Below are 133016 nucleotides of genomic sequence, written 5' to 3'. Positions count from 1 at the left end.
TCTCCCTTACACCTCTCTCCTGGAGGTCCAATACGCAGAGGGGATTGAGGGGTCTGTCTTGCCTCTCTGCCATTGATTCAAGCCTCCACTGATTGTGTTCCTCCATTTCTAGTGGCCCATTAACTAGCATCCCAGTTCCATTTAACCACTTAACAGCAGTTCAGCTTTTACAAAATGATATACTTCAAAGATTAGCAAGAACAAACATAAAAACTTTCCCTCAACACTCTGAGAGAATATCCCCTCACCACTCCCACCACCCTCTAGAGGGGTGTTAGACCCACAGCTTAGTTCAGTTCCTATATTAGTTTCATCAAATCAAGTCCAAAGCCCCACTGGGCTAGCATTATGGACCACTGTTCCTCCAGTATTCCCTACTAGTCAGGCTGCAACATCTGGCCTGGAATCTTGGACTCCAAAATCCCCACAAATTGAGCTCCTGGGTTGGAGACTCCAGTACCTGCAGCTAGAACCAAAAAGGAATGACAAGACCCAAACCCCAAATATGTTTCTCAGGGCCACATGTCTCAATGGTGGGGATGATGTGACCCTCAGGCCTTCCCCCTCAACCAGATGGTATCAACTGCTGACACCATGGTGAAGGAGTCATAAACCTTTAAATGTGAATGTGAGAAAAAAAGAGATAGTTCTTAAATACATAGACAATTGTGGCTATACAGCCAATGGAAAAAGCACACGGTGGGGCAGCACAGAATGTCCACACATTCAGCAGTTCCTTAGGCGTATGTCCCAATGTGTGTGTTCGTTCTTCATTGCCAAAGAAGACCATGCCATCAGAAAAATGATGACATGACTTGCACTTGACTTTGTTTTGAGTGAGGGAGGGCTGTGCAAGGTGACCGGCCTCACTTCTCCTCTAGAGCCATCTGAATCCAGTGACCAGATATTCACCAGGATGACTGGAAATGATCCAGGATGAGGCAATTGGGGTTAAGAGACTTGTCCAAGCTCACACAGCTAGTGAGTGTCTGAGGTGAGATTTGAACTCAGGTCCTAACTCCTACACTGGTGCTCTATCCACTGCACCACCTAGCTGCCCCAATCTCTTCCTTGTGGATGACACCTTTTTAGGGTGTCTGGGCATATGCCACATTCCATTATACTATGATACTTACCACATGCACTTGACCAGCCTATTTCAAACAACTATTGAGCAACATGGTATAGTGGAAAGAGCTTTAGATTTGGAATAAGGAAATTAGATGTATTTTGTTCTTGTTGCTTAATTGTTTTTCAGTTTTGTCCAATTCTTCGGGACTCATTTTGGGGTTTTCTTGGCAAAGATGCTGGAATGGTTTTCCATTTCCTTCATTTTACAGATGAGGAAACTGAGGCAAACAGGTTTAAGTAACTTGCCCAGGGTAAGTAAGCAACTGAGGAAGATGAGTCTTTCTGACTCTCAGCCTGGTATCCATGTGCCACCTAGCTTCCAGAATTGGTTATATGTCCAATCCTACTGCTAGTTGTGTGATGGACAAATCATTTCCCCTCTTAGTCCTCAGTTTTCTCATCTGTAAAATGGGTACAATACTAGTCATACAAAACACACTAGAAATGAGAGGTTATAAGATTTTGTTTTTTGGCTACTGTGGCTTGAGTTGCCTCCAGCTTTAGAAGCAGAGTCCATGTAAAGTTAAGGTTCTCAGATAAGACTTGAAAGAAGCTTGAAATATCAAAACTCAGTGTAGCTGCCCCCTTGAGTGACTATCCCTCTGTATCTGTGGCTATCCTTTCTTTGGGTGTATGTACATCTCTGTTCCCAGATGAATGCATCATCTCCTGTTGGTCTAGTGGCTCTAATGATAGAAGGGAAAGAAGGTCCCCTCTCCCTCACCCCCTCCAGGTGTCTTCCCCACCAAGTACTCCTGAATCTGTATTCATCAATTCTGGAACTGAAACTAATGAAAATCATCCAGGTATTTAAAGCTCTCAGGGGTGTAACCAACTTGTTTGCTCAGCCCAACAAGGTATTTCCTTTTTTGACCTGAGTCAAAGAGGTTTGCATTTCATAAAGGGATCACACATCTTAGACTCATCTCGTTCATACCTCATTAAAACCTCATTAAGTGTGACTAGGACCACCTGAGGAGGAAAATCCTTCACAGCCTTGTGAAACCTAGGGACCTTACTGACTGTCCTATCCCACCACTCCTAGGAATGAAACAACACTGTCACTCTAGGGAAGAAGGCAACTCTCCACCCCGTCAGCTAGAATTGGCCTTGAACTATTCCAGTTGTATTAACAATTCAGTTACTTTGTCAGACTAAAAAACCAGGTAGGTAACATTATTCTGGGCAATTCTGAAGGGCAGAACCAGATTTGCTTCTTAGTTCTTCCAGTTCCTCTATGTGACTATGAGCACACAAGGAGGAAAAAGTGAGACAGGTGACCTTGCACAACCTTTTCTCAATCAAATCAAAGTCAAGTGCAAGTCATGTCATCACTTTGATGTCATGGACCTCTTCCAGAAGGACAAACACAACCTGTGAGTGAGGAGCACCTCCTCTCCTCCCCTCCCCTCCCTCCCTTCCTCTTCTTTCCTTCCTGGATGCTCTACAGAGGGTAAGGCACTCTTCCATGGCCAAAAGCTGGCCTTTTTTTCCCTTTCTTGCACAAAGACCAAGCCTTAAACCCAGTTCACTCTGGAGCTCATAGATTGGACAACAGCTCCCTGCCCACCCAGCACAGAGTGAATGTGAATTTTAAATAGTAATTATTTCTCTTTTACCCAGGAATCCTGAGGGTCTTCCCCTCCCAGTTTGATTTCTTTTTTTTTTTTTAAAAGGAACATCTCTTGAGTAACTACTTAAAGAGGATTATTCATTGAATGGGTATATCTCACTCTAAGTGAGAATGTGATAAGACCTTAGCTTCAAATGGTAAGGGTCTCCCACTGCATCCTGGGCCATCTCCAGTTGTCCTGATGAATATCAGGCCATTGGACCCAGATGGCTCAGGAAAACAAAGTGAACTTGGTGACTTTGCACAGCCCTCCCTCACTCAAATCAAAGTTAACTCAAGTCATGTCATCATCTTTATGTCATGGTCCTCTTTGATAAGAAGAACAAACACACAGGCACACACATCTTACTTAGACTCATCTCATTCATAACTCATTAAAACCTCATTAAGTGTGACTAGGATTACCTGAGAAGAAAATTCCTTCCCTTGCAAAATAAAAACAAACAAACAAATGTTTAAAAAGAGATTCTCTTAATACTGGTGAGTGGTGAATAAACAAACATGGCCAAAAGAAACTTATCTCCTGGGTAGGATGAAAGAAAGACAGTTGGGTTTTTTTCTTAATTTCTGAGTTCCAGAGAATTAAAGATGACTTGCCCAAGGTCATTCAGCTATGAAATGCAGAGCACAGAGAGGGGTGGGAGTGGGGCTGCGAAAAGAACACTTGTTTGGGAGTCAAGGAACATTTTTGAGTTTTACTAATTACTATTTGTGTGACCTCAGTAGAGTCACTTCACTTCTCCTCATTTTTCTCATCTGTCATATAAAAAAGGAAAAATTGGCATCTAATATCCTTTCAGTTCCAAATCCTGTGATCTCGGGATTCTTGACTCCTCATCCCATGTTTTTTTCCCTCCTTTCTTCATAGTAGCCAAAAGTCACTTGGAAGATTGTGTGTATATGTGTGTTTTCTTTCTTTAAAAAAAAAAAAAGTTGGTAGCTTTGCCAAAAGGTCAAGTCTGCAAATAATCCTAGAATAGCCATTTAATTAGACTTCAATACTTCAGGAATTCATGATGTGACTAAACTGAACCCTCCCTCCACCAAAACAGGCCATGTTTCTTCCACACTGGACCTGAAAGAGTTCATCTTCTGGTGACCAGAAAGGGGTATGAACCTCTCTGCAAGGGGACAGATCACAGATATGCAATCTGTCCCCAGGCCTTTCCAGTGTTTACCACATCCCAACTAAATCTTGTCATCTCCAGAATACAAACAATAGTTGGTCTTATTTAAGGTAAATTACTCAAGGTGATCACAGATGGCTCCACAAAAATTACTTAATTATATGTGTCTATATCTTATACACATTGCCATTTTGTAAATCATTGCAAATGTTATTTAATTATTTTCAGTTGTATCCAACTCTTTGTAACCCCATTTGGGGTTTTGTTAGCAAAGATACTGGAATGATTTGCCATTTCCTTCTCCAGCTCATTTTACAGATGAGGAAATTGAGGTAAACAGGGTTAAGTGATTTACCCAGGGTCACACAGCTAGCAGGTATGTGAGGCTGGATTTGAACTCAGGTCTTCCCGAGGTCCTTAGGTCCAGTACTCTATCCACTACGCCACTTAGATGCCCTATTGCAAATGTTGCGCTGTTTCAAAATACAAAAACAGGAGGGAAGCAGAGCCAAGATGGCAGAGTAAAGGTAGAGACTCACCTGAGCTGTCCTCCAAACCACTCCAAATACCTTTAAAAAATTATTCTAAACAAATTCTAGAGCAGCAGAATCCACAAAAAGATGGAGTGACTACTTAGAAGGTTGGTAGGAAAGGGCTATTGCACCAGGATGAGAGACCAAAGTAGTTTAGCACAGGTTGCACCAGTGCAGACTGGAACCCCACAAAGCCAGAGCAGGTCTCAGAGCAACTCAGTCACCTGAAGCAGTGACAGTTTCCAGACCTCTTAACAGACAGATGCCAAAGACAATTTGCAAAGTCAGCAGGAAAGATCTGTCACATCTGGGTGAGAATGGAGTGCAGTCTAGCACACTCCATGCCAACACAGTCCTGGCCCCAGCAAACCAGGAGCAGACCTTGGGAGTGACTGGATCAGCAATAGCAGTGGCCGGAGCTCTCAGTCAGCCGACAGTAGGGTGGTTGAACAGCTAGTCAGAAGGAGATTACAGAGTCTTTTTGCTAGCACAGAGGCAGGGCTCTGTCGTTTTGCCCATACTTGGATCCAGGTCACAGTCCCGGGTGGCAGTCCTGGGGCAAGAAGGAGCACTAGCACACCAGAGTTTGTAGCCACAGTGGAAGGGGGATGCTTCTCATAGTTCCAGGGCAAAAAAGAGTGCTTGTGATCACTCACAGACCACAGCATAGGCCTAGAGAATAGTAAACACCTCTCACCAAATCATACTGTCTTGGAAGAACTGAAAACTTATAGATACCTAGAAATATCTCTTGAAAGCAGCTGCACAAAACTCCTGAAGCTTGGGATAGTACAGTCTCCATCCTGGAAGTAGAGTCCTACTTTAACAAAGAGTTAAAAGTCAAATAATGGGCTGAGAAAATGAGCAAACAATGGAAAAAACCTCTGACTATAGAAAGTTACAATGGTGACAAGGAAGATCAAAACACACACTAAGAAGAAGACCGCAAAGTCAAAGCTCCTGCATCTAAAGCCTCCAAGAAAAATATGAATTGATCTCAGGTCATGGAAGAGCTCAAAATGGATTTTGAAAATCAAGTAAGAAAGGTAGAGGAAAAATTGGGAAAAGGAATGAGAGTGATGCAAGAAAATCATGAGAAAAGAGTCAACAGTTGGGTAAAAGAGATACAAAGAAATACTGAAGAAACTAACACCTTGATGGCAAAAGCAGTCCAAAAAGTCAATGAGAAGAATGCCTTAAAAAACAGAACTAGCCAAATGGAAAAGGAAATTCAAAAGCTCATTGAAGAAAAATAATTCCTTAAAAATTAAAATGGAGCAAATGAAAGTGCATGACTTTATGAGAACTCAAGGAACAATAAAACAAAACCAAAAGAATGAAAAAATAGATGATAATGTGAAATACATCATTGGAAAAACAACCTGATCTGGAAAATATATCCAAGAGAGATAATTTTACGATTACTGGACTGCCTGAAAGCCATGATCAAAAAAACAGTTTAGGCTCTAAGAAATTATCAAGGAAAAATACCCTGATATTCTAGAACCAGGGGATAAAATAGAATCTACTGACCACTTACTGAAAGAGATCCCAAAATGAAACTGCCAGGAATATTGTAGTTAAATTCCATAGTTCCCAGGTCAAGGAGAAAATATAGCAAACAGTCAGAAAAAAACAATTCAAGTATTGTGAAGCCATAGCCAGGATAATACAAGATTTAGCATGTTCTACATTAAAGGATCTGAGGGCTTGAAATCTGATGTTCTGGAGGGTAAAGGAGCTAAGATTACAACTGAGAAACAACTACCCAGCAAAACTGAGTATAATCATTCAGGATAAAATATGGACATTCAGTGAGATAGTAAACTTTTAAGCATTCTTGATGAAAAGATCAAAGCTAAATAGAAAATTTGATTTTCAAATACAAGTCAAGAGAAACATAAAAAGGTAAACAGGAAAGGAAAATCATAAGGGATTTAATAAGTTTAAATTGTTTATATTTCTATATGGGAAGATGATATTTGTAACTCATAAGACCTTTCTCATTAATAAAGTAGTTAGAAGGTGTATATATATATATATATATATGTATATATATATATATGTGTAGACAGAGGGCACAGGTGTGAGGTGAATATGAAGGGATGACATCTAAAAAATAAAATTAAGGGGTGAGAGAAGAACACACTGGGAGAAACAGAAAGGGAGAGGAAGAATGGGATAAATTATCTCACATAAAAGAGGCAAGAAGAAAGCTTTTACAGTGGAGGGGGAAATTTGGGAGATGGGGAGAGTGAGAGAACCTTACTCTCATCAGAACTGTCTGAAAGAGGGAAAAACGTATAAACTCACTTGGGAGTAGAAAATTATCTTACCATACAGGAAAATAGGAGGGGAAGGGGATAAAAGAAAGGGGCAGGAATGACAGAAGGGAGGGCAGATTGGAGGAGGGAGTAGTCAGAAGCAAAACACTTTTGAATGGGACAGGTGAAAGGACAGAGAAAAGAATAAACAGGGGCAGGGGAAATAGCATGGAGAGAAATACAGTTAGCAATAGTAATTGTGAAAAAAATGTAAAGCAAGTTTCTCCGATAAAGGCCTCATTTCTCAAACATATAGAGAACTGAGTCAAATTTATAAAAACAAGAGCCATTTCCCAACTGACAAATGATCAAAAGATATAATCAGTTTTCAGATGAAGTAATCAAACCTATCTAAAGCCCTATGAAAAAATATTGTAACTCACTATTGCCTGGAGAAATGCAAATTAAAACAATTCTGAGGTATTACTTCATAGCCATTAGATTATCTAATAGGACAGAAAAGATAAATGATATATGTTAGAGGGTATGTGGGAAAAATGAGATATTAATGCTTTGGTGATGGAGTTGTGAACTGATTCAATCATTCTGTAGAACAATTTGGAACTATGCCCAAAGGACTACAAAACCAGGCATACGGGTAGGAAAACAAAAATTTTAATAAAGAGAAAAGGAGAGAGTTTGTGGGAAAACAGGAAGTAAGTTTTATTTCCACACTTTGATGAGGGGCTTGTGAGCTAGCATGGACAGATTAGAGGTCTGAAACTAACGCGCAGACCTAAGGAGCTGTGTGAAGAAGGGCCTATCTGACAGGAGAACATGAAGTCACATGGCCAGGGGAAATCCAAAGTTCAAAGTTCTATAAGTGTCCTCCCTCATCCTGACCTGGTTGTAGTCCTTCCAGAGGTCATGCTGGAAGCTACCCATTCCTTCAGGGGAAGGAACATAGGCCTTCCCTACTCTGAACTCCATGTTTAATAAATTTTTCTTGATACCTTTAAAAAACAAACAAACAAACCAGGCATACCCTTTGACTTAACAATATCACTATTAGATCTGTATCCCAAAAGAATTTAAGAAAAAAAGTAAAAGAATCTATAGGTACAAAATATTTATAGCAGCTCTTTTCTGGGGGTAAAGAATTAGAAATTGTGAGGATGCCCATCAACTGGGGAACGGCTGAACAAGTTGTGTTATGTGGTTATGATGGAATACTATTGTGCTATAAGAAATGAGGAGCAAGATGCTCTCAGAAAAAGCTCTGGAATGACTTGCATGGGCTAATGCAATGTACTGTGTACAAAGTGACAGCAATATAGTAAGCTGATCAGCTCTCAATGACTTAGCTTTTTCAGCAATACAATGATCCAAGACAACTGTGAAGGACTTATGATGAAAAATGCTCTCCATCTCCAGAGAAAGAACTGATGGTGTCTGAATACGGATTGAAGCATACTTTTTTTACTTTCTTTTTCTTGAGGTTTTTTTTTGTCTGTTTTCTTTTACAACAAGACTATTTTGGATATGTTTTGCATGACTACACATGTATAACCTATATCAAATTGCTTGCCTTCTCAATGAGGAAGAGTAGGGAGAGAGGAAGGGAGAGAATTTGGAACTAATAGTTTTAAAAATGAATATTAAACTTGTTTTTTACATGTAACTGCAGAAAAATTAAATACTAAGTATTTTAAAATGAAAAAAAAAAATGAAAAAAGAGTATGGGCATCTAGAATAACCTTGCTTGGGTCATGTCACAATCATCATCTTCATTCCAGTATGGTTAATAAATAATGATTATAATAATCATCATCTCTAAAATATTTATTTTATATATGCACATATGTATGTATAAATACTTCATATGTATAGAGAAGAGGCTTAAGGGAGTAGTGGAGAGAAAGTCAGACTTTGATTCAAGAGGATCCGGATTCAAGTCTGACACATAATGTCCATGGGATACTGGGAAATTCTCTTGCCTCCCAGTGGCAGCCCCCTACTCCCAAACTCTGTAAGTCTCTAAGTTGTAGAATCGTCATGGATCTGCATTGGTAGAGGGAGTTTCCTTAGCCAGAATACCTTAGACCACAGCTCTGGGTGAAAAATAGAATAGTTCTTGATGCTGTTGCTAATCTCTCCTACTTCTTATCAAACTCTCACTAGAGCCCCCTGAGATAGGTAAGCCAGAGATGAACATCCTTAGTGGTGTAGCACCCTTTCTAGCATCACTCACAAAAAACTTGGACACTAGTAGGTTACATTTCCAGAGGAAAAAAAATATTATTTCTCCCCTCAGGATTTTTTAGGTAATCCAGAAGGGTTGTGGCTTCTAAAACTCCTGAGCCCTCATCCTTTATGCCACACAATTTCAATCAACTCTTAGTTTTTAGAAAAGAATATTTACTTTTTTAAGAGGTATAGCAAGAAGTTACAAAAAAGGATTCCCCCCACCCTTAAGTCAGGGCACCCTCTCACTTACACATATAAGGTCCCTGAGGAAAGTGAGCTCAAACTTAAAATACGATAGTAGTGAAACACATGAGAAGATAATGCCTGGGGGCTCCAGGTACACTTTTTTGACTCCTGGTTCTAGAAGTCCTTTGTCCTTTAGGAGGTTTCCTTCAGGCAGCTCTCTTCTCAGCTTTGTGGATCAGTGCTTTTCTAGAGTCTGTAGCCTTTCTTTAAAAAAAAAAAATTTTAATGTATTATATATTTTTAATTTTTTAAAAATTTTGAGTCCTAAATTCTCTCCCTCCATCCAGGCCCTCTCTCACAAGGCAAGAATATATCAATTATACATGTGAAATCATGTAAAACATTTCCATATTAGCCATGTTGAGACAGCTGAGTGACACAGTGGATAGAGAGCCAGGCCTGGAGTCAGGAAGTCCTGATTTCAAATCCAGCCTTAGATTCTTTCTAGCTGTGTGACCCTGTTTACCACAGTTTCCTCATCTGTAAAATGAATTAGAGAAGAAAATGGAAAACCACTTAAGAATCTTTGCCAAGAAAACCCCAAATAATGTCATAAAGAATCAGACACATCTGAAATGGCTGAACAATGAAAGCATGTTGCCAAAAAAATAAATAAATAAAAGCAATAAAAATAAAAAATTACACTTCCATTTACACTCAGAGTTCATCAGTTCCCTCTCTGGAGGTGGGTAGCATTTTTCATCATGAGACCTTCAGAACTACCTTGGATCATGAGTCCATAGTATTTCTCTCTGTCATTAGGTTCCTGATCTCTGAAACTGGGGTGCTCTTTAAGGACTGTCTTTCGAACCTCAGACTACGTGTACTTCTTTTGTTGGCCACTACCCTTTGGCAGATTTTACTACTGACACTGGTTATCAGTAGTACTCTAGTGAACTCACTCATTGTCTGGACACTCCCTTAGGAGATACTCATTCACCCAGGACCAGAAAAGAATCACAAAAGGAACAGGGGCTCTATGTGCTCAGGATTTCATGAGCTGCCCGTTCACTTCCACCACCCCTGCAGCAGCCCACAGCAGCTGTCTTCATTTGAAAACTGCCAGGGAAATGAGGGAGTGAACACTCAAACTTTTGTACATTCAGAGAAGATTCTGGGAAGATGGAGTAGTAGGTCAGAAAACTTTAGTCTCTCCAAATTTCCTCCACAAAAAAAAAAAACATCATCTTAGAGAGAATGTAGAGCAGCAGAAATAAACAAAAGTTGTGGTAATGCATTTGTCCTTCTAAAACAACTAGAGAAGATGCCAGCAAAGACCCAATCTCCTGGGGGAGAGTTTTGGCCTGACTGCAGTGCAAACACCTCCAGGACAATTCTATTGAAACAACAAACAAGTCCTGGGGGTAGCTGGATTGGGAGGCAGCCTCAGCACAAAGTCAACCAACTAGAAATAGAGAATCAAAAACTTAAGGAAGAAAATAATTCCTTGAAAACTAGAATTGGGTGAGGGGAAGCTAACGATGTTATAAGACACCAAGAAATAATAAAACAATAACTCTCAGAAGCATAATAAAAGAAAAGAAAATGTGAAACATCTCATCAGAAAAACAACTCATCTGGAGAACAGATCAAGGAGAGTAATATAAGAATAGTCAGAGTACCTGAAAGTTACAATTTTAAAAAAGAATCTTGATACAATATGACAAGAAGTTATTGAGGAAAATTGCCTTGAAATTCTAGGACAAGGAGGTAAAATCCACTGATCACCTGAAAGGGATCCCAGGTGGAAAACTTATGGGAATATCATAGTCAAGTTTAAAAACTCCCAGGTTAAGGAGAAAATATTGCAAACAAGAAAAAAACAATGTAAATATCGTGGAGCTACAATCAGGATCACATAAGACCTAGCAGCTATTATGCTGAAGGACTGCAGATCTTGGAACACTATTATGTCATAGAGCAAAAGAACTGGGGTAATTATCAAGGGTAACTCAGCCAGCAAATTTAAGTATAATCCTGAATGAAAAAAATGCACATTTGACAAACAAAGACTTTCAGGTATTTGTGACAAAAAGAGCAGAACTTAATGGAAAATTCAGTATATAAGATGCAGGACAAATATAAGGTAAACATTAAAGGCCAGTTACAAGGGATTTAATAAGGTCAAATTGTTTACTACTTATATGTGAAAATGTTATCAGTACTCTTGTAACTGTCATCATTATTTGGGTAGTTTGAAAGAAAGGTTTGTGCTGGGCTATTTTATGATGGGGTGATTCTAAAAAAATAAAACTGCATAGGGAGGGATAAAGGAGTAATTGTCTCATACAAATGAGGCATGAAATGAAGAACTAATATAGAAGAAGCAAGTAGAGGGGGACGGCTGCTGATGCTGGAAACCTACTCTCATCAGAAATGAGATAAAGAGGGAACAACATACATATCTAGAAGGGTATAAAAGTCTTCTAAATTTAGAAAGAAATAAGAGGGTGAAGAGGCAGGATAAGCAAAAGACTTTTAGAAAGATATATAAATTAAAAATTAGGAGGGGTAGGGGATAACGGAGAAACTCTTAGAAAGATAGGTAGATTAAGGAGGAAGGTGAGGGGAGATAAGAGAGAGGGACTCTCAGATGGGTAAGTAGATTAAGGAATAGGAGGGCAAGGTAGTGGGTAGAGGTAAATTAGATGAGTGAGGAGAGATAAGATAAATAGGGGAAAAGTGTGGTGAGAAGAAATTAGGATGGAGGGAAATACATAAAAAGTAATTATAACTTAGAATGTCAGTGGGATGAATTTACCCATAAAATGAAAATGGATAGCAGAATGGATTAAAAAGGCAATTCAACAATATGTCGCCTTAAGAAACAGAATAAAAAAGAGATACACATAGAAATAAAATAAAGAGCCAGAGTAGAATTTATTGTATAAACAAAAAAGCAAAGGCAAGTAATCAGAATCTCAGACAAACTTAAAGCTAAAATAGATTTAATTAAAAGAAAAAGATAGGGAAACTATATTCATGACAGCAATATTATTCAATTTTGTTTTAGGTCATTTAAAATAATTAGACAATATAAAATACCTGAGAGGACACCTGCCAAAACAAACACAGGAACTGCATGAATATAAACATAAAACATTCTTTATTTGAATAAAAGTCAGATTTAAATATGGATAAATATTCATTGTTCATGGGTAGATAAAGCCAATATAATTTAAAAATGATCATTTTATTTAATCTATTTATTCAATGCCAACCCAATTAAATTGCAAAAAAATAATTTTACTGAGTTAGAAAAAATAACAAGAAGATTCATTTGGAAGAACAAAAGGTCAAGATTTCAAAGAAACTAAAAGGAAAAAAGTTAAAGGAAGGAGATTCAACAGTACCAGACCTTAAAGTATATTATAAGATGAGAACTCATTTTATACTTTAAGAACATTGTTAAAGTATAAAGTATAAAATGAGTAATTTCAATTAAGTTAAGTTTTGTTTAAACTAATATAGTCAAAATTAGAAGGAAAGCAAAAAATTGGAGGAAAGCTTTCATAGACAATCTCTCAAAGAGGATACGATTATGATGGACTACAGTTGTGATATAAGAAATGATGAGCTGGTTGATTTAGAAAAACATGGAAAAAGAAAAAAAGAAAAACATGGAAAGACTTGAACCTATAAAGGAAGATGCTATCCACCTCCAGAGAAAGAACTGACATACATAAATATGCATGGTATAATCTTACATATATGTGTGTGTGTTTATAGATATGTATGTGTGTGTATCATGTTTAATTCTAGCCTGGGGAGGAGGAAGAGAGGGGAAAGAGAGAGGGAAAAAAATAGAGAGTGCATGGCAGAGAACAAAGGAAAACGTAGAAGGAAACAAAGGAAAGCTGGGTGACTTTAAAAACAATGCAATATTTATTACAAAGATTTTCTTGAAATGGAAATTTATTGTTTTATATTGAATTCTCTCACGTTCTGTTGTATACATGGAAATGTTTTCTTGTTTTGTATTTGAGTTTCAAATGAACAAGACATTTTTTTAAAAAACAACTTTTTTATGTTCAAACCCTTCTGTCACAGCTATTTCTGAGTAATGTATCCTTCTGGCTCAGAGGCCAAAGGAAGATTCATCAACATACAGAACCAGTCCTTCTGCCACTGATTACCAGAAGCAGGTTCACCAAGCTTCCATGTCTTAGACTGGAGCCAGGAAGAGAATATCTGTGCCTGCTCTTTATAAAATACATGGAAAGGTGAATCCAAACATACTGGGCCCTCACTAGCATATCCATCCTCTACACTAGAATAAGAAAGGTATTTCTAAATTCATTCTGAACACTACTTTTCTCTCTTATCAAACAGGCATCTACATGTTAGACTTGGGTTCACCTAAGTCTAAACCAGATCTGATACTGAAGACTTTTTCTGAGATTTTCAGGTCAGTTATTTTTCCCTTTCTTTTTCTTTTCTTTCTTTTTGGCAAGTCCTCAGGAAAAGGGAAGGGGGATAGGGTAGAGTTTGGAGGGAAGTTTATAACTTCATGTCCAGTTTCATATGACTTCTATTTTCTTTTTTTTTTAAATGTTATTTTATTTTTATGTTCAGTTCCAAATTCTCTCCTACCTTCACTCCCTCTCCCATCTATTAGGAAACAAGAAATATGTCTCAACATAATTTAATGAAGGCAAACTATGGTACAAAGTTCAAAGCTCTATATTAGCTGAGAATGAACCTGTCAACAAAGTGGGGCAAAATGGCTTACCTCAGGGAGGCCAATGACACAGAGGAGAAGGTGCAGCTCCTTATCATAAGTATAGAACTAAGAAAAGAACTGGGTACATGAGGAAAATAATGCAATTAGTTACAGGGCTGACAGCATCATGGGGGTGGGAACAACATGATTGGTGGGAAATTGAAAATGAGGGGCTAGCAGTAACTTTTCTCCTGTGACTAAGAAGTGTTCATTGTTTGAGTTCACCTGCAAAGTTAGAGATAGTGGATCAGACTTCTTTGGATAGCAAACCAGACATACCTGAAAGACAACTTGATGGTATAAAGATAGTAGACCAGACTCCTTGGTGTCCACCTGTATCCCTCAAGACTAAGATATTTTCTTGAGTCAAGAACAGAATAGTGATTAGCAAGGGAACTGAATTTCTAAACTTAACTCAGTATAGGCCAGCAAAATTTCTGAATAAAGTTCAGAAATAAAGAATGATGACAGGCAATTGCAGGACAAAATCAATTAACTGTAAATAAAATCAATTACAAAATAGAATCAATTATAAAATGATACAGAATAGATTTAATTTCTTCAAATATAATACCCATTACACATATGAAGTCATATAAAACATATTTCCACATCAGCTATGTTGCTAAAAAAAAAAGGCAAGAAAAGTAAAATGGAAAAAAAAAACAAACCATGCTTTAATCTTCACTCAGAGTTCATCAGTTTTCTCTTTGGAGGTGGATAGCATTTTCATCATGAGTCCTTTGGAATTGTTGTGGAATATTGTATTGCAGATTAGAGTAGCTAAGCCTTTCATAGTTAATTATTTTGCAATATTGCTATTACTGTGTACAATGTTCTCTTAGTTCTGCTTACTTCACTTTGCATCAGCTCATATGTCTTCCCAGATTTTTTTTTTGAAACTATTACTTTCATCATTTCTTACAGAACAGTAGTGTTATATCACAATCATATACCACAACTTGTTCAACCATTCTCTGGACCTCTGGAATTTGGCTATAGTATTCCTGGGAGTTATTAGGAGGTAATTGGTAAATTCTTTCAATTTCTATTTTCTCTGGTTCTAAGATATCTGAGCAGTTTTTTATAATTTCTTGAAATGCAATGTCTTGGCTCCTTTTTTGAGCATAACTTTCAGGTAGTCTAATAATACTTAAATTCTCTCTCATCAACCTATTTTCCAGCTAAGTTGTTTTTCCTATGAGATATTTCACATCTTCTATTTTTTCCTTTCTTTTGACTTTATTGTTTCTTGATGTCTCATGGAGTCATTAGCTTCCACTTGACTGATTCTAACTTTTAAGGAGTTGTTTTCTTCAATAAAATTTTGTACCTCTTTCACCATTTGACCAATTCCAATATTAAAGAGTTATTTTCTTCAGTACTTTTATACCTCTCTTATAGAATATTCTCTTTTTAACAATTTTCTTGCCTACCTCTCATTTCTTTTCCAATTTTTTTCTTTACTGCTCTCATTTTATATTTAATTTTTTTTTGCCCTTTTTAAAAAAAACCTCTTTCTTTAGCTCTATGAGGAATTCTTGTTGAGCTTGTGTCCAATCTTCTTTTTTTTTCCTCTGAGGCTTGTCAATATTTTCAAATCATTGTCTTCCCCTGAGTTTGTGTCTTGAGCTTCCCTGTTACCACAGCAGCTTTCCAAGGTCAGATTTGTTGTCATTGTTTGCTCATTTTCCCAGCCTATTGCTTGACTTTCAATTTTTGGGGGTCTGCATACCTCTAGGGGGCAAGTAATGGTCCCAAGCATATCCTGCTGTTTTCACAGCTAGTTCTGGGGGCCTGTATGTTTTTGGTGCTTCCAAAGTGTTGTGATCTGGGGAGAGGTGTATTCACTGCTCTCTTTGTCTATACTCTGGTCCTTACCCTGGTAGGACCCCTACTCTTGCATAACCACAACTCCTCTCCACCCTGGAACTACAACCCAGAACTGAGTAATAAGCAATGGAATTGCCAAGGGGTCCCCAGTCTTACCTCCACCCCAGTGCTACAGAGCTCTATTTCTATCCTCCTAAGCTGTCATGGGCTGGAAAAATTACTCGCTCTGACTTTTTGTTGGTTATTCTGCTTAGAATTCTATTTGATACACCTTTAAAAAAAGTTGTTTAGAGGGGAATATTGGAAGAGCTCAACAAAAATATCCAAAATTTTACTCTGAAATCTTGGTTTTACCCCTCTTCTTCTAGTTCTTCCCCAGTGCCTCTGGAAATATGCTCCCTTGGATAACAGAATACTTAGACCGTCATTCAAAGTCCTCCACCACCTGGTCCCACCCTACTTTCCCAGATCTGTCTTCCATTCCTTTCCTATGCTTATATAACCAAGCTCAGAGTACAGCAGCATGGATTTATGGGAATTAGAGTCCAAAGGGGCAATGGGATAATCAACATCATAACGATAACCAGCATTTATATTACACTTTAAGGTTTGCAAAGTGCTTTAAAATATCATCTCATTTGATCCTCATAACAACCCTGGAAGGTAGGTGCTATTGTTATCCTTATTTTACAGTTGAGGAAACTGAGGCAGAGATCAATTTAGTGACTTGCCCAAGATCATACAGATAATATGAATCTAAGGCAAGATTTGAACTCAGGTCTTCTGACTCCAGTGCCAGCACTCTATAAACTGCCCTGCTTAGCTGTCTCACAATATAAGTTCTTCTCACCTGAAAAGGAAGGTTGGAGAATCTACAGAGGGAGCATAGGAATACAAAAGCAACTGAGGAGAGGAGCAAGTGGACATTTTTTAATGGAGACTAATATGTAGGTGGCACAATGAATAGAGTGCTGGACCTAGACCCCTCTTCCTGAGTTCAAATCTACCCTCAGACCATTACTGGCTATGTGACCCTGGGCAAATCACTTACCCCTGTTTGCCTCAGTTTCTCATCTATAAAATGCTCTAGAGATGAAAATGGTGAATCACTCCAATATCTCTGCCAAGAAAACTCCAAATGAGGTCATGAAGAGTCAGATATGACTCAACAACAACAATTTTGCAGGGAGGGACCCTGATGGGTTGAAAGCTACATTGAGATAGCTAGGTGGTGCAATGGATAAATTGCTGGGCCTAGAGTGAGGAAGGCCTGAATTCAAATCTGGTCTCAGACCTTAATAGCTGTGAGACCATGAGCAAGTCACTTAACCTCTGTGAGAGTTAAACGGATCATGGATGTAGTTAGGAGCACTGTAGGTTAAACAGATCATGGATTCAGTTAGGAACAAAACACTCAAAAATATTCTCACTAGGTCAAATATTTGTGTGCCTAGCAGCTAACTCCTTGGGTGAACATTTACAGATCCTGCTTATTTTGATCACACAATCCTGTATATCCTGCATGGTTTAACCTGCTTATTCCTTAAGCAGTCTTGGCAAAAATACATAAATAGCTTAAGAACAAAACCCCTGCATGTACTTCTGCAGTAGCATGTCCTGTTTGCTTGTTGTCCATCACAATGTACTACTGCAGGGATCTCTTATAAATAAATGCCTTAATAAAACATGGACTAATAATCACCCTGGCTTTGTGTGCAGAATTCCTGCATCACATGTGGATACAATCAGAAGCTTTGGTGCCCCTGTCTATAACAACTGGCATAATTGTGGGATTCCCAGAAAATGGGCTGGGGAAGGGAGAAAAATATCAGGAAGATCCTCTACTGACCATCTACAGGAATGTGGGCACCAGTAGTACCACTAATAGATTCGTAAAGGCCACCTAGGGAGTGGGAGGAACTCCCCTAAAACCTCACAAGGACGGAGTACTCTGCTAGCCAAGATGAAATTGTCAGCTGTTGGCAAAGAGATTAGGGCTACAATTCCAAAACTAACTTGGCTGTTACTATGTCAGTGGGCAACAGCTACACTAATCAGACAAATCACAGGACTAGCAGTGCCCAGGAAGCCTTGTGAAGTTTTTTCACAAGAAGCCTAGATTTTCTAAGGGCACACACCAGGAAAACCTGGAGTTCAGAACTGCTCACCACTTGCCCACCCATTTGAGGACCTAGGGGCTTCAGCCACCATTTCTCCAAGAACTCTCAATACTCTCCAACTGCCCCAGCTGCTGCCTTCTTTTGGGTAAGAAAGTCCATGCTTAGGTTTCTGACCTCTGCTTTCTCCTCTTAGTCATATGTATAATAGTTGCTTCTGGCCTAGTTCACCTGCCTTTTGCCCCAAGACAGAGGAAGGATAGTAGCGGAAAAGACAGAACACACAGTAATCCTGGGCTACAGTGGAAATGCCTCCCTACATACGGTAACAGCAATGTTGTTTTAAGAACAACTTTGAGCAACTAAGTGTTGCTCAACTTTGACTAGTACAAATACCCAAATTAACTATAAAGGAGCTATGAAGGAAGATGCTATCTGCATGCAGAGAAAGAATTGATAAATAGGAGAATGTGTAGAATGATTTTACATATATAAATAAGTAAATAAATCACACACACACACACACATATATACGCATTTGTGTCTAATGGTCTAATAGCAGCCATCTCCAGGGAGGAGAAAAAGGGAAGGAAAAAAGGAAAAAAATAAATTTATAACTTTATCATATAAAGTTATAATATAAATTATAACTATATTATATATAAATATATGATATCTTTGTAAATATATAATAATAATATATGGTATATATGGTATAAATACGTTAAATATAAATTATATAGTTAAAAGAAATAGCAAATTATACAAAATAGATGGCATGTGCAATCATCTTTTTTTATTCTATGTTATGAAAATGCTTGTTTTATTTCACAAATTAAAAATAAAATACCTAAAAACTTTTTAAAAATACCTAGGATCTAGGACCACTCTTTGCACTCAGGATCTAGTGAAGAAGTATGAATAGATGGAAAGGGGGCCCACTAGAGGTTTGGCAATTCCTTTTCATTGACTGACACAAGAGGGTGGCTTCTATCCTGAGTTAGTGCCACAAAAGTCCCAGGCAACCAATCTGGCCAGCCTGAGTAAAATTCATATTTCAGGAGATGCTAAGGGTCTTGCTGCACTACATAAGGAAGATCAAAATCCCAACCAAAAACTCATCAAGTAAAATCTAAATCTGCTTCTCTGCAACTTCTCAGTGCCCTGAGTTCTGCCCTCAGGAGTCAATAGAGTAAGTCTAATGACCCTTCCACCTCATAGTCCTTCGAATAGTTGAAGACAGCTTTCATATCTCTCCTTCCCCAAAGTCCTCTCTTCTCTAGAGTGTTAAACAACCCCAATTCTTTCATCCAATTTTTGCAGGGCATTATTTACTATAGCTCTGGTTATTCCTGAGTCTATGTGTTTAAGGTCTCTTTCAGAGGCGGCCTGGTGTTGAGGTAAGAACACTGGACATAGTTTGACTCAAGAAGGTTGGCTTCAACAGACCATTTTCTTCTGTGTTATGTTTTGTTTTGTTTTATGGTTTCTCCCATTCATTTTAATTCTTCTATTCAACATGACTATGGTGAAATTGTATTTAATAGGAATGTATGCATAGAGCCCATATAAGATTGCAAGCCATCTCGGGGAGGGAGTGGGGAGGGAGGGGGAGGAATGGGAAAAAAATCTAAGATATGTGGAAGTGATTATAGAACACTGAAAACAAATAAAATAATTATTTAAAAAAAAAAAAAGGAGATTAGCTTCAAGTTTCCTCTCCAATGCTTACAACTCTGTGACAGGGGTCTCATTTACTCTCAGTACGACTTGGTTCTCTCATCTGTAAAACAAAGATAGGATTATAATACTTACACTGCCTACCGTAGACAATGTGAGTTATACCAATTTAGTTAGCAAACTTTTTATTAAGAGCCTCCTATGTATATATGGGGCACTGTGCTACATGCTTGGGATACAAATACAGAAAGAGAAAAAGAAAGAAAGAAAGAGAGAAAGAAGGAAGAAAAAGAGGAAGGAAGGAAGGAAGCAAGCAAGCAAGCAAGAAAGCAAGGAAGGAAAAAAGGAAAAAGATAGGAAAAAGATAGTCCCTACACTCAGGGAGCCTACAATATAATGAGGGAAGACAATATACAACAGAAAGTTGAAAATGAAGGGGAAGGGAAAGTACTGAGCAGGGGATTATAGAGAAGCCAAGATGAGTGCTAGTTGGGAAATGAGATGTCAGTCCTGTTTGTCTACACCCTCCGGTCGGAAGGGCAGAGGGTATCGAGGAGGTGTGAAAAATAAAACTGATTGGATATTGCAAGATGGTAATATTTCCCAATGGTGAGTTTCCTGGAGGCTTGTGGAGAAGCAAAAAAGTCCAAAATGAGTGCTGGCGTGTGGTAAATGAGATGACAAGAAGATACCAGCTCTGACATTTTATGATTCCAAGAAATATGGCATCTTTCAAAGGAATGCTTTGGCTAAATGAAAGTATGGTCCAAACCACTGAGATAACCAGTTAGAGAAATATTTGGGTCTTTTTTTAAAAAATGTAAATAGATTTTTATGGATATTTTTTGTTTTTACATTACCTGCAATTTCCTTGGTGCCTCTCACCACTCTCTTCCAGAGAAACATTCCTTATAATAAAGAATTAAAATGAAGAGAAAAAATCAGACCAAGACATTGGGAAAAATCTGATATCATATGCAACATTCATACCTTGGGACCACAGTTCTGAAAGTGAGCAGGGAAGGCATGTCTTCCATATCTTTTCTTTGGAGCCAAACTTGGATCAACATAATTTCACAACATTTTCAATTGTTTTGTTCTTTCTATTTGCATGGTTGTACTTGTGTATATTATTTTCCCAGTTCTGCTAACTTCATTTTATATCAATTCATATAACTGTATTTGGCATTTCTTAGAGCACAGTAATATTCCATTACACTCATGCACCACAATTTGTTCAGCTATTTCCCAGCAGATGAGCATCTACTTGTTTCTAGTTCTTTAATACCACAAAGTCTGGCTATAAATATTTTGGTGTAAATGGGATCTTTCATTTTGTTATTCATCTACCACCTTGGAGTACATACTAATAGTGGAACCTCTTGGTCAAAGGGTATAGACATTTTAGTTAATCATTTTATCTGCATGATTCCAAACTGGGTTTTTTTGGTTTGTTTGTTTTTGGCGTACCTGTCTTTTCACAACTTCTCCAACACTGATTCCTCTGATATTTTGTCATCTTTGCCAAATTGCTAGATATGAAGTGAAACTTCAGAGTTATTTTGATCTGCATTATTTGGAAGTGATTTGAAACATTCTTTCAAATGGTTGTTAACAGTTTGCAATTCTTTTGAGAAATATGTTCGGATCCTTTGATTATCGATTGGGCAATGATATTTGGTCAAAATCACTGTTATTAATGAGTGTAATGTAGATTTGTACTATGGAGGCCTACAAACAGAGAAATATTAAGAAATAATTTTTTCTCAGTATCCCAGTCTGAAGTACTTTTCCAGACTTAACAGAATAAAGGATATTTTGTCAATATATAATCAAGTTCCTAAACAATACCCTTTATATAATATAAAATACCCTTTATATAATATCAAATCAAATTCCTAAAACAATACCCTTTACTTAAATTCTTTCCAGCTCCACTATATGTTTGGTATTCCCCTATTAAAAAGTAAGCTCCTTGAGAGGAAGGATTGTTCTTATTTTATTGTACTTGCATCCTCAGTGCTTGGCACAGCCTGGTACATGACAAACTCTTAATAAATGTTTGCTTTACTCTATTTACCTATCAGTCTATATTCATTTCCTTCTATCATCTATTTTTCTATTTACCTACGTCCCGACCTATATTATCTGCTACTTCCAGACCACAGCAAATTTGGGGCTGCATCCAGCCATATGGTGACCTATTGCTGAAAGGATTTGGCATTTTTATATTAAAAGATTATGTGCAGTGGAGGTGAGACAGGACAGTAGCAGCCAGGGCCATTCTCTTCATTGCACATGGTTCCCTTGCTGCAAGCCTGCTTCTGGTTCCTGCTTCTGCTGCTATAACTATAACTACTCTAGTAGACAATGCCGCCCCCACCCCCACCCCCACCCCCACCCCCCCACCTCCCAAACCCAGCCCCACAGAACTCGGGAACCTTTCAAAACTCAAAACTCTCATGGTTGCCAACTAAAGGAAAGGAAATACAAAAGAGATGCAAAGGTTGCCAGGAAGACCCCATACAAGCCAGCCTGGTTGGGTCCAGGCTCCAGGTGGGGAGCAACACTGGGGTCGCCATTATGTTGAGGCAAGAGAAAGATCCTTCCTCTCTCTACCCCTTCCTAAAAATCACATCTGGCCACCTAGAGAGATGAAGGCAAGACGCTGTCAGCTAGAAACTATCTCTTCTCTTATGACACTCCTACCCTTTGATGGAAGATGGGGTGCAGACAATCAAAGGATCACTCAGGATCTTTCACATCTTACTAAAATATCAAGTCCTTTCAGCAATGAGTCACCATATCTGAAAGAAGGCAGAGAATGTCTGTCCATACAAGCCCAAGTAACATGATGGTAAATCCCATCTCTATAGTGCTTTAAGGTTTATAAGGTATTTTCTTAACAACCCTATAAGGTAGGTTTAATTGACAATTTATGAAATTATGAAATGGGGACTGGTTCTTTGGGTATTCATAGGGAAAGCCCACGATAGCATTAGGAAGTGGGGCTGCAATCATATTTCAGTAAGGCACAGAGGGTACAGAAACAAGAGACAAAAGGTTCCTAGGCAGACTGTGAGGGGACAGGGGATAGGATGGTGCAGACAGTAGTATGGAAGAGGAGAGGCAGAATGCAACCACATATCCATGGATTAGAGCTAGAAGCATTCAGCAGTATGAATTTAATGGAAATGGAGGAGTGCTGGAAGGAGGGGGAGAGAGGAGGAGCCTGAGGTCTCATTTTTATAGGGTTTTGAACAGACTAACTCCTATTTGTGCCACCTTGAGGTTAATTTATTAATATGTCCACATCATCTTAAAATTGTCAGTACTTTTTTGGTGTTCTGTTGATTTTACTGTGGAGGTCTGGAACTTGTCTGAGATTTACTTATCATAGGACCAGAAGGCCCTGACAGCAGCACCCAGATGGCTTCTACTGATCCAGCACATATTACCAGGATGTCAATTTTGCTTGATATTCTATGATACAATTTGTAAATTACGCTCCTTTGATCTTCGGGACAATTTGTATGTGACTTCCGGGTTCCCCTTTGCAATCTTATTTCCTGCTATACTTATTTCCCCTTATACTGCCTATTTATAAACTACTATACAGATTTGGAAGGGGGGAGTTGTCAGGGAGTCACAGATAAATTGTAATCAATTCAATAACATACAAAATTAGATTTTTTTCTTCAAAATCAAGACTTGACACTACAAGGGTTATTTAGTAAACATGGTATACTCAGGCCATAGCCTGTATATTGTATTCTATGTGCATTTAAAAGGTCAATAATACTTTAGGCTTTCAAAAATGGGGTCGATGGGCCCATTTTGTGGCCTAATAATATCTCTAGGTCACTTTCAAAGTCCTAGGATCCAGAAAGGTAGAAAATATGCCTCACTGCACATTTTCCCCTTTAAGATTTTTCAGACTCACTGAGCTCTTGATAGAAATATAATCTGAATGCTCTGAATTCATTGACTTGGAGAACCCAATGAACCTTTAAATAATTAGACTATTTGGAACTTTAAAAGAAAATTAAAAACTAGAAAGGCCTGTTTGGTTAGCCAGAAATGACTTCTATATAAGAAAATAGAACAATGAATATTAAAAATGTAATGATAATGCTCATTTGACGTAGCTGGTGTTTTATCTTTTTAAGAAGTTATATCAAGTCTTTTCCATCAAAACAGTCAGTAAAAGAATTCAGAAATAAAATGGTAAAAGACAAAACTAATCTTAAAAAAAATTAAGTCTAGGCTTCTGTCTGAGAAACAAACTACTGTACTCATCGGAATCTGTGAAAGGATACTCCCTATCCAAAAGGGAGTGGAAATCATAGGATTTCTGTATTTGTTTATGGTATTTAGGAATGAGTCATCAGGGAGACCTTGGGAAAGGGGGAGGGGCTGGTAACCTGAATCTGGTCACATTTCTCCAAAAGTCATCCCCTCTGTCTCATGCTCTCTTATCACTGGTTCCTCCTCATCTACCTACAAATATGCCCAAATTTCCCCAAATCTTAGGGAAAAAAAAATTTCCTTGATATTTCTCATCTACCCAGCTCCCTCCTCTCATTCACTTTTTTTTTTAAGCAACAAGGGGGTGGGGGTGGGGGGTGTTAAATGACTTGTCTAGGGTCACATAATAAGTATCTGAGGGAAGATACAGAATTGGGTCCTCCTGATTCCAGGCACTACCTAAAAACCTTCTCTCACTTACTTCTAAACTTCTCTACCTTCTACTTCCTTACTATTCTCAATCTAGTTTTGTCTCCACAACTGTATTGAAATGTTCTCCCAAAAGTCACCAATGACTTCCTAATAGACAAACCCAGTAACTATTTTTCAGTCATCTTCCGTGACCTCTTGCAGATTCTGACACTGTTGAAGGCTTCGTATGATCAGATATGCTCTCCTCCTAGATATGGCTTCCAAAACATCCCAGATCTTCTGGTTCTCCTCCCTTTCTAACCAGTCTTCTCTGTCTCCTTTACTGGAGCCCTTCATGTGGGCTTTCCCCCATTCTTGAAATGTACTTCCTCCTCTCTTACCCATTTTAGAATCCAATTTCTTTTAAAGCCCCAATTCAAATGTTGCCTCTTACATATTTTCCTAATTCCCCCTCCAGCTGGTCTCTCATTCAAATTACTTTGTAGTTACTTCATATGTAATTACTGGTTTACATGTTATTTTGCCTAATAGACTATGAGCTCGTTGAGGAAAAGAAAGGTTTCATTTTGTTCTAATCTCAGACCTTATCAAAGTGTTTGCCACATAAGAGGGACTTATAGATTGATATGGGCAGGTAGGTGGTATAATAGAGTGCCAGACCTGGAACCAGGAAGACCTGAATTCAAATCTAGCCTCAGACATGTACTAGCTGTGTGTCCCTGGGTAACTTACTTAAATTTGCTTGCCTCAGCTTCCTCATCTATAAAATGAGCTGGAGAAGGAAACAGCAAACCACTCTAGGATATCTGCCAAGAAAACCCCAAATGTGGTCAGACACAACTGAAACGACTTTATAGAAACAGAGGTTACTAAGTCCTATTGGTTAACTCCACCACCACTTTTGGCTTCTATATCCTTCCTTTATTTATACTGACCTAAACTATTCCAATAGCCTCATTAAAGACCTTATCTCCTCTAACAAAATCCACTGCTAAAATAACCTCGGTTAGACAGAGATCTGATCATATCTCTCCTCTGCTCAAAAGGCTTCAGGTGCTTGCCTCCCCATTGTCTATCAATGTAGAATATATAATGTTTTTCTTTGCTTTCCAGACCTTCCACCATCTGATGCCCCTTACCTTTCCAGCTTATATATATATAATATATACCCTCTGATCAGACTGGATTATATTCTTCACCCAAGCCATACCTTTGCTCACTCTGTTCCCCAAGCCTGGAATGTCTTTCTTCCCTTCTTTATATGTTGAAGCCCTACTTATCCTTAAAAACCCAACTCACACACCAAGCAGGCTTGGTCCTCTACATCAGGAGTTTTGCTCCTCTGTATCAGGTGGCATCAGGCCAGACCGAAATAGAAAGAGGGGGTACTAAATAGTATACAATGATCCTCACAAATCACATACTGGCTTCATGTTAAAAGTAATATTGTTTTGTAATTTATTTATTAAAATATTTCCCAATTACATTTTAATCTGGTTCAAACAACACTCAGGAATGTTGTGGGCATGCAGCTTGTAGGTTGCGTGTCTGGATATCTCTGCTCTATATCATGGTGATGTCATTTGCTACTCGTGCTTGGACCAACAACTCCTTTGCCTGGTCCAGTAACTCGGGGGATCCTCCAGGAACCCCTCCTCTGTATCCAAGAGGTTTGGTGCTTGAAATCCTCCATCATTCCACTACTGCTTCTCCATCATTGTACTTCAGCTCCCAGCTTGGTCCCGGAAATATTCATTTTGCTCTATTTGCTGCCATCTCTGGAGCCATGTGGTTCCATCCTCTCCTGGGGCCACGTAGTTCCCTGATGCACGTGGTTCCCTGGAGGGGCCGTAGAACCACAAGGTCACAAAGGTTCCCTTCAGCAAGAGCCAAAGCCTGTCTGTGCTTACTGCCATCAGGTGAGTGCTGATTCCTGCTCTCCAGCCCTCCTCTTAAAAGTTAAATCCAAAGACTTAGCTTGGTTATGTTCTGATCAGAAGTTAGTTATCCTTAATAAGATGTAAAATAACCAACAAATGCCAGAGCAATGGGAATTCACACCTTTTGAAGGAAACAGTCATCAATCCCAGAACAAAGATTTTATCCAGGAATCTCCTGGAAAGTACTGGATATGCCATGTACTCAGACAGTCCTCAGTCTGGGTTTTGTAACTTCCTAAGGTGTTTATGATATAATATCATCTAGTATAATTATCTTCCTTAACCCTCTATCAGAACATAAACTCTGTGCAGGTGGTATCTCGTCTAAACATTGTATGTGGATACTGCATTAGTGGGTGTAGCGAAGACTTCTATTGCTAGGCATAAGAGAAACCCAGAAATCCTGCAAAAAAAAAATATGAAAAGAAAATATGAAACAAGGTCAGTAGCAAAAGAGTCAATCAATCTCTGTACCCAAATACAAAGAGATGTAGATGCACACAACTCCAGAAGAGCTGTTCTCTGATTCCCCATCAGTTTATCTGACTCCCCAGTAAAGCAGGTAGTGATGAGTAACCTTGTACCCACAGATCCTAGAAGAAGCTACTCATCTGATTCTTTGAGTCTGTCTCATAGCGGAATGAAGAACAGCTGACACTTCTTGTATCAGTTCTGAATTCATCATCAGCATCCTGAGTGGACATTAGAGATTCAGGATAAAATGGTTGTTACCACACATGATCATTTTGTCCTCAATTATAACTCTGGGGCTTGCTGCTAACATGTTTCCTCCTTGGCTTTCTCAGGCCTACTTGTAAGATCCTCTTTACCCAAGGTGTACTCTTCACACCAAGACCACCATCCGGCATGCAGACTCATGAGGGCCTTTCTCTAACCCAAATCTGGGAAATGTAGTGTGACAGATACTCTCACACCCTTGCCCTAGTAAAAATTTGCAGAGCCTGAAAATTTTCCCATATACATAGGTACATAAAATCATAGACCTAGAGTTGTAACGGACCTTAGAGACCATCTACTAAGTCAACCTTCATTTTACAGATGAAAAAACTGAGGCCCATGAAGTGAATTGCCTAAAATCATAAAGGTAGTAAGGATCTAGGGACAAACACCATAAACTTTCATTAGCTGGCTTATAGTAGTTATAACCAATACACAGAACATATGCAGGTACAGAGAACACAATAAATTTTTAATGCAGTAGACTAGACCCATAGGCCATATCCAGAAACATAATACAACATGGAACATACAACATACAAAAGTTGCATGTTGCAGACCAGATACATAAGGCACATGTAATTTTTTTTGTCACACCTCATGACATATCAAAGTGGCAGAACGTAAATGAAATTGAGGCTATATGCGATACATACCATCATATGATGAGGTTATATACAAAATATGTAACATCCCCATCAATGAATATTATCTGTGCAACTTGCTATTACATTCATCTTTAGGGTGCATCATAAAGTCTGATTACACATAAAACCTTTGTGGTAATTCACAGCTTACTGATGGTGGCCTCATACCCACTGGCCTAGAGTCTCATTGCTGAGTCCATGGAAGGCCCGAGTTGATCATGATTGTTTCTAAGTCCTATCAAGTCATTATCTCCATTTGTTGTTCTGTCTTTTTCAGTCACATCCAACTCTTTGTGACCCATCTAGGGTTTTCTTGGCAAAGATACTGGAATATTTGCCATTTCCTTCTCCAGATCATTTCACAGATGAGGAAACTGAGACAAATGAGATTAAGTGACTTGCCCAGGGTCACATGGTAAGCATTTGAGGCCAGATTTGAACTCAGGATGATGAGTCTTCCTAACTCCAGTCCCAGATCTGCTGCATCACCCATTGTTACCATTGTTACTTCCACAGGTTGCCTCAATTCTCACAGTTAGAGGACTGGGCAGGAAAAAGAGAGTTCTTAGTGCCATATCAATCTCTTCTCCCCTATACTGGCTCCCCATTCTATAGAAAGGTCCTCTTCAGTCTAGGACAGCCCTAGAAGGTTTTCCCTGACTCTCAGTTAGTCAGTTATACCAGCTCAAGTAGTACAATGCATAGAACACTGGGCCTGGAGTCAGGAAGACCTGAATTCAAATTTAGCCTCAGGCACTTACTAACTGTGAGTCTTGGGCAAATGACTTAATCTCTTTTTGCCTCAACTTCTTCAAAGGTAAAATGGGCATAATAATAGTGCCAACCTCCCAGAGTTGCTACAAGGATCAAATGAAATAGTATTTGTAAAAAGTGCTTAGCACAGTGCTTGGCACATAGTAGATACTGTATAAATACTTATTCCTTTCCCTACCATCATGCCTTGTTCTTGTCTTCCAAGAATCTTTATATGGGTCATTGTCTGGCTCCAGCTGCCCATCTGTGACCAGAAGACAGGTCCTACTCAGAGCCTGCTTGGCTGACTCTCCATTGCTCCTACATTCCTGGTAGTTAAGACCTAGTACTGAGGCTTTCAACTGTAGGTTGCATTAACAGACACAGAGCATCCAGAAGGATGAAAGTGGTAAATCTTCTGTCCTCTGCCCTGGTCAGACCTCACCTGGAGTACTGTGTTCAGTTCTGAGGGCCACGTTTTAGGTGGGACATTGACAAATTGGAGAGTGCACAGAAAGCGAAGACCAAGATGGCAAAAATGTTCAACAGCATTCCAGGTAAGAGTTGTTTGAAGGAGCAAGGAATATTTAGTTTGAAGAGCAGACCGAACAGGACCTTACTTTGTGTCTTGTCTTTTCGCAGTCTGGTAAAACCAATGGACCCCTTTTTAGAATGTTTTTAAACATATAAAATAAAATATATAGGATTACAAAAGAAACCAAAAGCTGGTGATAATCATTTATTTTTTTTTCATATCCAAATCCACAGACCCTATGAAACCTTTCCACATACCCCTTAGGGGTCTACAGATACACCAAGATAAAACCCTCTGACTTAGTGGTGATAACTGTCTGCAAATAGAAGAATTAACTGTGTTCTCCTTGGCCCCAGAAGGTAGGACCAGAGCAGTGGGTGAAAGCTTCAGAGGTGGACTTCAATATATGGGGGAAAAATTTTCTAGTCATTCAAAGTGATCAAAAGTTGAATAACTGTCCAAGAGAGCTAACGGGTCTTGGAGGCATCTCACAAATCACATCTTCAGTTTGTATCCTCACCCACCCAACATTTCCCCTGGGAACATGAGATTTTGGTCCACACCTTTGTCTCCACAATAAAAAGACAAAATCCCCCAACTCCCACGCAAGTACTCACACTTGTATAACATCAATTATAGGACAGGTTTTATTTAAACAATAAAAAAGGTAAAACAGAAAGGACCTGCACCTAAGCCCATAATTTGGGGATGGGTATGACTGGGTCCCCCATCTTGCCCAGGCTAGAAGAGCAGCAGCCACTCACAGGCCCCCTCCACTGCCAATCAGCATCAAAGCTTTGTCTCACTCCATTTCTGCTCCTTCCTAGGCAGCCTGGTTTCCCCTTCCTCTTCATTTCTCTTCCCACGGCTCATCGTATTTAATGTTGTGCTTAATATGGACATTCACACTCAAGCCCATACCTTTTCTTAATTAAAAAAAATTTTTAGGCAAAAAATCATCATCTCTCTTTCCCACCTCCCCTAACCCCAAACACACAGCTTTGAGAAAGCAAGAAAAACATAACCCCCTACTACAACCATGTGTAGTAGAGCAAAACAAATTTCCACATTGGCCGTGTCCAAAAAATATATCTCCATTTGCCCTCCTGAATCCATCACCTCTCTCAGGAGGGGAGCAGTATATTTTACTATGAGCCCTCTGGAAGCCTGACTGGGCATTGCATTGGTCAGAGATCCTTGGTCACTCAGAGTTGTTTATGCTGTTCCCTTGATACTGCTCACTTCGCTCTGCATCATATCTTCCCACATTTCTGAGTCCATCCCCTTCATCACTTCTTACCACATAATAGCATTCCATTAAATTCATATACCAGAACTTGTTCAGTCATTCTCCACTCTATGGTCACTTCCTCATTTTCCAATTTTTTGCCACTGCCAAAAGAGTTGCTATAAATATTTTTGTGTACCTCCCCTTGGAACATAGGGAATTTTCTTCCCAGTACCAACCACTCCCAATACTGAATTGATGCCCTATTATTATGAGCTCAAGGTTCAAAATATTATAGGAGGAAGTTTTATAAGGAGTGATACAACAATGCAAGGACCTAAAACATTTCCAAAAGGCTCATGATGCAAAATGCCATCTACGTCCAGAGAAAGGACTACGGAATCAGAAGGCAGAACGAAGCAGATTATTTTCTCTTTTGTTATTTTTGTTATGTTTTGTTTTGTTTTTCTCATGATTTCTCCCATTCATTTTAATTCTTCTATGCAACATGATTAATGTGAAAATGTGTTTAATAGGAATGTATTTGTAGAACCCACATAAGATTGCATGACATCTTGGGGAGGGAGGGAGAGAAAATTTGGAACTTATAGTGGAAGTGATTGTTGTAAACTGAAAACAAATAAATTAATAAACTTGGGGAAAAAATAAAAATAAAATAAAAAGGAGTGATTCAAATACCCCTTAAATGAGAAAGCATGTCATTCCAGTCACTTTCATATGCAAATACAAGAGCTTCTCTGACAGGGACATCCCCCACCACTGCTCTCTTAGGATCACCAAATCTCAGAAGTGACCTTGAACATCATCTAGTGCTTGTCCATCCTGTACCTGAACCTTCCCAACAAGTGGCTAGACAGCCTTGCCTGAAGACTCCTAGTGAGGAGGAACCCATTACCTCCTCCCAAGAAGAGTGGAAGTTCTTTACATTTGTGGGTGGCTATAAGGGTTAAAATCATTTTGGCAGTTAGTTGGAGAAGTGGATAGAGCACTGGGCTTGGAATCAAAAAGGCTCACATTCATGAGTTCAAATCCAGCCCCAGACACTTAACAGCTCTGTGACCCTGGTCAAGTCACTTAACCCTGTTTGCCTCAGTTTCCTCATCTGTAAAATGAGCTAGAGAGGGAAATGGCAAACCACTGTTCTATCTGTGCCAAGAAAATCCTAAATGGGGTTACAAAGAGTTGGACACAACTGAATCACAATTACTAAGTATTAGTAATTATCTCCTTATAGTCCACCTAAAAATGTTTCTCTTTTCAAGCAGACAAATTTAATCCATGAACTTTCATTCTCCCCTCTCCCCATATCCAGTTTTCTCTTTTCCAGACTAAACATCTACACTTCCTTTAATCAGTTTTTATATAACATGAACTCATGGCCTTTCAGCATCCCTGGTAACCCTCCTCTTGATAGCCTCTAGCTTAACAATACCCTTCTTAAAATATGATTTCCAAAACAACAATGTTGTCTGACCAGAACAGAATACTGTGGGGTTATCACTTCCCTCATGATGAACATTATGCTCTTCAATAGAGTATAAACTGCATTAGGGTTTTGGGGTTTTTTTGGGGGGAGGGGCAGTGTAGGGGGTGCCACATCACACTATTGACATATACAATTTGCAGATCACTATGTCCACAGATCTTTTTAAGAACAATTGCTAGTCCAATTTATAATTATGAATTTGATTTTTCGACACAAATATAAGACTTTATATTTATCCTTATTAACTTTTGTCAAACTAGATTTGGCCCATGCGATATATTAGCTTTCTTTCCTAGCTTTGTATTAGTTGAAAAGTTGACAAGTATGTAATCTTTTTCTTTCACTAAGTTGTTGGTAAAAACATTAAATAGCTCAGGGTCAAGCACAGATACCTGAAGTGCTCCTCCGGACACCTCCTTTCATAGCAGACATCAAACCATTAATGACTATTTTCTGGGTTCAGTTGGTTCCAAACCCACTTAACTGTAATATCATACAGTCCACGTTTTTTCCCATATTTACCACAAGAGTAGCATGACTTTGTCAAATGCTTTGCTAAAATCTAGGTAAATTCTATCTACATTGTTCCATTAATCTACCAGTCTAGTAAATGGAGAAAAAAAGAAAGGAAGGCAGGAAGGGAGGGAGGAAGGAGAGGAAGAAAGAAAGAAAGAAAGAAAGAAAGAAAGAAAGAAAGAAAGAAAGAAAGAAAGAAAGAAAGAAAGAAAGAAAGAAAGAAAGAAAGAAAGAAAGAAGAAAGAAAGAAAGAAAGAAAGAAAGAAAGAAAGAAAGAAAGAAAGAAAGAAGGAAAGAAAGAAGAAAGAAAGAAAGAAAGAAAGAAAGAAAGAAAGAAAGAAAGAAAGAAAGAAGAAAGAAAGAAAGAAAGAAGAAAGAAAGAAAAGAAAGAAAGAGAAAGAAAGAAAGGAAGAAAGAAAGAAAGAAATTAGTGTGGCAAAATTTTGGTCTACACAGGCCAATAATAGTGTATATAAGAGGCAATTGACCAAATCATTTAAAAATTATTCATATTTCTCTATCCACTGATCTCCAATGGCTTTCAAGGGTTCATGCCAAGCACAGCTTTATTATATTCCTTTTTCTTTTGGTTCTTCCTCATTATATAACCATTAGTAAGATTACTGAGTGATTTAGCAATAGGATTATAGTTCCTTATAAATTTAAAACAAATAACTACTAAATCCTAAGAAAAGTTCTTAATTCTCCAAAGTTCTTTCAATGTGGTCAGTGGGAGAGCATTTCTATCTTCTCTGGTTCAGTGCTGACTCTTTGCTAAGATACTATGAGACTCACAGAACTAGCAGAACCTCTATTGAATTAGTATTTGTCAAGTGGCTGTTTCAGACCAGCTTCCTCTCTCCAATTCAACATTTTCATCAGTCCTTCCTCATGTTTTTCCAATATCTTTCCAAAAGAATGAAGCTATGCAGGAATATATTTCTACATATTTCAGGTCTCTAGCTATCTTCTCTATAAGCCCTTGAAAAGTGGAAGATGCTCCTGAGACATCTTGAGATACACACTTAAAACTATTAAAAATCCAGCTGGGCAGATCAAAACTGTATTCTCTTTTGTCTCCCTTTGTCAAAGAGACATGGAAAGCCAAAAGACATGGAAGCCAATGCATGAATCAAGTACTTAAAACCACTTAGCGCCTAGCAAACATCCATGAGTATTTTAAACTCTTAGCACATGCCCCAAGGGTGGTGAGGAGGGGAAGACCTGCTAATACTCATCCAGAGTTACCTATTGCCTTTGACCTCATCTTTATGTCCTGATGCTGATTCTGTGGGCATCAACATCTTCTAAACCAAATTTCGATTCACTTCTCAAGTGCATTTAACATACGCAAGGTGATCTCACCTAGATTTGTAGCAGAAGATAACTCTACCCCTTTCACCTGCTCTCTGTTCATGGTGTCCTTGTATCAGATCATCCTCTGGTCCTCTGACCCTTTTCTTTTTCAAGTAGAACATACCTACTGTCTACTGTTCCATTTCTTTTTTTTTTTTTGATAGTATTTTATTTTTCCAATTATATGTAAAGACAATTTTCAACCTTAATTTTTTATAAGATTCTGTGTTCCAGATTTTCCTCCTTCCTTCCTTCCCATCCAAGAAAAATGTTATTACTTACTTGTTTTTTTTTAGAGGCAATCCAGATTAAGTAACTTTCCCATAGACACACAACTAGTAAGTGTCTGAGGCCATATTTGAATTCTAGTCCTCTTGACCCCAGAGCTAGTGCTCTATCTGTTGTGCCTCCTAGCTGTCTCCACTGTTCCATTTCTTAGCAAAGCTAAGTGAATAGTGCGATTTTGAAGCCAGTTCAAGCTGAGTTTGCCCCAATCTAGCCTCATCTGCTTCCTCAAGTTTTACTGCTCTTCTCTTTGATGTGGCACAGTGAAGACAGCCCAGGCCGGGAGTCAGGAAGACCCAAGGTCAAATCCAGGCTCAGATACTTACTAGCTGTGTGACCTTGGGCAAGTGCTTTAACCCTGATTGCCTCAGTTTTCTCTTCTACAAAATGATCTGGAGAAGAAAATGACAAACCACTCCAGAATCTTTCCTGAGAAAACCCCAAATGGGGTCATGAAAAGTAAAACACAACTGAACAACAATAACTCTGTGGTCTTTTGAAATCAACCACACACACACACATTATGAAGACACATAGCTTTGAGATTAATGGTAAACTAAATGAATTTAGCATATGTTGGTCATGGTGTCCCACTACCACCAAATTGCCTCACCTGTCTTTGTAACCATTCTCATCATTTGATTTTCATGTTTCATAAGTATACTTTGCACGATTCCTAAAGTTATTTCTTTTTAAGGCCTTCCAGCAGCTTAACCCTTTTGTTTTCCTAAAGCAGGTGCATGCTCCTGATGTTACCTACCACTGCTGCTCTCCTTCCGTTCCCCCCTACATAGCCCTTGAACAGCCACCAAGCACCTTGCAGACTGCCCAGGCTCCTCCCTCCTCCTTCCACTAGAAAAATAAAAGGCAAGCTTATGACAGGTCAGAGAGGTGTTGAAACAGAGAAGCTGAGAGCAGCAGGAACAAGTAACAGGAATAGAGGGAGGCAGCTGCCACTAATGCCACTGAACTCAATGCCAATTGAGTTCACTGAACACTAATGCCAATGTCACTCAAGAAGCTAAGTACAGAACTTACTCATACCTACACCCTGACTCCCAAGACCTTTCCCCTTCCCACAGCGACTGAAAGCTTAGGAGCAAATGAAGAAGGTCACCCACCACCTGAAAAACAGGGTCGACCTTCCCATCCATCCTGCCACTGACTACAGTCTCCACTCCCAGGCCTTGAACCTGACCTCCAGTGACTAGAACCCACTCCTGACATCAAGAAAGACAGAAATGTACTGAATACATTTTTCACAAAAGTCTTTGCATAATTGGTATGGTATTGGAAAAAAAAAACAGTAGCATGGGTTAGTGAAGGTAGCCAATGATGTATTTCCAATTGGGTCTGTGTAGCTTTGTGAGGCATAAACAAGACCCTCCATCTCTCAGCTCTAGGCATTTTCTCTGGCTGTCTCCCATGCCTGGAACACTCTCCTTTCCCCTCTCCGACTACTGATCTCCCTGGCTACCTTTAAGTCTCAACTAAAATCTCACCTTGTGCTGAAAGCCTTTCCTAGCCCCTATTAACTCCAATGCTTTCCCTCCGTTCATTATTTCCTATTCACCCTATACGTATGTTTGTTTTTATGTTATCTCCCCTATGAGACTGTGAGCTCCTTGAGGGCAGGGATCGTCTTTTGTCTCTTTTTACATTCCCAGGATTGAGAACAGTGCCTGGCACGTAGTAGGTGTTTATTGATTGATGTTTTCCAACTATAACTGCCATTAAAACTAAGTATTAAAATAAAATGAGAATCAGATCTTCAGATCACTTTTTCATAAACTGTTGTCAAAACTCTCAAAAATAATGAAGCATATTACACTGTATAACTCTCAACTAAAAATGTTATTTTTAGTGATCAAAAGGATTTTAATGCTATTGATGAAAAAAATTATTTTAAAATAAAGATTTTTTCATCTTTATCTCAATTATGTTTTTATTTCTGTTTTATATGTTTCTAAATTTATAGAATATATTACTATGGTAGCAACATATACAATTTGTAAATAAAAAGTATATGCATACTGTGTATATATAAACATACTGCATATATGTGTATTATGTATATCTGCAGTATATGCATATGTATATAAAACCTATTTACATGGCATACATATACACACAGACATACACCCATATATACCCCCATATAGGTATATCCACATATTTACACACACCTACATATGTATATGTACATATATACATACATATGTATGTGTCTCTGTATACATATATGTATATTTATATATGTGTGAATGCTCAAAATTTTTTATTGAGAGGGTTATATAATCCAAAGAGTTTAGAGACCACTAGTCTAAGGTAAAATGGAACAAATCTATTATCTGCTCCTCCTGGCATCCTTTCAGATGGAAGGCAGATATGACACTCCCACTAAATCTTCACCCTTCCAGGCTAAACATCTTTAGTTCCTTCATGTAATTCAAGAAATTGAGGTAAATCTTATCATTCAAGTAGCCTTTGCATTTCACTTCTCACCCTGGCTGTCCTCCTCTAGATCTATGATGCCCACAACTGAACACAAATTTCCAGATGTAGAATGACAAGTGAAACAAATGATAAGTAAATATTCACTGGAATTCAGCAGATCTGGATTCCAAGCTTGGCTCTGACAATTACTAGTTTGTGACTATGGGCAAATCATTTCACCTCTCCTAAGCCTCAGTTTCCTTATGTTTAAAAAAAAAAAAAAAGAATGTTCATATGTTCTTCACAGTTTCCTTTTTTTAAAAAAAATTTCTTTTTTATCATGAACCTAAATTTAAAGAAACATGAACATTTCAGTATATAACACAGAGAAAAAAGAATCGTATGTGAATTTATGAACTTCTATTACGTACGGTTTTTTAGGCATATATTAAATTTAACATTAAGGGGCAGCTAGGTGGCACAGTAAATAGAACACTGGGCCTGCAGTCAGAAAGATCAGATTTCAAATAGAATCTCAGACACTTACTAGCTGTGTGACCTGGGCAGGTCACTTAACCCTGTTTGCTTCAATATCCTCATTTGTAAAATGAGCTGGAGAAGGAAATGGCAAGTCTTTGCCAAGAAAACTCCAAATGGGGTCACGAAGAGTCAGACAGGACTGAACAATAAAAACAGCCATCTGTATGCTCAGTCGATGACCTCTTTATCCAGAGTGGGTAGTAGGTTTTATCATGACTGATCAGAATTACTAAACTTTTCAAAGTCACTTGTCTTCACAATACTATTGTTATTACAGAAATTGTTCCTCTGGCTCTTTCCACTGCACTCTGCTTCAGTTCACACAAGTCAGGAGAGTCAGGCATGAATGAACAATAACAAAATTTAACATAGTAACAAAACTACCTGGCCTGTCTGTACCCCCTTCTGCCCTTCCTTCTGCTCATCTCATCCCTGTTTGTTGTTGTCATTTTATTTTTTAAATCATTATTGCTACATATTAAATCTGTCCCTCGCCCCTATACTCCCTCAGCCCAAAGCCTTTCCTCATAACAAATAAGTACAGTCAAGGAAACCAAATTCACACATTGTTGTGTCCAGAAATGCACGTTTTGTCCATCTTTCTGCACATTTTGTTCATCACCTCTCTGCAAAAGGTGGGAAGCGTGATTCATCAGACATGTCTTAGGCTCTTTCAAAGCTGTTTTCCTTTACATCATATCAAATGCTCTCCTGGTTCACTTCACTGTACACCAGTTCATACATGTCTTCCTAAGTTTCTCCAAATCTTCCATATTCATCATTTCTTATGGTTCAATAATATTCCATTATATTGATATACCATAATTTTTTCATGCATTCTCCAAATGAGCACCTCCTTCACTTCTTGGCTACACACACACACACACACACACACACACACAGAAAGTGCCACCACTGAACTCTCTTGTCTTTGAGCTCATTGGGGTATATGCTTAGTAGATGTACCATTTGAACCAAACTGGTCCAACTATTCTGGAAAGCAATCTGGAACTATGTGAAAAAAGTTTTTAAACTGTGCATATCTTTTAACCCAGAGAGATCACTAGATCTATACCCCTAAAGAGATCAAAGGAAAAGGATCCAGTTGGACAAAAATATTTAGAGTAGCTCTTTTTGTGGGCGCAAAGAACTAGAAACTGAAAAGGTTTCCCCATTTGATTTCCCATTAATTGAGGAATGGTTGAATAAGTTATAGTACATAAATAAGTATGATGGAATTCTATTATACTGTGAGAAATTATGAAGGGAATTGTTTCAGGGAAACTAAAGCAGAGTAAAATGACAAGAATCAGCAGACCAATTTATATAATGACAGCAATATTTTAAAGACAAACAACTTTGAAAGATTTAGAAACTCTGGGTAATGCTGTGACCAACAACAATTCCAGAGGATTCGTGATGAAACATATTACCCACTCTGGATAAAGAGGTCACAGACTCAGAGTACAGATGGTGGTGGTTGTTCAGTTGTCTGACTCTTCATGACCCCATTTGGGGTTTCCCTGGCAGAAGTACTGGAGTGATTTGCCATTTCTTTCTCCAGCTCACTTTACAGATGAAGAAACTGTAGCAAACAAGGTTAAGTGGCTTGTCCGGGTTCACACAGCTGGCAGATGTCTGGAGCCAGGTTTGACTGGCTATCCACTGGGCCACCTGGCTGCCCTAGTGTACAGATTAAGACTTTTTTTTTCTTCAGACATGACCAATGTGGGAATTTGTTTTGCTTGACAATTCATGTTGGTAAACAGGGAATTTTGTTTTTCTTCCTTTCTCAGTGGGGTGGGGGCGAAGAGGGGCGATGAGAAGATCTTCATGAAAATAAATAAAATTTAATTTTTAAAAATGACTGCACCAATTCACAGCTCTATCTATAGTTCATTAGGAGTGTGCCTATCTATATTCCCACAGACCCTCCAATAATTGCAATTTTCTCCTTTTGTCACCTTGTCAAATTTGATGGGTATAAAGTAGAAGCTCAGTGGAGTTTAATTCGCATTTTTTATGAGTGATAGGGTTTTTTCTTCATGTTGATAACTAGCATTTCTTCTTTTGAAAACTGCCTATTCATCAGTTTTCAGAGGAAGAAGTTAAAGATATCTAGTCATATGAAAAAATGCTCTAAATCCCTACTGATTAGAGAGATGCAAATCAAAACAACTCTGCGGTACCACATCATACCTATCAGATTGGCTAACATGACAAAACAGGAAGATGATAAATGTTGGAGAAGATGTGGGAGAGTTGGAACACTTATTCATTGCTGGTGGAGCTGTGAGCTGATCCAACCATTCTGGAGAGTAATTTGGAACTATGCCTAAAGGGGTACAAAAATGTGCACACCCTTTGACCCTGCAATACTGCTTCTAGGACTGTATCCCCAAAAGATCATAAAAATGGGAAAGGGTACCTCATGTACAAAAATATTTATAGCAGCACTCTTTGTGGTGGCCAAAAACTGGAAATCAAGAGGATGCCCATCAATTGGGGAATGGCTGAATAAACTGTGGTATATGAATGTAATGGAACACTATTGCACTATAAGAAATGATGAACAGGAAGACTTCAGAGAAGCCTGGAAAGACTTATATGAACTGATGCTGAGTGAAAGGAGCAGAACTAGGAAAACTTTGTACACAGCAACAACCACAGTGTGAGAGGAATTTTTCTGGTAGACTTAAAATTTCATTGCAATGCAAGGACTTAAATAATTCCCAGTGGTCTCTTCAGGTAAAATGCCTTCCACATCCAGGGAAGGAACTATGGTTTTTGATTGCAGAACTCTTTTGTATTACATTTTGGTTTGTTTTATGATTTCTCTCATTTATTTAATTCTTCTATGCAACATGACTAAAATGAAAATGTATTTAATAGGAGTGTACGTGTAGAACCTATATAAAATTGTATGCCATCTCAGGGAGGTGGGGAGGGGGAGGGAAGGGGAAAAATTTAAGTTATATGGAAGTGACTGTAGAACACTGAAAATAAATAAAATAATAATAATAAAAGAAAACTGCCTATTCATATTCCTTGACCTTTTATCTATTTGGGACTCAAAAGATCTTTTTGAGGAGGCACTTGAATAAACTAAGATACAACTGAAATAGGATTTCTCCCCTATACTCGATCCTACATTTTTATTCATGTAGCTTAACATCTATTAACTTCCTTCCCAGCTAAATACACAAATTCTTATCTACATTGGGAAGGTGTTATCCCAGGTATTTCACATATGTGGGAAACAAGAAGTTCTGTTTTCCACACTTCAGGGTGATAAGGCTTGTGACCTGTGACCTAGCATGGTAATGTTAGAGGTCAGAAACTAATGCGCAGGCTCGATGAGCTGTGGGAGGGAAAGCCTATCAGAGAGGAGAACATAAAGTCACATGGCCAGGGGATGGTGTCATGGGAGATCCAAAGTTCGGGAAAAGAGTATAAGAAGCCCCATCTCTGTGAACATGTTGTAGAAGTCCTGTAATGTTACTGGGGAAGCTACTCGTCCATTTAGGAGGAATGGATGTAAAGATTAATAAAGGCTTTCCTGATTTCACAACAGGTATTGCTGTTTGTTTAAGGTGAGCATGTTTCTCACCGTTGGGGGCTTGTTAGACAGGCTCACTTCTAACAATAATAGGATATATGATATGATAATAAGAGGCTCCTACCAGTGTTGTGGGCATATGGGTTAAGAGCACTGGATTTGGAGTCAGGAAGAAATTCATTTTAATCTCAACAAAGGCCCTTCCACACTGGACAAGTCACTTAACTCTCTTGGCCTCAGGTTCCACATCTATAAAACAGCACCGACCCCACAGGGTAGTTGTGATTCTTAAATGAGATCACATGTGCAGTGCTTGGCAAACCTTAAAGCTATATAAATGCTAGTTATTATTGTTATAATTAAAAGCTTCTCCAGAATCACAGGTCCAAAAGGTTTTACTAGTACCAACAATAACAGACTCTCCTTCTACTTGTACAAAGATTTACAAATCACAAATACTTTAACAACTCGTGCTTCCTTTGATCCCCACCCACAATGACCTCTGACAAAGGACAGAAATTGTTATCCCCATTTTTGACAACGAGGAAAGCAAGACCCCAAAGGGGGAGTCATTTCTCCAAGCACAGCCACAAGTCTAATAGTCTAATAAGGGGGAATAGTCAGAACCAGGACCCCACATAGTCCCTGGATTCCCAATCCAAATGTGATTTGGCTCCTCCCCTAGTTCAGTAAAGCTACCTTCCAAAGTCTGCTAGCAAAGAGACCTCTAGGAAAAATGGGTGGGAGGATAGCAGCGAAAAGAACTGGGATAGGCTCCTTCCTCTCTTGGGATGATCTCATCATTTGTCCGCAAAGTTCATTAATTGGGGGAGGTATCATTACTAGATATGACCACAAGGTGGAGTAAGTATGCCACACAGCAGCCCTCCACTGTTCAACTCCGAAAAGACAGCCTTGCTGGAAATACAGTTAATTCAGGAGATTTAACAAAGTCCCCTTACAGGTTTTGTCCCAAAATCTCTCTACTGCTCTTCCACTTGCTGGGCTAAGGTTGTGTGGGCTTACAGGCTGAAGAGGACACAGTAGCCCTGCCAAATGACATCCTCTCTAGATATGCTACCTACGCCCTACCAGATGTAAATCCTAAATAATACAAATCCTCATGATAAAGCATCAGTCAAAACACCTCAGTGCTTGTCTCATTTCTGCCGCAGACACACTACGTGCCTTTTGTAAAGTCATGCTCCTTCTCTGCATTCTGTCTCTTTGGAGCCCCGATGACTTTCAGCAAAAGTCATTAAACTATCTATCCCTCATGACCTCCTACCTGGCTAATAGTTCCAATTGCATCTGCTCTTTGGAGGATCATTTGTAGATTGCCAGAGTTCCCCTTCTAAAACCTAAGATAGTTTTCCCTTCCCAGTTTGCCAAAGAAATAACACCAATTGTACACTTATTCTTTTATAAGGAAAAGAAAGGCATCCTATTTTTAGACCCTGGAACTATTTCTTATATCAGAAAGGACGACCTCTCTAGGACCAGATTGTCAGACCTCTTCCTCAAACCTGGCTTTCTAGGTGGATTGATCCATTTTCCTACCTCAACCAGCAAAGAAAATATGTGTTCCAAATGGTCTTTATTATGAATAATCAGGACTTTGCTGCACATGCTCAGATCACCTAAGATGGAAGAACTCATGCGGGAGATGACAGAGACTAGCTTCAGGGAAGACATTCTGCTTTCCCCTACCACATGGGTGGGGCTATCTCTCACTCCAGCTTAAGTGATCTGGGCATGTGTAACAAAGCCTCAGGTTACATACAAGTAATCATTGAAATATATGTTGTGGATATAAAAAGAAACATCATAAACAAATTAGGGGGATAAGGAAGAAAATACCTTTCATAACTCTGGATAGGGAAAGACCTCATGACCAAACATGGGATAGAAAGGCTCAGAGAAGATCAATGGACAATTTTTAAAAGTTTTTGCACAAACAAAACTAAGACAGTTAAAATTAGAAAGCAAACAATCGGGGGAAAGTTTTTGTAGAAAAGTTTGTCTGATGGAGTTCTCCTATCTAAGAGATATAAGAAACTGATTCAAATTTATAAGAACAAGCATTCCCCACTAGATAAGTGGTCAAGAGAAATGAACTGGAAGTTTTCAAAGGAAGAAATCCAAGCTATGAACAACCACATGAAAAAATGTTCCAAATCACTGCAGAAATATAAATTAAAATTACTTTGAAGTTCCACCTTATACCAATCAGACTGGCAAAGATGATTTAGGAAAGGAAAATGACAATTGTGGGAGGGGTTTCAGCACTCCTGGTGCAGCTGTGAATTGGTCCATCTACTTTGGAAAGTAATTGGGAACTATCCCCTAAGTCACTAACCTGTACATACTGTTACCGGACTTCTACTCAAAAGAGATCAAAGATAGAATAAAAGTACCCATAGATTTAAAACTATAGCAGCTCTTTTTGTTACAACAAAGAACTGGAAACTAAGACGGTGTCTATCAGTTGAAGAATGAATGGATAAATTATGGGATATGAATATAATGGAGAATTATTGTACTTTTTAAAAGTACCACTAGGTGGCGAAGTTGATAGAGCAACAGCGTGGAGTCAGGAAGACTTGCTGAATTCAAATTCTGCCTCCTGACACTTGCTAGTTGTGTCACTAAATTCTACTTGCCTCAGTTTCCTCATCTGTAAAAGGAGCTGGAGAAGGAAACAACAAACACTCCAGTATCTCTGCCAGGGAAACCCCAGATGGAGTCATGAGGAATTGGACGCCACTGAACAAAGACGTGATGGCACATTTCAAACAAATTTGGGAGGACATATAATGCAAAGTGAACCAAACTAGGAACATGGATACAATAGCAACAATGTTGTAAAGACAAGCAACTATGAATGTAATGAGCAACCACAGTTCTAGAGGGCCAATGGTGAGGCATGCTGCCCACTCACCTGCTGACAAAAAGCTGATGGATTCAAGATGCAAAACGAGACACAGGTTTTTGGACACAACCCATGTGAGAATTATCTTGTGGGACAAGGCATATTTGTGACAAGAGTTTTGATTTTCCTTTCATTAGAAAGGGAGGAGAGGTTGGAAGGAAAGTAATAAGGCTGCCCCCAAAAGAAGAAAGAAAAAAAGAAATGAAGGTCATGGAATATTCTGTAGTCATTGTTGCACAAATGAAAACAGAAGGAAGATAAGAAGTAATCACAAATAGGACAGCTTTGACAGTTATAGTCTGAATTTATAATAACGTGTTATTTATTACAACTTATATTAAAAAGGAAAGCAAGATATATAATAAGAGATTTGTCGGTTTCATGGACAATCCATTTTTGCTGTTCTACTGTACAATTGTATTTGGTGCTTAAAAATCAGAATAAAAACAGAATTTAACTTAAAAAAAGGAAAAAAGAAAAATAATCACTGAACCATAGAATATTAGAGCAGAAAGGGGGAATAAAAAATATACCAGCACTGAAAGAAATTTAATTGCTTCTAGGAAGGACTGTATCCCCAAGAGGTCATAAAAATGGGAAAGGGTCCCATATGTACAAAAATATTTATAGCAGCACTCTTTGTGGTGGCCAAAAACTGGAAATCAAGGGGATTCCCATCAACTGGGGAATGGCTGAATAAATTGTGGTACATGAATGTAATTGTATTGTGCTATAAGAAATGATGAAAAGGAAGACTTCAGAGAGGCCTGGAAAGACTTCTATGAACTGACGCTGAGTGAAAGGAACAGAACCAGGAGAACTTTGTACACAGCAACAACCACAGTGTGCAAGAAATTTTTTCTGGTAGACTTAGTACTTCATTGCAACGCAAGGACTTAAAAAATTCCCAGTGGACTCGAGGCAAAATGCCTTCCACATCCAGAGAAAGAATTATGGAATTCGATCACAGAATGAAGCAGACCATTTTCTTTTGTATTACATTTTGGTTCGTTTTATGATTTCTCCCATTCATTTTAATTCTTCTGTGCAACATGACTAAGGTGAAAATGTATTTAATAGGAATGTATGTGTGGAACACATATAAAATTGTATGCCATCTCAGGGAGGGAAGGGGGAGGGAGAGGGGAAGGAGTGGGAGGGAGGGAAAAAAATCTAAGATATATGGAAGTGACTGCAGAGCACTGAAAGCAAATAAAATAATTTAATTAAAAAATAATAAAAGCTAACATTTACATAGCAGCTCTCTTTGTGGTGGCCAAGAACTGGAAATCGAGGGGATGCCCATCAGTTGGGGAATGGTTGAACAAGTTGTGGCATATGAATGTAATGGAATACTATTGTGCTATAAGAAATGATGAACAGGAAGACTTCAGAGAGGCCTGGAAAGACTTATATGAACTGATGCTGAGTGAAAAGAGCAGAACCAGGAGAACTTTGTGCACAGCAACAACCACAGTGTGAGAGGAATTTTTCTGGTAGACTTAGTCCTTCATGCAATGCAAGGACCTAAAGTATTCCCAATGGACTCGATGCAAAACACCTTCCACATCCAGAGAAGGAACTATGGAGTTGGATCGCAGAAGGAAGCAGACCATTTTCTCTTGTGTTATGTTTTATTTGATTTTATGGTTTTTCCCATTCATTTTAATTCTTCTATACAACATGACTAAGGTAAAAATGCATTTAATAAAAATGTATGTGTAGAACCTATTTAAGATTGCACACCTTCTCAGGGAGGAAGTGGGGAAGGGAGGGGGAAAAAAAATCTAAGATATAGGAAGGGATTATAGAAAACTGAAAACAAATAATTTTAAAAAAAGAAATTTAAGAATCACATAGTATAGAATGTCAGAACCGGAAGGTTAGTTTAGAAATCTTCAGCATCCCACTTCCTGTTACCACATGCTTTTTTTCTCCTAGATTATACCCTACTTCAGCAAGGTCACTAGTAAAACCTTGCTGTTTAGTGACTAACTCCACTATAATTCCATCTAGAAATTCAGAAAAAATGTTTAGCTACAAACCCTTAAGGATAATAGCACTGGACTGGGAGACCTCAGGTCTAGCTCCTCCTCTGACACTGATTTACTGTGTAACCTTGGACAACCCCTAGTTATGCTACTCCTTCACTATCACAACCCTTCAAGGCCTGAACAGTAAGTACTGTATGTTCCAGGATTCTTTCACTCTCCCTACCCCCTTTATCAGCTCATTTCCAGCTCAGTTGGACAGAATTTCAGAGTTTGGAGGGACCATCTCGTACAGCCTTCCTCCAAACTGTCTTCTAAAGTATCCCTGACAAGTGATCTTCAAGGGTTTCCAATAAAGAGGGTGATTTGAGAGGTTAATGCAATGCCTAAATTCCCTAAAGAATTCCAAAATGATCACCAGACAAAATCAGAACAGGCTCCTCCATCCCACTCAGGGCTATATCTGAAGCCCTCCAATCCAGGCAGGAAACTCAAATGGGGGATTAGCCAAGGTAACCCCCAGCAGCACTGTGGCTCACCAAGAAAGACTGAGGCTTCTAGGAGTAAGGGGCTCAGGAGCCCTTGGAAAAAATCCCTAAGTCAGCAGACCTGAAATGGGCGGAGAGACCTGAAGCTTCTGACCCAGGTTTGGAGAAGCTGGGTTGACTAGGGTCCACTGATGTCTAAGAGCCAAAAGCCAAAGACTTAGCACTCTGGGCTCCAACAGCTAAACTGACTCGGTCCGGCTGGTTTCTGGGTGCCAAGAGCTGGATAGACACAATCCAGATGGTTGTGGGATTCACCAGAGAATAGGCTGATGCCAACAACACCAGGATAGGGAACTATTAGGAGAAGAAATGAGACCAATGTAGCCTGGGGTCAGGAAGTGAGACTTGAAACCTATATAATCTCATGTTCCTCTTGGGACTCCTCCAGGAGACAAGCTGAAGCCAATGTGTCTTACCAGACAACACCAAAATGAACTGCAACAGCTTCAGGTCAGAGGCCAGAGCTGTGAAAAGTCAGCGTCTGATTCTAGGCAACCTCCTGGTTGAGGCCCATGTGAGGGAAGGTAAAGGTAGGAGCCAGCCACATCTAAAAGTAACAGCAGAAAAAGGGCATTCTGACTACAAAAGGGGCAAGACCTAACACAGTACAGCAATTTCCTACTAACATTTTATCTAGAAACAGGACTTAAGCCTTAGCCACCCCATTCCTAAGTATGGGAAGAGACAGGCCCTAGTCATGGTAAAAGTTCCAGTTTAGGAAATGAAACTGAAAACATGAATAAACAGTGGGAAGAATTCCCTTTGAATACAATGATGAAATTCTATGTGTTAAGAGAAAATCCAAATAAAAAGAAAGATCCAAAATAAAATCCCAGAAGAAGAAAATGCATCAGAACATGCATCTTCCTGAGTTCAAATCTGGCCTAAGACACTTACTAGCTGTGTGATCCTAAGCAAGGCACCTCAACCTGTTTGCCTCAGTTTCCTCATCTGTAAAATGAACTAGAGAAGAAAATGGCAAACCATTCCAGTATCTTTGCCAAGAAAACCCCAAATAGGGTCACAGAGTTAGATATGACTGAAGCAACTCAACAACAACAAAAATTTGAAATAAAAGGGCCATGTGAAAATGGAAAGAATCCACATGCCATTTCCCGAAAGAAAAAAAAACTTTAAATTGAACAGACCCAGAAATATCATTGCTAATATTTAGAACTTCCAGGTCAAAAGCAGTCAGGAAAAAAGAAATCAAATACCAAGAAACCACAAGCAGGTTCATATAAAATGCAGCAATTATATAAATGGAAGAAAAATTTATGGAAGATAACCTATCAAAACAAGAGAGAAAGATTTATAGAATAAATTTATAGAAAAAAATTTAAAGAATAACATGTCCCATAAAATTTGAGCGGAACTTTAACAAAATAGAGGATTTTCAAGCATTCCCAGCAAGAAAACTTTAGATGGGCAGAATCTCCAAAACAGAAAGACCTAGAAAGATAAATACATTTGAACAATTTGAAGAGGCTTAAATGATGTACAAATGCTTACATCCTAGAAAGGGCAGAAGAGAAAATTATCCATCCAGAATCCCACTGTCTTTAATGTCAAAAAGGAGTCAAAAATAAATAAATATGATTTGTTTTAAGAGAAAAGGGCCAGGCATGGTGGTACAAAACCAAATACCAGCTACTAAGAGGCTGAAACTGTCCAATGTCTTGAGCTCCAAAGTTCTGAGCTGCACTGGGCTATGCTAATGGATTATCCACAGTAAGTTCAGTCCTGATATGATGAGCTGCCCCAGAGAAGAAGGCTACTGGGTTGTCTAAGGAGGGGCAAACTGGCTCAGGTCAGAAACAGGGCAAGTCAAAATTCCTGTCAGTCAATGGCAGGACAAGGCCTATAAGTAGCTTCTGGATTTCAAACCTGGGGGCAAGATAAGGAGACCCTTCTTTCAAAAAGAAACATAATAAAAATAAAAGGGAGGGGAAAAGGAATATGCTAGAGGATAAGATGTATAAATAATATCAAGGAAACAATGAACATGAACTTCAACAGACTTGGTGAGATATAGAGGTGCTTGGTGTGCTGTGGTGCAGAGGGTCACAAAGAGTCAGAGATGACTGAATGACTAAACAACAAGGGGGAACGATGAATGAAAAAGGAAGGAATCTACTCATTCTCATATTTGGCTTATTAGAAGTTTCATGAATCTCACTCAGTTATACCTGAATCAGGCAAAAGAAATCTGAACATATACTCATGAAGAGTTTATATAGAAGAAAACAGAGGGAGGGAAAGGGGAGGATGAAGAAAGGATAGAATTGGGTAGGGAATCTTTACGAACAAACAAACCAACTACAGAGGACTGATAAAAGGGAGAATGAAAAGAGGAAAATGAAAATTTAAGAACCAGCTATAGGACTCCAGACTGGATAAAAAGAAGGGCAAAGGACTGAGGTAAGAGCACTCCAATGATGGGTTACTAACAGTGATTTCATTTCCTTCTTTTCCCTCCTTTTTCTTGATAGAGAAGGGCATGGGGGGAATGTGTTGGCAAAGACAGCAAATCTTATAGTAGGATATGATGGAGGGAAAAAGCACATCAAAACATCATAATTGTGAAAACATACAGGTTGAACTTACTCATAAAAAGGATCATTGTGGCAGACTGTATTAAACAGAAGAATCTCAAAATATGTTGTATACAAAAAGAAACACACATGAAATATAAAGTTATACAGAGTTCAAATGAGGGATTGGAGTCAAATGTATTATAGCTCTGGTAATGCAAAAAAGCAGAAATAGAAATCACAGTCTCAAACAAGGAAACACAAGGAAACAAAAATGTGGTAAATAGAAAAGCAGAAAAACTATGGTCCTTAAAGGCAGCATAGATAATGATATGATATTAATACTAAATATTATACTGTATATATATTATATTGTGGCATATAAGTGCTTAATGGATAATGGAAATTGAATTGTAAAGAGAAAGAAGCAGCAAAAAATAATTACTTGGTACTTTAATGAAGCCTCTTTAGGCAAATCTAGCAAAAATAAAAATTAAAAAAAGTTATCCAAAGAAGAATATATATGAGAAGGCACATCCCCCAACTCCTTTGCAGACACAATGGTTCATAGATATAGAATGTTGCATATGGTATCAAATTTTTTCAGTGTACTGATTGGTTTTGCTGAATTTTTTTTGATACTTTTTTTCTTTCTTTAAAATTTTTTTTTTGTTATAAGGAATGGCTTTCTGGAAGGGTAAGGGATACAGAAGGAAATATATATATAATGTATAAACAAAGGATCTCAACAAGAATCTTTAAAAAAGAAAGGTATTAAAAATATGAATAGAATTAAGAAAAGTTATAAACCTTCTGAGACCACTGGATAGGAATTACAAAGAGTACACCTATCTCAGGTTTACATGACAACTTTTTAAAAAACTGACAATATGTTATGGCATTAAAAAAAATCTCGGGGCGGAGCCAAGATGGCGGAGTAGAAAGACGCACATACACATAGCTCTGAACCCACAACCCATAGAACATCTGTAAAAAGAAACTCACAGCGGATTCTGGAGCAGTAGAGGCCACAGAACAGTGGAGCGAAGGAGATTTCTGTTCCAGAGGGACCTGCAAACTTCTCGCAAAAGGTCCTTTGCGTCGCGGACTGGGCGCTGGGACTGGGAGCTGAGTACAGCCTTGCTGCGCCCGCGGCACCAAGAAGAGCAGATCCGAGCAGGCTTCAGGGACGGGATCTCCAGGGGCCGCGCGGGTCCCTCCACCCACAGGTGACGGGGGTCAGTGAGAGGGTCTCTTTGGCGGGTCGAGAGGGGAGTGAGGTGCCCCCATAACTCAGGCCCCCTCGTGAGGCAGCAGCTGAGGCAGCAGCAGACCAGGGCTCCCCAAGCAGGCAGGAGCCTGGATGCATTGTTGAAGGTCTCTGCATAACCCCCTGAGGGAACTGAGCCTGAGAAGTGGCCCTGCCCTGACCTGAGCACCTGAACTTAATCTCACACTGAATAGCAGCCCCGCCCCCGCCAAAAGCCCTGAGGCTGGGAAGTAGCATTTGAATCTCAGACCCCAAGCTCTGGCTGGGAGGATCAGGAGGCGAGGTAGGTGTGAGGAGAATATTCAGAGGTCAAGTCACTGGCTGAGAAAATGCCCAGAAAAGGGAAAAGAAATAAGACTATAGAAGGTTACTTTCTTAGTGAACAGGCATTTCCTCCCTTCCTTTCTGATGAGGAAGAACAATGCTTACCATCAGGCAAAGACACAGAAATCAAGGCTTCTGTATCCCAGCCCACTCAATGGGCTCAGGCCATGGAAGAGCTCAAAAAGAATTTTGAAAATCAAGTTAGAGAGGTGGAGGAAAAGCTGGGAAGAGAAATGAGAGACATGCAGTCAAAGCATGAACAGCAGGTCAGCACCCTGCTAAAGGAGACCCCAAAAAATGCTGAAGAAAATAACACCTTGAAAACTAGCCTAACTCAATTGGCAAAAGAAGTTCAAAAAGCCAATGAGGAGAAGAATGCTTTCAAAAGCAGAATTAGCCAAATGGAAAAGGAGATTCAAAAACTCACTGAAGAAAATAGTTCTTTCAAAATTAGAATGGAACAGATGGAGGTTAATGACTTTATGAGAAACCAAGAAATCACAAACAAACCAAAAAGAATGAAAAAATGGAAGATAATGTGAAATATCTCATGGGAAAAACAACTGACCTGGAAAATAGATCCAGGAGAGACAATTTAAAAATTATGGGACTACCTGAAAGCCATAATCAAAAAAAGAGCCTAGACATCATCTTTCATGAAATTATCAAGGAAAACTGCCCTGAGAGTCTAGAACCAGAGGGCAAAATAAATATTCAAGGAATCCACAGAACACCGCCTGAAAGAGATCCAAAAAGAGAAACTCCTAGGAACATTGTGGCCAAATTCCAGAGTTCCCAGGTCAAGGAGAAAATATTGCAAGAAGCTAGAAAGAAACAATTCAAGTATTGGGGAAATACAATCAGGATAACACAAGATCTAGCAGCTTCTACATTAAGGGATCAAAGGGCATGGAACAGGATATTCCAGAAGTCAAAGGAACTAGGACTAAAACCAAGAATCACCTACCTAGCAAAACTGAGTATAATACTTCAGGGGGAAAATTGGTCTTTCAATGAAATAGAGGACTTTCAAGCATTCTTGATGAAAAGACCAGAGCTGAAAAGAAAATTTGACTTTCAAACACAAGAATGAAGAGAAGCATGAAAAGGTGAACAGCAAAGAGAAGTCATAAGGGACTTACTAAAGTTGAACTGTTTACATTCCTACATGGAAAGGCAATATTTGTAACTCTTGAAACTTTTCAGTATCTGGGTACTGGGTGGGATTGATTACATACACACACATGCACACACACGCACACACACATAGAGACAGAGTGCACAGAGTGAATTGAAAAGGATGGGATCATATCTCAAAAAAATGAAATCAAGCAGTGAGAGAGAAATATATTGGGAGGAGAAAGGGAGAAATGGAATGGGGCAAATTATCTCTCATAAAAGAGGCAAACAAAAGACTTATTAGTGGAGGGATAAAGAGGGGAGGTGAGAGAAAAACATAAAGTTTACTCTCATCACATTCCACTAAAGGAAAGAATAAAATGCACATTCATTTTGGTATGAAAACCTATCTTACAATACAGGAAAGTGGGGGAGAAGGGGAAAAGCAGGGTGGGGGGGATGATGGAAGGGAGGGCATGGGGAGGAGGAAGCAATTTGAGGTTGACACTCATGGGGAGGGACAGGATCAAAAGAGAGAATAGAAGTAATGGGGGACAGGATAGGATGGAGGGAAATATAGTTAGTCTTATACAACACAACTATTATGGAAGTCATTTGCAAAACTACACAGATTTGGCCTATATTGAATTGCTTGCCTTCCAAAGGGAAGGGGTGGGGAGGGAGGGAGGTAAAGAAGTTGGAACTCAAAGTGTTAGGAACAACTGTCGAGTAATGTTCTTGCCACTAGGAAATAAGAAATACAGGTAAAAGGGTATAGAAAGTTATCTGGCCCTACAGGACAAAAGAGAAGATGGAGACAAGGGCAGAGAGGGATGATAGAAGAGAGAGCAAATTGGTCATAGGGGCAATTAGAATGCTTGGTGTTTGGGGGGGGCAGGGGATAAAAGGGGAGAAAATTTGGAACCTAAAATTTTGTTAAAATGAATGTCAAATAAATAAAATTTTTAAAAAAAATCTCATTAATTAAAAGAAGAATTAATAGACACATTCTTTACTGACTCAATACAATAAAAATAATAGTCAATAAGGAGGACTTGAAGAAAAGATTTATACTTAAATAGAATAAGTAATATAATCCTAATGAATGTATGGTTCAAAGAATGAATCATAGAAACAATAGATAACCTTACCAAAGAAAACTAGAATGAGACAATGCACTGAAACTTGTGAGATGAAGCAAAAGCTTCCTAACTCTAAACACTTCTACAATAAAAGCAAGATACAAGAGATCAATGAATTGGGAAAAGAGGGACGGAGGAGAGACAGAAAAAAGTAACAAATCAAAAAAGCCTTAAATAAAAGTAAAAATTGCTAATGCAAAGAAAAAATAAAGCTGGAGACAAAAAGACAACAGATTAATAAATAAAAAATGAGTTTTTTAAGAGATTAGTAAAGATAGACAAAATTATCAGCTAATCTGACAAAAAACCCAAGAAAATCAAATTATCAAAATAAAAATGAAAAAGGAAAAATCACAATAAATTAAGAGAAAATAGAAGAAGTTACTTTGAAACTATTTTGCCCAATTACATGTTCCCCAAATTAATAACTTAAATGAAATAAATGACTATTTTAAAAAATATGTATATAAAATATCCAGATTAATAGAATAAGAAATAGGGAATTGAATCAACTCAATCTTAGAAAAAAAAATGAGCCCAGATCCAAATGGACTTATAAGTGAATTCTATATAAGCGAAATGATCCTTTAAAGAACAATTTATTACTATAATACTTTTTTTTTTTTGCAAACGTAGAGAAAAAAGCATCTTACCACAGCTCTTTTTACAAAAAAATACGGTCCTAATACCTAAACCATGAAGAGAGAAAGAAAACAAAGTGATCACGAAGCATCTGCTTAAACACTTTCAAAGAATTCATGATGTTAAGAGGCAACACCTTCTTTGTTAGACAGAACTGATTATTCCAAATTTTAAATACTAAGCCAAAATCTACCTCCCCACAATTTCTATCCATTATTCTTAGTTCTGCCCTTCAGGGTCAAGAAGAACAAACCTAATCCCTCTTCCCCAAGATGACCCTTAGGATATTAGAAGACAGGGGTCACTCCTTGATAATTTCTCCTTTCTAGGATAAAGATCTACGATTCTATTAACACTGTTTAGAATTCTCTTCCCATCCTGTTCCCTCTTCTATGCTACAGTCTTTGAAATACTTGAAGAAACTGTACAATATCTCTATCTGGGGTGGCCAGGAGGCAGAAAGACCTTCCACCAGGGGCAACCTTCTCCCTTGCCTTCCTTTTACCCCCTTTCCTCATTTCTGGGGCACCCAGATTCTATTGGGTGGTTGAATGGTAGGAGGGCCCACAACTAAGACCACTTCCCCCACCCTTTAACCTTGCCTTGGCGCCACACAATCAGGAAGGGAAATATAATTGGGACTCACCAACTCTAATTCTGGTGAGATGAATGAGCACCAGACCAGTGTCCACCCTTGCACTGCATCTTAAGGCCCTCCTGGACTTACCATGTGGCATTTCTCTATGCTCTTCAGACCCTAGGGACCTGACCTAAGGACTCCTGGGCTTTTGCCATTCTCCCCGGTGCTGAACCCCTAGGACTTCTGGGTCTTGCCATCTGCCCTGAAGCTGAACTTTCTTTTATGTGCCATCTCCCCCAGTTAGAGTTGCTTGAAAACAGAAACTAAATAGCTTTTTCTATTTGTATCGCAGTACTTCTTATTTAATAAATGCTTTTTCATTTATTCATTGATTTATTCATTCTCTGAAAATTTTCTGTGTTGAGTTCCCTTATTGGAAATCATAATAATAATAAGCTATAGTAATAACGGGCCAAAGTATTAGCATTGTAATCTGCTACCCCTCCCACACAACAGTGTGTTAACCTTTAAAAGAGGGAGGCTAAGGCTAAGAACTTCAGATGCTGTAGAAGGAGATATAGGAAGTATCTGGGAGCCTTTCAGTTTACCTCAAATCTAGGACAAACAATCCATTAATTAATTTCATTATGTTACATGGCTGATATGCAGTCTATAAAACAGGAGTGGTTAAATATCTTCTAGTTTGATCAATTTGGCAGAGGACTAACAGCTCCCCACATGTCCCTTCCCTTATCACTAAGAGATACATTAGTTGTTGCAGTTATTTTAAAATATAACATCAACTAGTCCAACCCCCTGATTTCACATGTGAGGAAACGGAAGTTCACACAGAGAAAATCACCTACCCAGGCTGGACAATAAGTCGGTGGCAGAGGCATGTTTCTGGTTTACCAGATTCCCCTAGGTTAAGGAAAAGATCACTTGACTCTTCTAGGGAAAGCAGGCAGGGGAGACGCTTTGCAAACAACCATAAATAAAATCAAGTGTTTTAGGACAGGTGGACTTTACCTATCTCTTTTAAGAAAGAAAAAGTCAGCTTAGCTCTGGCCTCTATTTGATAATGTATCCAACCACACCATTAATGAATGGTTACCAAAGGTTCAGAGTCAAAGAAAAGATTAAATCATTACATTTTAAAGGTTTTCAGTAAGCAATTATAAAGAGCACTCAGGCAGCACACATGATTCCTATAACAAGTACAAAGTAAGTGATGTTTTTGAGAAATTATTCTTTTTCAGTCTTTAAAAACACATTCACTTAGATTTTTTTTCACACCTAGTTAAGTGTTCAAGAAGCATTTTTGACAAATTTCTTATTGATATATTAAATAAAGACATAAGGACAGCGATGTTCTTCCGTTTCCTCCTCTCTAAGTTTGAGGGGGGTCTGGATACTAAATGTTCATTGAGGTCGGACATTCTCTGGTTTTGTGATTCATAGTCCCCCCTCCTACCCTCTCGGCAGTAATCTGATTCTGATTATTCAAATGACTCAAACTGAGGCACAGATGAGAATATGATGTGTGACTGACTTTATGTTAAGGCCTGTATGCATAAATGTTTGTAAATGTTTTGCTCATCTGAAATTTGTTGGGGAGTGGAGTGGCAAGATCTACTGGGTGCTTTTAATGGAATTTATTTTTAAAATACATATACTAAATGCAGTTAAAAATATTAATTCAGTGCAGTTAGCACATGCAATAAATTCAAAATTATATAATCCTGCTGATTTTAAATACTCATATTTACGGGGGTTACAGATGAATCACAAAACAGAATTACAGACTTCTAGAAGGCTTCAGTTGAGAAGGACCTTTGCTGTCTGTCACCTAATCAGACCTCTTCATTTGGCAGGTGAGAACCTGAAGGCCCAGACAGGGTGGTTTCACCAAGGGCACACAGTGAGAGAGAGTGAGAGTGTGAATGGGGAGAATCTGGGGGGAGACACTAAAATCTGAAGCTCCCTTCTCCCAGTCTAGTACTCTGTACAGTGAGAAGAAGTACACTGTACCCACCAAAGCCCAGGGCTGAGGGTCAGAAGACATGGCTGAATTATGGTATCTGCTACTTATAAGCTCTGCCCCATCTCTTCCACGGGGATTTTGTGAAGACCATAGATCATGGATGTGAAAGTGCTTTGGAAAAATAAAGTGCTAGACAAATATGAGCTGTTGTCATTATTTCTACTACACCTGGAAGAAGGATGTGGATGGGGGAAGTTAGTTTTTTTCTTTGCCTCCATAAAAATACATTGGAATCTAGTTCTGATGCTGTTATGCCCACTGGGCATACGTATAGTTACACATCCTTAATCTGAGATAAGAACCCTCCTGACATGCTAAGGATTGGCATGACAGTGACCCAAGGCAGCACAAGCCTTGGCGTATACTACTAAGCTAGAAAGACTTCAGGTAAAGGCCCCATGATAAACTGCAGGACCACCTTCAGATGCAATAAAAAATTGACCACCAAGTCAAGACCATCCATCTGATAAGGTATAGAGGGGGCTATCATTTGTGTTCATGGAAGAAGAGCCTACATACATGAAACCACAGATGAATATATGAAATATTTATTAAAGGGTGGCGTAGTGTGTTATATTTCAATCTGAAACCATAGGTTGCAGACAGCATTCGGCAATAGTTTTGTTTGTAAATAGGCACTGTATTTATTCACTCTAAACTCACAATGGTTCTTAACCTTTTTTTGTGCCACACAGACCCCTCTGCTAGTCTGGTGAAGCCTATGAACTCTTCTCAGAACAATGTTTTTTAAAGGCATAAAATAAAATACATAGGACCACAATGGAAATCAAAGGTTAGTGAAAATAAAGATGTATTTTTTTCCCATCCAAGCTCATGAAGCCCCTGAAATCTATCCTTGGACTCCTTGAGGGCCTGTAGGTGAAGAAGCCCTGCTCTATTGTTATAGGTCTGTGTAGATTACAAGAACCTAAAGGTAAAGCCCAATACACTGAGGATTTAATCTCCTCTAAAACAGCTGCTTGCTCTGTCCCCATCCCTTGGTGGCTTTCACTTCATAAACCAGAGTTAGCTTGAAGGTGATGTGAAAGCCCTCCCAATAATGTAAACTGATCTTGGCCTACTATATGCCAATCCTTCCCATAACTGGGTGGCAACAATATGGTGACAAACTCCACTTTGTTTCCCAGGGAGAGTTACCTTTGTTAGGTCACACATGGATGGGACTCCAACCTGATAGCACTGAGGCCACCCCATTCCCCGCCTTCCCAGTCTCTAGCAGGAACACACTCACTATGTATTTGATCTGATTTGTCACTAATAAAGGGATGAGGATGAAAGGCCTGCTCCTCTGGAACTACTCTCCACCCCCCTACCTGAATGAGAGTTCTTTACCTCACCAACAATGGTGATCTGACTCCCAGAATCAAGCAGTCCCTGATGAACTTGTTAGCTGAAGGTGACACAAGCATGATGTCTTCTGTTCCCCATAGTCCTTAGGTATTAAACATGATTAGATCCAAATAGTAGCTGGACTTAAATTCCAGGAGGTCTGAGAGTAATAGTTAGGGAAGTTAAGTCCTCTTTTCACATGGTATTTGCAAACTAATGTGTTAACTGGATGCCCATCAATTTCTCCTTTATTTACCTCATTAGTCATCAGCCAAATCCAAAGCTCTCACCTACTCAGGTCATTCCCTTTCCCTGGGTTTCTTCACTCCTGGTGTCTAATTTGCATTTCTCTTCTACTCAGGTGGGCTTAAAGGCCTGTATTCTTGGTCCACCCAATGAGTGCATAACACATAGTACGGCAACTATCCATTCCTACACTGGGGTATGCCTAGTACTAGGGCCACATAGGGTTTGCAAGCCACAAGTGTCTCAAAGTCTTTAGCACAGTGGCTGATGCTGACAGGCTAACCTACCTGATGGATGACACTTCGGGTTTACAAAGTATGAAGTCACCATCCTCATCTTCCACAAGAGGGTGGCACCAATATGGCGAAAAACTCTATTTTGCCTATTTCCCAGGGAAAACCACCTTTGCTGGACCTGATGACTAGCCTCCTCCATGTATTAGAAGAAGGTTTGTGAGCTACCTCAAAGCAAACTGATGACCTCCAACATGGCTTAGATAAAGGGACCTCCAACAGGTGCTTCCTGCTTAAATTCCCTACTTTTAATAAAATGAGACCAGCTCCATTCCACTACACACACACAACAAAAATGATCAATCAGTAGACTTCTGTGAGTACTTAACCTAAAACTGGACTAAGTCCCTCCAATTATATTTCTGTGAAATATATGTAAAATATGAAACCTTATTTGACAATGATAAAGCCTAGCTATCTCTACCAAAGGAATGGATAAGTTTCCCTTCTCAGGGAAAGCACCCAGAGACTCTCCACGTTGGGGCAGGGCACTAGATATCTCCCTCCCTCTTGGACCCAGGGACATAAATATTCCCCCAATTTATCAACAGCCCCCTTCCATAATGACTGAGAGCTCCTTCTGAGTCACCCTTCCACATTCCCTCTTCATCCTTTATTTCCGGGATTTCTTGGAAGGAGAGTGTCTCCGGGGTAGAAAGAATTGACAAAAACTCCAGAGCCCTTTCATTTGGATGGTGATGCAATCCATCAATCCTTCCTGTTCTTCCTTTGTTAGCACAGTATTTTGCCAGAAGTTGATTAAAATGGTCCTCCAATTTTCTTCAGTGTCAACAGAAGAAGCCACAGAATAGTAGTACACACTGGATGTCCAGCATCCATCCAACTCTCCCTTCTGGGGTATCCCTCCTTATCTCATAGGTGAGATTTCTCTCATAGTACCTGAGGGTCCTTCACTACCAAGTACCAAGGGCTGGGATTAGGCCACTCCAGCAAATATATGGCCTGATCTCTGGCCATACTCCCCCTTTCTTAAATCAAGAGGTTATTCTGACTTTATCCTGTCAACCACACAAAATTAATTAGGCCTGAGAAACACCTAGGTATCAGATTTGGCAAGAATGAGCTCTCAAGCAACAATCTGCTACCATCCCTTTTAATATTACCAAAGAGGATATAGATGCAAAGATACATTAAGAAAACTCTCAGCTGAAAGGTAGTTTCCCATTGCGTCTTGATTCTTCATAGAAGTACTGCCCAAACATCTCCCAGTCTAAGCAGTTCACAGAAAGTAAAGATTCTGCTAGAACAAAGAAGCAATGATCCCCTCCCAGAGGCTACTTTTATCCTCTCTCAACTGCTGGTTGCCATATCACCCCCAAGGACCAATGAAAACAACTGTAAAAATACTGGCATTAAAGCAAAGGTGATATCATGCGGCTCAGGCTTGCATATCTCTGGGGTTTTCTCCCCTCTATCTTTACAACTTTCCCCCCCTATTTCTACAGAGTTAAATACCTTGTTTATCCATATGGTTAAACTTCTCTGTCTTTACTCTGATTCTATATAAATCACCAGACCATAGAGGGGGCCACAGCATGATCTGACCAAAGTACACCACGCTACTCCTGGTATCATCAGTTTGGGTTCTTCTTTTGTTGTCTCAGAAGAAGGAAAGAATACAAATATCCACAAACAGTATATTTCTTGTCTAAGAAGCTCAAAGCTTACCTTACCTAGCTTAAAAAACAGTATGATGTCCCAAGTTTATTGTCAACTTTTCAACAAGGAGAAAAATCTTGGTGCTCAAAGAATACGCAAGTTAGCAGATCCATGGAAGGCTACTCCAGACCAAGATGTTAAGAGACTAGGCAACTTGCCTGCTTACAGAGTTGTCACAGAGACTGTTATGGATCCTGTAAAGATAACTCATACGATAACCTTTTGCCCACAAGCAAGTTGGACATTAATAAGTAGGAAGAAAGAAATGATGGATGATTAGCTCAGAAGGTTTCAAGTAAAAAGAGTACCTACCCATTGTACAAATACTGTCTTAACAAGATAAGTATTCAAGAAAATGATGTTTCTGATGACAAATATTGTTCACTAACAACCTTGCCTTGAATTGAGGAAATTCCAGTCAGATGAAGGCAGCTAGGTGGTGCAGGGGAAGAGAATGGGACTTGGAATCAGGAAGACTCAACTTGAGTACAAATCCAACCTTAGGCACCTACTAGTTATGTGGCCCTGGCCAAGTCACTTAACCCTGTTTGCCTCAGTTTCCTCATCTATAAAATGAACTGAAAAAGGAAATAGAAAATCACTCCAGTATCTTTGCCATGAAAACCCCAAAATCTTTTGCCATGAGTTAGACACGGCTGAAATGACTGAACAACAACAAACCAGTCGGATGGAGAAGGAGGAAGCAATTGAACCCACAGGCAGCATCTTTCATGCCTAGAACTTCAGTACCACACAGATAACCCACAGAACCTTGTTATGATGATATCCATCCTGGGCCACCAACAATTTCAGATTTAGATATGCAGATCAAGAGATATCCCAGATGACAAAGATCAACTCATACCATGAATCAGCTCACTTTAGAAAGCTCTGCAAGTCCCAAAAGAGCCAGATCCAACTGACCAGACTAACTTGTGATGCTACAGGAGAACCTGAGGAAGGGATTCCACATGTTAGCCAGATGATACTAGTAATATTGTCCAATGTACTTTAAAAAAATTTTTATTTTATTTTTAATTTATGAAATAAAACAAGCATTTCCATAACTAGTACAATAAAAAAAGGTGATTGTATGTGAAACTGCAAATTTGCTGTGCACAATTTGCTATTCCTTTTAAATATACGACATAATTATCATGGAAATTTTTTCCCTTCCCTCCCCCACCCCTGACCTAGAGATGGCTACCATTAGACACAAGTAAGTGTGTGTGTGTATATATATATGTATATATATATATGCAAACACATACACACTTACATTTGTACAATTATTCCGTATATATTTCTATTTATCAGTTCTTTCTCTGGATGCAAATAGCATCTTTCTTCATATGTCCTTTGTAGCTAATTTGTGTATTTATAACAGTCTTTATAATAGCCACTGTAATTTCATGGGATCCATATTTGTATGAGGACTAACTTGAGCTATTGGAAGTTTTTGCTCATAATTCCACTAGTTTAATAAAAATCCTGCCAGAAAGAATAAGACTGTTTTTTCCTGAGGAAACCCAGGCTCATGAATCATTGACTCTCTCCTCCTTGTCTTTTTTTCCATCTGAAAAGATTTAGACCCTAAATCTGTTTCCTCTTATTAAATAATTCTTTTATTATTTTAATAGTACATCAGGTCTAGTTTTCTCTAGATAAAAATACAATTACTCAATATTTTTTTTTCTCCAAAAACAGAGAGAGTATAAATGGGAAGATGGAAGTGATTTTTTGAATTCATGGATTTTTTATAGGTTGTACTCTATGACCTGGGAACTAGAAGTCACTCAAGTCTGAATTGTCTCATTATTAATATGCATTAATAAGCTCCTAAAAACATCAGGTAAAGGGTAACCTGTGAATCTGTGGACCACTGGACTACTGATCTGGGCTAAAAACCTTGTACTTATCTGATAATGCCAATAGCTTTGGGGAAAAAACAAAACAACAAATAACTCAGTGCTTGGGCAATTTCTACCCTTACCAGTATCCAGAGAAAGCAGGGGAAGTAAGGGGTGTGACCTGAGGGAAAGCAAGGCCCCAAACCAAGAAAGTCCCCAGGTATAATACCCATCTGTTAACATCTATAACGCCCTTATATATTTGAACCCTTCTCTGCAATGTTTCCAAGCCGCTGTGACTCAGGCATATGGCCTCTGGTCCCCTTGTAGTCTTGAAATTAGAACAACCCAACCCTGAAAGAACTTCCATTCTTGCCCTAAGGAGACTCACCCTGAGAGTCCCTCAAGTTTGGAGGAAAAAAAAACCATTTAGGTAGTCTGGAAAAACCAAATGGAGTGGTTGCTTTCTGGGATGTTTCAAATTTGGGTGTGGTAGAAGGATCTTTACAATCCTGACCTCAGATAGTTTTACTAATATTTATCTCCTTTTCAACTACTTGTTCCACTGCCTGGACTGGACTTTTGAGAGAATTTTAAAACATTTATTTTTTCTTTTTATTATTTGTATTAACCCCTTTTCCTCCAATGCTGCTTGAGCTAGGTTTCTTTCTGAGGTCATAACTGTTTTAAGTAGTGGTAATCTCTGGAAGTTTTGTGGGGCTTTGCCATTGAAGGCTGGGATGTGGTAGGGACAGCATTCATTTCACATAAGCTAATATGGTTTCCCTTTAAGGAGGCAATCCTTAGGGTTTGCATGGTCCAGAGAACTAGGGACATAAACCCACTGTGTGAGAAGTTGGTGTTCCCAAAATTTACCAGTTTTCACTGATCCAGTGAATTATTGCATTGTGTGGTCCACAAATTTTTAATTTAATTCCTACATCACAACACTGGCCCAGAATCATCTTTCAGGATCACTATTCCATCACCTGTGTTAGGGAACAGAACACAAAGCAGAAGCAGCAGCATCCCAGCCTCAAGGCTCCGCTTCATACTCACTAGGCAAGCACATGTTCTTATCACCATGTGCTATTGTCACAATGGCTTTGAGGGCAGGAGGGGCACCAAGAGGAGCTACCTGGGCAACAACAGAATAGGTGGAGGGAAAGAGAGGCAGCAACAGAAGATGCTCCAGTGACAGAAGGATCAAGCCAAGGAACAGAAGAGGACAACGAAAGCAAGTAGAGAGGAAATTTTCTGTTATCAGGTAAATGAGAAGGCCTGGCCAGAGTATATCCATATTCTTTCTCTCTCTCTCTCTCTCTCTCTCTCTGCCTCTCTCTCTCTCTCTCTCCCTTATTTATTCATATATATATTTTTAAAGGAAGTTGTATCTGATGTGTATGATGAGCACTGCCATCTTCAGGGCAAGGATGTTGTTCCCCAAAAATGGGAAGACCTGTGCAGTGGCAGAACTGTTGGGACCCAGAAGTGGGGAGGGAAAGTGGTGACTGACATTAGAAGATGTTGACATTGGCAGTGTATAAAAGATATGGGGAAGGGTGAAGGAAGGTGGACAGTGTACCAGCTCCCAAACTAGGCCCTATAGTATAGCTTCTTGGTAATCAGGAAGCAGCTAAAGAAGAAAGGAAAAGAGGAAAATGGAGAGCTGGGAAAGTCCTTCATGATTAGGGATATAGTGAGGAGAGTACCTCACAGCTCCTTCCTCCATATTTCCCTCTGCTCCTTTTCCCCAGTCACCAATCATCTTTGATATAACCTCTAGTCATAGGGACCAGTAAGGAATTTCTTTGCCATCTCAAATTACAAATTCTTCAATCATAGCACATATCTTCTCACAGATAAAGAGCATGGCCACCCAGTACCATGGGAGGTACCCCAATATAGCAGATGAGAGTTACTCCTTTCCCCATATTGCATCTATTTTAGGGCTTGTTTATAAATCTTTACATTTTTTCCAGGTAAAATAAATAAAACCTGTCCTATATTTGATGTCCTGTTAGCCTGATGAAAATGAGGTTCAGGCCCTTTTCTTTCTTTTTTTTTAAAAACATACAGATGAGTCAAATTTAAATGTTCTTAGGAAGAAACCTTGCATATGAACACAAACCATAGAATTGTTGTTGAGAAGCATTCAAGACTGAACCTGGCCTGTTAGCCTGGCATTTCAGTTATACACCACGGGTTACAAACCATGAGAATATTACAGTTTACTCTTTTTAAAAATGGAAATGTCACATGCTGTAGCCACAGGATAAATTCACTCCAAAATCTATACAGAGCAATCGACTAAATATATAGATTCACATCCACTCGGTTAATCTAAACCTCTATTCTTATATATACAAAGCTGGTTTTCCTTCTTATTGCTCCAACTTCTCAGCCTTCTGCTGTCAGTTCTAAGAAACATTCAAACCACTTTAATACCTGGATTGTTTATCTTCAGGACAGATATTCCACTGGAGAAATATAACATATAGGCTTTGGCAGACATCATATAACCTATAGAAAGGAAAGTTCCAAATAGCTCTGCTTATAATAGGAAAATAACATAGTAAGGCTAGAGAACTACACAGAAGCTAAGGGAACTAGGTTTTAGTCTCACTTATATGTTAACTATCTGTGTGACCTTCAACAAGTGACTTCCCATATAGCTGCCTCAGTTTCTTTCTTTGTAAAAAGGAGTTTTAACCTGGATTCTTTAAAAAAAAATTTTTTTTGATAACTGAATTCCCATAAAATTGGTTTCCTTTGTAATCCTACAGCTTTCATTTTATGCATTTAAAACATTATTTTGAGGTTTCACTAGAATGGTGGAGGCATGCAGAACACCAAAAAGGTGAAGAATCCCCAGCCTAGTTATTTTCTAAAGATGCCCTTCCATAGGAATGTTCTATGTTCTAAGCCCCTTCTGGCCCTGATATGCGCAGCTTGGAAGCAAACCACTCTGCTTACCCCTCAGGCATGCCTGTTAGACCTCTTAGGATGAAGAACAACAAAAAGAATTTAAATTAGTAATACATGATTCCTCCTCAAAGTGTAATGTATTTCCTGGATGAAACTAGAAAGTCTGTGCTCTCAGAAAAGGAAGTCTTTAAAACCAATCAGAACCTTTGGCTGGGGCAGAAGATAGCAAACGGGCTGCTTTCTACTTAAATCAGCTTAGTCTCCATAAGATGCTGCATTGTTATCCTTAAAGGCACTGATGTGGCTCATGCAGTGATGATCTGGATGACTCCCTTTTCCTTCTACACATTTATACCTAATGCAACAGTAGGGAATCTTTTTCTACAAACGGTCAATGAATTATGGAAACAACAACAACAACAAAAATCTAATGTTAAACAGCAAGAGTAATTTAATTTCTTAGTTTTCTATCTGCCCTTAGAGAAAGAGTTCACTTTTACATTAAGACTAGGGAGTCTTAATATAACTCAATAAATACGGCAAATATTTTAAAATACATTTTATTCCTACATTTTGGCCAGTTGGAAGGGGCAAGTAAGAAGCATAGGGAAGTGATGGAAGGAGTGCAAAAGAGGAGAATGAGATGTGAAGAGTTAGACAGAGGGAAACATACAGAGAGATAAACAGAAGGGAAGGGAAAATAGAAAAAAAGAACAAGAGAGAAGGACAGACAGAAAGGGAACAGGAGAAAGACACATAAGAGAAAAGAGAAATGAACATAAAATGGAAGAGAGGGGAAAGGAGAGGAAAAGTTACACTCAAGAAAGGAGAGAAGCAGGGAGAAAATAGGAGGGAAAAAGAAAAAGAGGAAGGGATAAGACACAAGCATAGAGGAGAAAGAAAGATGCAGAGAACTCATGTTTTGGGTAAAGGTTAGACTAGATCAGAGGTGTCAAATAAATACATCACTTACAACACTCCCAAGTACAGCCAGAATCAGATTAAAATGTAAATGGGAAACTTTTAACATAATAAATAAAAATACAAAAGAACAAAGATAGTGTTAATATATGGTTTTCTCAGTCAATATGAAGCAGCAGGGAGCCTTAGTGCAACCCTTAGTGGCTCATATCCATTTGAATTTGACACCACTGGACTAGATGAAGCCCTTTCTGATTATGAAAGTCACAAAAACCCAACTGGGGAAAAACTGTCTTACACATATAATCAATCATCATCATCATTATTACCACCACCATTATTAGCAACTCTTATTAAAGACCCATGTACAACAATATGCTCCCCAGAACAGAGAAGTTCTCAAGGAGTATAACCAGAAAGGATATACACAAAATACAAAGATTCATAAAGGAGCATACGAATTAAATGAGTGGTACTGACAATAAGGAAAGAAATTTGGAATTTATTCACCCCAAAAAAATCACATTAAGGGGGAAAAGATAAGTCAAACTGGAGGCTGGATAAACTGGATAAATAAACTGGAGGCTAGGCTAAGAATTGCTCATTTTTAACCTACCAGCTACAAAATTTGGGCACTCTTCCAAAAATCCTAGGAGATGATCTACAAGAAATTAGAAGACAAAAAATTTCAATGATTCCACAATCTCACTAGCAATTCCAGATATCCCCTGATCATTAATCAAATTTGTACTTTTGTACCTTTTTGTAATGGAAATATGGACTTAGTTTATTCCTTCCTTCCTTCCTTCCTTCATTCATTCACTTATTCAATGCATATTTTTGAGCACCTTGAACACGACCTGGTACTTGGTCATTTGTACTTGTCCGTTGCCGAAGGAGACCATGCCATCAGAGAAATGATGACCTGACTTGCACTTGACTTTGTTTTGAGTGAGGGAGGGCTGTGCAGGTCAACAACCTCCCTTCTCCTCCAGAGTCATCTGAATCCAGTGACCAGATATTCATCAGGATGACTGGAAATGACCCAGGATACACTGGGAGACCTTGGCCCCTTCAGACCAAGCTCTTTGCAGGTACTCACTTAGGGTGAGGTATTGCCCATTAGTTGAATAGGCCTGTTTAGAAGCAGCCAGGGCGTGGCCCCTTTAGTGAGGTCAAGAAAAAGAAAGACATCAGGCTGGGTGGGAAACAGCAACAGTTACTACTGATAATCACTCTAAAGCAAGGAGGGTCCAGAGGAGCCCTCAGGCGGGGGCCCATTGGAGTCCCAGTTTCAGAGTGCAGTAGGTTTAAGGTTTTGGGAGAGGACAGGACAGGACCGGACAGGATAGAACAGAGGGAAGGAAAGGGGAGGGGGGGAGGGGGAAGCAGACTGGAGAGGAGGAGTTGAGTTGCCCAGTTAGCTGGGTCCCCATTCAGCCAGCTGTGTCTACTACTTGGTGATTCAGTGAATAGAAAGATTAAAAAAGACCTGTTTCCTAGGGAGTTTATCACAGCTCAAGCACTATCTTCTATATAAAACCTTTCCTGATTCCCCACCAAATACTAGTACTCTCTTTCCCAAACTAATTTGTACTTCACTACTTCATATTTATTTGTATTTATTCTCTTCTACTTATTGATTTTGTTTCATACTTACATATGTATTTGCCTCTCCTATTAGACTGTAAATTCTTTGGGAGTAAGTAGGTCGGGGGTTAATAACCACTTTTCATTTGGCAGTCTGAGAAAAACTATGGACCTCTACTTAGGATGTTTTTTAAATAATGGAAGGAAATGATAAATTTCAATTAGAAGTCAGTGAAAATAGATGTCACTTTTTTTTCTTCATCCATGTTCACGGTCCCCCTGAATATCACTCATGATCCAAGGTTAAGAAACTCTAGAGTAGGGATTATTTTTTTCTTTCTGTTTGCATACTTAGCACCTAGTAGAAGTCCTGGTAGTGGTAGGGGCTTACTTGATTGATTGATTGACTGATTGGAGGTTGATTAAAAGGAGAGAAGACTCAGACACTTAGGTTAGAAAGATTGATGATTTGGTTGTTGTGGGTGTTCCTTTCACTAACACCACTTTTTTTTTTTTGCATTTCTATAGCCACCAAATTCATCACTTGATTTTAACTTCATGGCAATGAGCTCCTTTATACTCCATTAGTCAAGGATTCACACAATAGGCACAGAATCCACTTCCAGGCAGTACCTGAAACCTTTCCAGCTTGCTAGTACTCTCCAGAGATTGCACTGCAGTGCATATAGCCTTGGAGAAAACACGTGGTCCCCTCCCTTATGCCATGAGGAATAAGGACTATAAAGCAGCATACCATTTTTTTTCTCTCTCTGAGACAAAAGTCCTCCTCCCATGCATGCCTTATCATGAGATGAAGGCGACCGTGGGTTCTGAAAGGCTAAGGCAGTGGACTTGAAGCTTTGGTAGGAGCTACAAAGCTTGAAAGGTTTTAAGAAGTAGCCAGAGACAGGCTGTGTCTGCCTACCTAAATGTGGAGAGAAGTCTACCACCAGCAGACAGGGCATTAGGTAAAGAATCTTATCCATGGCAATCCATGAAAAGTAGATGACAATTAAAAATGGTTTTTGATCCAGTATGGTTGGCTTTCCACTTCAAATATTAGAATCTAGGGTATTGTCAGCAAAAGGCATAAAGTTATGTGTGCCAAGGGAGAGGCAGGTTGGAAAGTGAGTGGTGGGGAGGGGGAGGGGGAGGGGTTGAGAGGAGGGGGGAGGGAGGGAGAGAGAGAGAGAGAGAGAGAGAGAGAGAGAGAGAGAGAGAGAGAGAGATGGACAGACACTGAGAGACAAAAAGAGAAAACTAGAGTGAAAAGGAGAGACAGAGACAAAGATCGAGCCAGGAGAGGGGGAAGTGAGGGAGGCGGGGAGGAAGATGGGCAGAGGAAGGCAGAGGGAGAGAGAAAAAGAAAGAAAGGCAAGTAAAGAGGTTGGTATGGCCCAGCTACGTATTGAGCTCTAGTCTAAGAGGGGCTGGATCAGTAATCTGAATCGTACTTCTCCCACACAGCAGCAGAGAAACCCAATGATGAGAAACAGATATGTTCTCATATCACTTATCTGAATTGGGCATTTCCTGAAGATCTCCCAGTAGTTTTTATTTTGAGAACACAGGGTGACCAAAGGAGTACAAAGGGAACTAACTGTACAGCACTAGCTGAGTTAAGCTTTTCCTGTAAATGAAAGGTCTCTGACACCAAAGTGAGGGTAAAAAGAGGCAGAAAGCATGACTGAAGTCATTGCAACAAATACAAAGTCTAGAGAGTACTAAAAAGCACATACTTTCAGATTATCTAAAACCATTAATTGCACTGGTTGTACTCTAAATGTGACATTTTCATACAATGTATAAATGAATAATCCCCTCCTGAAAGAAATTAAAACCACCAATATTTGTATTCTCATTCCCAATGAAACTGGACAACTTCTTCCCCTCTGAAATTCATAGATCCAGGGGTCCTACTCCGGGGAAATGGAGGTCAGCAGAAGAACCCAGGGAACCTGGGGAGAGCCTAAGCAAAGCTGGCTGGGGTAGAAGCTGGACCTTGTCCAAAGCCCCAATTCAGAAACTAAAGCTGCAAATTCAGTACTTGTGAAATTAGTCCCATCTGAGCTTCTCTTGGGTATCTATCTGAAAGTCAAACCATGTATTTCTAGCAATGCTAGGCTTATACCCCAAAAAGATCAAAGAAAAAGGAAAGGGACTCATATGTAGAAAATTATTTATAGTAACTCTTTTTGCAGTGGCAAGAAACTGAAAGTAAAAGGGGTACCCATTAACTGGAGAAGGACTGGACAAATTATAATATATAAATATTTTGTTATTCAATTGTTTCAGTCATGTCTGACACTTTCATGACCCCATTTGGAGTTTTCTTGACAAAGATACAGAAGCGGTTTTTCATTAGCTTCTCCAGGTCATTTTACAGATGAGGAAACTGAGGCAAACAGGGTGAGGTGACTTCCTTAGGATCACACAGCTAGTAAGTATCTCAGGACAAATTTGAACTCAGGAAGATGAGCCTTCCTGGCCAGGCCTGGCACTCTGTGCACTATGGTGCCACTAAACTGTGCACTGTGATTTATAGTGGCTCTTTCTGTAGTGGCAAAGAACAGAAAGAGGCGTGCCCATCAATGGGAGAATGACTGAACAAACTATGATATATGAATATATAATATAATGTTATGGTGTCCTAAGCAATAATGAAAAGGGATGGCTTCAGAGAAAACTGGTAAGACTTAAATGAACCGATGTACGGTAAAATGAACAGATCAAAGAGAACAATTTTTATAACAACACTGTAATCAACTTTTAAAAGACTTGAGAACTCTAATCAATGCAATGATCAACAGTGATTCCAAATGACTGAAAATGAAGAATGCTGAACATCTCCTGACAGAGAGGTGAAAGTTGTACATTTCTTAGAAATAGCCACTATGGGGATTTGCTCAGCATCACGATGCATATTTGTTACAAGGGATTTTTTCTTTTTTTTTCTTTTCTAATAAGGGAAAGGAGATGAGGAGAGAAAATACATGCTAATTAGTTGAAAAAAAAATAAAGTTTAATCTGAGCAAAAAACTTAAATACATAAAATAACCCAAGATACTTTTGTGGAAAAGACATTTCTTCGTTGTATTCAGTGTTTTCTTCTGTTTTACTTCTATCTTCAGCCTTAGTTTTTGGTTTGGGACTTTGTGACAGAGATAGGCTCTGTCCCCTTCTCCCACACTCTTGGGTGACCTGGTTAGGCTATTTAGTCTTGTCTCTGGTTTCTGGTTCTCGTCACTGGAATATGCTTTCCCAGGGATGTCTCCCAGCACTGCAGCCTCAGGCAGAGTACTTTGGGTTTCCAGAATGCAGACTTCCAATCTCCTTACTCTCCACAGCATTTCACAAACTAAAGGTTTTGGGATGGTTGACCTAAGCTCACAATGGCCTCCCTAGTTTTTTCTCAGTGCCCAGTGTTGTGTCTTTTTGCATGAAGCCCTGAGCTAGACTGGAAAATTTACTGTTCTCTTTAGACTTCCTGAATATTTTTCATTCTGGTGCCCTTTTTATATTTTTTATATAAAGATATGGGAATACTTAGGGGATGTCACCGTTTCGAAGCAGAAATCTCATGCTAATAACTTTTTACTCTGACAGTAATCATTTCATTCATCCTTCAAAATAGGGGGCAATCAACAGGAAAATTCTATTTGATTTTCACTAACAGTGAGAAACTATTAGTTTATATAGAAATGACTAAATTCTGAAAGAAATGACCACTCCTTCATAGAGTATGCAATAGAGATGAAGATTTCTTCTCTATCATGTCAAAATAGACTGACAAGCACCATAGATTTGGGTAAAGCAGATTGCAAATGGTTCAGAGAAAAGATAGGTAGAATCCTACTGATTAAAATGTTAAGGAATGTCAGCCCAGGAGGGATAGGAGATGCTCAAGAATAAAATCCAATTTGAATACACAAGGAAACAATTTCAACTGCAAGGAAGCAATTATATTTTTCTTGCTGTTTCTCAAAAGCACAACCAAAGACAAGATTAATGCTTAGGGAAGCTATTTATGAGGATAATCCTGTTTTGATACAGTTACTAATGATAAAAAAAGAAAGAGCAGGGAGGTGGCAGTCAATTTGCAGTCAGGAAGATCTGAGCTTGAGTCCTAGCTCAGAAAGGCTGTGAGACCCTAGGCATGTCACTTAACTGCTCAACCTCAGCTTCATCAATTGTAAAAAGGTTCTCAGCCAGAAGCTCGATGACTTATTAAGGATGTTACAGGGGGGATTCCTCTTGAATATGAGTAGAATTAGATGGCTGCTGAGATCCCTTCAAACCCTCAAATTTTGTAAAAAATGAACTTACCCAAAACAAAAAAACCTTGTTTTGGTGAGGAACAGGGTGTTCTGTTATGCAATGTGAGGCTTTATTATGCTACTCTTTGTAATGGGATTTGACTGTAGTAGTATCTATTTAAAGAGAGCTTTCTGCAGGCTGAATGAAAGCTAGTATCAGTTTTGACTGGGCGTGCCAAAACAGAATTATCCTTAAAAATTAAATTTACTAAAGACTTCCATGGGCATCAACTGTCTTGAACTGTACTTTTGACAAACACAAGAAATATAAATATTATTTCCTCACCGTTGAAGAGATCAAAATGCCCCTTTGGGAGTTGTGAATACTATTTTTCATTTTCTTTTCTACATTAATTCTTCTGTTAGTGAAGATTTATAACTTCAGTTATGTGAATAATCTGGAATCGCTTCCAAATTCCAGGCACAATATATTTTTATTTGCTTTCAAAAGAATTAATTTATTTCTTCAAGAGGCTTTTTTAAGCACAACCAAGAAATTAAGCTCAATAACATTCAGTAACTGTGGAGTCTTGTTATTGAAAGACTTCCTTTAGGCCAACTTTCATTGTTGAGTAATAAATCCCACCCACTCCCCTTTCCCTGTTATCAAAGACGACAAATATGCATTATGAAATGTTAAAGTCAACACACCTACTATATGCATAGCCCTATCCTAGCTGTAATTTATGTTATAGACGAGATATGAGTCAACATTCAGTCTAACCCACTACATAATTCAGAGCTCTCTTCTACAGTATCTTCAAGTGCCCATCTACTCTTTTAATATCTCCAAGGGCAGCAAATGCACTAAAGCAACCCATTCCCCATTCTATTGTTGGGCAACCTTAGAGCTAGAAAGAAGCCAAAAAACTGCCTTTAATAATTTCCAGGTACCTAAAGTTAATAATCCTGTCTCTGCCTGTCTTCTCTAATCCATATTAAATGTCTCCAGTCCCTTCAATTATTTGTCATATGGCCATGGCAAAGAGATATGGTTAAAGAGTACTAGACTTAAAATTAGGAAAGATCTGAGTTTAAACTCCAGCATTATACTATCTACCACTGGGCAAGTCATTTAATTTGTTTTCTCATCTGAAAAATGGAAATTAGATGACTTTAATTACGCACTTACCTCAGAGGGCTGAGGCTAGGAAAGTTCCTTGTTAGCCTTAAAGTACTAATGGACAGTATCAGTATCCTACCCAAACCTAAAGCACAGTGCCTAAAACTGTCCATAGCCTTTCAGAAGAGACTTTACCAGCACAGGGAATACTAAGACTGACTGTTGCTTCCTTTGCTAGACAAGATACTTTTCTATTCATGCAGCTTAAAATTTGAATACCTCACAAAAATGTGAGTCAAATGATCAAAAACTGCATTTCTTTAACAAACTGACAATGCTAATTTTGCTATTTAGTAAGGAGAGTGGTTATAGCCAATGAGCTATGGTAGAGAAAGCTAGCATAGTGTAATAGAACTAGATTTATAAACAAATCTAGCTGTGACCTTCAGTTGTGCCACTTAGCTGTGTGTCCCTGAACAAGTCACTTCCTTTCTGAGGCTCAGTTTCCCTATCTGTGAAATGAGGATATTCAACTAGATGATCTGCAAGCCCTAATTTTCTATTGTTTTACGACCTGCAAATTAACAAAAGGAAACTATTCTAGATTACAGAGGCTGAGGATATTATAACAGGCCCTATAGGAGAATGGATTAAGTGTAGACATTTTCTTGAGGACTGAAGCATGAGTCATTGGAACATGTAGAGGTTAAGAAAGAAAAGCATAAAACCTCTACAAATAACTGTTGTTTCTCTTTAGACTTCTTGAACATTTTTCAATCTGGGGTCCTTTTTATATCTTGACTGAAATACTTATGGGAGAGTTAGGCTGCTCTATGACCTTTCATATCACAATTTTTAAGCAGCATGAAACCTCCACAGAAACATGATTTTGGACCTGAGTGTTCAACGAATCAAATCCCCTCTCTTTACAGATGAAGAAACTGAGGTGCAGAAACCACCTTAACACATCTACCTTCCCCCCACCTCACCCTCAAGGACACATCAGCCAATCATGACTATAGAATTCCCTAGGGCAGAACTCTTTCCCTTATACTGACATTGGAAACCAAAATTTTTTGTTCCTCTTCTATTTTGCAATCCCTTCATTCCTAGAGATAGTTCAAGTTTGTTTGTTTTTTTCGTTAAAAAGAGAACAGTAATCAATCTCTTGTCTAAATACTTGCCTATGAGTTGTTTATTTATGATTCGTGATTTCCAAGGTTCCTTCCAGTACTAATGTTCTGACTCAATCAATAGGCATATATTGAGCACCTATGTTTAGGCCAGGCATTGGGGATACAAATACATCTTTGCTCTTCCTCTTCCCAACTATAAAACTCAGTTCAAGTACTACCTTCTACATGAAATCTTTTGCAATCACCCTCAGCTGCTGGTGCCTTTCCCCTCCACCACCACAAAGTTATCTATTTTGTAAATTCTCTCCTCTAACAAAATGTAAGCTCTTTGAGGACAGGGACTTTCCTAGTGCCTGACACATAGTAGATATTTTAAAATGCTTTTTGAGTGAAAGAATCTTATAGTGACAGAATTTTACATTCCTAATGATGAGATCAGAACTATAGATACTATGTGTGTAGAAATTTGCTCATAACCTATAACTTAAAGTTAACAAATTCTGTCTTCAAAATGAATGTAGTTTCATTCAGTTTACTGAACAGTCTTGAACCTTTTCACTTTTTTTTGTAAGAAAATAAAAATCTTCCTCCCATATTGAGTGCTATGGATTTGTCCTAATGACCTCCAAATTCATAAACCCTAAGACCTAGTACTTTAAAAGGTTCCAATTCAAACCATTCATCTTATAAATGGGAAAATAGGACAAAAGACATTTAAAGATGAACCTTTGAAATCATACAGTAATCACATTTTTGTACTTCAGCCTGTTGAATATGGTATGCTAATATACCTTAAGAAATGAAGTGCCTCAGTCACATTTTAAATACGTGCTGTTCAGCTGGAAGGCTGGGGTATATTTTTTATGAAGAATTTAAGAAAAGGAAAAGATAAAAATTTTCTGTTATGAATAAAAAGGATTGATCTGTGCCAATGGAGAGAATACCCACATTGATATAGCGCACCCAGAAGCCTAAGTAGATTTGTATCCAATGACAGCGGCACTGTTTGCAGTTTTTTCCTGTTTTCTGATGGACTCTTAGTACTCCACCTTTTAATTTTATAAAGTGAATGTGTTTGGAACTTTGTGCCTCAATTTGCCTTAATTTCAATTAAGACACTTTCCTAAGATATACGCTATACAGGAAGAGTTCCTTCAACACCTCTTCTTCACATTTCAATTAATCCCTAAGCATTTGTTAAAAGGCCTACGTGGCAGACACTATAAGGTTCCAGGGACACAAAGACATAAATGAAAAATCCCTGACCTCAAGAAGCCATTATATGGGGGTACATATACAAGTAAATAAATATAAAATACAAAGGATAGGGACTCAACCTATGATTTCCTTGGTATAAGGCATTTCTAGGTAAGGTACTACCTACCTCTACTAATGCAAGTTGCCGCCTTCCCTCAACTTGCTTGCAGTCTTAAAAGAGGTGCCTAGAATAGCGATGTCAAACAAATAGAAACCGATCCCCATAGCTGCACACTGACTTAGAAAAGCACAAATTAACATTATCCTATGTTGTACTGTATTTTTAATTATCTTGTTAAACATTTCTCAGTTACATATGATCTGGTTTGGGCCCACATGGGGTATTGCCCTCAGACACCTCTGGTCTCCCACACTGGGAAGTTAAATGACCAGTGCACAAAGGTAGTGTCATCAGAGGTACCCCTCAAATCCATGTCCTCCTGACTTTAAAGCCAGCTCACCAGTCACTACTGTATGCTACAGAGAATCAGGAAAGGCCTCATGGAGCTTTAAGAGGCAGGACAGAGGAAGGAATGCATTTCAGGCATGGGAGAACAGCTGTGCAAAGGCAGAGATGGGAGATGGAATGTAGCATTTGGGAAAAGCAAGCATGCCAGTTTGGCTGGAGCACAGAACGCATGAGGGAAAGTAATGAGCAATAAAAACTTGGAAAGGTAGGTTAGAGTCCAAATGTGAACAGCTTGCAAGATCAAACAGAAGGCTTTGTATTTTATCCTACAGACAATAGGGAGCCACTGGAGTCTTTTGAACATACAGTTAGAGGTGTGCATGAAGAATATGAATTTGGAAGTTGTGTGGAGGATGGACAGGAGACTGAACACAGACCAATTAGGAGACTATTGCAATAATGCAGGCAGAAAGTGGTAAGGGCCTGAACTAGGGTGTTTGTGGTATGAGTGGAGAGCAGAGGAACAAAAAAGATGTTGTAGTGGTTGAAATAGCAGGACTTCTCAACTGATTGGCCATGAAAAACCTGACTAAAGGAATTCCAAGATTTTGAACATATATGATTGGAAGGATGGTAGTGCCCTCAAAAGAAACACATTAGCAAGAAGGATGGGTTTGGTAGAAAGATAATAAGTTCTATTCTGGATATGGTAAATTTAAATTATCTATGGCATACCTAGTTCAAAATGCCCCATAAACAACTGGTGACATGAGACTAAACTTAGCAAAAATAGCTGAGAATCAGAATATAGGACATAAAGATAATTTAATCCATGGAAGCTGATGAGGTCACCAAGAGAATGTAGAGGGAACCTTCTGGCTTTTTTCATTTAGGGAAAAAGTTATACCTAATGACCTTGAGAAGGTCCCAAACATCATAGGTGCTCAATATATGCCTGTTGACTGAGTCAGAACTTTAGAACTGGAAGGAACCTTAGAGATTGTAACCTGTAAATTAGCAACTCGTTGGCATATATTTAGACAATAGATTGATTACTGATCTTTTTTAAATGAAAAGAACTCCAAACTATCTTCAAGAGTGAATGGATCGAGAAATAGAAGAGGGGAAAAATAGGCAGGAGAAAAAAGAAGAGTTGTGTCATGAAGAAAGTGGGGTGGGGGTGTGGGGGGAGAAATGTACCAATTCCAGGGAGTGTTCAACAGCATCAAAAAAGATCAAGAACCTCTTCATGCCTCCCTTCATCTTCACCGAAGCTAACCCTGCCATCTGTGCCCTCACTGATTCCATCCCTTCTGAAAGAATCTTCAATCTCTCCCTCTCTTCTGCCTACAAACAAGTTCACCTCCTACAGTGAAACTACTGATCAAATGCTCTACTCACTCCAGCTATCATTCCTTCAGTTTCCTTTCACAGATAAACTTCTAGGAATACTCTTACTTTTGATGCTTCCAAATTCTCAATGCAAACCTAGCCCATCATGCAAATGCCATATCCAATTACTTTTTCAAAGTTCTCATTTTCTTTGACATCTGAAATGGTTGTTAATCCCTCATGATAGATAATCTCTCCCATTTTGCCTTCCCATACATTGTATTCTTTTTCTTTCTTTTTGTTCTCCTACCCCTCTGACTGTTCCTTTTGCTGAAGACTCCTCCTCTTCTAACATCTTAATATAGGCATCTCCTAAAGCTTTGTCTTTAGTGCCTGTATCTCTAAGTCACTGCCATCATTTCAATTATGACCTCTCTGCAGACGACTTCCAAATTTATGGTCAGTCAATAAATATTTATTATGCACCTACTATGTGCCAGGCTGGATAAGATATAGACAGACTAAATGGCAGATAATCAACAAAGGAAAGGCACTACCCTTAAGGGGCATGGGGAAAAAATAACTATCTCCTATCCAACCAGTTTCACCTGAATCCAACTTGGATTTCCAAAATCTCCCCCTTTTCCCACAAAGCACCTCAACCTATCCAAAATTATACTCATCTTTCCTCCAAAACCTGCTATTAATCTTAGCTTTCCTATTTGTACTAACAGGACTGTCATTCTCCTGATCACATATGCATAAAACTTGAGTCATCTTTGATTCCTCTCTTTTCCTAACATCCTGTATCCAATTAGTTGCCAAGTCTTATATATTTTACCACAAATCATCCTGTAATTTGCTCCCACCTTATCACTTGCACTTTGTTGAACAAAATCTTGTCCCTTATTATTTGTACCACTATCCTCATAGCCTGTACTTCTTTCTACAATAGCTTAACTTCTTTTTCTAATGCATCCTTCACAGCTACCAAATTAAGTTTCTTAAAAGCAGAGCCAGTTATCACTCCATTCCTCAAAAACTTTTAATATCCCACTTTCCACTCCACTTTTAGACACACATACCACACGCATCAAGTAAAATCTCCTTAGTTTAGCATTCAAAACCCATCATACTCTGACTCCCATAGTACTTTCCTACAACTCTTCTCTTACACTATTATCCTTTACACACTCCCACTCTTGCCAAACTGTACACTCACAGTTCCAATATGTCCTGCACCTTTCTACCTCAGTTCACACTATTAATTCCCTATATCTGAAATACTCTCCTTGCACTTTTTTTTCCACATGTCAAAATCCTGGCCACACTTCAAATTCCAATTCCTCCAAGACTTTCCTCATGTTCTACACTCTGATATCACAACCTCCAGAACTGGATGTGACTATCTATTCTACATTGTAGCAGACTGGGAATGTACTGACAAGTACAGCTTGAAGACTTCCTGTGATGGGGAACCCATTATCTTACTAGATAGTCCATTTACTTTTTTTGATAAATGTTATGAAGATTTTTTTTTTCTTTAAATCAAGGTGAAATCTAACTCTTTGCAACTTTCCCCACAGCTCAAGCTCTGCTCCCTGAGGCCAAGGAGAATAAGTCTAATTCCTTCTTCTCATGGCAATCCTTCAAATACTTGAAAAGAACCCTCCATTCTTTCAACAGTTATTTTTAAAGCATCTACTAAATGAATAAAACTGGGCTAGGTAGAGGAATACAAAGAAAAGAATGAAAAAGTCCCTGTCTTCATTCAAGAAGCTTTCATTTTACTGGCTCATACACGCAAACAGATAAATAAGTACAAGATAATTTGATGGGAGAGCAGACACAACTGAAGAGATCAGGCAAGGCCTCCCTTAGGGCTGGCACCCAAGCTGAGCCTTGAATGAAGCTAGAGGAACAAAGGAAACAATAAGGGCTGGAAATCCAAGACAAGGGGTGAAGAGAGAGTTTAACAAAGAATGTAAATTCTGATGAATGAAATCTAGCAAGATATCGAGGGGTTTAGGGGCTAGATTTCTTTCTTAAAGACCATGCCTTAAACCCAATTCACTCAGGCTCTCAATGATTGGCCAACAATAGGTCCCAGCCCAAGTCCCACTTCGTAGTCATAGTATAGGCCCAGAGTGACAGTGAATAATAATTGCTAAACACTAAGGGTCTTCCCCTCCCAGATTAAATTTTTTTTTTTTTGATTAGGTAAAAAAGGTCATCCCTTGGCTCATTTCTTACCTAGCCTTAAGCACAGAATGGATGTTGCCTCAGTCAAAACAAGAACTTGGAAAGACCCTAGCTCAAAAAAGACCATGGTTTCCCACTGCATCCAGGGCCACCTCCAGTCATCCTGATCTTACCACTAGATTCAGATGGCTCTGGAGGAGAAAGTGAATTCGCATAGCCCTCCTTTATTTAAATCCAAAGGAAACTGAGAAACAGGGATTATTTCAAGTCAGGATAAGAATTTTCAGTGTCTTCAACTGATTCTTATCAAGGAATCAGTTCCCCAGAAGTCTCACTATTCTAGCGGCCCTTTTAGGAATATAACTCTAGAGAAGAGGTATCAAACGCAGCAATTCAGCACTCTGGGCTGAACCACATTAAAATATAACTGGGAAATGTTTAACAATTACAACGAAAACATGTTACTAGGTAGTTTTCTAAGTCAATATGCAGCAGGCAAGGATCTTTATCTGAGTATAGTGGTCTCTGTGTTTGATTAACATCACTGCACTAGATCAATGTGCTTAGTAAAATGTGGCTTACAGGCACATATCCTGACTGGGGCAGACAACAGAATCTCTAGTGTTAGCCCTGTTTACTACCATCTCGCAGGTGATTTATTCATGTAAAGCTTCTAATCTACCTTTCATACCCCATCTCCAGTTCTTTTTCCACATAAAGTTCTGTAATCATGCCTTCACTATTCTGTATTTCTACAGTTGGCTCTTTGACACATGTACCTCACACTTATTCCTATTAAATTTCATTTTACTAGATTCAGTCCGTTCTTTTGTAAATACCTCGCCTTTGCCACTAGCTATTCAGCCAAACTGTGTCAAGTACAAATATAATAAGCATGGCATCATCCAAGTGATTAATGGAAATGTTGAAGAGCAAAGGATAACTAGGGCACTCCACTACAGACAGCCCTACATGATGCTATCAATACATTAATAATTTTGGTTTCAGTCATCTAATGCAGCAAACAGCCAGTAAAATTCTGAGTGCAACTAAACCAGATTAAAATGTAACTGGAAAATATTTACAAAAATAAGTAATACTACATAATATTGTTTTTCTAAGTAAACATGGGGCAGCAGCAATCTTTTATACACCACTCATTTCAACCCATTTTGAGTCTACCAAATTGTACTATTACCTATCTAATCCACATCTCTCCATTCTGCCTACAATGATAATATGTACTCCCACAGATTTCAGCATGTTATAAAACAAAGTGAATATCAATGCTTCTGAGAGAAATACAAAGTGCTAAACAAGTTCTTAGGAAGTAAGGATAATTATTTTGGACAGGTTCACACTTGGGATTAGAGGATTCTGTAGTAGCCTCTTAAGTTTTCCCTGCTCAGTACATAGCACTTGGTACTTGTCTCAGAACCCTTTTTTTTTTGTAGCTGTAAACTAAATAAAACATGCCTTGGACAACCTTTACTTCCTTGGGCACCTAGCTTGGCACTCCTGTTTACCCAATGAATTGACAATTAGCTAATCCAAAGAATAGTACTGCACCAGAAGGGTAAATCTAATGCTTTCAAGCCTGATGATTAATTAGCAAATTTCATTTTCTTTATATTTCTGGGCACTAATCAGATTCAATCACTACAATAAATCACTTAGCCTCACAAGGAAACTTACTACTACATGAAACTTGAGGTGGGTGGTTGGTGTCATTTATGATTCCTAAGGTCTCCATGAACTCTTAAATCTATGATCAAGTATACTATAACCAGACTTTAGATAAATGTTTTAATTTTACCAGCTTTGTATAAGCTCTCACCTCTATAAAACATGCAGATAGGATAGTACTATATTATGATATTAGGTGTGAATTTCACAAGCCTAACTATTTGAAATTTACAAGCAAAAGCTGTTATCAGTTAGTTTAGAAGGGCCATTGAATCTGAATTATCTAGGTAAAAGTGAGTTCTCACCTTCAGAATTAGTTTCTTGCATGTATAAACAAACCCATTTCAATTTTCTTTTTTTGGAAACCCTGACTGAATCTAAAACTTCATCTAGTTTGTGATGGATGTATTGCTCTAAGTCACTCACAAAAGAGTCAGAACTTAAGAATGAACCAAAAAGTAGGATATCAAACATTTTAAATGATTTCAAGAAATATTTATTAAGTATATTGCTACAATTTATTAAAACTTCAAAGCAGATAAAATCCATGGGTTGGAGAATGGCAAAACAAATTGTGTTGTATGAAATATAATGGAATATTACTTTTCTGTAATAAAACAGTGAACATGAATATAGACAAGAGAAATACATATGAACTGATGTAAACTTAAGCAGAACAAGAAAAATAATATGCACAATAACTACAACAATGTAAGTTAAAAGAACAAAACAACTGAAGCCAGTGAAGTTATAATGAACAACCTGGGCCCCAAAGGATGAACTCATGATAAAAAAAAAATTTATTTACTACTGCCCAACACTATAAGGAGATACAAAAAGAGAAAACAAAACCATTCCTGATCTGAAGATCAAACTCTAACTGGGGGTGGGTGGGTGGGGAGAACAAATACATGAGTTCAGCTGCAGGGGCAGATAGCAGGCCCCATCCTCAGGGATGCACCAACAGGTCTCAAGGGCATATAGAACTTACAGGTGAGAACTGTGTGTATGTATTGTCTCTAGTAGAATGTAAGCTGAAGATCAAGGGGTATTACCCAACACTTAGCACAGTATTTATCAAATATGCTTAATAAATGTCTTTTCATCTTTTTGATGGTTAATTTTATTGAAGTGCTTTTTATTTCTTACAAAAGAAGGTTCCCTAGTGAGGGAATAGGGAGGGTGCCACATTGGAAAACAGATATTAAAAACAAAAGATAACAGTAAAATATATTTTTTAAAAATGTTGAGCATATTGCTAGATTGATTTAATTTGTTAGAGCAGCAGTCCTAATCTGTGAATAAAAGCTTATGTCCAATCTTTCTAATATGAATCAACAAGCTATAAGAGATTGAATCTACAAAGCTAAAACAATCATAGGATCATAGATTTAGAGTTTATCTAGTCCCATCACATCAATTTACAAATGAGGAGACTTTTCCAATAAAGTGAAGTGACTTGCCCATGATCACATATAGCTAGTATCAGAGAAGATTTGAAGCTGGGTTGGTCCCTTTTCCCCAAATCCTTTATTTTCTCTTCCACCATAGGGTCAATTAACACAATCATCTCTGAGCTCAATATATACCTAAGAGGAAAGGTACTTTGGCAGTTATATTGTGTTATACTAAGTCAAATGTCTTTCTGACAGTTGAACAACTATAAAAAAAGTCTGTTGCAAAAAAATTTTAGTAACACAAAACTTAAAAAACAAAAGACACATTAAATAGTTCTATACAAAGGATTCATTACTTTGAAAGCAATTCATTACTGTCACATAAATGACAGAAAACATGCTCAAAGAGGTCAGGAGGCAGTTCAGTTCAATTATACAAACATTTATTAAGTGCCTATTGTGAGCAAAGCATTACACTAGTCACTTTGGAAATTCCTGCTCTCACAGAGCTTACAGTCTAGTAAGCCGTATAACACAATATTGTCTACTGCATGAAAAATATTAAAGGATAACATTTTGATAAAATGCTGTCCCTGTCACCCAAGAATTCACTATTAGGAAAATGAGACTGACACAGATATATCAGGGTTACAAAACAAAATGTTACATTGTTTGAGGGTAAGACTGTTACCAAAATCACCATGAAGAAGGAAGTGGAATTAAGGCAGTTTTAAAAGGGAAGGAAGAGCATTCCAGGAATATTCAGCGTAGGTTTGAGAAGTCAACTAGTCCAGTTTAGCTAGTGTTTAGTGCGCAAAGGGAAGAAATGAGAAGCCTGGAATTGTAGGAGGGCACATAACACATAGCACAGTGGCTTGAATGAAAGTCCAAAATTTCTAAGTTCACTAGATAGAAAATGGGGATCTAGTGAAGACTTTTGAAAAAATCAACGTCATAACTAAATCTATGCAAAAGATTACTTGGCTAAGGTATAAAGGATAGGTTACAAGAGGGAAAGAGTAAATGAAGAGACACAGGTAAAGAAGTCACTTCAACAGACTAAGTGGGTGGCAATGAGGGCTTGTATTATTGTGGGAGAAGTGGGAATTGAAGGATGGACACAATGAGAGCTGTTATAGAAATGAAAATAATAGGACTTGGTGATTACTTGAATGAAAGGTAAAGAACCAAGTTATGAACACTCAGGGGACAGAACGAATGGTGATGCCACTGACAGAAATAGTTAAATTTGGAAGAAGAGTAGTTTTAAGACAAGAAAAAAAACAATTAAACTTAGCTTTGGATATGACTAATCTGAGGTACCATAGGGACATTCAGGTGAAGAGGTGTCGTAGGCAGCTGAAGATGACTGGAGCTCTGAACTGGAGATAAGGTTTGAGAATCATCTGCATAAAGGTGGCAGGTTGAAGCCTTGGGAGTAAATGAACTTGTCAAAGGAGAGTAAGAAAAAGACATCAGATCAATCATCTTAGACTAGAGAAGAAACACATTCACATCCTGGTTGGCTCTAACTTTGCAACTTACCTTTCTCTTCTATGTAAGCTCCCTTTGTAATACAGAATATGAAAATATTTTCCACAAGACCTACAGTTCAAGGGCTTCTTTGTGCTAGGCTCCAGAAAGTTGCTTTTATGAGTAGAGATAAAACATTCCAGACTTCCTGGGACAATATTAATTTATGATAGCCTGTTAACTGTGACAAGGTAAAAAATTATTTCATCTCAGTAAGTGTTTTAATAGCCATCATCATCCAATTTTTTTACTTGTCTATGACTAAGTACTATTTAGGTAGGTATTATCAGTAACAATTCCATTTTATAGATAAACTAAAGCTCAGAGTGGTGAAATCATTTATTCAAGGTCAGACAAAAGCAAGTACAGATGTCAGCCTCAGTCTTTTGACTCCGTCTATTATACCACACTACATTCTCAGCCACCATTTTGCATTAATAATTTGGATGTGTCCACATCAGATATTAATATATCAGGGATAGGGCAAGAGAATCAAATATTTTCAAAGGAAACTCTGTTATTTTTTTCCCCAACTATAGCTATACAGAGGAAAAAAATATAATTAGCCATTGCTCTTTGACCACCCTTCATTAAGGTCTGAAAGGGCTTAAGAGTTCATTGAGTTCAACACTTCCCTTTAACAGAAGAGGAAACTGAGGCCAAAAAAGAGTACCTTTGTCAGAGGGCAACAGTAAGTGGCAGAGCCAGAATTTGAACCCAAGTCTGAGTGACTATAGCTGGACAGTGAACTCAGAATTAAGAGAAAAGACTGGCTTGCATTTGGAAAAATTACTCAATTTTCATTTAGTCACTTATGAAATAAAAATTCTTCTGTGAGTTTTACCTGTGAAATATTTAAGTAAAATTTACAAGTTATAGTCTGGCTGACTTTATTCACGATTGGAGCTTGCCAAATTGAGTGCGTGCAGAATACCTAAGGGAATTTATTAAAATTTAAATAAAGGATTCAAGTTTGAAAACCTCAAGTTTCACAAAATTAAAGCACTTTTTTTTCACACTTCTTAAAATCTCCCACAAGGTCTAAATGTAGGCCCTATTCGAATGTATTAAGTATATCACAGTTTAAAATTTCAACATTTGAATCCCTGGTCCTCTGAAAAAATCAAGAATTTCTAAAATGTTATACTAAAGTTTTTATCTAAGAATAGGATCCCAATGAAAGGAATCAATGCACAATACAAAAGCACAAGCTGCTAAATAAAGCTGGGAATGTATATATTCTCATTAGGTTAAGGAGACTGTTAAGAACTAGAAAAGATTCCCAAGATCCCAATAAGCAAAACAAACCCCAAAACCCCACAAACTCCCAAAAAACAATCATGGCCCATTACTGAAGATTTAGTCTGGTTCTACCACCTTACTTTTATTTCTACGTCTTCAGTTTACAATCAAGTTGGCTAGCTGGCTACAGGTGTTATCCACCTAGCAAAACATATTGCTGCAGAACAGAAATTCTGGACAAATTAAATGTAATTACTTTCACCATTCCTAGCAAATAAAGTTGATATATCCCTGTGACTTATAATTCATAGCACCATGAAGACATATACCATTAATACTGCTGAATTAACGTTGAAAGAGGGTCAATAACTGTACTTTCATATTGGCTGTGACACAAAAGGTAAGGAACATTTAAGATAGCAAATTTAATTTTCAGTCACAGGTCTAAGACTATATTTGGAAAATGTATAAAGACGATTTAGGGACAAACATATACAATACACAGGCTAACTATTAATATATTGGTGACTCTTCATCTTTCAAAATTAGTGCAATAACTAGGCATTATATTCTTTATCACAATTAAATAAATGAGACTTCCTGACCACTGAAGCTTACAATCTAAATCAAAGAATACCAATATCATGAAAGTGAGTGTAGGGAGGAAGACTCTTTATTGTCTCTAAAACATCAACCTTGTTAAGACAACAATTCAAGAAATCCAATAAACAGTGGAAATTTTATTTACCTTGTCTTTAGATGGGGGAGAGGGTTGATCTATATCACTGCCATCTTTGTCCCCTTAAAATTTCAGAATTTTTTAGTACTAACTTAGAAACTGCTGCTGCTGCAACCTGTTATCAAATCACCTCTCTATCCTGAGGGAGTCTGGAGCAAAAAGACAAACCGAAGTACTCAACTGATAAATGTACCGGGGGTATTTCTTATACAAGTACATTTTATTTGAGTAGCAAGGTCCTGGGTCAAAGAAGCTATAAGGTCATAGCCTCAAGTTTAAGAAGCCCCATAACATTATCCAAAAATGAGTACTGTTCCAATGAAAAGATAAAAATAAATTTCTATTTGTAAACTAGTATGCAGCATTATCCTTACAGATCTAGAGTTGGACCAGAGGGAAGTCAGTAGTCAATGCCCTCAGTGGATGCAAATAAAAACTACATCAAAACCTTACTTTGCAACAGGTTTATATGCCTATGAAATATCTTTACATGAAAATGCTTTATTTTCCCCTGAGTATATGAATTAACATTTAGTGATGAACTGATGGTTTAGAACTTACTATGGGAAGAGGCAATTTATATGTTTTTGCCATAACAGAACAGCGATCTCAAAAATTCCTGGAAAAACTCAGTCATTGTTGGTGTCAAATGATGTTATCAATTTCCCTTCATTTATGGTTATAAGAATTAGGGCAGTCAACTTTTCTTGTGGTACTGTCTGTAACACTTTTCAGCAAGGCAGCTATATAGCAAAGCCAAGAGAATGCTAGACTTGGGAGTCAGAAGACCAGAGTTCAAGTCTAGCCTCAAAAACTTACTGTCTAACTCTGGACATGTCACTTAGTCTTGTCAATTTTCCTATTTATAAAATGGGTTAATAACACCTCGGTATTGTTATAAGAAGCTACTGAAATAACATTGTTAACTTTAAAATGCTATGCAAATGCTAGTTATTATTATTCTTTTCAGTTATGAAAATGATCTTTCTCCTGAGCAGCTAATTAATCATAATCACCATTAGGTTCAAAGAAACAGATAATACTACTTCCTTATTAATGAGGAACAACTTAATCTTACCCTGCATGATGGCTTGTTATACTTTCCAGTAAAAATTTTCATTTGGTTACATTTGTTTGATAAGAACACAAAAGTTTTTTATTTCCTTAATATCACAGTGATACTCTTTTAAGTGTTACACCTCCATGGGACTGTTTTTCCAAGGCACCTGAATGTAGGTGTGCTCTTCTTAAATTGGGTTCAAGTGCATTCATTATAAAAATACTGATAATCCCTGTGGCATCATGAGTTAACATCACTGACTTTTTTGTTATTTCTTTTTTTCAACCACAAGTAGCTACAGCAGGAAATTATTCTTTTTGTTCTGAGTTCAGCTTCAACTATTATTTTCTTAGACTCTTTTCAAGATGTGACAGCTGTAAAGTTTTACACACACATTCATGTGAATCCTGAAGGTCTTTCTGGTCTTATGGAACTTACCCAACAAGTGATTGCAAAGACCTTATGTAAGCATAGACTTTTGAATTTCCTACATTTTCCCCAGAAGAATGGCAGCTATCACCTTTTTCACTGTCAATATTGTGAACATGAGCAAAAATGTTAATAACTGAATCATAACACATAACAATGATTAAAATAACTATTACATATGCCTCCCAACTATGCTTAGAGACAGATATTCTTTTACATAGAATCCTTTACTCTCAATTAATCCCCAGCATTTTGCTAAGGAATTCATAGACAGATCCCTCAAGACAATAGTAAAATGCAATATGGTCACCAAATTCCAGTAAATGTATATAGCACATGAATATTTTTAACATACTTCTCTGTCATCATGTCATCTGCCACACTGTCTGCTCTACCTTTCCTCTACATTTGCTATCTGAAAACACTAGCCTAGAAAACACTACCAATGAGACCATGCTCCCCACTATGCTTTTCTAATTAATGATTTTTAAAATAGAAAATGTTCAAACCAAAAAGAGACACATCTCATAACAATTTAATTGATTAGTATATAAATGATCTAGATCAGAATCATCATTCTAAATATTTTGGCTTAAGTCATCCAAAATTGATGTGTTTACTTTGCAGATCACACACTATTATTTTATTTAAGAATAAAGTTTTCTGAGATCTACTAGTTCCATGATGTGTACAGTTTGCAACAAATGGATCAAACTCAGCTTCGCCCTCTTGCAAGTCAATAAAGTTCCAGTTAAGGACCGTGGGTGCACAATGGACGGAGCACTGGACTTGGGAGTCAAGAATACCTGAATTACTAGCTGTGTGACATTCGGGCAGATCATTTAGCCAATCTAAGCCTATTTTTCTCATCTGCAAAATGGACATAATAATTGCACCTAGGATTGCTGTGAGGACTAAATAAGTAATATACGTAAAGTTATTTGCAAACCTTTAAGTGTTTTATGAATGTTAGTTATCAAGGGGCAAGCTAAGCTTTTTGCTGATTTCATTAAAAGTTAATGCACAGACTGCAATAATGTTCTGGTTTCAGTCTTCACTACTATACTTACTTGAATGAGAAACAGAACCCCTGCATGGTATCTGATTCTTGAATGACAACTTTGTGATTATTCAAATGTCCTTTCGGCACTGATACCCTTAAGGACCTTTCTACATTCTAAATGAAATTTCAGCAGTCAAGATAATCCAGAAACCAAAATCAGACTAGAGATTTATAACTAGAAGGAATTTTAGGGGTGTCATCTAATCCAACCCTTTATTTTAAAAATGAGAAATAGATGCACAGAAAGGTTAAGAGGTTTGCCCAAGATCAGACAGATAGTAAGTGGCAGAGCCAAGAGTCAAACTCAGTTCTTTTATAATCCCAAATTCAGAGCTCGCTGCTACGGCACATTATGATCTATAAAGTTTATCCTAGAAGAGGTGGATATCTTGCTGTTGTAGGCCTGGCTATATATATATATATATATATATATATATATATATATATATACACACACGTATATATGTGTGTGCATATACACACACACACACACACACACACAAAATTACTGCGAGGCCCTTTCTTTTTGACCAGTCAAATAGCAAGCACTTTTCAATCATTTTAAACTGCTCTTGGAGCTTTTTTTTCCCCTTCTGACATTCACTTTCAAAAGTCCTCTTCATTTCTAAAAGCCCTCTGAAAAAAACAAAACTATCATTAGGCAAATTCCTTCCTTCAAATATCTTGTATCACTCAGAAATTCTTTTGTATGTTAATCTTGAATCAACTGTTTGTGCTCATCCTAGGTATTACCTATGTCACGGCTCAACACAGTGACTCTGCAAAAAGTAGACACTTACCTATGTGGCCTTACGGTCATTTAATAACCTCTCTGGGCCTTAGTTCCCACATCTAAAAAAGGAGGAAGTTGAGATAAGATTGATCTCTTAATTTCCTTTTTCCACTTAATAATTTCTTTGTGATCACTACCTTTACCTCAGTACTTTTGTTCTTTCTCTTCATTCTCTTCACTCCTTCCATACATGCAGTGAGCAACTACTGCACTCCCCCCTCAGCAAAATCTTGTTTGAACTGGGGTCACAAATAAAATAAAACAAAACCACATACCTGGTGCCCAAACCTCTGGTAACAGACCTCTCCAAACTTGGGCTAATTCTTGGAGCCTGTCCAAATGCCCCAAGCTATATTGGAAACAGTAAGGCACAGTTTTCAAGAACCCAGTATCCTGCTTTACATATGGCAGCATAAAAAAAGTGGAAGATGTTTACAGTTGGGAGTAGAATAAAAAAACAGCATGCAGAAAACTAATTGACCATGACAATTCTCAATTTACAGGTTTTAGAGTTGCAACAGATTTTAGCTATTGTGTAAAGCACCTCTTTGTTTTACAGATAAGCAAACAGGTAAGGATCAGTTAATACACCAGACCAGACTAGCCACATAACCCTAGGTGGGAGGGCCTGGATTCGAACCTGCAATCTGATTCCAAATGCAGTACAGTTGTTTACAAATCTAATTTCAGATTTTAAAAATCTCTTACCTACACATTCATGCCCAAATATCACAAAAATGATGTGCAAAAGACTGGGGGAGGGGGGATCTACAGCTAACTAGCTGCCCGCAATGCTTCCGCCAGTTTGTCAGCGGCTTTCTTGGGCTCACGCCCTCCTCCCACCGTGATTCAGCGGCTCTGGGCTCGCTGCACAACAGCACAGCACCTACAGCGGGCCGAGGCTTTGTGGGCAGCCATAACCTGCAGGGGTCCATCATCGCCGCTTCACATTACATCCCAAGGTGGCTTCCCTGCCGAAGGCAGCTCGGCAACAATCAGATCAAAAGCTCGGGGACGGGCTCCCCTGAGCCAACAAAGTTGCCGTCATACGGCGAGCACAAACTTTTTCACAGCTTCCCTTCTTCCTCCCCCTCCCCTCAATCCCTTCCCCCCGAAAAAAAGACATCGACCCCGGGTAGAGGCCCCAGCCGGCCCGGGCTCCCTGGAGAACTCTTTTGGCCCGATCCACTCTCACCTCACGGTCCCGGGCCCTCCAGCCGCGGAGCTGCCTACTCATCCCCCTTCCATCTTCCCCGGCCTTCCGGCTGCCGCCTGAGCCCCCGCCCCGAGAGCTCCACATCAAACCTTGCCCGCTTCTCCATATCGAAGGCGGCGGAGGAGGGAGTAGAGAGGCGCGGCGAGCGGAGCTTCCACGGCTGACGGCCGGGGAGAAGACGGAAAATCGAGCCGCTCAGCACACGGCGCAAACAACGGCCGGGTAACCTAACGCAACCTGGAAATCCCGAGGCTGCACATACACGGGCAGTTGCAACCGTTGGGGGGCTGGGAGTAGAGGGAGGGGAGAGAGGTACGAAAAGCAGGTGACGACGTCGGCGTGCTGACGTCACGCGCAGAGAGGAGGCGGGGGCGATCCCCTCCCCCTCCCCCAATCCGGGCGGAGCTGGGGGGGTGGAGTCTAAATCACGGCAGCCTGTCACAGCAAACGGCGAGGTCGGTTGGGGGGGCTGGGGGGAGGGAGGAGCCAGCGAGAGTGAGCGAGAGACGCGCGGAGGGAGGGAGAGGAAAGAGCGGAAGTCTCGCGAGGCGATACCGGAGCGAGTGTGGCGGCGGCGAGATTTGCAGTCGGGCTGAGGAGTTGGTATTTGTGTTGAAGGAGGAGGCGGAGGAGGAGAGGAGGAAGAGGGGGGGAAAGCCCGGAGACCCGGCCCGAAGGGTGGGGTGGGAGGGGAGGGGGGGGCAGCAGCCTCTCCAGCCTGGACGAGAAGCCTGAGCGAGCGCGGAGCGAGAAGGGGGACAGAGAGCACCGACAGCCCGCCCGCCTGCTTGCCCGCCCCCTCCCCCTACCCTCCCTCCCCCTTCCCCAGCTTCCCCCCCTCCCCTCTCGCTCGCTCCCTTCCCTTCCCCACGACCGGCCGCCTTGCCCGCCTCGCCCGCCCGCAGCGGAGGAGGACGCGGACGAGGGGGCGGAGAGCGGCGGTAGCGGCCGGGGCCGGTGGCGGCACGAGAGGCTTCAGCCATGGCCTCGGGCGACACCCTCTACATCGCCACGGACGGCTCGGAGATGCCGGCCGAGATCGTGGAGCTGCACGAGATCGAGGTGGAGACCATCCCCGTGGAGACCATCGAGACCACCGTGGTGGGCGAGGAGGAGGACGAAGAGGAGGATGACGAGGACGGCACGGGAAGCGGCGGCGGGGGGGGCGGCGGCCACGGCGGCCACCACCACCACCACCACCATCACCACCACCACCACCACCCGCCCATGATCGCCCTGCAGCCGCTCGTCACCGACGACCCCAGCCAGGTGCACCACCACCAGGAGGTGATCCTGGTGCAGACCCGCGAGGAGGTGGTGGGCGGCGACGACTCGGACGGCCTGCGGGCCGAGGACGGCTTCGAGGACCAGATCCTCATCCCCGTGCCCGCGCCGGCCGGCGGCGAGGAGGACTACATAGAACAGACGCTGGTCACGGCCGCGGCGGCCGGCAAGAGCGGCGGCTCGTCGTCGTCTGGCGGCGGCCGGATGAAGAAGGGCGGAGGCGGGGGCAAGAAGAGCGGCAAGAAGAGTTACCTGAGCGGCGGCGGCGGCGGAGGGGCAGGCGGCGGCGGCGGGGCCGAGCCGAGCGGCAGGAAGTGGGAGCAGAAGCAGGTGCAGATCAAGACCCTGGAGGGGGAGTTCTCCGTCACCATGTGGGCCTCAGGTGAGCGGCGCCAGGCCGAGGAAAGCGAGGGGAGACGGGACGAGGCCCGGGCGACACGACCCCGGCTTCCCCGGCCCCGGGGATGTTTTTGTTTTGAAGGGAAGCCATGTTTTATGTGTGTGATGGGCGCCGCCATCTTCTTCGCCAGGGCAAGTATGGCGGCCCCAAAAGATGGCGGGGCCTGTGCGGCGGCGGGGGCGGCGGGGCTGCTGGGACCCGTCCGGGGGGAAAGAAAGATGGCGGCGCTGGCGGTGTGGAGGGGACGTGGGGGAGGGGGGCGGGCGGTGCGCCGGCTCTACAACTAGGCCGCAATGGCGTAGTTTCTCCGAGAGGGGGAAGCGGCCGCGAAGGGGAGGGGGGAGGGGAGACGGGGGTGGGGCCAGGCTCTGGCGAGGGGGGTGGGGCGGGGGTGTCTCGCAGCCTCTGCCTCCACGCTGCCGCCTGCTCTTTTCTCCCCGTGCCCCCACCCTACCTCCTCCCCCCCTCCTGCTCGTCCTCTCTCCGCTCCTCCCGCCACGCGCCCTCCGTGTTCGGCTGCTCCAACCCCTTTACTCCCCCCCACGTCCCTGCAGCCTCTGGCGGGGGGGGCCTCCCCGGGTCACCGTTACCCCGGGAGGGGGGGTGGAACCGCTGCATTGTTCTAGCCGCGGCTCGAGGCTCCGCTCTCTCCTCCTCCTCCCCTTCTCCCCTCCCGCCCTCTTCCCGCGGGGGCGGGGGGAGGAGCGGAGCTCTGCCATTCCGGCCTTTAGCCTCCGCGGACCCCTCACCCACCCCCGGGGCGACCCCGCGGCGAGGGTAGCTGCCTGACCCGGCTGTTTCCCTGGGTCCACTTACAAAATGGGGCTTGGAGGAGGAAGTGCTGGAGGGCGGAGGATTCTTTGGCTGGTTAAGACTTAGTACTCGACGTGGGAGACGGCCGGGCTGGAGCTGAGGTTCTCTCCGTGATTAGATTACAGCGCACACCCCTCGAGTCTGCCCCCAGCCCCACCCCCTCGTTTGGGGTGAGAAGCTATTTGTTTCCTTCCCTTTTCGTCTCCTCTTCCCTAGAAGGCCCTTTTCAAAAGGGGTGGGGGAAATTTTGCCCCTTTGCACTTAGTCTTTAAGGTTCCCTCAACTAGTTCAGGATCGGGCCGTTCTTTGGGAATTGTGCTGCTACTGAAGCACCTCTTTTGGCAGCACTTTATATTTCCAGCTTTTTTTTTCCAGTATTAGTGTCGTCTTTTTCGTAGTGCTGCAAACTTAAAAACTTGATTTGGACCCAAATTGAAACTATTTTAGAAATGAAAACTAAGAAAACATCTCAGTTTTTCTCATTACAGTATTTCATAAGGAAACGTTTCAAATTTTAAAAATTAAGTCAGCTTTGATTTTAAGCATAAGTTTTCTGAGGAAAAAAGTTAAATATATATGAGGTAGTTTTGCTCTTTTCTACCTCGAAACGTAAAGAAGTGTTAATTTGAAAAGATGTCATTCACTTTTAATGCTGCTTATAGCAATATTGTATAACTATTACCTAGCGAAATTGGAGGGTATTAAATAGGGGACTAAGATGACTACAACTGCAAATAGTAATTCATCATCTGAGGTTTCAACGCTGACGCTAAATTTGTTATCTTCCCTAAAGCCCTTTTCCTATCTCTGCAGCGCTCCCCCTCCCCCCAAAAAAAACCTGCATAGAAGTAGTTTCTTTTAAATTGCTCTAATTTTAACTTTGGAATGAAAAAATTTTTTTGTTGTCGTTAAAACCAGAAGAGAACAAACGCTGGATAAGAGACTAATATATCTGTCTAATGAGAAAGAATTAATATAATTGAAGCCTGGTGATTCAAGGGACAATTGAACAAATGGACTATACCCAAATCCGTTGACTTGCACCGAGATCTTGAATTCAAAATGCCCCGGGGAGATACTAGTAGCTCCCCTTGTGCCGAAGCTGGATGTTTAAATTTATAGAAATTGTGCTTACCAAAAAATGCCTCCTTGTTTAATCAGAATGCAATTGTTACTGACAGGTATTTTTAAATTTCATTTAGGGTCTTAAGGGCTGTTGGAAAATTTGGGTATAAATAAGTTTGCTGATTTTAATTTCTTTTTTTCTGTTGAATTTTACCAAAATTATTTGGGGGTAAATAAAAATGTATAATTTAAATGAGTTTTAATATGGTGTAATTCTGAAGTTATGCTTACCTATTTAAAAGGCGTGTAACTGTACATAAGCACCTAAAAACCAGGAGAGACAGCTGTTAGAAAATGGTTTTGGAGTCATGAAGATGAAGTTTAACTCTGACCTGATTTTAGGCTGTGTGACAATAAACATGACACCAAAATTCTTATACTTTCTCCTTTCAAAATACCTTGTTAAGGTCATTGTGAAGTACAGAAAGTACTATATAAACCTCAATGTAACAGTAACTAGCATTTATATGGCACCTAATCTGTACCTGGTATTTTATCAACCTTATCTCATTTGATCCTCACAACCACCCTTGGAGGTGAGTCCTGGTATCCTCTTTGCATTTAAGGAAACTTGAGGCTGACCTAGGTAGGTTAAGTGACTTGCCCAAGGTCTCTATGATAGTAAGTGCCTGAGGCTGAAATTTAAACCCGCATCTTCCAGATTCCAGGCCCAGCCCTCAGTTTATTGTGATCTAGCTACCTCAGTTTTAGCTTCCTTGTGAAACTGGCATAATATTCTGTGTTAAATACTTAATCTCGGGGCATCACTATGAGGTGAGTATTGTGCCTGTTTTACCTATGAGGTGAGTTGGCTTGATACAAAGTGTCAAAGCTTGTATTCTAACTCAATTCTGACTTCTAAATTCAGCGTTCTGTTTTCAGTTTCAGAAGGGTTAATAGAATACCTCCAACTTTAAATGTTATGGATGGTAATGTGGAGTCTAAAGTAACTGAGACAGGTCCAGTGGTGCAAGGTTAGCCTGCCTAAAAATCAACTAGAAAATGGTTGAGGAGTTTAACTGTCTTAAGCAACTGAAAGTTAATTATCAGCATTTTAAAAACATTATTATTTTTCTGCAGGTGGCTATTCACAAAGTTGTGCAGTTTAGGATTTATTTTAATGTAAATTGCCATGGGATGGGCCTGTAACAGCCATAAGCATACTGACAGTTAATATTAGTTAATGATAATATATGGCATTTTGCTTCCACTGACATGTTTTGTAGTAGAATATCCCCCTTCCCTCTGCCTTTTGTGTTTGAGGACATTACAGAAGAAAAGCTAAAAGGTTTGTGGTTAGCAGAGCATGTCCTAAGTTCCAATTCATGATATGGTTTTCTTCTTAGAAGTGGGATAACTTGACTGTAGACAAAATGTAAGCTTGGACTTAGGATTTTTTTTAATTCTTTAAACCTTTAGTATAATATTCTGCATTGGGATTGACTAAAAGTCATTTTGGAACATCCAAGAAGAATAGCTACCATTTCTCAAATGCTTTTAAGGTCTACAAAATACTTGTAACAGCTCAGTAAGATAGGTCATGTTATTCCCATCCTGTAGATCAGGAGTTCTTAACCTGGGGTCCATGGATTAATTTCAGGAGGCTTGTTAACTTGGAAGGGGGAAATTTTTTCAGCTTTATTTTGAATAAATTTAGCAATGCCTTCCATTTATTTAAAAACGCTGAACTAAGAATGGGTTCATAAGCTTCACCAGACTGCCAGTGGCACAAAAAAGTGTTAGAATCCCTGCGTAGATAAGGAATTATCCATGGACAGGATCCTTGTCCATCATCACTTGAGTAATAGTGGTAAAAAGTCAGAGAACCTAGAGTTGAATCTCATTCTGCCACTTAGTGTCAGTGTGACCTTGAACAAGTCTTTTACCCTTCTACTCCACAGTTGTTTTCATCTGTAAAATGAGAGGATTGGATTAAATGATTCTTTGGCATCTCTCATAAATCACGGTTATAATCATGAATTAAATTAGTGAACAAGTAAAGGATAAGTTAGTAAAGTAAAGGAGTCTCAAATTTAATGCTTTCAGATATGGCAGAATGTCATTTGGAGTAGAAATCTGTTCAGTATTCAGGAATCAATTATCCAGGTTGTGAATTAACTCATAATTCACCTGCTTGCTGCTGCCACATACCTGCCTTTACCCAGAAGACAGAAAGAGTCATGGAATCTTATGAGCTAGAAGACCCCAAAATATCTGATCTACCCTGAAAACCATCACTTTACAGTGGCCAAAACTGAGTTTACCTTACCCAGCCAGGGTCACACTGTTAATTAAATATGAACCATTCTTTTTATTAATACAGCTAATTTGGAAGCGTAGCCTCAGTGTAATTATCTTTTGAATGAAACACGGGCATGAGCAGACTTCTTGGTTCTTTTTAAGAACCTAGAATTATGTATTTTGGGCAAATGCCTTAGTGTCATGGTGTGGTTGGGTATTTTTTTGTTTGCTTGGCATTTTTTTTAAACAATATAGTTCTTAATCACAGTTAATTTAGGAAATTGTGAGCAAATTGTTTTTGACACTCTTAAAATACTTTTTTGTTTATGGATAATTAAAACAAATATTTCAAAGTTATCAAATTTAGAACTCAGTTTTATATTGGAATTTTGCAGAACTCATTTTTCTGTTCTAAATATTGAACCATTGACTTAGTGAAAACTGAAAATGCCATAATTGTGATAGAATTTAGCATAGAATTTTTAGATAGAATTTCCCTTTATTTGAGGGAAAACTGTGTACTTATCTATTCAACTGGATGTTGAAGTGCTTTGTGTTTGAGCTGTAAAGGAATATTAGAGATCATCTGTTCCAGGGATTTTTAACCTTTTTTGCATTGTGGATCCTTTTGGCAGTCAGATAAAGTTTTAGCACTCTTCAGAATAATGTTTTTTAAATGCATAAAATAGAATTGCAAAAGAAACCAAATTATTGAAATATTTTTAAAAGTAAAATTACTAACAAGTTAAGCTTCCCTGATATTATCCAATCCTTAATTATACTGATGAAAGTGAATACACCAGGCTCAATGACTTTTTCTAATATTACATAGAATTCACATCCTTTGCTGCATGCATGCCTGTGTGTATGTTTTGAGTTGTGTATATAAAAAGAATGAAGATGAGATATATATCCCTCTGGGCTTCCGATTAAGTGTCGGTATAATCTGAAGGATGTTGCAGTTGCTTTCAAATGAAGTTGCCAGGTCAGTTTTTTCTCAACTGTTGACTGTCGTGTGTATCTGTGTGCAAGGGAGAGTATAGAATATACTGAACTGTTCGAATAAATTTGAGTAGACTTCATTTTCAAAAGAAAGTACCTGAGGTCAAATCTTTTATTAAAGTAAAATACTACCGTTGACTTCATATTTTTTGAAGGATTAAAATCTCACCTCTCTTACATCAACAATTTGAGTTATTAATGAAAAGCTGTAGGGGAAAATAATGTAACACATGGAGGGAAGGCTACAAATTATAGATCTGTTAAAAATATTGTCATCTAATTACTTGAACATTCATTAATTATTCCTTATGATTTCCTTTTCACTTAGTTGAGCTATGTATTACCAAACTATGTGAGCACTGATATTCAAATATACTAGATGTTTTGGTTCCTATGACATCTATCCAAAAATCATTTCTGGAGGAAAAAACATTCAATTAAAAGATAACAGATTTCTTGCCATCTAAAGAGGGTTCCCTAGACAGTAGAGGATTTAAGTTATCTGATGTCTGAGCCATTTGCTAGAATTAATGCATGTCTTCTCCAAGGCTTTAGCCTAGAACTGGCGTTTCAGACCTTGGTAGAAATTGGTTCAGCAAGTCAGTAGCAAAATAAATTTTAGGACTGAGTTCTTTCTTCTCTGAGCTACTCTTCAGATGGATAGTACTGAAAGAGGATCAATTTCACTTCCTAAGAAAAAGCCTGAAAACTTTTAACTTCAGTGGTTCAAAATTTAGTTAAATGTAAAACTAAAAGCATCTTTAAATATTTAAAATAAATTATGAGTCCCTTCATCAAATTGAATTGCACAATTGGTTAAAATGTTAGCAAGAAAAATTGACTATTCCTAGTATTTAGGAGATATATATGCAGTGCTATAAATCAAGTCTTTTTGAATTTTTTTTTTTTTAATTTGGGAGTCAGTATGATACAATCTGGGTTCCACTGTTGACTCTGCTACCAGTGTGGCCTTGGGCAAGTCACTCAGCCTCTCTGGGGCTCCCTTTTCTTTTTTGTAAATAGAAGGTAGATTAGATGACCTCTAAATTTGATTCCTTAAGTTCCATAATTTTATGATACATTTTATTTAGATATGTCTGAAATACCAGTTAGAGTAAATGCACAACTTAAATTGAACCAAATATTAAACTGAAGAAGCCTTTACTCTGACAAGGGGAAGGCATTTCTGGAGAGAAAATGGATTTAGATAAAACTGGAAGCAAACAACTCAGTGGAAGTAGATTGGTACTTGGGTCTGAGAAGTGAATTCGAATTCCCCCATGTCACATAGCACCTATGAATCATCTTCTGCAAGTCACAGAAATCTTTCAGCTTCAGTTTCCTGGACTGTAAAATGAAGCTTTTGGGAGTAGATGGACTCTGTGGACCCTTTTGGCTCTAAATCTATTATGGTAACATATTTTGTAAGGAGCCACTGTGACATTAGAACCCACAGGTTTTCAAATAAGTGTATACTTGAGTGCATAGTTTTGTGGAGTTTTTTTTTTTTTGTATTTGTTTGGTTTTTTTAATATCTGAAGAGTGCTACCAGAGGATGTGTTTGAAATGTATGGATATAATCATTCCTCTTCACTTCAAGAAAACCCAGAGAGTGCTGACCTAGGAGGAACCCGTATGACCTTGAAGAGGTCACTTAACCTTTTGAGATCTTAGTTCTTCTAACTAAATTAAGGTTATTGAATCTTTGAGAGATAGCAGATTGAGAATTTCTGTAATCTGTTAAAACGACACATCCTCCCCTTACCTTCTTGATTTGACCAGAATATTGTTGGGAGGACTGTTATTAGGTTAAGTTTTCAGTTCTTCCTGGTAGTTTCTAATTGGTTTAGAAGAATTCTCTATTCACCCAGTACAGAATTCCAGAACCCCTTCAAGTCTATATAATCTGGGAGAACACATATATACATGTGAATTGCAGGTACTGAGAAAACTGAAAGCTATTTTATTTCCTTGATAAGCAGAATTATATGCTTCCTGATTTCTGTTGGTATGTTTTGCTGTAGCTTGGTTTGTTTGTTTGTTTTTAAATGATTAATTCTCTGAATTAATGCTATGTTGTGTTCTTGATCATTAAAAAGGAGGGGACAGATAAATGACTATTTAATGCAAGAATCTATTTTTATGTCTACCAATTCCATTAAATGTTTACTTAAAAATATATTGTGTGCGAGGGCTGGTTGTTGCTAGGAATACAGAGATATAATCCAGATCCTACTCTCAAGTAGCTTGTAATCTCATGGAGGTAGGAGAGAGGATATACACAGGTCACCATAATACAAGGAAGGATGAGAAGTGCAAAAGAGAGGTTCAGGCAAAGGAAAAGAGGAGGAAAGAATTTTCAGTTGGGGACCAGGTTCTCTCCTTTCATAGACCCTAAGTTGGAAAAGACCTCAGAGGCCTTTCTGGTCCTATCCTTACCTTAACAAGGATCTCCTCTTCAAGATTACTGACCAGTATACTCATTCCCACCCTTTTTATTTCATTCAACAAGCACTTAATTATTAAGTACCTCAGAGTACTTTATATAAGGTACTGGGGACAAACCAGCTGTTCCCTGCCCACAAGGAGCTTTCCTTTTAATTTGGAGAAACAACTGAACAGTGAAACTCCTCATTCAAAATGATTTTAGTAGAGAGGAGCACTAACAACTGAGGGATTAAAGACATCCAGCGAAGGGGAGAGCCTGTTATATTCCAAGGCAATCCAGTTACACTTTGGAATATTTCTAATTATTGGAATGCTTTTTTTTTTATATCATACCTAAATTGCCCTCTAGGTCCAAGCAGAAATAAGTAATCCCTCTTCAATATTATAGCTCTTCACATACTTGAAGACAGCTATCATATTTCCCCTGAAACTTCTCATCCCCTGGCTTAAACATCCCCAGTTCCTTCAACTAGTAACATATTCTTGAGGTCCTTCACCATCCAGGTTACCTTTTTTGGGGGGTACTCTACAGCTTAATCATTTGTCTTTAAAATGTGACCCTCAGAACTGAGCAATTCTCTTGCCAGGTCTATTATGAAAGCCTTAGTGGTCTCCCCACCCTTTTCAATCCTTACCTTAAATCCTGGCCAAAATAATGATTTTAATGTGTGGGCCTGATCGATATGCTTCTTTATTCAAATCTGTTCAGTGGCTCCTTGTCACCTTTAGGATAAAATATAAACTTTATGTGCTAGTTTCACAATGCTAATTAAAATGGCCCCAAGCTTAGTTTCTAGCCTTATTTCACACTATTATCCTTCATGTACTCTATGTTCCAGCCAAACTGGACTAATAGCCATTTCATGGTCTCATCTTGCCCTTTTCCACCTCTTCATTTGCACAGGCCATACCCCATGCCTGGAACAGACTCCCTCCACATCTCCGTCTGCTGAAATCCTTCTCTTCCTTCAAGACTCAGGTCTGGTTGTCAACTCCTTCCGTGAAGTCTTTCTTGTTTTCTTTACCCCCTCTCCCCTGTTCCTGTCTATAGCTAGAAGTGATCTCTCCTACACACTTAAGACATTTTAACTTGTATTAGCTAGTAAGGGCAGAAATACAGTATTTTGTTCTCTCTCAGTTTGTTCAATAAGATTGAAAATCTTGTTTCAACTGTTAGCATAGCTTTTTAAAATTTTTGCAACATTAATTTGAGCTTCAAAGTATTTACGACAGTAATTTGTGTTCAAGTCGCTAGTGTAAGATAAGGCTTTAGACATTGTCCTAAATGTTTATAATCATCAATTGATGGTTGTATATATTTAGCATCTAGTTTTTGCATGGCACTGTTAGCCACTGTGGGAGATGCAAAGACAAAACTCATAACCTCTCTCTGAGAACTTATTTATTTGGAGAAGCAAGCTATACTCCAAAAGGTAACCAAGAATACAAAAGTTTAATACATACAAAAAGCCATATAGGTAGTTCAGTATTGATAGATGGTGTCCTATAAGAGTGTTGCCAGTTATTAATAGAGAGAAGTTAAGGTGATACAGAAATGGCTTGATTTTGAAATGGGGTTTTGTATTTATTTGCACGTTTGAATTTTTTTAAATTGGCATCTTTTGTTTTTACATCACCTTTGTTTCTAAATATACCCTTTTCCCCCACTTGCCAGTCCTTGAAACAAAGAATAAAGGGGGCGATTGGGGAAGCAGTTAAGCAAAATTAACCAACAGCCAAGTTGAAATGTGCAAAATGTAACCCCTCATTTCCCCCACCTTTACCAAAAAAGGAAAGGGAGGTAAATTTGCTCATCTTTTTTTAGGGCCAAGCTTTTTACCCAGCAGATTTAGCTTTTTTGTTCTTTCCATTTACATTGTTGTCATTGTGTATATTGTTTTCCTGGTTCTTATATTATAGAGGATCAAACTTCTAGAGCTGGAAGGGATCTTAAAAGCCATCTAGTTTCACTCTGATGAGTTCTTGCCATGCTTTTCTAAATTTTTCATATTCATTGTTTCTTACACCACAGCAATATTCCATCATGATCACATTGCATTTTGTTTAAACATTTCCCAAATGATAAACACATTTGTCGTTTTTTTAAGGTTAATTTCACGTTGCTTTCCAGAATGGTTTGGACAAATTTGCAATTTTTTCAATTGTTAATTTCCTTGTATTTCTACAGCTCTGTCCAACAGTGACTGTTGTTGTCATCTTTGACAGTTTTCTTTGTATAAGATGAAACCTCAGGGTTGCATTTCTCTTACTAATGATTGGGAGCAATCTTTATTTGGTTAATAGTTTACAATTCTTTGAGAACTGTTTTTCATATCCTTTTGTCTTCTGTTTATGTTAGTTTCCTACATGTCTTGGAGTACTATTTGCACTTGAATATTCTGAAATTTAACAGAATATTTAGATGTTCTAGCAATTTTCTTCAGATGAGAAGTGTTATTTAGGATAGTACAGAGAAGACTGGCCTTGTAGTCAGGAAGACCTGAGTTCAAGTTTTACCTCTGACACATATTGCCTATCTGCCCATAAGCAAGTCATTTAGCCTCATTATCTTCTTCCTCCAAACCCATGCCTCATCCTAACCCTCTTTCTGTCAAGGATACCACCGTCTTTCCAGTCACCCAACTTTACAACCTCTTAATCATCCTCAATTCTTCATTCTCCTTCAATTCCCACCCACCCCCATCAGTTTTGTCAGTTCTACTTACATAGCATCTCTTGCATCTGTCCTCTTTATTCATACATCTACCACTCAGATTCAAACCCTTAGTTTACATTGCCTGAAGCAGTAGTTTCTAAGTATCCAGTTTTTCCCTTTTCCGGCCCTCTTTGACACAAGTGCTCAATTTGGTAAAAACCAAAAGTGTGTATACCTTCATACTCCTGTTCAAGAAGATTTAGTAGAGTGCTTTTTTTTTTCTAGGATAAAATAGATTTGTCAGGCATTTGCCCTTCACAGTCTTGCTGTAACCTGTCTTTCTAGACTAATTTCACATCATACCTCACACTGTGGTTCAGCCAAACTGGCCTACTTCTCCATATATATACATTCCATCTTCTGGTTTGTACCTTTGCACAAACTGTACCCCTAGGCTTGGCCTATATCTGCCCCTCAATTTCTGCCTCACAGAGTCATTAGTTTGCTTCAAGGCTCAGCTTCAAGTGTCACTTCCTACAAAAGACTTTTGGGGAACTCCCTCTAATTTTTTTTTTTTTTGCATATTTTTTTCTATTGGTTTATCTGTACTGCACATTTTTACCCAGTATAATGTGAGTTCCTTCTGGGCAAGGACTATTCATTTGTCTGTGTTTCCTCAGCTTCGAATGTAAAATGAGCACTTATGAAATGCTTGTTGAATGAATCCCGGGCAGTTCCCTGTAGCTTTGTTACAGACAAGTGTTCTTTAGATGTTTAGAGTCTCCATACCAGGAGTTCCCTACAGTGATGAACAGGTCATCATGAAAATAACTTGTAACTGGACAAAACTAGGGGGCAAGAATGGAGATTTCTAGTTGCCTCTGGAAGTGCCATGGAACTTCAGAGGAGGGATTACTGTGCAGTGTGATTGTCAGCAAAGAATTCTCCAAAGGGATTAGATTTTTATACAAATGAAAAAGAAAAAAATTTTGTATTGAGGGCATGAGCTATTTGTCGTATACTAGGGTTAAGAGGAAGATGTCAAGAAAATTCAATTTGTTTTATCAAAAGAAATGTATAGTTCCTGTCCTCAAAGCACTTAAAATCCTCTGAGGATGACAGAAATGGAATGACAGTGCTATGCAAGATTAAAGGGAGAGAAAGATCACTTCTAGCAGAAGTGGAATAGGGAAGGTTTTGTGGGGAGGTGCACCAGAACTGAGCCTTGAATGGAAGGATTTTATTAATTGATCATCTTATTTTTTTATACCACGTGCCTTTCTTTAAATGCCCACCTTATATATACCAAAGAAGTTAAAGAACACATAAACTAAGTTCAGCAAATATGAGGTTATTCCACACCCATAACCTTCTACTTTTTCAAAGAAAGTAGGAAAGCACATTCTCATATTTCTTTCAGAGCTAAGCATTTAATTTTAGGATTTTTTTGCTATAAACTTTTCGATTTACATTTTTAAGGTATATGTTTTCATAATTTTCTTGTTTCTACTTTAACTTCACTTTTCATCAGTTTTATGTAGTCTTCCCCTACCTCTGTGTTCTTCATATTCATTGCTTCTGTCGGCTCAGTAATTGTCTATATGTGTACAACAATTTATTTAACCATTTCCCAGTTAATGAGCATCTGATTTCTTCCCATTTCTTTGCTACAACAAAAAATGCTCTTAATATTGCACTGATTTCAGTTTTTATCTTGGACCTCCTTGGATTAATATTCCTAGTAATAATATCTCTTAGTCAAAAGGAAACAGACATTTTCAAGTATATTCTTTATATGTGATTGAAAGGATTTTAACATCTGGAGATTGGGAGTGAGTTCATTTCAGACAGGATGACATGTAAACAAAGGCATAGAAGCTTTAGATTTGGAAGAGAGTAGAGAACTAGTCCAACTAATTTTGTATCTGAATATAAGATTTTATTGCATTGTAAAGAATTCAGACACAAGGGAAGATCCGTATAGTCTGATAATAAAATTAATAAAAGCAAATCAATTTGCAGAATTACTATGACAGTGTAAGCAGTATTGAAACACTTTAGAACACAGTGATTAATTGTAATATCAAAAGATCATAGATTGAGAACTGAAAGGCCAAGGGTAATCCAACCCCTACCTCTCCTGCCCCATTTACAAATGAAAAAGTCTGGCCCAATGAGATTGTGACTTACCTAGGGTCACACAGTAAATAGTTGAGGAGGTGCTATCGGTGAGATATCTCCTTCCTGTTCTGGTGGACTTTTGTTGTTCAGTCCTGTCCAACTTTTCTTGGTTCCATTTGAAGTTTTCTTGTCAGAGATACTGGAATGGTTTGCCATTTTCTTCTCTAGCTCATTTTACAAATGAGGACAGGTGGTCAACAGGGTGAAGTGACTTACCCAGGGTCACACAGCTAGTAAGTGACTGAAGCCAGATTTATACTCTATCCACTGTGCCACCTAGCTGCAGTGGCCTAGTGGTCCAAAATGAGACAGATAATTATTGATAAGTTGCTTATTAAAACTATTATTATACTTATTTATTATAAGGGAGACAAGGGAGGATGTTGACACAACATGGAAAAAAACCTTTTCATCAAAACATGCCCCCCCCCCCCCATTGGAACCCCCCCAAAGAATTTAAATGATTGGAGACCTAAATAGCAGAGCTCTTGCTTCAAATACTTGGGGCTTTTTCACTATGCTCACAATGAGTAATTGGAATGAGAAGATAAGAATAGAGAGAAGGAAACAGCTCTTGTTTGTCTAGAAAGACCAGAAAGCTTGTTGGGAGGTGAGCTGGGTTATGTAGGGCTTTGATTGCCAGGTTTGAGAAATTTGTACTTTATTGAGGTGGAGGTGGGGAGGTAGAGAGCCATCTTGTCTGAGGAGTTTAGTTATATTTGACTTCTGCTTTAGGATAATTTGATAACATGTGGAGGTTGTATTAGAGAGGGTATATGATTCTGAAGTAATGGTGTTGTTTTAGAATAGGGTGTTAGCTGGGGAAGCAGAAAGGAAGGGGTTAGATTCTGGTAAGTAACTTCTTGAGTGTGGGAAAGTATGTTCTAAGTTCAGTATGGAAATGCTGAAAATTAGAAATGGATTGTCCGTTTGTGCCTATCTATTTATCCTGCCTCCTTTTCAATAATTTCATTGTCCATTGGTAGTTTGGCCACAGATTAGAACATGCTGCTGATGAGACCAGCTACAGAGAACAAATTGTTCATGGCTATAGGCCATAAAGGGAGTTAACCCAAATTCATCCATCTATCTGAAAAATGTAACAATGGATGAGTTAATGGAATCTAGCAACCTTGTTAAGGGGACTCAAAGTACATGTCCTGTATTGGAGGTTAGTTTACTCTATGCTATCTATCTTCCTCGTTGTCTTGGATCAAAAGTTAGCTGAATGATTTTCCACCAACCATACAATAAATGCAAGGGCATATCTCTCCATTTAAGCACATCGGTCTTGTTCCAGCAGGTCAAGGGTCCCCAAGATATCTGTTTTTATCCACAGTGGATTATGGTAGAACCATTAGTCCTTGAGTGAACATTTGGGTTCAAGTACTAACTCCAAACAAAACAACAGTGGGATCTTGGATATTTCACCCCTTTACCAAGCTATAATTTCCTCATGCGAAATGGAGGTAACAATTCTTGTACCTACCAACCTCATAGTTGTTTTGTAGAGCATAAGGAACCATATAAAATGTAAGTTGCTCTTATTTCCATTCTGATTACCCTTCCCATTTGCCATCAGAAATTTGAATTCTCAGCCTTTGTTGCCAGCCATAAAACTGGGAGAAGTCAAATATGCCTGACTCATATACTGCCTTCTTAATATATGCTTGTTGATTGACTGAAAAGGTGGCTCAAAAAGAAAACTTAGTTATTTACTCTATCCCAGGTTTGTCAAGCATGATGTATAATAGGCTAAGAAACTTGTGGTAGGAGCTTAAGTGACTTGCCCAATGTGATCACAAGTAATAATGCTCATTAGGTATTGCTGTAGGAGATTAGTCAAGATGCTGGGAAAGGAAGAAGTGGTATAGAAAGCCCAGATCCGTTATACTCTTCAACTAATATCTAACCAACAACAAATTTCTAAAAATGCCAGACCAAATAGTGACCAGGAATTCTACAATGAGTCACCTTTCTAGTTCAAAATCACAAATTCCATCCACTGGCAAATGACCAGGGTGGGAACTATGGAAGAAAGGTGGACTGGGATCTATCTCCTCAACTCACTGTTCACATGCCAGCTAGGCCAGCAACACTAGAGTTGCAGATCACTGGAAGAATAAACTCTCCCACAGTTCTGTGACACCCCCCCCCCCCCCAAAAAAAGGTGAGAGAGCTATCTGGCTGTAAATCTCCAAAAAACAAAACTTTAAAAGAGGAGAATAATTCCAAAACACCTAAAAGCACAACCTCAAAGAAAAATATACTTGGCCACAAGACTAATTTGAATTCCTAGAAGACATGATGTACGAGTTATAAATGGGATTTTTTTAACATAAATAAAATGAGAGCTTTGGGGGACACTTGGGGCAAAAAATTTACAGCTTAGCACAAGAAATTCAAAACCTTGCCCCAAATAACAGACTGCCTGAAAATTAAAGTGAACCAAACAGAAGTAAAGTATCTCATAGCAAAAGCAATTGACCTGGAAAATAGATCTTCAAGGAGAGGCAATTTAAGAATCATTGTTTTACCTAAAAAATACCATTTACCTATGACCAAAAAAGAAACTATCAAAATAGAATCCATCTGTAACCTCCTGAAAAATCCCAGCATCCAGAGCTTTCCAGGTCAAATTTTAAAATACTGTAAGCATCTAGGGGAAGAAAAGTTTAAATATTGAGGAACCACAGTCAGGATTCACATAAGATTTAGCAGCTACCGCAGTAAAAGAACAGAGAGCATGAAATAAGCTATTTCAAAAGGCAAAAGATAAAGGCCATGATGATGATGGTTAACATTTACATAGCACTATGTGCCAGGTACTTTACAAGTGCTTTATAATTATTATCTAATTTGATATTTATGACAGCATTGGGAGAGACTATTATCCCCACTTTACAGTTGAGGAAACTGGGGTGAACAGGTTGAGTGACCTGCCCAGGGTCACAGTTAGTGAGTTATCTGAGGCTGGATTTGTTCTTAGATCTTCCTGACTCCAGGACCAGTACTCTTTCTACTGCATCACCTGGTTTACAACCAAGAATAAATTACCCCAAAAAATTTTAATATAATCCTGCAGAGGGAAAAATGGATATTAAGTGAGATATTCTCAATGAAAAGACCAAAGCTGAATAGAAACTTTGAAATAAAAACACTGAGATTAAAGAGGAATGTAAAAAAATAAATACAGGCAAGCAATCAGAAAAGACTATAAAAAGTGTTTGCATTCCAATGATAAATTCAGGCAACCTCTGCGGGGGGGGAAAATGTTAGCAGAAGGAAGTCACAGAGGGAATCAAATAAGATGGGTGGATTGGGAGTAATTTGTGTGGTGGTTATATCTTAGAAGAAGGTGGGGGGATATAACAGAAGAAATGTATGTCACTTGACTAGGAAGGGTGCAAGTATAATAAAACTTCACTTTTAACTCAGAAGTTAGAACCAGGAGAATAATTTATACTATTTTTTAAAATTATGAAAAAATAATTTAGAAAGATTTTAAAAATCCATTGAGATGATCAACAATGATTCCAAAGGACCCATGGATTAGAATGCTGCTTACCTCCTGACATTGAGGTGATAGACAGGGAGAGTGAAATGTGCGTTTTTGGACATAGACAAAGTGGGAAGATATTTTGCTTGACCACGCATTTTGTTTGCAGTAATTTTGTTTTTCAGTGTTGTTCAGTTTGCTAACAAATATAGATATTGCTTAGTGTCGGCCTAGAAATAGTTCATGCAGGTTACTTATTGTTATTAATATAATATCATTAAAGGGAACTTTAAATTTGGATAAGATAATCTGAAGATTCTTAGCCTTAGTTCAGGAGCTCCATGTTTCTCAGCAAAGTCTTTCATTGGGAAGTGAAGTGAGCTTGCAATCATCAGCCAGTAGAGAAGGTAGTAATACATAAGAAGCAAGTTGAAAGAGAAGAAAAGAAATTTCTGCAAGTGCAAGAATTATATGATCTCATTCAAAACGAAGTTAAGTAGATAGCTACAAAGGAAACAGAATGGGGATAGGTAGGAGAGGATTTATAAATGATTGTGGCATAGAGAATCTTAATAATGGGTTGTTAGCATGGTTTAATGGGATAAGCACTGGTTTTAGAAACAAACCTGAGTTCAAATCCTATTGTGCTATATGTTTAACTTAATTTAGTTTCCCTGGGTCTCAGTTTCTTTATCTGTAATATGAAGAATCTCTTTAGATGACCTTCAGGTCCCTTCCATACCTAGAGCTGTATGCATGTCTTTCTGGTAGACTTTTCCTTGTCTTATTTCAGATATTTACTAATCAGGAACATCTTATAAGATAGTTGTATGTTACAGAGATAAAAAAATCAAGTTAGGGTCAATATGAATTTGGGGTAATAGTATATTCTATCCATAATAAAAATAGCTCACATAACATTTAAATCATTTCCCAACAGGACAGCACACCAAACATTGACTAGATAAAACCAATATTTTTTGGCAACAGGTACAAGTTACCATAAGTGTGTGAATAGCTGGTTCAAAATTATCAAATAAGATCACTTTGGGCAAACAGCTCCTATTCCGTAAACAGCGCAATGTTGGCATGATGATAAAGAATGATGAAGGCCCTTCCCTCAAGAAGTCTAATTTTTTTTCTTTTTTAAAGTTTTATTGAAGCCTATTGTTCCACAGTCATTTTGGGGCTATACGTATTGAGACCCTCCCTTACAACAAAGGAAATCAGAACCAGCACATCTATCTACAATTTATAAGATACAATCTCTGGTGCGGGGGAGTGTAGGTAGGTAGCTAGCTAGCTATAACTGCACTTTCCCTTTTGTAAAGAGAAAGGTAATACTGGGAAAAGATTTAAGGATGGAGAGAAAGTATCTTTTCATAGAGATACTGACATCAGAAGTGGTTCTTGAAAGGAAATACTTATAAAGATAATTTATTATTATATAATGCCTTACCATTTATAAGATACTTTATACATCCTTACAATATGCTCTTGTACGGCACAGTGTTGTACTAATTAACTGAGCTAAAGTAAAATAAATTTGTTGACATGCAAATCTTATAACTTATTGGATTGTTTAATTCTTCATCACACTTTTTATTTTGGACACAGTGTAGTCAAAGCATGTTTATCTCCATCTCAGGTAAATTTATTAAGCTTTTATGATGTATGACATGGTTTGAAGCAGAGGTTCCCAAACTTACTTGGCCTACCATCCCCTTTTCAAAAAAATTACTCAGTGCCCCCCCATACCTACTTTCTTTAACCTTTTAGTTTTTTTTTAAGTTTTCATTTCAAAAAAATATTTTTAAGCCTCATCTTAAATTTAATAATTTATTGTAAATTTGTAGGGTTTTCCCTGCATTGAGTTTTGATGATGCAGTATTGCATCATGTAACCATATAGTATTGTATTTTGAGCAGGTCATTACATGCACATACTCCTGCCAATGCATGCTTGATTTCATGACATTGTGCCATACTCTTATCTGCCCACGCTTGCTTGTTAAGACCTGTTGGCAGATTTGACCACTGAGCAGTTATAATGAGTTTTGTTTCTTTATTTGGAAAATATTGTAATCACCACGATTTTAATTGTTACACAATAGATAAAACATGTTTGAAGTGGTTTTAAAAAATTTTCATTCAACACTCCTCAGTTGTACCCAGGGCTACTACCATGCCCCTGTTTCAGTACAGCACCACCCAAGGGGCAGTATCACCCACTTGGGGAACCTATGGCTTTATACCATAAAATTATTCTATTTGGGAATTCTGCTTTTCAGTATAGCAATATATTTATCAGATTATCATTCAGTAGGGATAAGATCTGCAGACTCACTGGGATAAACCCCCAAAAGTTTTTTTGGGGGGATGTGAACATTTTCTAGTTTGAAGATGACAAAGGTTATGCAGGTTCATTCACCTTGGACAACAGTTTTGGTATAACCTTGAATGAAAAACTGTTTTGTCAGGTTTTTTGTTTGTTTGTTTGTTTTACAGTATTCCACTCTTTGTATTGTCTTACGAATATTTTTTTCTTCATAGCAGTGGTTAGCAGTTGTTTGATTGCTGCTCTTAATGCTCTTCTAAATTCAAGAAGTCTGCACCACACAGGAGAGGAATCAGTAATACCTGCTCCATCTGCCCAGTCCCTCTGAAGGTCTTTGCTTGTTTTCTGAGGATTAATGAGGCTCTTTTGTAACAATTATAGAGTTTGTCAGTGCTTGGTGTTTGACCATAGGCCTTTGTGCTTCAGAGCAACTGATCAATCCTATTTGATTGTGGGCTTGAATAATATTTTGAAACACTTGACTTCCCCACGCCCAACAGCTGCTGCAATATCTCTTTAACAGTCATTGAAGTGTGCTATTTAAGAGCTATGTAACTTTTGCATGTTTCCTTGGAATGATAAAAAAAATTAACACAACAAAAGAGAGCAATGAAACATGTATGGCACAAAATCTAGCATTCAAATGACCAAAAACTAATTAAAGGTAGAGAAATCATGTTAATTCAACTCCCAGTTAAATCAGATGATTTTAGCCATCCTGATGTAAGTAGATGTGACTGTTGATGTCAAAAAAAAAAAAATGAAGCCATATCAAAATTAATACTGGTCCCAAGTAATTTGCACACTATCATAGTTACTGCAGGTATTAGGAAGATAGAGGTAAAGCTTAAACCTGTCATTTCACTGAAGTCAGGAACTCCCAGGTCAGGAAAAACTCATACCAGTGCAGCTAATCTGCAGCTTAGTGTCTGAGATAGCTGCTTTAAAAAAAACAAAAACTACTAAGAAGTTGTTGGTATCACAGGTGGAACTTGAACTCAAGTCTTGCTGGCTTTTTTATGTCTGGCTCTCTTTCCTCTGTGCCATAGCTGCTTCTCATTGCAGGTGTTATCCTTAATTTAGAGAAGTTCTCATTGAGGCTGGGAAAGGTTGTGATTTGCCCGTTGTCACTTTTAGTGTTTAAAGTGGAATTTGAAAACAGTTCTTCTTGAGTGGTCAGTAGGAAATACATTTTAATTAGAAGAGATGTGTGAACAAAGGGATGGAGACAGGTGAAGAGTTCAGGAACAAGATCAAGAGAATGGTCTAGTTTAACTGGATTGAATAGTATCAGAAATCAAGAAAGGTGGATTTGAATCAAATTGTGGAGGGCTTCGAAAGCCAGGTTCAGGATAGAAGGAGTTTGCTCATTGGAGACATGTTGGGGGTGGGAAGATAATTGAGATGACAAAATCAAAGTTAACTTTAGCAAAGAATCTCTTGCTAAGACTGGAGGGCCCATATTACCTCTTGACTGAGCTATGGCAATAGCTTTCTCATTATTCTCCCTGCCTTTAATTTGTCTCCTTTTCTATTAGGTTCCTCCGCATAGTTGCCCCTGGCAGCAAAATGATTCCTAAAGTTCTCATGGGACCATATCTGTCACTCCTGCCAAAGAATCTCAAACAGCTCTTTTGCCTCTGGGATCAAATACTCCTTTTCCAGGCTTATTACACATTACTCCCTTTCAGTCACTCTACAGTCCAGTCAAAATAGCCTACTTGCTGTCCCTCACACAAGAATCATTTTTTCCATCTTTGTGCTGGTTGTCTCTCATGCTTATAATGCACTCCTTTGTTGGGTTCAACTTTTAGACACTTAAGCTCATTTCAGAAACCACCTCCTATATGAGGTGAGAGCTTTCTTGATTTTCTTCTGGCCCCCCCCCCCCAAAAAAGTTACTTAGGTTTTTAACTAGATAATTATAAGTTTCACCTTCTAGAATGTAAAATACCTTAAGGCCAGAGAGTGTTGAGAGTTTGCCTTTGTATACAAGCTTCTGTCACTGTGTCCAAGGTGTTTTAGATGTGTAATGAATGTCTGTACTTGATTTAGCTGATAAAAAGATTGGCCTGTATCAGTAAGAGCCCAGTGAAGTTAACAAATTTGTGGTGAAAGCAGTCAGCTCCTTAGAGGGGGTAGATATTATCCAGAATTCCACACCAGTGCTTCTACATTGACACTGCTTAACAGTTTGAAGAACTTTATTAGGCAAATCACTTTAGTTCTCTGAGCTTCAATTTCCTTATCTGTAAAACAGTCTTGCAATACCTCCCTGACAAGATTGTTTTGTGAATGCTATTTGTGTTTATATTTGTAGTGTTGCATAAGTACAAACTTTTTTGGCGGAAGAATTTTTCGTCTATGGTTGTGGCATAACTATTGTATATAGAAAGATATCATAGTGCTCATATGAATCTGAATCTCTGGTCTTATTACTGGGATTCGTCCATTCTAATGATTCTAACGAAATCTCATCCCTATTGGGTAAAAGAATATATCACCAAATAATCCAATCCTTTTTGACTGTAATTTTCCTGTGAATTTGTATAACTTAGAGTTTATGGTAGATAAATATTTAGAAGTACTTCAGTATTTCAGTCTTTTTTACCCTGATTATATAACATTATAATTCACATTTATTAAACCTCAAATACACATCCTATATTTTCTAAAGCTTGAATTATATTAATTCCTTAGAACTAGGATATGTAAAATATGTTCATTAACAGCACAGTAGTACATCTCATGTTCACTTTAGGGAGTTATGAACTAGAAAGGACGAAAAACGTAAATTACATAAAGGGAAAGAAAGTATTTGGAATTTTATGACTGACTGTATGAAATATGAACCTAATGGTTCCTTCATCTTAAAGCTAGCTGAAGTTTTAACAATTTTAGGCAGATGTTTCTATCCTGTTGTTAATATACCTGTTGGAAAATTCATTTCTTTCCCTTGGCAACCAGTCCTTTTGTTTAACATCCATCAGGAAATATCAAATAGAAAGCATTAATGCTACCATTTAATCCATTTTTTTATACAGTGCCCATCTCACATATCTAAATTAAGGCATTCTTTGGCTTTTTCTGGGTCAAATTATCTAGGTTCTTTTTCTCAGAGGTGACATGTCTGTATTGTTCCATAGCTTGTAAAAGCATTTATCTCATTTAGACCTCACAATTCTGTGCTACAGCTAGATTTATACATTATCACCCTTGTCTTATAGATAAACAAACTGAAGTGGTTGTGGCTGGTATATCATTTAGTCTGTTTCTCATTTTGTTTATTTTCATACTCATTATAGTGACCCACTTTTTGGCCGACCCTCTCTCTCCCTTATTTCCATGTCTATTTCTACTTTGTGAGCATGTGATGATAGTGTGATTACCTGACAAGTGCTGGGAATAATTCGAAATTTATCTTACTATTTTCTTTATTCCAGTAGTGCATAGGCTCTTCTATATGAGTAAGACTCAGATGCTCAGATGTTACCATGAGCAAATGGGGGAGTGGAGGAATAAAAAGAAGAGGAAGAAAGATAAGTTGTGAAGAAATTTGGTTACCTTTCCCTCACATTTCATGGTAACATTGTGTGCATTTGTGATGTGAGGTAGAGGAATGAGAAGAGGTAGGTGTTAGCCATTCCTAGGCTTTTTCTATGCTAATCAGGCTCCTCCCCAAAATTAGAGTTTAGAATGAATATGGATTTTTTTTTCTAGCTGCCGGCGCACCTGTGCTCAGCCTAATATTCTTAATTCATTGTCCCTGCTAGCAAAAGAATAAACTTGGGGCTATGTATGTACATTTTATAGGTGCATGGACCCAGTCAAACAGTGCTTTGAGTTCGGAGATAACCATTTCTCTGGGAGAAAGTTGTTTTGCTGAGGAAAGGAGACTATTCTTAAGCTAAGGACTTTGAAAGAAAGGATGTCAGTAGATTTGTAGGGAAAAATATTCTAGGAAAGGGGAGCATAAAAGTAGATAGGGCACAGGGTCAAGGAACCGTTCATAAATGATCCACTGTTGGGTTGTGTAAAGAGTATATGAAGAAAAGGCTAAAAGAGTAGATTAAAATAAGATTTGGGGTTGTTTTGATTGCAAGACTGAGTTGTGTGGTTTTTCCCCCTAGTAGGAAATAGAGATCACGGAAGTTTCTACTAATATAATGTTATTTTGGTAGCTCAGTGAAGAATGTATTGACAAATGTGAAACTTGAAGGGGAGGGAAGGCTTTTCGGATACTAGAAAATCACTAGAGAAGGATGAAAATGAAGAGTTGGGAGGGAGGATTTGAGAGAGTTCATGATTAATTGGACATAAATGGAGGGAGAGAGAAATTAGAAATAACTGAGGTTTTAAGCTTGGGTGATTATCAGGATCACAATGCCACAACAGTAAGGAGAAGTTAGGAGGGGCAGATTTGGGGACAGAAAATCAAGAAAAAGGCTAGTGTGGCTGAAGTAGAGCCCTTGTGGTTATAGCCTTCCACTAATTCCAAATACAAGAGCTCTTTGGAAGATGCAAAAGATCATTTGGATTGAATACATAGGATGGGGTCACATTCAAGGTAGGGGAAGGGAACCTTTGGGAGTTTTTGTTTGATTATCTTCTAAAACAAAGGCATCTTGGATCATGGTGGATACAGAGAATGCCAGGGAGCCCAGAAGACTTGCACCTGATCTCTAATATGTACTGTCTTTGTGACCCTGGGCAAGTCATTGAATTTTCTTAGGCAGTTTTTTAAAACTCAATTGATAGAGTGAGTTTCCTCACTAGTAGTTCCCTATAATCATTGAAATCATGGGTCTAGTTTCTATCCCTTTAGGGTTTTTTACTACAGTTTTGTACTTTGGGGTTTTGTATTACAGTTTTTGGTGTAAAGATTATTAAGGAAAGAATTTTTGTAGAACTTAAAGAACCTTTCAGTTATTTTCCAGGAAGGAGAGGAACGATGTGAGCGATGTCAAGGAGATTTCTGAGACTTGATGACTGGGTATAGGAAATAATGGGGAGAGGAAAGGTGATTGGGGTTTTGAATGTGTTGAATTTGAACTTATTGATGGCAAGATATTCCACATACAGATATATACAAGCAGTTGATCATTATGGGTTGAGTTATACTAGTTAAAAAGGAAGGACAGTCTTTCTTCTCCATCCCCAAGCCTGAAATTTTAGGTTTACAGACTAAAATTTAAATTATAGAGTAAATATGACTTGAATTGTAATCATATATATCATCATTCCTATTCTCTGTCCCCCACCCTTCGTCATCTCTGGGTATTTGTAAGCTTCCTGAGGGCAGGGACAGTTTTATTTTTACCAATCTTTACATCTCACACAGTTGATATTACAGTGCCTTATTATATAAAAAGTTAATATATTCTTAACTTAAAAAATCAAGAAGATTTCTTAGTAGGAAAATTAAAGGAAGAGAATTTTAAAAGGGGGAAGAGATGTTTATTGTAACTTCATTGAAGTAATGTTAGAGAGAATGAAGGCTGTTTGGAGGGGGGAAGAAAAAATTATTGAAAACCTGGTTGCGGGGGAGATAGTGCAGTTTCAGTAGAGAAAAGAAATGACTACAAAGTCTAGATTGCTGGCTGCTTTAACTTTGAAAAGTTAAAGCAGTTTTAACTGAATCTACACATCTTTATAAATCCTAGGGTAATCTCATAATGTGTTTCAGATGATAAAAAAGATATTGACCATGAGACAGTGGTGGAAGAACAGATCATTGGAGAGAATTCACCTCCTGATTATTCTGAGTACATGACAGGCAAGAAACTTCCTCCTGGAGGAATACCTGGCATTGACCTCTCAGATCCTAAGCAACTGGCTGAATTTGCTAGGTAAGTCACAAGAATTGCCCCTCCCCCCCCCTTTTTTTAAACTTAGAAAATTCTCTTGGGTTCTTGCTAGCCATGATATTTACTGTGCCTTAGTCGCCACTGTAGTTTGTGTATTATTTTACTAGGTAAACTTTGAAAACAAAGTGGTCATTTTTATTTTAAACAAGTGTGCTAATGTGTGTGGCAGTATTTTAGATCTTTTGGGGCCATAGAATGAGAAAATTTTCTCCCTTATAGAAACCAAAAATCATCCTTTACCACATTAACTCTGCTGTTTTAATTCTGAATTTTGAAAGTATATTGGACTAGGGTTTAGGAGATATGGATCATATCTGTTGACTGATTCTAGGGAGTTACTGTGCCTTGGTACAACAACATTAGTTAAATTCTAGAATGTTTTGGTCAGATCAGTAAGTAGGCATAGTCTCATCCCTAACAACACAAGCAGTTGAATGGGAATCTCTAAGTCAGTAACTTGTGAAAGATTAGAAGAGAGATCTAGACCAAGGTCCATATATAAACAGTCTTACCTCAGATGCTAGCTACTTTTGTGACCCTGGGCTTATCACATGACCTCCCAGCTTCAGTTTCCTTACCTATAAAATGAGGATAATACATGCATCTGCTTCTCGGGATTGTTGTGAGGATCAAATGACATGATTCCTTTTAAAGCACTTTGCAAACCTTAAATATTACATAAAGGGTATTTAGGAAGTAATATAGTGTGTGGAAAGAGCACTGTATTTGGAGTCAGGAGATAGGAACCTGTGACCTCAAGGCAACCATCTAGGTCCTCAAGTGTAACCCTTTGACTGACTCCAAAATTCACAGAGCAAATCTTAATACAAGGATTCATTCTGTAAAACTTGGACTCAGTCAAAAGGTTGCACCCAAGGACCTGGAAAAAAGACCACATGTGTTCTTGAGGCCGGCTGCTGATTCCCCATCACTGACTAATCTCTAATACTTGCTGAGCTTCAGTTTCTTCAGCTTCAAATAAAGATAATAACTTCCCATATCTGCTTCAAAATAATGTACTTTGTAAACTTTTAAAAGGTACAAACATATTGGTTATTATCACTTAACTAAGGGGGTGCTTCATGGAGCAAGAAGGCATAGCAGAAGTAATTTGGGCTTCAAAGTTGATGTTGGAGCCTGTTAGCCTTTACTGTGGTTTTGTGATATACTTTAGCACTTTCTCTCAGCCTAGTGAATTGGTGTAACCAAGCTTTGGCTTAATTGATGCTTATGGGAACTAAAAAGTACTGTTAACATGGTGGTGATAGGACTTCTTGATTCCTTCTACAAGCATCATCAGGTAAGTTGAATTGACTTACCTTAACCAATGGTAATCAAATATAGTACCTTGCAGCTTGCAGCAAGATACTATTGAAGAGCACTTAGTAGAGTACGTATTAAAGTGGTTTCTTTGGGCATTCTACAAGTATTTCAACTTCCACATTGCAACAGTAGGTAGGTATAAAACAGGTTTAAAGCTCATCACATTGTAAGGACATCTGAAAACTTTTTCTTGAACTTGGAGGGTGAGGTGGTTAAAAGAAAGAGGCTCCTTTATTTCTAGATTTTCTTATTTCCTATATTTCTAGTTTTTTTTAATACTCCAGATTAAAAGTGAACTTTCCCTCTGGGGAACCCAACATATCCCTTTGATTATATATCTATATCCTGTTTGTTTTTCTGCCTTCTGGTCTTATCTACCTATTGTATTGTAAACTGAGACTGGTCTTACTAATCTACATATCTCACTTAGACCTAGGATTTACTTATGATAATAATTTTAATAAATTCTTGCTGAAATGATGAATTGATCATAGAAGTATATAAATTACACTTATATATTAGAATTATCTAAAACAGTTGATAATACATTTGGTTATAGAAAACAGTTACTACTTGATCCAAGTAAATTGATGAAAAAACACTCCTTGCTTAGAGCTTTAGGTTCTAATTCAGGAGTGATTACTTTTATAGCTAACATGGGGATGGGAGAAAGCTAGCATTTAGAATTGTGCTGTTGATGACTGTGATGAAAATAATTATGACTTTTTGAGAGACGTAGTATATAATAATAGTTCCTCACTTTTCTATAATATTTTATAGCTTACAAATTGGCTTTCCTTAAAATCATCTGTGGGAAGGCAGAACAAATGTTATCCATTTTACAGATGGGGAAACTAAGGCACAAAATGGTGAATCGACTGATCTATTATTAGGTAGCAGAACTAGTACTCAAAGAAATGTCTTCTGATTCTAAGTCTAGTGCTCTTAGTCATTATAACATTATCAGAGACATGTGAAGGTGTCTGATCAGCAGTAAAGAATAGCATTGATGACTGAATTGCTACCTTTGGACAAAATTGCCAGACAGCAAATTTATTTGGGCCTATTCCACTTCCCTTTTCCACCCCATCCTCCATCTCCGCCACCTGCTGTGTAGTGCCTTTGTGCTTTGGCACGCCGTGTTGCTTTCCATAAACTACCTGTGCTCCAAAATTGTCTTTTGTTTTCGAGTGGAGTTGAGGGGAAATAGGGGTGTGGGGGGGTTGTGTACTTTGAGATTCATTTTCTTCAAGCCAGAAAGAAAGTCATGATTTAATTTAGTGATTCATATTGAGAGATTTGGCCGATAGGAACTTAATTAGTATATTTTGAGCAGGAAAAACTTCTTCCCAGTAAAAAATATTTTTAAAATAAGGGAGGGAGGGAAGGGTTAAGAATCTTTAGTAAATTCTGGCCCTTGATTTGCCCCTAATTTAGTTTAAGTAATTTGTGTTTTTTGGCCAAACAGACTGCAAGTTTGTTCTTTGAGCCATCCACCTAGGCATTTTACAAATTTATAGTGAGTCAGTAATATTTTTTTATTATGTCAAATACAGACCCTACCTACTTCACAAAGTTGCACATAAGATCAGATGTATTTAAGAGTGCCATTCTTTCCATAAATCACTGGTAAGTTCTACAAGAGCTAGGACCCACAGAACATTCATAGAATCTCAGGGCTAGGAGGAATCTTAGAAGTCATCCAACCTAATAGAATATAAGCTTCTTAAGGGCAGAAGACTAATTTTCTATCTTTTGTATCACTGATTTCTTGCTTTTAATAGGCATTTAATCAGTGCTTTGTTGGATTGAATATATAGCCCAGTAGCAATAATCACTTGACATCCCCACCAGATCACCCTACTACTTACTACTTTGCTTGAAGATCTCCAGCGATTCAAAACTTACTATGTCAGAAGGCAGCCCATTGTACTTTCTCAGATTCATAGGGAAGATCTTTAGTGCAAAAGAAAAAAATTAATTTTCTGCATCCATTGTTCCTACTTTTGTTCCATAAAGTAGACAAGAAGCCAACTTTCCCAAAACAGCAACATACAGTTTCACAGAGGAGAAATGTTCTATTTTAAGCTCATTTTTAAAAATCCGGTTGGATTTCCCTTCCCTAATTTTATATAGCAGAGTAGGGATCTACTAAATAAAATGTGTTGGGGTTTTTTTGTCTTGATCTCAATTCTTTACATGGTAATGGTTTGCATTTTCAGATAATTCTGGATGATTATTCCTTATGAACCTAAGAATCTGTCAAGTTTGAATTTTTTTTCTGGTGCTCGATTTTAATTGCTTCCTAGGTAGTTAGAAAAAGATCCTTCATTCACCTTTGACAGCAAGTAGATATTTTGAATAGGATTACACGATTTGACTCTTTATCTGATAGGATTTTAAAAATTAAGAAATCACCCCTTTTCAGAAAATGGATTTTTTTATGTTCTGCCAGCCTTTAAAAGATCATAAACTCTTAATTTTTGTTTAGTCCTCAGAATGTTTAATTTACACTATTAGCTTTAAGAACTAGATTTCTGTGTGAATCCAGGGGTGCATTTTAAAATATATTTTATACTAAAAGTCATTCTCCCATAACCGAACAAAAAAGGAGATGGCTCTTGATTAAAGTCTTCTGAGTGTCCATACTGTATCTTTTACTCAAATTTTAAAATATTTTTTATTACCTTGATTTCATTTTGAAGTCCCCAAATTGGAAAGAAAAAAAAAAAAGCTTGCATAGATTGGATGTTTTTGCTAATCCAGAAGAAGAAGGTGGGAGAATCCTCATTAAAACTAGAACTTTTAAAATTTGACTTTCATCAGATTTCAAGTTTGGCATCTGAGTAAAAAGTCAAAGTATTTTCAATTGATACCATTTGCATTGACTTCTAAGAATTAGCAAATTTGAATCCAACTTCCAGGTGGAGCAGTGTTACAAAAAATCTTGTACAGCCTACTTATATCTGTTAGTTATGGATACAGACCCAAACCCAGAGATTTATGAGTCTTTGTTACAGAACAAAGCCTAGTACAGGGGTGGGAAACCTGCAACCTTGAGGCCACATGTGGTCTTTTAGGTACTCTGGTATAGCCTTTTGACCTGAGTTTTACAGAACAAGTTATTTAATTAAGAGTATTTGTTCTAAGAAGTTTAGATTCAAAAGGCCACACTTGAGGACGTAGAGGGCCATAATGTGGCCTTGAGGCCACAGGTTCCCCATCCCTGAGCTAGTATAATATTTAAAAAACATTTGTTAATTAATTATAGCAGTAATCTAGTTATCAAGGCTTAACAGCCATTTCCTTAAAGGCACCTACCTGTGTCTTGTTGGTTTATAAGGTGAAAATATCTAGGTATATAGTCCCTACCAGGGTCGTTTAGACTGCTTGGTCCAAGAATTTGTCTAATTCTTTCCTTTCTACTCTACATAGATCCTAAGGGAGAAATTAAAGGGAAAGTTTTTTTGATACCTTTGCCAAAAGACCAAGTTTTAGGTCAGTGAAAATGCCAGGTAAGTCAGAGAATAATTTAGTCAAGAGGATAACCAGCCAGAAATCAAAGAGCTAAGGATTCTTTCTATTTACCCCAAAGCAGGCATCTTTGGTGATCCTTTGATCTCTTTATTTCTGTTTACCTCATTTGGCAGTAAGAATCCCCATGGTAATAGTTGTTGGGGTTTGGAAGTTCAGGTTTGTATTTACAAAGTGCCCAACCTTGAGCTGCTCTGTCACCACTGCCATGGATTTTATTAGCATAACACTGTATGTGTAATGGAATAGAAAGCACTAGATTTAGTCAGATCTGAAGTTGAGTTCCAGCACTGCCATGTAACTAAGCCAATTGCTTCCCTTCTTAGGAACTCTATTCCTTTCTATAAAAATGAAAACAGTAACGCTTGCCCTGACAGGGACAAGTACTTTGTAAGTAAAGATAGCAAATGCGGAAGTAACTTGTTCCTATAATTTTTTTTCTTCTGAAGTCCATACTTCTTTCCAGTTCTTTTCTGATTCTCTGACCTAAAGTTTACGATAAAAAGTCAAAATTAAAGAAAATGTCTGCATTCCGTGGCTTGTGTTGCAGGCCATGTTCCCCTTTTGTCAGACTTTTTATCTGTATTGAATATATACCCAGTAATATCCTTATTATGAGTCAGAGATGAGAGGTGAAAATTAAACCTATTATCATTTAATAAAGCCTTACTTTACAGTGCTTAACTTAAGTTGGTACTAGCAACTCTACTACATACAATTAGCTATCTGCTGGGGGTATCCAAAGGTGTATAATCAGAATGGTAAAGGGATTAGAAACCACATCATGGGGGTCATCAGAAAGAACTGTGACTGTGTTTGAACTCTGGGGTGAATGGGGTGGGAAATAATCATTATCTTTGCAGATGATCATTATCTTTCCTAAAGAATGATGTAGGAAGAGAAATCATGCTTATTCTGTGGATTCAGAGACAGAATGAGGAACAGTTGAAGCTGCAGAGAGGCAGATTTTAACTTGATATGTTTTAAAAAAACAACTTTTTTTAAACTGTTAGAACTAACAAAAAGTAGAATGTGCTGCCTTGGTTGGTAGTGAGTTGTCTTACCACTGGAGGTTTCATCGGGGATGTTGTTAGAGATTTCTGTCCAGTTTGGACTAGATGTCTTCTGAGGCCCTCCTGCTCTGAGATATGGTAGCTCTATTTTTATATTAGGATAACATTTCAGGGAATATGATTTATTTCAGTTGAGTCTACCCACTCCTGCAAATGCCTGTCTCTCTCTCTTTTGTAAGAATGAAGCCAAGAAAAATTAAAGAAGATGATGCTCCAAGAACAATAGCTTGCCCTCATAAAGTAAGTAATGCTAGGGGATTTATGGGAGTTTGGTGTTAACTGTCATTACACTGTAGAATGTTTTTGTTTTGTTTTGTTTTGTTTTTTTTTACAAATTTACATTTTTTTCCATCTTCCTATTGACAACACTTTGCCCCTAGAGTTCTTTTGTTTGAAGTAAGGAGATTTGACATATCTAAATTGGCTTTTTTTTTTTTCTATGTAGGTAGCTTTTTGATGTAGCTCTTTTTTCCTAAAAGGCCATTTTAGTTAAAGGGGGCTACATTGTGATCCCAGTCTCTTTATTGCTGTAATATTAATATACTGTTATATTAATCCTTTTATCAAATTTCAAATGATACTAACCTAATATTTGTACGTCTCAAAGTTATGATGACTTACTGGGACACTGGGGTTGTTTTTCCCAAGTTCCATGATTTTCAGTGACTGATCACAATCTTTATTCATTTGGGGCATGAACTTCTCTGCTAAATTAGTCTCACAGGTCATACAAAATAGTCTTAACAGTAGGCCTGTAATCAAAGCCTTTGTAGCTTTCTTGAAGTAGATCCTCCCCCAAATTAATTCTCTGCTAGCATATCCTTTGAAGACTTAGGGTCAGAGTCATGCCTCAGGATGTTACTGGAAAATTATATGTCAGCAGATACATAACTTTTCCAGGTACATGAGTTTCTGGTGTAATATAGACTTGTTTTCAAATTTAATATGAATAATTAACAATAAATTTTTTTCATGGCTACTATAGGAAAGTGATACAGATAGAAAGTTTTAAAGATGCTCGGAAGAAATCTGAATTTTGAATTAGACACAGAATTTGAAGAGAATGAGATAAACAAAAAAGGCGAGGAAGTCATAAGATAGGAAATGAAGATGTGTAAATTTAGCTTCAGCAAACTCATGTATTATATATAACTCAGTACTCATAGCTTATATTTCCCAGTCTAACTTCACTGAATTGATGTTGAGATTTGTTAAGTGGGAAAGGACTTCCATTGGGATCAGAAATTAATATAGAATTTAAAATAGAATTGCTGAGTTTCTGTCATCTCATTTATTCCAAAGATTTTTTAAAGCTCTAATTTCCCTAATAGCTACTTAGTAGCCATAGTGAAATGACTTTGGTTCCTCCAAACCCCCAACCTCAGCTCTGCTCACCATATACCACCCTTTTTGTCTGGGAACTGTTTTAATGGTTATTTATTCTGTTTTTCTATCATGCTGTTTTATCATTTTTTCAACCACTCCATTATTTGGCAACAACTGCAGAAGAAATTGTTATTGACACACTTCTTAAGCACCACATATCCATCAGCCTCAACATGCATTGCATTGGTAGTCAGTTTGTCTGCTTCTCTCTGTTCCTCGTGTCTCATAGAATCAATTTCTTCTGTAGTTGCCATTCCTTGGAGACCCTCTTGCTTCTTTCTCTGTCAAGAAAGGGAGAAAGAGGGAAGTAGGAGATGGAGAATGACAGACCATAATTGCACCAAAGACTATGGGGCCCACCAAAGGTAGTGGTGGAGTGCCATAATTTTAATTTCTTTTCTTTATCAGTGCTTTTTTTCTGTTAACTTTTGTGGACAGCAGATTTGGGAGAGACAAAGAAAGTAGACTAGATAGAGAATCAGCAGACCTGGGTTCTAGTCCCAGTTCTACCCTAGATGAGCCATGTTGCCTTGAGCAAGTCACTTCCCTTCTGTGGGCCCCAGTTTCCTCATTTGTAAAAGGAAAAGGGTTAAAATGCACTGCATAATAAGTCTTTTTGGTCTCTTAACATTCTGTAATTTTATCTTAAAATGTTTATCACATTTATATTTGGAGAAGAGACTAGATCTAGATCATAAGCTTTTGAAACCATTGATCTTTGTAAAGTAAGTTTTACTATAATTTTTAAATAATGTAAGAGTTGGGGGTTGGAAAAAGTAAGCAGGCTTTTTGAGGAGAGTTTCATGTTAATACTGCTTGTTTTGGTTTTGGTTTTGTTTGTTTTTTTAAGGTGACAGTAGTGACTAATAGGATTTTAGTAGTTAAAGAATTTGAGGCAAAAATAATGCTTTTCTCTCTGCTTTAAGGGATGCTCAAAGATGTTCAGGGATAACTCTGCCATGAGAAAACATCTGCACACCCATGGTCCTAGAGTCCACGTATGTGCAGAATGTGGAAAGGCTTTTGTTGAGAGTTCAAAACTAAAACGGCATCAACTGGTTCATACTGGAGAGAAGCCCTTTCAGGTATAGCCAATTCTTTTCTTCTGTCTGCTTTGTATTAGAGTAAGTGGGCTGGATGGTAGCATCATCACTATATTGTGTATATTCTGAAATAAACTAAATGAACCATGGTATTTTTTTTTTTTTTTTTAGTGTTTATCAGTTATAAGGGTGACCTTGTTTTCTCTGTTTTTCTTTTGGCTCCATCTGTGGTTACCTCATTACCTTTGACCAGGTATTTGGGGAAAGGATTGTTAGGGGAGAAAATGGCTATCTTCTATGAGAAGGAATCTATAGTTTTGTCTTTGTGCTATGGTTTAGGAATATTTAATAGCTTTTCAAGATATTATTAAAGAATTCCTTTCTGCTATGTTTCTTATTAGGATCATAAATCATTTACGATTAATTAACTCAATTAACCATGTGTGGACATATAAGATATATATATATATCTTCGTATTTAGTCTGTAGCAATGTTTAATTTTTGTTTCCTTGAGGGTTACCCTTAATACAGAATTTAATATAATAAATATACTTTGGAGTAAAACGCAGGATTTCAATCCCTTGAGATTTCAATATTTTAGAAATTTTTATAAAATTACTAAGGTGCTTGGTATATTTAGTTTCAGGGAGCTAGGTAGTTTGGTAAAACTCCTGCCAGCTTGCATATTCAAACTGTATTTTGAATTAACATTCAGATTGGGCTACCTGTACACAATACAAAATGGGACAGTTTAGTGTGATCCAGGGATCATATAATAGCACTAGAGTGTAGCTGTGTAGAAGACAGTGAGCTTATAGAGGTATCTGATTTCCTTAAAGAAGAATGAGCCACCCCCCAGAGAGAAGCAGAAGTTTTGCTAGCCCATCTCCCAGGTAACTGTCAAAAGTTGTTGAACAGTTTTGATATGTGGTCTTTCCTCTGACAGTGCACGTTCGAAGGCTGTGGGAAGCGCTTTTCACTGGACTTCAATTTACGCACACATGTGCGAATTCATACTGGAGACAGGCCCTATGTGTGCCCCTTCGACGGCTGTAATAAGAAGTTTGCTCAGTCAACTAACCTGAAATCTCACATCTTAACACATGCTAAGGCCAAAAACAACCAGTGAAAAGAAGAGGGAAGAATGTTCTCGAACTTGAGAAGCATCTTACAGGAGTATGATTGGAAATAAATATGCCTCTCCTTTGTATATTGTTTCTAGGAAAGAATTTTTAAAAAAAAAAATTGAATCCTACACACCTAAAGGACATGTTTTGATAAAGTAGTAAAAATAAAAACACAAAAAAACCATAAAACACAAAAAAAAAAAAAACCTTTTAAGATGACGTTGCTGAGATGCTCTATCTTGCTCTGTAGCCCAGTTTCAAGAACACGGTGTTTTGTAAAGTGCAGCCCCAATAGGAGGCTACTTCATGAACTTGCATCGAAAAGACAATTCTTTATACAACAGTGCTAAAAATTGGACTTCTTTTCACATTCTTATAAATATGAAGCTCACCTGTTGCTTACAATTTTTTTAATTTTGTATTTTCCAAGTGTGCATATTGTACACTTCTTGGGGATATGCTTAGTAATGCTATGTGTGATTTTTTCCGGAGGTTGATAACTTTGCTTGCAGTAGATTTTCTTTAAAAGAATGGGCAGTTACATGCATACTTCAAAAGTATTTTCCTGTAAAAAAAAAAAAAGTTATATAGGTTTTGTTTGCTATCTTAATTTTGGTTGTATTCTTTGATGTTAACACATTTTGTATAATTGTATCGTATAGCTGTATTGAAATCATGTAGTATCAAATATTAGATGTGATTTAATAGTGTTAATCAATTTAAACCCATTTTAGTCACTTTTTTTGGAAAAATACTGCCAGATGCCGATGTTCCGTGTAATTTCTCTTTGCCTGTTCAGTTACAGAAAGTGGTGCTCAGTTGTAGAATATATTGTACAGGCATTGACTTTTTATTAACACCCAGTATGTACATCCCATGTAATAGAAAGGGCAACAATAAAATAGTGGTCCTAAAGGAAGAAAATGGCAGAAAATGATCTGTAAGCACAGTCTTTTTTTTTTTTTTTTTTTGGTCCAGAATAATAATTCTTGAGCCTCCCAGAAATTAGAAGCTAAATAAAGCTACTCAAGTTTCCTTTACTTTTGCATTCAATTACAGTGATTTGTGGTGAAAGCGGTGCCTGAAATTTCCAGACCATTGTATATTTAAGATCTGCCTAAAGTCAGAATAGGTCATTGAACATCTTGGATTAGAGATCCTTGAGAGTTCCTCAATTCAGGATGGTTGTATGATGTATTTGTTCTTTCAGCACCCACCCCTACCATGGCAAAGCCACTCAAAGAAGCTGTGTTGACAGTGAACATCCCTATGTGCTTTGTCAAGGTAAGATATTCCCAGTGGCATTTGGGGGCTGCAGAGGGATTGGGGGGGGAGGGTGGTGAGGCAGTGCACAGAAGAGATTGGGTTACTCATTACTCCAGTGAGGTTGTATATTCAAACCTTTATTTACAGCTTTGAAGTTGCCTTTTAGGTCATCAGTGAGCCTTTGAGCTTTCCCCTTAATGTGTTTGTTTCTCCTGTTGAGGAATGGGCTGTTTATAAGCCTTTGTTCCTCTTTCTGGTAGTCTTTCAGTGCTAGTTTCCCCATTGGTACCAGTCAAAGAGTCACTGAAGAACTGGTAACCTGCATGCTTCCGAATAGACAGTGAGTGCAATTTTGCAAGGTGACTATCATTAGACTGTTACAAAATTGTACTCAGGAAATATTTTACCTCTCATGTTGTAGGTATGATTATAATCTCGGAATTTTTATTCAAGGAATAAAATTAAGTATCAGACACATTGAAAATATTTTTTACAAACTGCCACAATACAGTAAATTCCTTATCCAAACAGCCAGATGCTTTTTTCTATGTCAGTGCTTTTATGAGAGACTGAAACAAGTAAAGTAGCTGTTATCAGTGATTTCTTTATTGAAAAATAATTTTTAGGCTATATCAGGGTTAATTGATTCAGTCCATCTATCCCATCTCCTAAACTTTCTACATGTATTGTCCCATACAATAATCATCACTTAGACTTTCCGCAGGGCCTCAGGGTCATCATAAGTGCCTTCTGAATTGTTAAGAAAGGTTAGGTTGATTTTAGTATTTTGGTGATATATAAAGAAATACCTGTGTGGACTAAATGGATTTAATTATGTAATTAACATTTTGCTTCATTTACAATCACTAATTGATCTAAGTCTGCTATCATAATACTTATTTGGTGATCAATTAAATAGTGGTGGTTATCAAATGGTTAGTCCCTATAAGAGTTCATGCTAGCTAGTTGATTAGTGAGAACTGGAAAGAACTTTAGAAGCCTATTCCAATCCACTTATTTTACAGATGAGAAAATTGAGGCCCAAAGAGAAATGACTTCCCCAAGATCACATGGCAGATTATTGTCTCTTTATCTGTTAGTCCAATTTTCTCTCCACTTTAGGGTAAGGGATAAAAATCTTAATCAGCCATCTTTGATTCCTAGGTTGCATGTTTTGTGCCAGGTAAAAGTTTGATGTTCATGTAATCATACCAGTGGACAAAAACCTGGGCTTCAAGTCCAGAGATGTGTGTGTGTTAGTCCTAGTTTTGTCTTATTTACTGTGTGACCTTAAGGATATCACTTCTGCTTTTTGAACTGGAATTTCCCCATCTGTAAGATAAGGAACTCGGTGTTCTAGGTTCCTTCCAGCTTTGGAGTTCTGTATTCCACAATCCCATTCCTCAGCCTTTCGAGATACATAAGACTTTACTGTATTTGGCAGTATGTGTAAGAAGTAAGCCCTTGGATGGATATCTAACTTAAAACTGTGTGCTGGCACACATGATACTATGCTTTGATTAGACCTGAGGCACAGAGTCCAACTTACTAATGTAATATAATATGATTCATACCTTCTCTGACCGTCCTAAGGCTTATTCGTGTCTGTGTGAGGTCATCAGAATTCCAACTGAGCCACTAGTTTGCTTTAATCATAAGTCATAGTTAACATTTTCCATTCATCAGTCCATGTAATACACTGGAATCTCACCATGACTGAGACCAGGTTGCACAGAGATCCATCTGCTAATTATACTCATTAGAGCTCCTTGGAAAGGGGGTCCAAGACAGGCCCGTGTTTATATAAAGCAAATCTCTAAGGTAGACCTTGAAATATTTCCTCTGTGCCTTGTTAACCCCTGGGCATGTCTTGAACCATCTTTTCCAACCAACCCTTCCTATTCTCATAGCCTCCTTTCACACTGTACTCTGTTCAAATTTATCTTGTCTATATGGAAAGTATGGAATTTTTTTTTTTAGGAAGTTTCATGTGGGAATTGTTAGAAATAATATACAGCTTCTTTATAAAGGGATTACAGCAACAGTTAAAAAGTGATCAACAACTTTAAAAAAGTAGTAGTTCTTTAACTTTGTTCTTGAATTGTGCTGCTTATGTTTAGATTCGTAATTTGCTTAAAATACTAAAACTGTTAAAGGGCTTCTGACGCTAGATTTGAAGATTTGACTTGATTTATAGGATACCCCCATCCATTTTCTTAGCTATAAACAAATATAAATGCACATTTCTAGGTTGTGTAACAAACTCCAGAGGCAAGTTACATTTCATGAAATGTTTATATTCTTCAATTTCTGGTTAATTCCTTCCTTTTTGGACACTGGGGGAATCTGTCAATCCAGAGAATAAGCCTCTTACAAGGTGACAAATTGAAGTTCAGATGATCAGACCCCAAAACTTGAGAAATTCAAGAAAACAATTTGTAATTTGTCCCTGTTGCAGAATGGATAAACTGGAATGATAAAGGCTTATCTTAATTATTGCAAAAAATAAACTTGCAAGCAGTTTTGAATGAAATGACTATGTTGGTCTACAAAGCTTGACTAGGTAGAGGTCCTTTCTTATTTCTTCCTGAATGTATACGTAAGAATTGGATTAGCAAATTGATTTGTATGCAAATGGTTCTGCTAATGTACTTTTTGGAGAACTTGTATAGAAACTCATTAAATATTAATATGCCTAATATATGCAGTATACTTGTGCTAAGCCTGCTAGGGATAGAAAATGAGTGGCTGTGCCCTTGTCCAAAAATCTTAGTTTATTGTGAAGAATGAATGGGTACACCAGAGAATACAAATTAAAATATGAAAAGTGCCTAAGAAGAAGATAAAGAGCTACTAAATAAAATTTGGGAAAGTTCTGTTAAACTGTTAGAAAAGGCTTAAGTATTTTTTTTTCCTCTTGTTACTACCTTGGTATTTGTAGATCAGGTATAAGGTAATCTTCAACCCAACATGCCCCGGTCTGTGACATTCCAGGATTTGCGGAATATTTGTTACCAAGTTTGAGACATAGTCACTTTGAATACATTTCTGAATCTACAAGCAATTTACTGATCTAACTACTTAATTCCTATCCCTACCATGTTCGCTTGGCTCCTAGGGAAGGTTTCAGTAGCCCAGTTTATATGATCTTTTGTGCAATACCTGGAAATTCCATCTCTGTTGACCCCTATGGAGAAAGTGATTGAAACTCAGAGGCCATAAGTAAAACATTTAACAAGACCTGAGCTACTTTTCTAAGATGCCACTTTGACCTGAAAGACTTTTTCATATAAAATAGGCTTTCCCTTCCTGGTTCAGGCAGCAGCAGACCAAGGAAAGGCTGCATGACTATGTTCCTGTCCAGACTTTTACAAAACTAATAGTGATGCACAACCTAGACTGGCCAAAAATTGAGTCTCTTCCTGCCAACACCTTGAGGATAATAAAGACCTTAAATATTCAATAACTGTTAAAGCACCTGCCATGTATGTATAAAGTACTGTGCTAGGTACTAGAGGGGGAGGTAGGCTGTAAGAAAATCTCATCTAACCCCATCTTTTTTTTTTTAATTATTGAAAGCTTTTTCTACCACTCACTTAAGAGTAATAGGACAAACACCCATCATATAGATGAAAATAAGGTACAGAGAGGTGAAATGTCCTAGGATGCAGAAGTAAAAAAGCTGGGAATTGAACCCAGATCCTCTTGACTCCAAATTTCTGTTCTCCACATAGGGTTTCCAGAAGAGACAACTCATACGCAAATATGCATTTCTATACAAAGTACATATATAGTGCAGGATGAAAGGGACTATAAGTACTTGCCTAGGGAGAATCATTTAGGATTGGGGGCATATAAGAATAACTAGAGGAGGCAGTACTTGTCACCTGTCTTTGGAAGTATAAGAAATATTCCAACAGAAGGGGCTGTGGAAAGGGTAGCATTAGCCAAGCTGTAGGAGAGATGAGGAAGTGCCACAATATACAGAAGAGATCTTGTGGTTTCATTTTGGCAGAAGAGCACACAGGGAAAGGAGTGCTATGGAATGAGGCTGGAGGGGTAAAGAGCACCAGAGAGTGGAGGTGGAGGGCTCTCTGCTATACTATTATCTCTGGACATTTATTAGGTGACAGGAAGCCATTAAGGGGCAACATGACTAGGTTTATTCTTAAGGAAGGGGGTGACAAAAGAAAGATGGTTGAGAGGGGAAAGGATGGGCATGTAAAGACCATGCTAGACTATTTCAGCGTTGGAAATGTGAGGTGACAATCCTTCCCACTGTGTGAAGGGAAGTTAGAATGGAAATACTAGGTCCTTGTGTAGTTTTGTAGAGAATGGAAACTGTACTAGATTCAGAAACTACCTGATTCTATTGTTTTGTTTTTAAACAGGCCTTTAAGGGTCTTTAATGCCAATTAACATCAAAGTACAACAGAATTTCTTAGTAGTCTGGGGATTCAGTTCAGCAAATCTCAGGCATGCAAAGCTTGTTGGAAGGTACCTTGCATCTGGAGGTGAAAGGCCTAGATTCAAAACCTAACTTTAAGTGCCCTGACCTTATGTATCAAATCTGGAGACAGCAAATTGTTAAATTTTAGGTTTCTCTTGAATCTGGTAGATTTCACATAATTCTCTAAATAGACTATCCCTGAGTATAAATCATAATACCTAAAATATCTGAAAGGAAGAAGATAAGTATCCGGTAATGAATGCCTCAGAACATCTGTGTTTTCAGCTGTGCAGTGGCAAGTATTGTATCAAAAAGAGCATGGACTCAGCTAGGCTAAGAAGACTTGTTCCACCACTTAATAGCTATGCGACATCAGACAAACTTTCTTCTTTGTAAAATGAGGATGTTTGCACAACCTACCTCACAGGGTTGTTGTGAGGAAAGTGCTTTGTAAACCTTAAAAGTGTAATGGCAATGAGTTGTTATCCCTGTGGGTACTCCTTCCACACATGCAGATCAAGTAACAGCAGGTCTTTGGGAGCTGCTGTGGCCAAAACATTAATCATCTATTGGCAAAACCTAGTGATAAGAATGCACTTAGCTAGGCTGTTCCTCACACAACAAACACAGGTTCTGAGAATAACAACAAAAAAAACCTGTGCTGTGATAAAGTATTAGAGGAGGACTTGCTTTAGTGAAAGACTTAAATTTAATTGCATAAAATTATCATATTAAATAATATATACATGCTATAGGGAGTTTGAGGTTTGGGTTTTTTTGCTGGGGTTAGATTTTTGTTTGGAGGGATTTGAGGGGGGATATTTCTTTTTTTACGTTTCCTACTTGAAGTTTTTATTCATTGTTAGGATCACATGTAATTTATCCTTTTAAGAGATTCATAGAAAAAAATAAAACTTGTGAGAATTCAATCTGGTTTCATACATGTCCAAACTGACAATTTCAGAAAACACAACTTTTGTCTGGATCCAATGTAGGAGTTCTTTGTCATTGTTTTATAACTTAATGATATGCAAATAACAAAACGTAGTTGCATGTCTAATTACCTTGAAGCTTTAAGTCATTGAAATTCCAAACCAGAAAAAAAGTGACTGACTCTTTTTTTCCACAGCCTAAAAGGTTTCTCCTATGTTGACTACATTTCATTCTGTGTAGAAGAAGTTACAGGTCAAATCTGTAAAAGACAGCATTTGAATGTTGAGTAGGATCTTCATTAATTTCTATTGGATGACATTTGTGAGTGCCACATGATGTGTCAGGATCAAGGAATGCACTTTTTTTCATTACTGAGGGAAGGGTAACTACTGAATCATTTCAACTGAAGTTTTCTTCGAAATCTGGAGGCTTTTATCACCTGGAAATAGTAATGGTTTGATTAGTTAAACCAGGTCATGGAAAAATTCCTTTTTTATCCACTTTCTGGTGACTACTACAGGCCACAATTCAAGGACTCGAGCGGTGCATCTCCTGTGCATTTTTCCTTTAAGCCATTTCTGGAATTTTCCTTGGTTTGTCATTAGCTCATAGATTGTAGCTGCAGAAATACTATATTTGAAACATCTGCATCAAGCATTCAGATGACTTTGCATCAAGAGAAGCATTTAGCTATGACTCAGTTTTAAGCATCAAGCATGTATAACCTGGCCCTATAAAAGTACAATAAAGAAAGAATGTTAAGATTTTTAAGGCCTGTAATTCTCATTTGTTCTTTAACCATGTAATCAAACTATTCGGTTTTTTTATTCAAATACATTTGTTGATGTAATGTAGATCCAAGTACTAGAAGGGACCTTGGACAACTCAGAGCTGGAATTTCATCATAGAACCTTTCCTGGAAGGTGGTCATTCAGCTTCTGATTGAAGGCCTCCAGGGATGGGCAACTCCCATTATTTCACTCAATTTTTAGAAAACTAAAGAGTTTCCCCTAATGTGAAAAGATCTGCCTCCACAATTTAAAGAATAATGGATTTAGGGACAGACTGGTCCCTAGAGTTAATTTCATCTACTTCCTTATTCCCTGGAGTCAGAAGGATCTGATTCAAGTTCAGCCTCCAACTATATCATCTATAAAATGGAAATAATGACAGCACATACCTCCCATTGTCTTGAGGATAAAATGAGATAATTTTTGTAAAATTGTAAAGCTCTGTACAAACTAATACATGCTATTTATTACTATTGTTGATATTTTGCAAATAAGGAAATTGACCCAGGGATTCAGTGACTTATCCAAGGTCCCAAGTAAATTTAGTAAGTATGAGAGCCACAATTTGAATCCAAATCCATTGCCTATTACACTCGTTTCTTCCAAACCTGTTACCCTGCAGTTATCTAGACTGGTTCCCTAACCTTAGTTTAAGGTATCTGTCCTTAACGTGCATAGGCAAAGAAACTCTACCCCAGTTTCCTTTATTGGTAATCAACAAATTCTTCCTTTGTGGCCAACCAAAACTTTACTGCTGAGTCTTGAGTTCAAAGGAAAAGTCATTTTATTCTAAAGATGGTATAGCCTCCCTTGTATGTAGCTGTCCCTATAATCTTGTGATATAGGATCACATGATAAAAAATGAGGGGTTTTGTTAGTCTGCAAGCTCAGTATAAGTCAATAGCAGTATGACAGCTGAGGAAGCTAAGGCAGTAAGACTGCATTAAGAGAGATGTGTTCAGAATCGAAAGAACTGGTTGTGGCTCTATAGAATCTGCTCTGGGTTCAACTACCATCTCCTGGAGTTTAACACTTGGTTTGGGGTGTTTTAGGAACAGCATTACTAAGTTGGAGAATCCCTTAGAGGAAGGCAACCAGGATGGTAGAGATACTGATGTTCATGCC

At 38.4% G+C, this 133016-nt stretch overlaps 1 protein-coding gene and 1 long non-coding RNA gene across 3 annotated transcripts; one reads left to right on the top strand and one right to left on the bottom strand.

Annotated features, from left to right (window-relative positions):
• Positions 1 to 18632: 18632 nt before the first annotated feature.
• LOC140518263 (uncharacterized) lies at positions 18633 to 91751 on the bottom strand. The gene is made up of 3 exons (XR_011971886.1): positions 91612 to 91751; positions 24947 to 26053; positions 18633 to 20442 (listed from the first exon to the last, which is right to left on the bottom strand). It is a non-coding gene; the product is annotated as an uncharacterized lncRNA (long non-coding RNA).
• On the top strand, positions 89774 to 131871 carry YY1 (YY1 transcription factor). 2 transcript variants are annotated; one of them, XM_072630234.1, is made up of 6 exons: positions 89774 to 90777; positions 99329 to 99403; positions 114784 to 114946; positions 121074 to 121134; positions 123207 to 123365; positions 124271 to 131871. In XM_072630234.1, exons 1-6 carry the CDS (start codon positions 90093 to 90095, stop codon positions 124451 to 124453), a joined length of 1326 nt encoding a protein of 441 aa, XP_072486335.1. In that variant the 5' UTR covers positions 89774 to 90092; the 3' UTR covers positions 124454 to 131871. The 2 variants fall into 2 exon arrangements, with proteins under 2 accessions (XP_072486335.1, XP_072486336.1); XM_072630235.1 differs by lacking the exon at positions 99329 to 99403 and having other exon boundaries at positions 89780 to 90777.
• The last annotated feature ends 1145 nt before the right edge of the window (positions 131872 to 133016 follow it).

This window comes from Notamacropus eugenii, chromosome 1, assembly GCF_028372415.1.
Source record: "Notamacropus eugenii isolate mMacEug1 chromosome 1, mMacEug1.pri_v2, whole genome shotgun sequence".
In the NCBI taxonomy this organism is placed as follows: Eukaryota; Metazoa; Chordata; class Mammalia; order Diprotodontia; family Macropodidae; genus Notamacropus; species Notamacropus eugenii.
The sequence above is the reverse complement of the archived record's forward strand: the minus strand, read 5'-3'. Positions and strand labels throughout refer to the sequence as shown.

What these genes read in the sequence shown, in the direction of transcription:
- YY1 (XM_072630234.1), top strand. Translation starts at nt 90,093, where the DNA reads ATGGCCTCGGGCGACACCCTCTACATCGCCACGGACGGCTCGGAGATG. An exon ending in CGTCACCATGTGGGCCTCAG is followed by an intron (nt 90,778 to 99,328) that starts GTGAGCGGCGCC and finishes TCATTTGCACAG; the next exon opens with GCCATACCCCATGCCTGGAA. An exon ending in CTGGAGAGAAGCCCTTTCAG is followed by an intron (nt 123,366 to 124,270) that starts GTATAGCCAATT and finishes TTCCTCTGACAG; the next exon opens with TGCACGTTCGAAGGCTGTGG.